Source organism: Chrysochloris asiatica, unplaced genomic scaffold, assembly GCF_000296735.1.
Source record: "Chrysochloris asiatica unplaced genomic scaffold, ChrAsi1.0 scaffold00018, whole genome shotgun sequence".
Classification (NCBI taxonomy): Eukaryota; Metazoa; Chordata; class Mammalia; order Afrosoricida; family Chrysochloridae; genus Chrysochloris; species Chrysochloris asiatica.
This window is the reverse complement of record NW_006408536.1, coordinates 24242523-24344284: the sequence shown is the minus strand read 5'-3', so window position 1 is coordinate 24344284 and position 101762 is coordinate 24242523. Positions and strand designations below refer to the sequence as shown.

Genomic DNA, 101762 nt, shown 5'->3' with positions numbered 1-101762 from the left:
GTTAAGTGCCGTCGAGTCGGTTCCGACCCATAGCGACCCTGTACAGGGTTTCCGAGGGTGTAAATCCTTACGGGAGTAGAAAGCCTCATCTTTTGTATTTTAGAGGAGATTAAAGAAACAGCCCCGGAAACCCTATTCAGGGTCGCTATGGGTCGGAACCGACTCGATGGCACTTAACAACAACAACAAAGAAACTAAAGTCCCATGAGGGAGAGATGAAGTTGGAGGAGTTGTTATTTTTTAATCATAGAATAAATGCTGACAGAGCTCTTCCAAGGCCAGCTGAATCAAGCCTGAGAGAGAGCAGTGGAGGTTCTCAGGCCCAGATAATGATGAACGTATACACACAGCTATACGCTCATATGCTCATCACTGGGACTCACCGAAACAAATGCTGTCTCACAAAGGCAATCTCTGAGATGTGGAGCAGTTTGGTTTTGTATGCATTGATGTGACGAGTCATCCCAGTACTGATACTGTACGGAGGGATGCTTGGTGGAGAGCGAAGAGTGGTTAGGAAGTCACCCATACCAGGTCCACTATATTTACCAGCCCAATACTGCTGAGATTATCTGTTGACACTCTCCTTAGAGCTGGGCTCTCCTATCACAGACAGCATTGTATGACTCCTTCACTAAGTACAGAGGTACAGCAAACAGAATAAGAAGGCATGTCAAACTCTGCATTTCTACTTGAGAAATCTGGCCTGGACCATCTTTTAGGCCTTCTTATTGGCCCTGCCCACTAGGAAAGTCCATGGTTCCAACTGAAGTTCTGGTGTGGCACTGCGGGTTAATGCACTGGACAGCAAGATCAGTTTGAACCACAAGGTTTCCACTACTTGGAAACCCTATACAGGGTAGCTATGAGTCGGAACCGACTCCACGGCATACCACCACCACCATTTTTATATTAATTTTATTCCTGTTCTATTGTAAATTAGTTAGTATCACCTGTGAGCTCTCATCAGATGCCTAGAATCCTACTGGCTCCCTATGAACAGCTGGCCACATTCCATATTGAAGACTGACACGGTGGTCTTCCAGAAGCAATCTTCCATTGGCCTTATATATAAATGATCTTCTACCATCTCTCCGGAGTCCTGGTGTGGCATTATGGGTTAATGCGCTGGACTGAAAAGTCGGTTTGAATCTCAAGGTTGGCGATTCAAACACACCAGCCACTCCTAGGAAACCCTATACAGGGTCGCTATGGGTCGGAACTGACTTGATGACACTTAACAATAACAACATCATCTCCCCAGATCAGAGACAAACGAGTTCAAATCCTAGCCTGTCACTTACTCGCTAGATCATCTTAGATGAGTTACTAACTCTCTCTAAGTTTCTTGTTTTCTAGTCTGTAACAACAGAACAGGATCCAACAGTGCCTTCCAAAGCTGTTTCCAGTACAGGCTTTACATCTGTGACTGCTTTCATATGTGACAACAACAAAGTTGAGTCATTGTGACAGAAACCCATGACCCGCAAAACTGAAAATATTTACTAATTTGAGAGTTGATTGTGACCTTATTAAAAAAGAGCTTAGCACATAGTAGGGTTTACTGAATCAGTTAATGAATCAATGAGCAATTTTCCTCTAAGTGAAACCAAGATGACAAATACTTAATTGTATTTCACCCAAGAAAAGTGTCTATGAACAGTATTTTATCTACGCATTTTGAAGCAGTTGGAATGTAATGTTCTGAATGTTACAGGAAAGCACGTTGGAGCTCAAATTCCTGATTATCTTTTCCTGTTGTCTTTCTCTTGCCTCAAACAGCTATAACCTTGAAGGCTTGCCAATGCAGATAATAATTGACCAAGCCTGACTTTGTTCTCAAAGAAACTTGAATTGCAGTTTTCTCAAGCCCGAATAAGGTCACACTGTTCTTTGAAAAGATCAAGAATGATCACATCATACAGATAGCTGTTTTTTAACTTGGTGCTCAAAACCAATGGTTATAAATCAGATTCATAAACTTTCAGAAAGTTGGATTTTTCACCTCTTTTAGAACTCTACTTTGGAAGAAAATAATGTTTGCCAAAACTATTCATTTTCTTTTCTTTTAAAAAAACAAACATCAATTTTTTTCAATACACATTCAGCACTGCTTTTCTTAAATGAATTCGGGAAACAACTTGCATCTTTTTAGTGGCTACCTCTTGAGTCTCAATGAGCAAAAGGTATTTAATGTCGGAGAAGAAAGAGAGGTAATCGTAGAGCTGCAGTCCAAAGGACCCAAACTATGGTGGGAATAGAACGGGGTTCTAAAAATCAAAGTCCAGTAAAAAAGACCACCAGTGAAAAACACAGACACTGCTGAGTTATATGTTATTCTTCAATTCGAGCCCCTGGGTGTGCACATGATTAATGTATTCAGCTGCTTACCAAAAGGTTGACAACTTGAGTCTACCAGAAATACCTCAGAAGAAAAGCCTGGTGATTGACTTCCAAGAAATCAGTCATTGACAATTTTAGGGGTTTCATCTGTCACGTGGGTGGGGAGGGGTCACCATGAGTCAGGGTCAAATCTATAGCACCAGTACTAGACTTTTTCAATTCACTATGTGGACCACAAGCTATGTTTAAATCGTGAGGTCGGCGGTTGAAATTCACCAGCCACTCCTTGGAAACCCTAGACAGGGCCGTTATGAGTCAGAACCGATTCAAAGGCACATAACAACAATGAGTTTCACTGAGGAAAAGTGCCTCAGTATTTGTGGAGATGTGGAGAAGAAACATAGGAAACAATTAGAAATTTAGAGGGACAGAAAGACAATGGTAAATCTGCAAAGGTTAGGGGTGTGTTCCTCATTACTTTACTGTCCTTGAGTCACTAGAGACTAGTCTCTATTTTACAGCTGGAGTATTGATGAGTCTGGCGCTGTCTACACTGCATAAAGAGAAGCGAAACTTTAGGAAGATGCCAAATGTTAATGGACTTCCTGTTGCTGTTGACATTGATCACATCACTTGCAAAATCATTTCAGTTTCATTTAGCCATGTACTATGCCCTCTTGGACCACAAACTTAAGGAGTATCCGATGAAGAAATTTTCTCATTTTAGCATCTTGTCTGCCTGCCTTTTTATTTCATACGTATATGTTGTTGTTGTTGTTGTTAAGTGCCATCGAACTGGTTCCTACCCAGAGAAACCCTGTAGAAGGTTTCCAAGGAGCGGTTGGTGAGTTTGAACCACTGACCTTGCGGTCTAGTGCATTAACCCACAGCGCCATACTGGGACTCTCATACTCTCATATGTATGTATGTATGTATGTATGTATGTATGTATGTATGTATGTATATATATATATAGTAGAGGGTCAGTGAAAAAGAGGAAGACCCCCAAAGACCCCCAATGAGGCACAGGGGCAACAGCAATGGGCTCAAGCATAACAACGATTGTGAGATTGATGCAAGAAGGGGTGGTGTTTTGTTCTGTTGCACATAAAGTCACTATGAGTCAGTACCGTTTTGATGGCACCTAACAACAACACATATAGATGAGAATCTACCAGGCCATGTCCTAGATGAAGGGTCAGCAAACTGCAGTTAGTGGGCCAACTCCAGCTGCCCCCTGATTTTGTACAAACTACAAGCTGAAAATGGTTTCTACATTTTTGAATGGTTGGAAAAAAGAAGAAAAACAAGAAGATTGTATGGCATGGTAGAATTATATGAAATTCAAAATTCAATGTCCATAAATCAAGTTTTATTGGAACATCATCACATTCATTCATTTATATATGTGACAACAGCAGCTCTGAGTAGTTGTGACAGAAAGCTATGGCCAACCCCTGTACTGGCTTCTGAGGATGAAGCTATGGCCAAGACTGGTCTAGTCTCTGGTCTCCTGTTGCTCATGTTCTAATCACTTTTGGAAAGATAGTCACTATCCAAATTAAATCAGCAAGCAGATAGTTTCTATCAAGGCAACCAACAAACAGGACAATGCAATAAAGAGAAACTGGGGTAGAGGCTGGAGAGAGGAAGAAAAATATACAATGTAGGAGATAAAAGAAGTAACGTTTATAATGTGAGACCAAAAGAACACAAAAACCAGTGAAAAGAACATTCCCAGAGAAGGCACATGTGCAAACCTTTTGCGGAAACAAGGACTTTTTGTATTTTGTTGTTGTTGTTGTTAAGTGCCGTCGAGTCGGTTCCGACCCATAGCGACCCTGTACAGGGTTTCCGAGGGTGTAAATCCTTACGGGAGTAGAAAGCCTCATCTTTTGTATTTTAGAGGAGATTAAAGAAACAGCCCCGGAAACCCTATTCAGGGTCGCTATGGGTCGGAACCGACTCGATGGCACTTAACAACAACAACAAAGAAACTAAAGTTCCATGAGGGAGAGATGAAGTTGGAGGAGTTGTTATTTTTTAATCATAGAATAAATGCTGACAGAGCTCTTCCAAGGCCAGCTGAATCAAGCCTGAGAGAGAGCAGTGGAGGTTCTCAGGCCCAGATAATGATGAACGTATACACACAGCTATACGCTCATATGCTCATCACTGGGACTCACCGAAACAAATGCTGTCTCACAAAGGCAATCTCTGAGATGTGGAGCAGTTTGGTTTTGTATGCATTGATGTGACGAGTCATCCCAGTACTGATACTGTACGGAGGGATGCTTGGTGGAGAGCGAAGAGTGGTTAGGAAGTCACCCATACCAGGTCCACTATATTTACCAGCCCAATACTGCTGAGATTATCTGTTGACACTCTCCTTAGAGCTGGGCTCTCCTATCACAGACAGCATTGTATGACTCCTTCACTAAGTACAGAGGTACAGCAAACAGAATAAGAAGGCATGTCAAACTCTGCATTTCTACTTGAGAAATCTGGCCTGGACCATCTTTTAGGCCTTCTTATTGGCCCTGCCCACTAGGAAAGTCCATGGTTCCAACTGAAGTTCTGGTGTGGCACTGCGGGTTAATGCACTGGACAGCAAGATCAGTTTGAACCACAAGGTTTCCACTACTTGGAAACCCTATACAGGGTCACTATGAGTTGGAAATGGCTCCATGGCATTTAACAACAATAACAACAACAAGCTACTGTCAGTTTGCCATACTGTGGTGACTTGCATGTTGCCATGATTCTGGAAGCTATGCCATAGGTATTTTAAATACCAGCAGGGTCACTCACCGTGGAAAGTTTCAGCTGAGCTTACAAATGAAGATAGACAAGGAAAAAGGGGAGACAGACTACTTCCAAATACTTAGTCGCTGAAAACCATATGAATAGCAGTGGAACATTGTCAGCACCAGAATATTGGCTATTGAAGCATGATGAAGAGCTCCAGAATATTGTCAGATGTAGTGCCAGAAGATGAACGTCTCATGTTGGGAGGCACGAAAAATACAACTGGGGAAGAGCTGCCTCAAAGTAGAGTTGATCGTGGTGATGTGAATAAGAGTTAAGCCCTCGGGACCTTCATTTGCTGATGGTGCACAATTCAAAATGAAGAGAAACAGCTGTAAACATCCATTTATAATCAGAACACGGAATGTATGAAGTATGGAGCTAAGAAAATTAGAAATTGTCAAAACTGAAATGGAACCCATAAACATCGATATCTTAGGCATTAGTGGGCAGAAATGGTCTGGTATTGACCATTTTGAATCTGACAATCACATGGTTTACTATGCTGGGAATGACAAATTGATGAGGAATGGTGTCGCATTCATCATCAAAAAGAACATATCCAGATCAGTCATGAAGTACAACGCTGTCTGTGATAGGGTACTATCCATACGCCTACAGGGAAGCCCAGTTAATACTACTATTATTCAAATTTACTCACCAACCCCTGAAGTCAGTGATAATGGAATGTCTGAAAGCAGAGAATGCCAGAAAGATGTTTACTTGCACTTAATTGACTACACAAAGGTTTTTGATTGTGTGGATCGTGACAAGCTATGGGCAATATTTTGGAGAAAGAGTATTCTGGGACACTTCACTGTACTCTTGAGGAAACTGTGCATAGACCAAGAGGCAGTTGCTCCAACAGAACAAGGGAACACCAAATGGTTTAAAATTAGAATAGGTGTGTGCCAGAGTTGTATTGTTTCACCAAATTTATTCAATCTGTATGCTGAGCAAATAATCTGAGAAGCTGGGTTATATGAAGGAAAATGTGGCATCAGAATTAGAGGAAGACTCATTAACAACTTAAATGGTGACCAAGGGCCATAGTCTTTGGTATCTCCATCAGTCTCTATCTGACCAGTAAGCCTGTTTTTGTTTGTTTGTTTGTTTCATGATTTTGAGTTTTGTTCCACATTTTTTCCCACTCTATCTAAGCACTTCTCAAACCAACAGATCTATGTTGGGTGAAGTGCAGCCACAGTGCTCCTTGGAAGCCAGGATGGCCAGACTTCATCTCTCATATTTCAAACATGTTGTTAGGAGGGATCAATCACTGGAGAAAGATATCATGTTTGGTAAGGTGGAGGGTCAGAGAAAAAGAGGAAGATTCCCCAATGAGATGGATTGGCATAGTGGCAGAAGCGATGGGCTCAGGCATAGTAACGATTATGAGGTTGGCACAGGACCGGGCAGTGTTTCATTTTGTTGTACATAGGGTTGCTATGAGTCAGTACCGACTTGATGGCACCTAACAACAACAACCATCTAGGACCTTCTAATGTGATCCCTTCAATCCATGGGGTCATGGAGACTGATGTTCACGTGTTCCATTAGTCCACTGGACATATTGTTTCCAAGTGTCTTCAATTTTCATCACTCTTCTTTCCTTCAAAACAAAACAGGGACTAGAAGCAAATACTGTTGAATGATGATGCAGGGAGGAGATTGTAATCATTGCAATGAAACGATGGTGTAAAGCCAATGTTCTCCCATGTAAACTATCACTCAGTTCACAATAAAAACTTAATAATAAAAAGATTTACAGCCTTGGAAATCATATACAGGAGTCGCTATGAATCAAGAATAAATATGTGCTTATAGTATAACAAAGGGAGGGCACTGGCTCCATAGGATAAGTACTAGACTGCAAACCACAAGATCGGCGATTCGAGTCCACCAGCTGCCCCATGGAAGAAAGATAAGGCTTTCTGCTCCTGTAAAAATGTAAGGCCTCGGAAACCCGATACAGGACTGATTAGCACTTAACAACAACAACTTAATATAGCTATTTTTAATTGATTCAGATATAATTGATATACGATACAACTCCTCCATTAAAAGTGCACAATTCAGGGGTTTTAGTATGTTCATAGTTGGGCAAACACCACCACAATCAATTTTAGAAGCTAGTTATCACCCCAAGAAGAAATCCTATACCCCTTAGCTGTTATCTCCCCTAAGTCTCCCATCTCCCCTCCCCCAGCCTAGACAATCACTCATTCACTAATCCACTTTCTGTTTATGAATTTGCCCCTTCTGAACGTTTCATTCAAATAGAATCACATATTATGCGGTACTTTGTGGCTGATTTCTTTCACTCAGCATAACGTTTCCAAGGCTCATCCATGTTGTAGCATGAATCAGTACGTCCTTCTTTTGCATGAATCATAATTCATGGCATGGATAGACCACATTTGGTTTATCCATTCATCAATTGGTAAACATCCAGGTTATTTTGATCTTTTGATTATGGACAATGCTGTTCTGAACATTTGTGTACAACTTTTTTGTGTGAATGTATGTTTTGATTTCTCCTGGTTATATGCCTAGAAGTGAAAACGACTAAGGGTCACAGTCTTGGGGGTTCCACCAGTCTCTAGCTAACTGGTATCTAACTGGTAGCCCTGGTCTTTTTGTTGTTGTTGTTTAATGTGGGTTTTATCCCACATTTTTCTCCCACTCTAATCAGGACCTTCTAATGTGTTCCCTTTCAGAGCAATTGATAGTGGTAATTGGGTACCATCTGATTCTTCTGGTCTCAGGGTCATGGAGATGGATATTAGCTTGGTCCATTAGTCCACTGGACTAATTGTTTCTATGTGTTTTCAATTCTCTTTCCACCACAAAGAGAGAGACCTATAGATGGCTGCCCACGCACTTTAAGACCCCAGTCTTTACTCATCAAAGTAGGATGTAAAACATTTTATTTGTGGACTATATTTTATGCCAGTTGACCTCGGTGTCCCATGAGACTACGGTTCTGAGCCCCTAGACCCAGTGACGTGTTCCCTCAAGGTGTTTATTTATGTCTAAAAAGACTTCATAGCTTTGCACCTTGTTGTTGTTGTTAACTGTCATCGAGCAGGTTCCGACTCATAGCGACCTTGCATAGGGTTTCCGAGAAGGGGTGGGAGGATTTGAACTACCAACCTCATGGTTAGAAATCAAATGCTTATCCTTCGCTGCTATCCCAGGACTCCATTTATAGTACGTTGTTGTTGTCGTCAAGTGCCGTCGAGTCGATTCCTACCCATAGCGACCCTGAATAGGGTTTCCAAGGAGCAGCTGGTGAGCTTGAACCGCCGACCTTGCAGTACAAATGGTTTTGCAGTCTCGCGCATTAACCCACAGTGCCACAATAGCTAGTGACATATATAGATATATCCTCTGTCGCAAATGTACATCATTTGCATCTCTTCTTTGGAGAAATGTCTATTCAGATTCTTTGTCCATTTTAAAATTGGGTTGTCTTTTTTTTATTTTTTATTTTGAGTTGTAAGAATTCTTTATATATTCTAGATATACATCCCTTATCAGATCTATGATTTGAAAATATTGTCTTCCATTCTGTGGTTTGCCTTTTTATTATCTTGATGATATCCTTCAAAGCACAAAAGCTTTGTATATTTTTTTGGTTTTAAAGAACAGACATTTATTTTCTCTGATGTTTTAAATTCTGATGATGTCTAGCTTATCTCTGTGCTATCAGATATCAGACTTACTGAAAAATATTTATTATTCTAAGTTAAAATACTATACAGATAGTGCTTAGATGTCAGTACTATGAAGGGATTTACAGATTCAATGTAATTCGGATCAAAACTCCAATGGCCTCCTTTGCAGACAGAAAAACCAATCCTCAACTCTATATGGAATGGCAAGAGGCTCTGAAGAGTTAAAGCAGTGTTGAAAGAGAAGAAAAAGGGCTCACACTTCTTGATTTTAAAACACATTATTTTGGAGTCCTGGGATAGCACTGTAGGGTAAGCACTCCACCGCAAGTTCAATTTGAACAAGTTCAGTTCAAACTCACCAGCCGCTCCTAGGAAACCCTCTGCAGGGTCGCTGTGGGTCGGAACTGACTTCATGGCACTTAACAACAACAATTTTTGAGTCCTGGTGTGGCGTTGTGGGATCAGCACTGAACTGCTAACTGAAAGTTTGGCAGTTTAAACCCACCTTGGCAACCCTATACAGGGTCGCTAAGAGTCAGAACTGACTCAATGTTGTGAACTGCCGTCGAGTTAGTTCCGATTCATAGGGACCTTGGATAAGGCTTCCAAGGATGGGCTGGCTGGTTTGAACTGCCGACCTTGCAGGTAGTAGACTACAGCTCCACAATGAGACTCCAAGACATACACTATTTATTGTTGTTGTTATTAAGTACTGTGGCATTAGTTCCAACTCATAGCAACCCTGTACAGAGTATCCAAGGAGCGGCTGGTGCGTTTGAACCCCTGACCTTGTGATTAGCAGTACAGTGCTTATCATACAGTTACAATAATCAAAACAGCCTGGTACTGGTATAGCAATAGACATATGTTGTTGTTGTTGTTAAGTGCTGTCCAGTCAGTTCCCACCCATAGCGACCCTGTATAGGGTTTCTGAACCCTATACAAGTAAACTTGAACCGCTGACCTTGCAGTTCAAATGTGCAGTCCAGCACATTAACCCACAGTGCCACACCAGGACTCCTAATAACCCAATGGAAAGAATCGCAAGTCCAGAAATACCCTACACATCTATGGCCAACTGATTTTTGACAAGGGCGCTAAGTCCATTCAATGGGGAGAGAAGAATATCTTCCATAAATGGTGCTGGTAAAATTGAATTTCCATATGCAGAAAAGTGAAACAGAATCCATGCCTCGCACCATACATCGAAAAAAAAAATTAACAATGGGTTAAGGACCTATAATATGCAAACAAAATTGTTAGAAAAACAATGTAATCCATGTTACTAAATTGTACACATAGAAACTGCTGAATTGATAGGTTTTGCTGTGTGTAAGTATTCTTAACAACAAGAAAATAAATAAAATGTATACGAAATGCTAATGTAAGAAATCAAAGAGAAATATATCCATTGTGGATTTCTATCTTCAATGGTTTATGGATAGGGATGGGATGGGAAAACACTAATTTGAATTGGTTGACATCTTGTATTCTTCACACCATTTAGACTAGTACTTTGTATATAGTAAGAGCTCTAATTGTTGAATGAATTAATTCCCAACTGTCCCAGGGCTGGTTGGTGCAAATGATTAATGTGCTTGGCTACTCACCAAGATGTTGGAGGTTCTGGACTACTCAGAGACCTACTTGTGAGAATGAGTTAACTCTATGGAGCACAGTTCCACTCTGATCCACCTGGGGTTTGTATGATTCAGAACACACATCTGATTTGGGTTTTGGTACACATATCAAGAGAGAAAAATTTCAACAACGTTTTTATTGACAAAATCCAAACTATAATAGCAACAATAATAATTGCATATATCCAAAAATAAACCTGTAAACAGAATATTTGTGTGTGTGTGTGTGTGTGTGTGTGTGTGGAGGATAACATTTCTTCTAGGGTTCAAAACCAGTGTGTTCTATGACTACATCCACTGCAAATGTTCATCTAAAAAATCAGTCTTAGCTGCCCGCTATATGATTGACCTATGGGCAGCAGTTTGCTGACCCTTGCTATAGTTGAACACCAGTAGCCTATACTAGGTTTGGGGTTCTTGAGGTTGAGGGGGTCTCTCTCAGTTGGGAGGCACCCCCACTGTCCCTTTCCCTCTGCAATTAATCTGGTTCCTTTGTCTTCCAAGTGAGGCAGGTCAGAAAGGTCCAGGTTGCAGCCAGGAGCATGCTCCCACAACCACCAAGAGAATCTCAGTTCCTTCTGAAGCCCTCCTCTCCCCAAAAACAAGGGTACACAAGTGTTTCAGGACCATACAGACTCTCACAACTTTGCGTCCTTGTGTTCTGACAGCTCCTGCTTCCCTGCTTTCCTGTCATAGTTTCTCCTCCCAATTTAGTTTCTCCAACCCTTTTCAGCTCCCACTCTCCTACCCTCTAGCATCTCCTGGTCCTCCTCCCTCTCTTCCCAGGCGCTTTTTCAACACCTCCTACCGCTGCGGTTCCTCCCTTCCCTGAAGCTCCTCCCCCAAACTTCATTTCTAGCCTTTCCCTCTCCAGCTCCTCCCCCTTTCTCTCCCGATTTGGTTGCACTTTCTCACTTCTCAGTCCCCTAGCTCCTCCCATAACTCCCCAGGTCCTAAGCTTTTTCTTACTCTTCCCTCCCCTCCAGCTCCTTTCTCCCCTCAACACCTTACTTCCCCGCTACCTCCTCCCTTGCTTCTCCAGGTCGTGACGCGCCTTCTCGCTCCTCCCTCCCCAGCACCCTCTTAAGCGCCTTCCCGCTCCTCTTTTCCTCCATCTCCTCTGGGTCCTGTCGCCTCGCTTTCCCGCCAGCGTCACTGTCGTCGCCGCGAGCTTCACCATGCCCAACATTGTGCTCTTCAGCGGTTCCTCGCACCAGGATCTGTCCCAGAGCGTGGCCGAACGGCTGGGCCTGGAGCTGGGCAAGGTGGTCACCAAGAAGTTCAGCAACCTGGAGACCAGGTGGGCCTGGCCCCGCCGCCCGCCTGGGCCCTGACCCGGAAAACCCAGGTCCTGGCCGCACCGCCGGCGCTCCCCGCAGGTTGAGCCCCAAAGTGGCGCCCAGTCTGCACCTCGGGGGCTTCCCGACCACGCTGCCCGGGCCTGCCCCCACTGGCCCTGACTCGGGACCCGCGCTTTTAGAGCGCCCCAGGTGTCTGATGAGCACCTAGCATGGGAAGCACTGGGTTAATGGGACAGTGTGGTTGAGCTAAGGTTACAGTGAGAACTACAGGGGCACTGCTGTTGTCTGTAGGTGCCATCCAGTTGGTACCGACTCATATTGATCTTATGCAGCTGCGGATTAGCTACCCTCAAAGATGGTGGGCTCGGAGTTTCTTAGTAGATCTGGGAATATATAGTCTGAGCTCAGGTGGCTGCTAACCAGAAGGTTGGTTGGAACCCACGCAGTGGTGCTTGGAAGAAAGGCCTGGCAGAGGCATATTCTAAGGCATTGCAGTTAAAGTGGGTGTCCTGGGCACTGCTTGTGGGTGGCGCTCTGGAGCTGATTCTAATAGCCATAACTGTTTCCATGCCGCTGTGAGAGATCAGTCAGCAAGATAAAACTCATTGCCATGGGCGCTGTTTTCAGTAGGTACAGCCCCAAGTCCTGGTGATGTGCTGTAAAGATTGTTCAGTGCCTTTGAGTGGGTTTTGACTGATAGTGACCGGGTACAGCGTTTCCGAGGCTCATCTTTCTCCTGCCATAGTGGCTGGTGGGCTCAAACCATCAACCTTGCAGTTTGCAGTCCAGTGCTGATCCTACAGCTCCAAACCAAGAGTCTGCTGGAAAGATTACAGGCAAGAAAACACTATGAGGCAGTTCTGAATTTATCACCTGAGATTGCTGTGAGTGGGAGTCCATTCAACAGTATCTAACAACAATACTATACAGTAGCAAGGACACATGCTTTGAGGGCCATTTATACACATTACTCAAGGCCACAAGAAATGGTTGCCTCTATGGAGTTGCGTAGTGATTATGAATCGGGCTGCTAATCTCATGATCAGCAATTCGAAACTACCAACTGTTCCGCTGAAGAAAGATGAGGATTTCTGCTATCATAAAGATTTACAGCCTCGGAAACACTGTACAGGGTCGCTATGAGTCGGAACCGACTCCACGGCACGGAGTCCTGGTGTGGCACCGTGAGAAGAAGCGCTGGACCACAAGGTCAGTTTAAACTACAAGGTCGACAGTTCAAACTCATCAGCCACTTGATGGGAACCCTATACAGGGTTTGTTGGAACCGACTCGATGACACTTAACAACAATACTTAACAAATGCAGTACAATCAAGTGTGGCCATGCTCAAAATCTGGGCCTGGGACTCCTTTGTCACCTGCCTGAGTCGGCACAGTTCTTTGATCAGTTTCAAATTCGACTCACAGTTACTGATAATTTTTATATCTTTGGCAAGCATCCAGTAAAATGAACATTTCCAACAAGTGGTGCAGAACAGATGGTGAAAAACAAGGAACCTCCACCCATACTGCCCACATCCACACACACACACACACACACACACACACACAAACAAACAACCTTGACACGGATCATAGACCTAAATGTAAAGTCTAAACTGATAAAACTTAAAGAGGAAAGCTTAAGAGAAAGACTCTTGATGACCTTGGGTTAGACAAAAATGTCTTTGATACCCAGAATTAATTTTAATATGTGTAATGAAGGTCGTCTAGTGTGCTGTGTTCTTGAGTCAGTTTTGTTGTTGTTGTTGTTGTGTGTTCTAGAGTCAGTTCTGACTCATGAACCCTGCATCGGGTTTCCAAGGTTGTAAATCTTTGTTGTTGTTGTTAGGTGCTGTCGAGTGAGTACTGACTCATAGTAACCTTATGCACAACAGACACTGCCCAGTCCTGTGTCACTGTGACAATCGTGGCTACGCTTGAGCCCATTGTTTGCTGCTGCCACAGTACCACGCCATCTTGTTGGGGGTCTTCCTCTTTTTCACTGACCTTACCAAGCTCGAACCACCAACTTTGTTAGCAGTCCAGTGTTTATCATATAGTGCCACAGTTCTTCCATAAGTCAGCTTTTTAGGCTATGTGAATCCCTCGTTATTTCTTAGAATTGGGAGATTACTATAAGAAAACTGCAAGTGATGAGTGCAAGGTGAATGAGTGGAGATATGAATGCAGTGAGTCTGTTCAGCTTTGTAGCATCTAATACAAGATGTCCTGGAGGAATAGTTGAGGGCTCTGGAGAAAGATCAAGCTAGGCTTGACTGGAGCAATATTTTGCCAATGCGAGTCAAGTTTTAATAGCTTTACAAACAAGAGAGAACAAAGTAAACCAATGGCCTAGGAGTCAATTCTGACTCAGGGCAACCCCTTGAGTTGCACAGTGTAAAGCAGAATAGCATTCAATAGGGGTGACCTAGAGCACATGAATGTGACCTTTCAGAAGCAGATCGCCAGGCCTTTCTTCGAAGGTGCCTCTGGGTGAGTTCGAACCACCAACCTTTTGGCTAGCTCTTAACCATTTGCACTGCCCAGGGCCTACTCCAAGAACACAAGAAGAAGGGGGCAATAGCTTTTATCTGGGAGGTAGTGCAGTAAGTTAAAGGAGACATTTCTGGATGAAGTGGGTTTTGAAAGCAAATATGCTGTCCTTCCACGTTACCTCATCTGAGCACAATCCTTTGCTAAAGAACATGGTTAATCTGGATCAGAAGTTCATTGCTAAGTCAATGTTGGATTTCTGCTAAAAATATTGTATGCACTGTTGGGTGACATTCACTCAGACAATGAAGTATGAATGCTTCAGTGTTTGATTTCAGTTTAAAGCAGGCTCAAATATATTTGGTTTTGAGTCTATTCTAACTGCCACAGACCTCTGCTGGCTAGTGGATTTGGACTTGCCACGATCCTACAGGACAGGGTAGAACTGCCCCATAGGGTTTCTATGACTACCATCTTTATGGAAGCAAACTACCGCATCTTTCTCTCATGGAGTAATTGGTGGGTTACCAGCACGACACTTAAGTGTACGGTGCTTCTTGTTGTCATCAGGTGTCGTCGAGTCCGTTCTGACTCATAGTGACCCTGTATAGGGTTTCCAAGGAGTGGCTGGTGGGTTTAAACCACTGACCTTGTGGTTAGCAGTCCTGTGTTTCTCCTACAGAGACTCATCAGGACCCCACTGCTGTTGTTGTTAACTGCCTTCAAATCGGTTTTGACTCATAACAAACCTGTTTAAGGTTTCCGAGGAGTGGCTGGTGGGTTTGAACTGCTGAACCTTGTGGTTAGCAATCAAGTGCAACACAAGAACTCTAAGACCTCACTAAGTGTATTGCAATTAATACACTGCCATTAAGTTGAGAAGCTCCGATAGTGTAGTGGTTACGAATCAGGCTGCTAACCTCAAGGTCGGCAGTTTGAAACTACCAGCTGTTCCGCGGGAGAAAGATAAGGCTTTCTGCTCCCATAAAGATTTGCAGCCTCGGAAACCAACCATGTACAGGGTCGCTATGAGTCAGAACCGATTCCACGGTTCTTAACAACAACAACGTATATGGGGTTTCTGAGACTAAATCTTACAGGAGCACACAGCACAGCCTCCTCTTTCTCCCGTGGAACAGCCGTTAGGTCTACAAAACCACTTGGCCTGACTTTTGGCAGTGACATTTTGTATTTTTAATATGTAGACTGTAAAAAGGCTCACTTCCTGCCTTTTCTGTTTGCCTGGACAGTTCAGGGACAAAGAGTGATCATACACTGTTATCTGGAGCAGATACTGTGCTAGGGAGCTGCTTTTTACTGTGTGGTCTAAGAGAAGAGAAACAGAAGAGTGAAAGGAAGAAAAAAAAAAAAAAACAATTTTCCCATAGAGGGCTTCTTCCCAAATCTGGGGAGCTGCGTTTTACTGTGTGGTCCAAAAGAAGAGAAATAGAAGGGTAAAAGGCAGGAAGAAATAACTATGTTCTCATAGAGGGCTTCTTCCCAAATCTCTCCCTGAGCCAGGACCAGAAGTCCTGATTCCTGGGTTTGGTTTGATTTGGGTTGTGGCTCCTGCCATTCACACTTTTTTTAAAATGCTGCCTGGTGCGAAACAGAAACAGACCTTCTTACTTCTAAGTCATGTTAAGAGGCTCCCCTTGAGACCACCAGAATCCTCCGGTGGCTTTATAGGACAGTAGTGATGGGATCTGAAAGGCTTTGTTGTACCAGTTTACTCCTCTGGTCATTACGGTTTTGGTGATCTATTGATGTAACAAACCATCCCAGAACAGAGCTGGTTAAAACAATGGCCTTTGAATTTGCTGAGTCTGAAGCCATTCAAGGGCACCTAACAGCAACGGAAGGCTCATTTCTGCCCCAAGTGGTGGCAGCTGGGACAGCTAATGAAGCTGAAGGGCCCATTGCCAAGATGTCCCTAGACTGATCCCTTAACGCTGGAAGCACTCTGAGAATTTTGAGGGTTAAAGACTGGTTTTTCCTTACTTAACTTAACATCATGTTTAAGTAGAGCAATAATGGCTTCAGTTAAACTGTGGAAAAGAATATGGCCCCTTCATTTGTCTTGTGGGTATATGTGTGTCTGTGTGTTTCAGGAGACTTTTGGCTACTTGGCTTTCCACTACTGTGGTTTTTTCTTTCTTCCGAGGCACCTCTGGGGATTAGAATGGCCAGTTTTTCAATTAGTAGCTGAACGCTTTAACCATTTGCTCCACTCAGGGACTCCTTTTACTTGGCCAATGATAGCTTGTTGCTGTTGGTGGTGTTGTTAGGTGCCATCGAGTTGGTACCGACCCATAGTAACCTTATGCACAGCAGAACGAAACACTGCCCGATCCTGGGCCAACCTCACTACTGTTGCCACGCTTGAGGCCATCGATGCTGCCACTTGGCCAATCCATCTCGTTGGGAGTCTTCCTCTTTTTCTCTGACCCTCCTCCACCTTAACAAACATGATATCCTTAGTAAGCAAATAATGACCCATTTCATTCTGTAACAAGAAATCCAGAGGTAGGTGGTGGCTGAACAGTGTAGCGTTAGAGCCTTGGGACTCTTCATGGTCGCAACATGACTACTATAGCTCTGGGCGTCAAGTCTATGTTGAAACAGGAAGCAAGTCAGAAAGGAGATGATGGCGCATGGTGATGATGCCCTCTGGAGTTACACAGTGGTACAACCCTGGGGCCCTGAGACTTCTGTTTCTACTAGGGCTTCAAAACGCTCATGGGAAATTTCCATGACCTATTCTTCCACGAACTTTTTGAAGCCTCCTTGTTGTTGCTGTTAAGAGCCGTCATGTCGGTTCCAACTCATCGAGACGTTGTATAGGGTTTCTGAGGAGCAACTGTTAAGGTTGAACAGCCAACCTTGCAGTTCAAACCGACCTTGCAGTCCAGCACATTAACCCACAGCACCACACCAGAAGACTAGAATATCACATGTTTTAGGCTTTAATGTCATGTAGGAGATGCGGACAAAGGAAGAAGAGAGTTGGCAGTAAGTAGTGGGTGAGGTGTCTTCCATGTCCTGCATTACCATTTGAATTCCTGCTTAAACACATGTATTTTTTAACTTGATAAATCATGATTTGTCTTTACTAACACATACTCAAGGAGCTCTGGTAGCACTGTGGGTTATGTGTTTGGCTGCTAACTACAAGGTCAGTTGTTCAAATCCACTGGCCACTTGGAGGGAGAAAGATGAGGGTTTCTGCTCCCATAAAGATTTACAGCCTTGGAAACCCTATGCAGCGTTACTCTGAGTCTGAACCTATTCCACAGCACGCCGTCTCCACCATCACATGCTCAATTGTGTTTACGTGAGTTGCATGTATACTAATTTCCTTAGCAGCTTGGAACTACATTTTCATGTATGTTATTGAGTATAAACAAACCTTATAGCTGATGGTTAATTGAAAAACATAGTAACTTTGAAGGTGCAACTATTGGTGTCTCCCTGTGTGGAGGGAAGAAAATTGACGATGCTTGGAATCAATTAGTCCAATGAACTAGTGGACCACGACCCTGACACCAGAAGAGCTAGACGATGCCTGGCTACCACTATCAACTTTCTGAAAGGGAGGGATCCCATTAGAAAGTCCTGAATAGAGTGAGAGAAAATGTGGAACAAAATTCAGAATGATTAAAAATAGAAAGAGGGCATAAAAGCCAATACAAGACCTATCTTGGGAGTTCCTGACCTGAATTGCATTTATATTCAATTTGAAAATCCTTTTGAATTTTGTATTTGAAGATGCTTTTATTTATGAAAATAAAAATCTGAAATAGTTGAGTCTACCGTTTTTGACTAGATGCGATACTCACAGCCCAGTCAGGGCAACACCTAAACCACAGACCCCATCCTCTTGCAAGGTGGGGAGAGGTGACATCACTAATGCTTTAAATGCTTTACTTTAACTTAAGATAGAACTGATTCTGACTCACAACAAGTCTATAGTGTTTCTGAGGCTGTTAATTTTTACCAGAGCAGAAAACCTTGTCTTTCTCCTGTGGAGTGACTGGTGGGTTTAAAGTGCCCACCTTTTAGTTAGCAGTCCAGTGATTACCTTACAGCGCCACGAGGGCTCCTTGAGAAATGATTGCTGTCTGCTTATTTCAGGGTTTCTCAATGTCAGCACTATTGACAGTTCTGCCTGGATCATTCTTTGTGGTGGGAGCTGTCCTGTGCATTGTAGGACATTTAATAAGCATCCTTAGTCTCTATCCACTAACTACCCACAGTGCACCCTCTCCCCACAAGCAGTCATGACCATCAAACATGTCTCCAAGCATTGCCAAATGTCTCCTAGGAGGCAGAGCAGGTCTTCCTTCCTTTATTGAGAGCCACTGCCAAAATGTCATAAATGATTCTGTTAGACAATGGCAGCTAAAATGTTTGCATAAGTGTGCATTTTTGAACCTTAGGAGTGGGTTGGAAGCTTCTACGATACATCGGTTGGGATTTCCATCAGAGCATGGACTGTTGGTTTGGAAAGTCACTGTTTAGGGGAGTGATTTCCTCCATCCACTTCCTGTGACTGACCCATAATAGGGAAAGCTCTTTGATTGTCAGCCCGCATGGTTGTGATGTAGGGTGACTAGGTAACGGGACATATATCCATTAATTAAAAGGATAGCTTCTAAAAGTGTTTTATAAAAGTTTTCAAGTACATACAAAAGTTAAAAGAACAATATAAGGAACCTCTATTTACCCTTCCCCAGCACTAACAAGGACCACCTCCCCAAATAATCATGCTCCTGGTGCTGCTGTGGGAGCAGCACTGGACTGCTAACCACTAGGTTGGCTGTTCAAACCCATCAGCCGCTCCTCAGAAACCTTATAGAGGATTGCTGTGAATTGGAACCGACTCAATAGCACACAACAACAACAGCACTGTTTAAATGAGTAGTTTGAATCTACCAGCCAGTCCATGGGAGAAAGATGAAACTTTCTGTAAAGATTTGCAGCCTCTGGTGACTGTGAGTCTTAACTGACTTGAAGGCTCACAACCACAACTACTGAATGTGAAGAAAGGCCATCTGTAAAAGATGAAAATCAAAGGGGGAGAAGGGGAGGCAACTTAGAGGAAACAGATTTTAAGAAAGAATAAACAAAAAGTTAATCTCCTCAATGACATAGGAGACCTACAGTCATAATAAATTAAACATGATTAACAATAAAAACAATAAGTGCTCATCAGAGAATACAAAAGAGCTTTGAAAAATTAAAATGTAATCATAGAAATAATCATCATTAAAAGCTTCATGAACGCATTTGGAAGATAAAATGGAGTAATTCTTTTAGAACGCTGACAAAGATGTGGAAAGAGGGAGGAAGACAAAATATAGTATTTAGAAGCTCCTCGACGGCACTTAACAACAACAACAACAAATTTTTAACACAACAACACAACTGACAAATAGCAGCTGCCTCACAAAGCACAGAGCAAGTAGAGAAGAAATCATGAAAGAATTAATTTAGGAAAAGTTCCCAGGGCTGAAGGATGGGGGTTTCCAGATAGAAAGTACTAAATGCCCAACACAATAGGTGAAAATAGACCCAAACAGAGTAGGTCATACTTGAATTTCAGAACCCGAGGGTTAAAGTGAAGACTCGAAAAGTTTCTAGAGAGAGAAAAAACAACAGTCCTACGTAAAGAATCCAGAATCAGAATGTCTTCAGATTTACAGCAGTGTTGTAAATTAGAACGCATTGGAGCAACAAAAAAGTTCAAGCCAGAGTTCTTTATCAAGAAAACAGGGAAAGGAAAGAAGGGGGATGAAGGAAAAAGGAAGAGTAGAAAACAGCCATTTTTAGGCATGCGAGTTTCAAAAAATTTAACTCCTATTTACTGTTTCTCAGGGAACTACCTGAGATGCCCATCAACAAAACAAGGAAGTCCACCAAGAAAGAGGATGCAGAAAATGGGAAATGCTGTGTAGGAGAGGAGTGAAGGGAACCCCCGAGTGGCAACTGTGCCCAAGCAGAAAGATAACCCCAGTCATTTTGTGGAAAGGCATCTGCAGGACACAAAATGATGTACTTCAAGCCCTCTGAAATCTTGAAGCGTTTTTAGATCCTTCAACATGTCGAGGATTGAATTCAGAGTCCCTTGGTGCTAACCCAAAGATTGGCAGTTTGAGTCCTCCCAGAAGTGCCTCGAAAACTCAACCATGGAAAACCCCGTGGAGCACTCTGACACACACAGGGGACACTATGAGTTGGAATGGACTCGACAGCAACTGGAGGGAAAAAAAAAAAAACAAAACTTGGCTAAAATGATAATTTTGTGCAGGAAGACATTACCATGTCAGGTTCATGACTGCTAGCCTTATTAGAAAGGTCTTTGGATTTCACAAGGCTTCCCACCATTCCCTAACTGAGAAGAGTGGCTCATGGGGTCTAAATTGTATAAACAATTTGGTTTCTACTGAACATCAACTTTCCTTTGGGGAGTCTGGAATTTGGGTATGTGTTAAGTAGTGGTACCAATGTGACCAGCTACCAAGAACCCCCTGGGCACAGAGTCTTCAGGGAGCTTCCTGGGTAGGCATCATTTCCCATGGGTTATCATGGAGTGAGTACACATGTCCTTTGCAACTCCATGAGGACAGGACTCTGGAGGTTTGTGCCTAGTTTTCCCCAAATTTCAGCCCACACATCTTTACCCTTTGTTGATTTTGCTCCATCTCCTTTTGCTATAGTTAGTACATCACAGCCGGATTCTCTTCACCTCTCCTGCACAGAATTTACCATTTTCTGTATCCCCTTTCTTGGTATATTTTGTTGTGCTGATAAGCATTCTCCCATAGCTTCTTGAGAATGCCTTTTTGTTTTTATCAGTTATATGTATACATTGAGAGCTTGGTGGATCCATACGATAAACACTGTAGTGTGAACCACAATGTCCATGGTTCGAGCCCGCCAGCCACACTATAAGAGAAAGATGAGGTTTTCTGCTCTCAAGAAGGTTTAAAGCTTTAGAAACCCTATATGGGTTCTAGGTTGTAACTGACTCGACAACCCTTAACAGCAACACTATAAACACTGCTCACAAAAGACAAATCATTCTGTAAGACTTATAACAAATTAACAGTCCAAAGGTAATCAATCTCAATTCTTTACATAGTTTTTAGGTAAACCATGTTTACATTGCTATGTCTTGATTTCATTTTAAGCTTCCGGTATTGATCCCTCACTGTGGAAGAAAAGGATCAAACTAGTTCCTCTGCCATGTCACCATATGCATGTACCCATCGTCCCAGTGTAGATCACTGTTCAGAACCAATATTGAACACTGCATAGCTGCTGTTCTGAGCTGATCCAGGCAGCACATTTAAAGTGAATTACTTTTTTTTTTTCATGTGCATTTCTGTGTTTTCTCTGCAGTTTATCTATTCATCTGCTACATCTTAAGAGTCTTCCCAGCGAATCATTGAAACTAGGGGTGACATGACTTTCATCTGAATGGGTCTGGTTTTCCTTTGGTAGTGTGGAGATCGGTGAGAGCGTGAGAGGGGAGGATGTCTACATCATCCAGAGTGGCTGCGGAGAAATCAATGACAACCTGATGGAGCTCCTCATCATGATCAACGCCTGCAAAATCGCATCCTCATCCAGGGTGACGGCTGTGATCCCATGCTTCCCGTACGCCCGCCAAGATAAAAAGGACAAGGTAGGCGAGGTGTGTCCTGTTCAAAGAACCTGCTTTGGGTTCATGTCTTGATTTTTGCCCTTGCATATTGCCTCAATGAAAATAGCTGGGAAATGTTTGGTTTCTATCTCAATGATTGAATAAATAGATATTTTTCTCTAGTCTTTTTCAAAGATTTGTCTTTCAGCCAGCCATCATGTTAATGTTTATAAAAGTGGAAACAGATGAAGCCTGTTTTTGCAGGTACTGAAATGTCTTTATCTTCCTTGTGATGAAGAAACTGATGTGTATCTTTGTGGTGGTGATGGATACATGAACTTACCCATGTGCTACAATTGTATAAACACACCAACTCCTCAACACAAACATAACAGTGGGTTATATTGATGTCAAGATCCTTGATTGTGAGAGTGTATTCAAGTTCACCAGCAGTTCCCATTGGAGGAAGTGGGGGAAAGGATGCAGGGGAATCTCTAGTATTTCTTACAACTGCCTGTGAATCTACAATCATTGCAAAATAAATTTGGTCCTGAATAGGAAGGAAACATGGCTAATTCCATTCATGAGATCAGAAGAACTAGATGAAGTCCTTAAGCCAAAAATAGTTCCTCAAGTCGCTGTAAAATCAAACAGTAGTTTACTCTCACTAGTAAAGAATGCCTGCCTTAAGCATTATGCTTTTGGAAAGAATTGTCTATATGAGATCAAATTGACAACAGCAGCTCAAAAGATTCAATAGCTGCCCTGAGGTTGAGAATGTTCATACAACTGAAAGACTGTCATCAATGCGCCTAAACTGTACTTCTAGAAACTGCTGAGTTTTGTTATGCATAAAATCTCAACAACAACAAAATAATTTTAAAATGTTTTTAATTTAAAAAATGCCATTAGCTCTTCTTAACCTTTCAAGAAGTGCAAAGTTGATGTTGCTGAGCTATTTTAATTATTTTTTTAAAGCAGTCTTAGTATTATAGGAGGGTCTGTGCGTTTTTAGAAGACCTAGAAGATGTGGTTTTTACCTTCGAGGTAACTTAGAGAAATTGATGTTCAAGGGGAACGATCAAGAGCGATAGCTAAGCTGTTTTCTCCATGGTATTTCTATTAGTGGTGGTGGTGGTGTGCTATAGTTCCTGTATATGGTTTCTGAAGCTTTAAATCTTCACGGGAAAATAAGCTCACTGACCTCCACCTGGAATTTCCTGAGTGCCTTAAGGTTGGAAGTTTGGAACCAGATTGGAAGAATCAAAAATCTTGGTGCAGCTGAGTTGGGAGGAAGAGCAGGCTGTGTTGGGGGCTGTCTTCCGAAGAAGCCAGGTTTAAAGCCTTCTGTAGAAAAGGACAGTGGGCTTGCCCAGTGGTGGTGGGAAGGAGGAGGCTTGGGATATTAAAGCTGAAAAAATTTCGTTTCATCTCAAAGGTAGTGTGCACCAGGGCAGTTAAATGATGAAAACATAAGGTAACAATATAGGTTTCACTGCAGGGCAGTGGTGGTTTAGAGATAAGATCATTGCCTTCCATGTGGAAGACCTGGGTTCCATTCCAGGACTCCTCATATGTGACCACCACCATCTGCCAGGGGAGGCAAATGTGTTGCTGGGATGCTGACTGGTTTCAGTGAAGTTTACAGGCTTAAGACAGACTAGGAAGGGCACAGGCATGTGTGCATATGTGCACGTGTTCAGCGTCTGTCCCAAACCCACTGTTGTCCAGTCAGATCTGACTTGACTCATATAGGACAAAGTAGAACTGTGATTATCTGTATGTGACTGTTTAGAATAAGGAATCCTGGTGTGGCGCTGAAGGATAAGCTCTTGACTTCAAGGTCGGTTTGAACTGCAAGGTCAGGGGTTCAAACTCACCAGCCACTCCTCAGAAACCCTATACAGGGTTGCTATGAGTCAGAACCAACTCAATGGCACTTAACAACAACATTTAGAATAAAATCTTGTGAAGCTTACATTTTCTCTTTTGTTAAAGGCATGCTATTATTTATAGCAAAATGCTGAAGGCTGTTGCCTGGTCTAAGTCTTCTTGGATCTTTTTAAGTGTAGATGGTTCTGTTGTCCACAAAGTAGGATATGGAAATTAAAGCTATGGTGGTGGTGATGTGCTATCAAGTAGGTTCGAACTCATAGTGACCCTATATAAGGTTTCTGAGGCTGCCTATCTTTATGGGAGCAGAAAGCCTCATCTTTCTCCTAAGAAATGGCTGATGGATTCGAACTGCTGACCTTGTGATTAACAGCCCAATTCATAACCCACTATGCCATGTTGTTGTTGTTAAGTACCGTTAACTCGGTTCTGACTCATAGTGAACCTGTATAGGGTTTCCAAGGAGCAGCTGGTGGGTTTGAACTGCCGAACCTGTGGTTCACAGCCCGGTGCTGATCCTACAGCGCCACACCAGGAGTCCCACTATGCCCTAGAGCAGTTTACAAAGCCAGTTTCTGTAGAGTCATCTCTAGAACTCATGGCACCCCTGTATGTCAACACTGAGCTGTGCTCCACAGGATTCTCCGTGGGTGGTTTTCTGAAAGTAGATCTCGAAGCCTTTCTTCTCAAAGTGCCTCTGTTGTTGTTGTTATGTGCCGTGGAGTCAGTTCCGACTCATAGCTACCCTGTACAGGGTTTCCGAGGCTGGAAATCTTTACGGGAGCAGACATAACCTTTTGGTTAGTCGCCAAGTGTATTGACCATTTGTACCACACAGAACTCCATGGAGATACTCTGTTTCTTTCAATATTAAATTTTAAATAATCCCAAGGGGTGTCCCTTTTGTCGGTTGTGTTTAATTTATAACCATGTGGGCTTCCAGCTGTCAGCATGTACACTGTTGTCTCATAGCTCTCCTTGACCGCTACCTGGAACCACGAGAGGCTTTGTTCAGTCTCTGAATGTGTGATTCTGTGGGCTGCTTCCACTCTGGAATGTTCTCCCTGCTTTTGCTCAACTCATCTTAAACATAATTTCCTTGGAGGGGCTTCTAGCAAATGTCTAACAGGTCCTTCCTGCTGTGTTGTCTCTTTCTCTGTCCCTGTTCTTTTAGTTCCGCACACATGGCATAATTTGAATAATGCAAATCGTGCCATTATGTGCGTATACAGGTAGTCCACAATTTATAGCATATTAGTTAACAATGAACCACACTTTCGACTGTTTGGATTCTGTTTTTTATACATCTTATTGTTAGTAATATTTACTACATCAAAAGACCATACAGACAACTCTGATTAATTTTCTTACTAAAAATTCCATCCCCATCCCCAGGGGTAATCCACATGATCCAGAACCTTCTACCGGTGGAGTTATTACTGCATCTGACAAAATACCAGAGCCATCCATCTCTTTTAATGCATATGTGAATTTTTAATGTATGTATTTAAATGGATCTATTGCTACAGGATAATACAGTGAACTACAGATTGGTCTGAACCACAAGGTCGGCGGTTCAAACTCACAAGCCACTACTCAGAAACCCTATACAGGGTTGCTAGGTGTTGGAACCAACTCAACAGCATTTTTTACAACAACAATAAGTTATGGGACCGTGGTGACTCTGTAGGATAAACACTAGACTGCCACCTTTATGGTTGGCAGTGTGGGCCCACCAGCTTCTCCACAGTAGAAAGATGAGGCATTTTGCTCCTAAAAAGATTTACAGCCTTGGAAACCCTATACAGAGTTACTATGAGTTGGAATCAACTCTATGACACTTACAACAACAACAATAAACTTATATGTAACATTTCCTGCCCACGAAGACAAAAATCAAATTTATAAAAGTACTGGTAATAAAAGGAAATAATGAAAACTTAAAAAAAACATGAGGTATACAGCTTATATGAGAACTGGCTTATGACAAAATTGCCAGAATGAAACCCCGTTGTTAGTTATATATTTAATGGCTTACTTATTTGATAGTTGGTTTGTTCTCGATTGAATGTCTGTGCCAAAACACACTGTCTCCCAACAGGATTTGATCAGCAAATATTTGATGGATGAAAGTGTAATGAAGATATCTCTTGTTATTACAACATGTGACATTTTTAATTGTGTGTCATCAAATCAGTTCCAACTCATGATGACCTCATGACCTGTGCCATCCACACTGTTGTTATGCTTCAGGCCATTTCTGTAGCCCCTGTGTCATTCCATCTTATTGAGGGTCTTCCTCTTTTTTGCTGACCCTCTACCAAGCAACCATGATGCCCTTCTCTAGGGATTGGTCCCTCCTGATAACATGACCAAACTACATGGGACAAAGTCTTGCCATTCTCGCTGTACTTCATCCAAGACTTAATATTCTGCTCCTCTAAAGATTTATAGCCTCAGAAATCCTATATAGGATCACTGAGTCAGAATCAACTCAGTGGTTGTTGTTGTGATGTGCCTTGGAGTCAGTTCCGACTCATAGCGACCCTGTACAGGGTTTCTGAGGCTGTAAATCTTTACTGGAGCAGAAAGCCTCATCTTTCTCCTGCGGAATGGCTGGTCATTTCAAACTGCTCACCATGAGATTAGCAGCCCGATTCGTAACCACTACACTAACTCATTGGTTACGAATCGGGCTGCGAACCTTAAGGTCAGCGGTTCGAAACTACCAGCCGCACCGCGGGAGAAAGATGAGGCTTTCTACTCCCGCAAAGACTTACACCCTCGGAAACCCTGTACAGGGTCGCTATGGGTCGGACCCGACTCGATGGCATTTAACAACAACAACAACACACTAACTCATTGGGAGTGGATGTTGGTTTTGTTTTTATAGGACAGAGTAGAACTGCTCAGTAGGGTTTCCTAGACTGTAATCTTTATGGAAGTTGATCTCCAGGTCTCTTCTCTTATGAAGATGCTAGCGGGTTCAAACTACCAGCTTTCCACCTAGCAGTCGAGCATGTAGCCATTGCGCCATCCCGACTACCTTGCAACATGTGTACGTTTCTTTACTGTGTTGGTTTTATCTTGTGACTTCTGTTTCTCATGTAGTCATCTCACTGTGTCCATTTTTCTCCTTCTCTTTCCCTCTTACAAATTCGATCCCCTTATTGTTTTAGAGCCGGGCTCCGATTTCTGCGAAGCTTGTGGCCAACATGCTCTCGGTGGCTGGGGCTGACCACATCATTACCATGGACCTTCATGCCTCGCAGATACAGGTATGACGGATTGCTCTCTGCTGCTTGCAATCTGGCGCTTAATGGGTGTGCTTAGGTCCTAACTCTGTTCACCTTAATACTTTTAAAAGTAGCTGCTTGTGCTTGGGTTTGTATATGACTTCTGTTGTTTTGGTCTTTACTGAACTTGGACATCTAGTCTGGCATTAGCTTTGCCTCTTTGTGGCTTAGTTTCTTGTGTTGGTTTCTTACAAATACTGCTAGTGAGTGGCTTGAAAGAATAGACATTTATTTGCTCACAGTTCTGGAGACTCATAGTCCAGTTCAGGGTCTTAGCCGTGTTGATTCCTTCTGGGGGCCTCTCTTCTACTTGCTGGTGGCTGCCACTGCCCTTGGCGTTTCTTTGCCTGCTTATACATGGCATCTACCTCTGTTGTCACTTGGCATCTTTCCTCTGTGTGTGTCTCTGTAGTTGTTTTCCTTTTTTATCCGATACCACTCCAAAGGGGTTATTAGGTTTAGGTCCCACGTCAATTCTATGAAATTGCTTCATTAACATAACAAAAGAAAAAGACCCTTATTTCCAAACAGGGCTGCAACATTCATAGGGGTACCAAACCCCAAAACCAAAACCCACTGCCACTGAGTAGTGACCAGCCTCATCTTTATTCCGTGGAGTGGCTGGTGGATTTGAACTGCTGACCCTGCAGATAGCAGCTCCACACTTAACCCATAGCCCCATCAGGGCTCCGTATTCACAAGTACAGGGCTTAGGATTTCCACATATATTTTGGGGTGAAGGGAGCACAATTCAATCCATTATAACCCCTCCACCAATTTTAGCAAAGTAGAAACGACCTCTTGTTTAAAAAATAAGCCAGGTGCCATCGAATCAACTCCGAACTCGTGGCGACCGCATGAATATCAGAGTAGAAGTGTGCTTCATGGGGTTTTCAGTGGCTGGTTTTATACAAGTAGTTTGCCAGGCCTTTCTTCATAGGCACGTCTGGGTACACTTGAACCTCCAACCATTCGGTTGGAGCAGCAGAGTGCTTTAACTATTTACACCACCCAGGGACTCCTTAGTTGTTGTTAAGTGCCATCGAGTTGGTTCCGTCTCATAGTGACCCTATATAGGGTTTCCGTGGAACAGCTGGTGAGTAAACACTATATAATTCCTTCTTCACTGCTGGCAAATGATTAAATGACAGATTCATGATGTCATGATGTGTATCTGTTCTTTAACCACTTCATAGCTTAGCTCCTTCATCTGCAAACCAGGCCTAATTATACTGTCTATGACAAGTACTGGGTGTATAGTAGTTGCTTAAGAAACAAGACATCTTCTCCCTCCCCCATGGGCCTTCTTATACTCCTCAGCAATACAGGCAAACATAAGACAATGTAAAAAATCCCATGCTTCTGATACATGTCTGTGGCTTTATTTCAATTGGTTACAATTCAGAAAAGTGAGTCAGCTACCAAAGCTTCTTTTGAATAAAAAGTGCAGTGTTTATTTCATGAAAGCCATGATCTGTAAGCAAGCACTCCTGTAAGAAAGACAGATGGTTCTGGTGTCTCCCCACAGGGCTTCTTTGACATTCCCGTGGATAACTTGTATGCGGAGCCTGCGGTCCTGCAGTGGATCCGAGAGAACATTGCTGAGTGGAAGAGCTGCATCATCGTCTCCCCAGATGCAGGCGGAGCCAAAAGGTACCATGCATGCTGCACACTGCTGGAGGAGTCCTGCCTTGGAAGTGCAGGGGTCTTCTCCAATCAGGAGCCCTGGCAGTGCCATGGTAAAGTCTTCGGCTGCTCAGCAAAAGGATGGTGGTTTGACCCCCCCAGCTGCTTCACTGGAAAAAGATATCACAGTCTGTTGTAAAGATGTCAGCCCTAGAAACTCTATGGAGCAGTTTTCTACCCTGTAGGGCCACTGTGAGTTGTAATTAACAACAGGTTGGTTTGGTGTGGGTTTTCTCCCTGGGGAGAGGGACATGTGTTGTGTTTTAAATTGTTGTTAAGGAGGTCTCCTCTAGTTGATTCCAATTCAAAGTGACCACTGTAGGGTTTTGTAGACTGTAAGAATGAAGTTGTCAAGGACTTCATTCTTTTTGGATCAGCTATCAACACTCATGGAAGCAGCAGTCAAGAAATCAGACGACATATTGCATTAGACAAATTTGCTGCACAAGACCTTTTTAAAGTGCTGAAGAGCAAAGATGTCAGCTTGAGGACTAAGGCGTGCCTGACCCAAGCCATGGTGTTTTCAATAACTTCATATGCATGTGACAGTGAATAAGGAAGACCGTAGAAGAATTGATGCTTTTGAGTTAGGGTGTTGGAAGAGAATATTGAAAGTGCCATGCATGGGCTGCCAAAAGAACCAATAGATCCGTTTTGAAAGAAGTGCGGCCAGAGTGCTTCTTAGAGGCCAAGATGGCCAAACTTCGTCTCTTATACTTCGGACATATTGTCAGGAGGGACCAGTCACTGGAGAAGGATATCATGTTTGGTAAGGTGAATGGTCAGAGAAAAAGTGGAAGACCCCCAATGATATGGATTGGCCAAGTGGCAGCATCGATGGACTCAAGCGTGGCAACAGTAGTGAGGTTGGCCCAGGATCGGACGGTGTTTCGTTCTGCTGTGCATAAGGCTGCTATGAGTCGGTACCGACTCGATGGCACCTAACAACAGCAACAACAATCTTTAGGGAAGCAGACAGCCAGATCTTTTCTCCTGTACAGCCTCTGGATGTGTTCTAGTCTTTCAGTTACCAGCTGAGCGTTTAACTGTTGAGCCAGCAGAGCTCCTCGGATGTATTAAATTACTTAGTGCTTTATTTTACAAAGGACTCCTTCCTCAGAACAGAAATGTGCTGGTACTTCATCTTTCCTAAAAGAAAAGTTAGTTTGGCTTTCAACAAAGATGAAACGTTTGGTTTGGTGGTTTTGAGATACTCTTTTCTTCTGATCATAAATGTAATGAGCTGAACTTGAGACTAAGGCATTGAATTAAATTAATTAACAACATACTTGACTGAGCTAGTCCTTTTTGCCACAGACATCTGGAAGATGGTAGCCAAGATGTTGTTGTTGTTAGGTGCCGTTGAGTTGGTTCCTATTCTTCGTGACCCTATGCACAATAGAGAGAAACAGTGCTCAGTCCTGTCGCATCCTCATAATGAATGTGACGCAGGAGCCCATTACTGCTGCCACTGTGTCAGTCCATCTCATTGGGGGTCTTCCTCTTTTTTGCTGACCCTCCACTTTGCCATGATGCCTTTCTTCAGAGTCTGGTCGTTCCCAACAACATGTCCAAAGTATGAGAGACCAAGTCAGAAAGCACCCCAAGCTTGGCCCCCGACAGCAGAGCCACTTTTAGGGGAGAATTCCACCCCTGCAGCCCTCCTGAAGCATGCCCTGTGTATGCGACAGAGAATCCAGAGTTAGAAAGGCGAGGGACCACGGAGGCAGTCTGCTAGTGCTGGGCCATCAGGACAGCCATTGGCCAAAGGAGCAAATCAGCCAGTTCACAAATAGACATAGGCGGGGCTTCATGAGGGAATAGTGTGTGCATGCCTCCGATGGAACCTTTCAGGGGGACTCGGGTCCCTCAGCAGTCAGACCCTGGTGGTCAGGCTAGGGGATGAGGGCAACCAGAGAATACCGATCTCTGAGGGGCATCCTGTGAGGTGAGATCCAAAAGAAAAGAAGTGAGCGAAGCCTGAGCGGATCGTTCAAATCCAAACCAGCTGCTGTGGAGGTGACGCCGACTCATGCTCACCTCATGTGTGTCAGAACAGAATTGTGCCCTTGAGGGTTGTCAGTGACTGAGCTTTTGGAAGTAGATAGCCAGGCCTTTCTTCTGGGTGCCTATAAGTGGACTTGAACCTCCAACCTTTGTGTCATCCAAGCATGTTAACCATTTGCACCACCCAGGGATTCCCATGGCCAGGTTGGAGCCTCCCTGAAGAAGGCAAGTGAAAGAGATACCTGGCACACAGAGCCAGCCAGGGGGCAACACAGTTTGCAGCCATTGGCTAGAAGCATGCTTTTGGAGTATGGATGAGGGTGGCAGATGACCAGTGTCTTTAAAATGCAAATGTCTGTCCCTCATTCAGCACCCTCCCCTACCTGTAGCCCAGCAGATTGACAAGCTGGAGTGGTACAGCACAGCCCCGAGTCTCAGAAGAGCCATCTGTGCTTGGCTCATCCGGTGGGAGGGAGGCGAGAGAGCGGGGAGCTGCAGCTGCGAGGGAAGTGGCTGTTCACAGGAAGGAGACACTGATGGCTGAAAGGCAGAAGTAGGCACTTATTGTCAAAAGTCCCTACATGGCAGCAGGGTTAGCACACGTCTGTGTGTTGGTCACAAGTTCGCCCGTGACCGTGACGGCCAGGGCCGGTTACGGTGTCGTCTGCTGAAGAAAACAGGGACTGTGGCAAACATTCTGGTCATTTCTACTCATTCTGGTAATTTCACTAAAGGCTTCAGTGAGTTTGCATTCAAATAAGACTCAGCTGGGCACAGGTTCAAGGTGGAGATGTGGGTCAGTGATACTTTTGAAAAAAAGATGCAGCTATCAATTGCAGAAGACTGTCATCACCCCAATCAAACGGTGTCTCCACAAGCAGTCACTTCCTCCTCGTGCCCAGCCTCTGGCATCCATGCATCTGCTTTCTGTCTCTCTGGACTTGCTAATTCTGAACATCTCCTGTCTGGAATCATATGACATGTGGCCTTTTATGCCTGATGTATTTCTTTTTTAAAAAAAGCCAGAAAAGTTATTTTGGCAACTCATAAACTAAACGACTAATAGCCACAGACCCTGTTTTTCATACGGTGGTGGTGGTGATGTGCCGTGGAATCAGTTTCGACTCATAGCGACCCTGTATTTTCAATAACCTCATATACATGCGAAAGCTAGACAGTGAATATGGAAGACCGTAGAAGAATTGATGCTTTTGAGTTACGGTGTTGGAGGAGAATATTGAAAGTGCCATGGGCTGCCCATAGAACCAATAGATCTGTTTTGGAAGAAGTGCAGCTAGAGTGCTCCTTAGAGGCCAAGATGGCCAAACTTTGTCTCTCATACTTCAGACATATTGTCAGAAGGGACCAGTCACTGGAGAAGGATATCATGTTTGGTAGGGTGGAGGGTCAGAGGAAAAGAGGAAGACCCCCAACAAGATGGATTGGCCAAGTGGCAGCATCAATGGATTCAAGCATGACAACGTAGTGAGGCTGGCCTAGGATCAGGCAATGTTTCATTCTGTTGTGCATAAGATCGCTATGGGTCGGTACCAACTCGATGGCACCTAACAACAACAACAGGGGTTCCGAGACTGTAAATCTTTACAGGAGCAGAAAGTCTCATCTTTCTACCACGGAACGGCTGGTAGTTTTGAACTGCTGAGCTTGAGGTTAGCAGCCCAACTTGTAAGCACTCTGATACCAGAGCTCCTTATAGAATCTAAGAATCTAATCTTATAGAATTTTTAGATTTTCATATAGAATCTAAAGGTATCATCCATGTTCTTCATTGCGCTTTCTAAAAACCACAACAAACTACTGTCTCTTAGCAATGATCCCATAGCTTTTCACACATCTGCCCTGGTGTGTTTCACAGCTGTGAATCTTACATCGGATGCATGTATCATCATTCTTTCCACCCATTTCCGGTGACCAGCTTGCAGGTACAAGCAGACCTTGGAGATATTGTATGTCTGTTTCCAGGTCTCCGCAACAAAGCCAATAACGCAGTAAAGTGAGTTACATGAATGTTTTGGGTTCCCCAGTGCATAGAAAAATGATGTTGACACTAGACTGTCACCTGTAAATTATGCAATAGTGTGATGACAAAGTTTGGAATATGGTGAATATGACCAAACTGGGACAGAGAGAGAAAGTCAACACAGGCTGTTGGAAAAATGGCGTCCATAGACTTGCTTGATACACAGTTGCCAACAAATGTGGAAAGCATAAGCACAGTGAGGTCTGCTTGGACTGCAGTTTGTCCTCTTGAATGCAGCCTTGTGGGAATAGACTTACTCTCCCCTTTTGGAGACATGTGCAGGCCAAAGGGCACAAACTATTGTTGGCATGGACGGTGCCCACATGTGGTCTTGCAAAGAAGATGTAACCGTTGACATACCCATCAAGGATGGCTAGAGGTGGCATTTTCTGCACAGCCTTGCTCACACGGTACATTAGCAAATGTGTTTTGTTTGTGAATTCACTCATGCGACGTGTGGCACCTTTTCAGGGTAATGCCGATTGCTGTGAGTGATCTGTTCATATCTTTGCCAGTTTCTTGTTCCATTAACCGGAGGTCTTAATCATATTGACCAATTCTTCTACACAGGGAGGAGAGCTGAGCTGAGCTTTGTTTCTTGTGAACACTTCCCCAAGTTTTTTTTTTTTTTTTTTCATTTCTTCCTCTTTGTCATGTGTTTCATTTCTGCAGGGCTTTTACAAAATTCTTATGTCGTCTTATTGCTCCGTTCTTCACATGAGGACTTTTGGGCTCATAAATCCACAGCTGTATCTTTAGAGTTGCCCTTCTAGTTTGTTTTGTTGTTGCTCAGAGTATACCTTATAAAGGTGATGGACAAATAGAATGGAAACATCATATAATTTTCCCACAAACTTTTTGACACCCCTTTGTAGGGTTTTTGGGGTTTAAGTTGGAATTGTAATTGTGTGCATAAGAAGTCAACACAAGAACAAGACAATGTAAGGCTTGTACATTATCTCTGGGTGCAAGGATTCCAATTGAGCCCACTTACCATATGGTGCCACCCAAGATAAAGAAGGGTGTGGGATAGTTTGTCCAGGTGAAGAAAGCCAATTTATAGGGGAGGTTGCCATCTCTCCATTTCTCTGTAGCAATATGGGTTTATTATATGAAGTGTATAACCATGACGGATGGTAACGATCATAGCATTATTTCACTGATTTCTGAGTGGATTCTTCACAATTTCTTGGCTTTTGAAAGTGCTTCCACAAATCTATGACTGAATTGTTGCAAACCCCAGTCATAATATTCTCTGGTGTGGTGTCGTAGGATAAGCACTCGACCTCAAGATTAGTGTGAACCACGAGATCGGCGGTTTAAATTCACCAGCCACTCCTAACTCACCAGCCGTTCCTTGGAAACCCTATAGAGGCTCACTATGAGTCAGAACCGATTCAACGACACTTAACAACAGCAACAACACCCACCTGGGTAAAGCTGAGGGTTCATTGAAACCAAACAGCTATACCAACTTCTTTGTGAACTTCTTAGCAAAATGCAGTCCAACCAGGCCAGCAAAACCAACACCAAGTCTTGGGACAAGTCCAGCAGGTACATTTGGAAGCTAATCATCATTGTCCACTCTCCCATTGAACAGTACTGTGCATCTTAGGCTTAGTATAGAAATCCTTTTCTTGATAGCGATTTGTCTATGGCTCAGATTAATACTGTCAGAGGTGTGGTGTGAACTGTTCTTGGCTTCACACACGTATTTTGATTGGCCTTCTGGAACTGAGTAGAGTGAAAGCTCATCATTCTTGATGGAATTTTTGTTGGGTGAGTCCTTCTTTGGTGACCCATAAACTTTGAAGATGAGCAGACTCCAGCTGGCTGGATCCATGGATCTCTGTATTACCTTGAACATGTCATTGGCGACCCTGGCTCAGTGTAGTCACTCCAGTGTTTAGTGCCACCCACTGTAGAGAGCTCTACATGTACAATTCAGTGGCATTGATGACATTCTTCAAATTGTGCACCCCTTCATTTCTAAGTTGTTTCGCCCTCATTAACTGTCCCCTAAGGTTCCTATCTAATGTTTCAAGTCACTGTTGCCACTTTGATCCCATGTAGACATTTTAAGTTAAGCTAAGCTATTATTTGGTTTTAAGGAGGCTTCAGGAGATATTTTGGCTTGAGTTAAAGATCATCTTGGGGCAATAGTTTCTGGGGTTCACACCCTCCGTAGCTCCAGAAAATCTGGGGTCCATGAGAACTTGAAATTCTGTCCTGAAATTTCCCCTCTTCTATAGCTCCATATGATAAACACTGGACTGAAAACCACAAGGTCTACAGTTCGAGCCCACCAGCCATTCTGTGGGAGAAAGATTAGGCTTTCTACGCTCTCAAAGCCTTTGAAATCTTAAACCGGATTACTGTGAGTCGGAACCAACTCGAAGGCACTTAACAACAAAAACAATATAGAATCTTTGATGAAAATGAATGTCCCTTTATGTTTTTTAATATTCTAGCTTTTCTTCCATCTGAAATTTACTTAGGAATTAAAAAAAAAAAAAAAGATGAATCAGTTAACCATGACTCTTTGCCTCCAACTCATGTCATGTGTGTCAGAGTAGAACTATGTATGCTCTGTAGAGTTTTCAATGGCTTGTTTTTTTAAAAAGTACATCACCAGGCCTTTTTTCCAAGGCACTTCTGGGGTAGACTCAAACCTCTAAACCTTTTGGTGAGCAGTTGAGTGTACCAACCAGGGATCCCGTTTTGGAATAAGAAGTAAAATAATCTAACTTTTTTTTTTTTTAACCTCCACTCTTTAGTTGATCCAAAACTATGAAATAATCCTCCTTTTCCCACTGATCTAAATCACCATGTTTTATTATGTGCCGTTAAACCAAACCAAACAAAAGAACGGAAATGCACTGGTGTTCAGTTCATTCTGACTCTCTGCGATCCTGCAGAACACAATTGAACTGCTCCCTAGGGTTTCCAAGGCTGTGATCTTTATGGAAACAGACTGCCACATCCTTCTCCCAGGGAGCGGCTGATGGGTTAGCCATGTTCCACCACGGCTTCTATTATATACTGTTAGGTACCATCAAGGTGTCCTGGTGTGGCGTTGTAGAATCAATACTGGACTGCTAACCACAAGGTCGGCTGTTCAAACCCACCAGTCGCTCCTTGGAAATCCTATAAGGGTCGCTATGAGTCAGAACTGACTCTACAGCACACAACTATAGCAATAACTAAGGAAGACCAGGGAAGGCTTGGTGCCTTTAAAGGAGGATTATTTCATAGTGGTGGTGATGAATATTGAAAATGCCATGTGCTGTCAGGGTGAGTAAATCTATCTTGGAAGAAGTACAACCAGAATGATCCTTAAAAGCCAGGATGGCAAAACTTCATCTCACGTACTTTGGACATGTTGTCAAGCCAGACCCTGGAGAAGGACATCATGCTTGGTCAGCAAAAAAGAAGACGGTCCTCAAAGAGATGGCTCAATACCGTGGCTCCAACAATGGGCTCAAACATAGCAACAATTGTGAGAATGGAGCAGGGCGGGTAGTGTTTCTCTTGTACAACTTAAAAAATTCAGCACCAACTATCCAGAGTCAACGACCAAGACTGAGATGCCTGCTGTGGGTTAATGTGCCAGACTGCAAGGTCGGTGGTTCAAGCTCACCAGTCACTCCTTGGAAACTCTATACAGGATCGCTATGGGTTGGAACCGATTCGATGGCACTTAACAACAACAACAACATGGTTCCCACAAAGCAGTCCCACTCAACTTCTCCTCCTTGCCGTGGACCATCTGCCAGGAAAACCAAGCTTTTGAGAAGTGGACGTTTTGGAATTTTTGCCACCTCCCGGCTGTTCTTGAAAGTTTCTGCTTCACATCCTTGTCACCCTCATACCCTGGAGTGGACTGTCCTCAGATGACAAGCCCCTCAGAATAGCCACGGAAGTAACACAAGACACATACAGTTGACAGTACCAGTGGCTTAACTTACATGATGCACAAATCCAGTTTCACCCAGGAAAATGCTTTGTCTGTCTGACTCTGTAGTGTGTTGCTTTAGAATTTAAAAAAAAAAGCTTGGCGGCTTGACTTGTTCTAGGCAATGTCTTGATGCAGCCACCAGAGGGCACATGAACTTAGCTGCATGCTTATTGTTCAGGCTTTCTGCTACCACACCTGCTCAGTGAAGTGTTTATAACATTCTCCCCTCCTTAATCTAGGATTTTAGGTGTTCCCACTGGGAAGGGTAACCAGGCTGCCTAGTTGGCCATCATGCCAAAATGTGCTCTTCTGTGTCAACTTGGAAGTGGAGTTCTTTCTATATGGAAGAAAATATTAAAACACTGAATTTGCCCAGAATTGGGGGGACAAGGGGACCTCAAAGTTCCGAGTGCTCTCCTTCCTCTCTGAAGTTTACCCTCTCTCCCTGTGAGCAGAGCATACGTGGAGTTCCGGGATGATGCACTGGATTGAGACTATTGCCATCCCCCCGACCCAAAATATGGGACAAGATCTCTAAAAATCTGTTTTTGAAGGTTATGTTTTCTACTCGCTGCACAGATATGATTGCGTATGTGTGGGTGGGGGATTTCCTCAATAAATGTGTTCTCTCAGTTGAATTGCATCCTGACTGATTGTTACTTTAATAACTTTGTTGTTGTTAAGTGCCGTCAAGTCAGTTCCGACCCATAGCGACCCTGTATAGGGTTTCCGAGGAGCAGCTGGTGAGCTTGAATTGCCGACCTTGCAGTTCAAACGACTTTGCAGTCTGGTGCATTAACCCCCCAGTGCCACACTAGACGAGGGGAATCTCTTATGTCACAGAGTCTATGGCAATATTTCAAAGTAACTTTTGTCATTTAAGCCCCTTTTCAAAGAAAAGAAGTCTCTGGGTAACACAAACAGTTAACATTCATGACTACTATAACCAAAAGGTTGGAGGTTCGAGTCCACCAGCCCTCAAAAGAAACGCCTGCCAATCTACTATTTTGAAAATTCAGCCCCTGAAAAAACCTATGGTGCACAGTTCTTCTTTGACACACAAGGGGGCGCCATGAGACAGCATCGACTTAACTGCAACTGGTTTCGGTTCAAAAGAAAAACCAAAATGCCTGGGCTCCTACCCAGCTTGGCCTGCCCACGTTCTTTCTGCTGCTAGCTCAATCCCTCCCTAGCCAAAGAAAGACATTTTGGACCTTTCCTGTCCATGGACCAAGGAACTGACTCGTGGTTTAAGACCCAAACACAGTAAAGCCCATTAACAAATTGCTGACAGTTAATGCCTCACTCACAGCTGCCATGAGTTCAAGGTCACCTCACTAGTCCCCTTCATCATGGTTTGCTTAGTGCATCTCCCATACCATGCCTGGCTTATGAAGGAGAAGACTTGGTTTTTCTCATTAGGGTGCATGTAGGTGGTTACCAAGCTCTGCAGATTCAAGTTTTGTACAGCTGTACTGAATGTGTCTATATCTTTGTGCAGGGTGACATCTATTGCGGACAGGTTGAATGTAGAGTTTGCTTTGATTCACAAAGAGAGGAAGAAGGCAAACGAGGTGGATCGGATGGTTCTGGTGGGTGACGTGAAGGACCGTGTGGCCATCCTGGTGGACGACATGGCCGACACCTGCGGCACAATATGCTATGCTGCCGACAAGTACGTGGGGTGCTCTGGGGCGTGGAGGGTAACAGGGGACAAATGGTTAGTTTTTCAAACTCAGGCCTATTGTTCTTACTCATTTCTGGTTGCTTAGCAATGAGTTCTAGACTGAAGGAGATTCAAGGCCCATTTCTTTTTATTGATTCCTTGGTAGGAAAGATACCACGGGCCTTTGTGCTCTGATTCCCATTTTCAAAGTTGAATTTCAGTGTGTTAAAAGGGGTCTCAGGAAGCACTCCATCTATGGCTGAGCACAGAAGGAAAGACCATCCCGTGGGCTTCTTCACATCCTTGCTGTCTTCTGCTTGGCCTTCCCTTCACTTGGCTGCCAAGGTGTGTCTAGGCAGAATGTGGGCCATGTCAGCTCATGTGGCTGCTCAGCCCTGGGACTGAGGCTAGTCCAAACTGAGATGTGCCAAAAGGTAAAAGATGTACCAGGTTTCCAAGACTTAGTTTGAACCCAAGAATGTCAAGTATCTCATCTGTAATTTAAGGTTGATTACATGTTCTGGTGTGGCACTGATAAGCACTGGACTTCTGGCCACAACGTCAGTGGTTCAAACCCACCAGCCATTCCTTGGAAACCCTATATAGCATTGGTGTGAGTTGGAATGGACTCAATGGGGCTAAGTCAATGGTTCTCAATTTTAGGTGAGTTTTTCCCCCAGGTAATGTCTGGGAAACAGTTTATCTTGTCACATCTTCGAGGGAGGGCACTATCGGCATGTAATGGGTACAGGCTGGGGATGCTGCTAAACATTCTACAGTGTGCGGATCCACCCTCTCCCCCAACAGCAGAAAATGATCTAGTCCCAAATGTCAACAGTGCTGAGGTGGTGGTGGTTAAGTGTCATCACAGAGGCGGTTCCTACTCATAATGCCCCTGTATAGGGTTTCCAAGGAGCCTTGGATGGGTTTAAGCCACCAGCCTTGCGGTTAGCAGTCCAGTGCTTGGTTCTTAACTGATTTTCAACAGCGCCACAGAGGAGTGAGGTTGATAAAATGTAATACAAAGTATTTTGCTGACATACACTGAAGATTTACACCCTCGGAAACCCTGTACAGGGTCGCTATGGGTCGGGACCGACTCGACGGCACTTAACAACAACAACAACACTGAAGAAAAAAAAAAATCTTGCTTTAGGTTAGTAGCTGTAAGTGACATTTGTTTCCCATTTTCCTTTATGGAACATGCGTCTTTTTCACAAGAGTATGCCTAATTATTCATCTTCTGTTACAGGCTACTTTCAGCTGGAGCCACCAAAGTCTATGCTATCCTGACCCATGGAATCTTCTCTGGGCCGGCCATTTCCAGAATCAATAATGCTGCCTTTGAGGCGGTGGTCGTCACAAACACAATTCCGCAAGAGGACAAAATGAGACACTGCTCCAAGATTCAGGTACCGACTACACTGTGGGAGGCACTACGCAGCGAGGCCCCTGCCTTTCAGGTCCCTTCTGTGTGGGCAGAGACTGTAACGCTAGGTGACATGAGCCTCTAAATCCCGTGAGATCTTGACAAAGGCCACGCCCTTCAGAAGTCAGTGCATTCTTTGGGCACGGTCGATTGCCACTGAATACCAGTAAGAAGCAGGCTATGCGGAGGGTTTTCTGAGCTTCGTTCCTGATTTGACATTCATTGGCCACCAGAGGTGAGACCATTGCCTTCCGCCGCTGACTTGAAATTTGTGGGAAAGGGTTGAGTTCCCATTTTGTCTCTGCATCACCAGGAACATTGGCAAGCCATTTCATCCCCTTCATATTCCCATCAGTAGAGCAATGAAGGTGGATGCAAGTCAGCTGTTAAATGATTCCTTAAACAGTCATGAGAGCAAAACCATTCATGTAGGAGAAGGAGCTCCACTTAAGAATGATCAAAATAGGCTATCTACTCATAGTGGTTACAAATTGGGCTGTGAACCTTAAGGTCAGCAGTTCGAAACTACCAGCTGTTCCATGGAAGAAACATGAGGTTTTCTGCTCTTGTAAAGATTTGCAGCCTCGGAGTCAGAACCGACTCCACGGCACATAACCACCACCACCACCACCACCTTAGCTGTGCTTTGGGGTACAGTGACCCATGGGCCATGCCTGCCCTGCCCTCTGTTTTGGTTACTAAAGTTGGTAGTGTTCTAAGCCCATGCCGTTCATCTGTGATTGCTCTAGTACTACAGCTTAGAATGAAGTATTTGTGAAAGAGACCGTCTGGCCTTCAAAGAACAAGACGTTTTCTGTCCCCAGTTAGATAATCACAGGCCAATTTTGAATGGAATTATATAAAAGCAAAGTAAAACTCATTAACATCAGAGTATATTCCACCCCATAGTGACTCCATATAGGATGGAGGAGAGCTGCTCTGTATGGTTTGTGAGGCTACAAATCTTTACCGGGGCAGACTGCCTCATTTTTCTCCTGCTGTAAACAGGGGTTGTTGTTATCATTAAGTGCCGTTGAGTCGATCCTGACTCATAGTGACCCTGTATAGGGTTTTCAAAGATGCAATTCTTTATGGGAACAGAAGCCTCATCTCTCTCTCTTGGAGCTGATGGGTTTGAACTGCCAACCTTTCTGTTAGCAGTCCAGTGCTTATCTTATAGTGTCACTATGTTTATACTATCTTTATCCCAAATATCTGGCTTCTAGTATCCCTTACAGGTTTGGTTGAACAGGTTGTAATTTGAAGACAAACCCAATGAGTGCCTAAGGTCTTAATTTCTAGGCCTTCTGACTTTGCAGCTTTTAAATGAATGTAACTGTGGTGACTCATTTTCTGCTTCCCTTTTTCTTCCCCACTGGCATTTAGGTAATTGACATTTCCATGATATTGGCGGAGGCCATCCGGAGGACACACAACGGTGAATCCGTGTCTTACCTGTTCAGCCATGTTCCCTTATAACTCAAATGTGACGACGTGTCCAACAAACACACTCTGCCTTTTTGGTCTATCTCTGTTTTTCTAGCATTAGGACTAATAACGATAAGGTAATTAAATGGGAGAAATGTTTGTGTCCTCTTGAATTGTTCTGACAGATGAGCCCTTCCTTCATTCTTTCCTTTCTTCGAGGCCACAACATTTCAAGTATATATTCTCACTGTGGGAGCTCATAGTTTATATATTTCCGGATTGCCAAAGGTGACTTCCCATTAGAGGCTCTTGTGTAAATATATAATGACAGCGCCTATGGGCGTTTGGGTACAACCCTGTGTAGAAAGCCCGTTTGTGTGGAGCAAACCTGAAAAATTTATAATGCTGTAAATTTTTATTAAAATTTTTACATTGGTAACCAGGATTGAAATCAATCACCTTAGTTAGTATGTTTAATTTGAACCAAATTTTATTTTTAGCTTAAGATGGCTATTAATGCATCTCGTTTTGCACAGATGTCAGACCAAGCCAAGGCCAGAGAGTTTAGGGTTGTTTTTTGTTGTGTTTTTTTTTTGTTGTTGTTGTTGTTAAAATGCCACTCCTGGAAACCCAGTTTTTCTCTAACCTGGAGTCCTAAAATGGCATTCCGCTGTAGATCTGATTCTAAAACCATTTTTGTCATGCAGTCTGACAGAGAGAGCCTCGCCACCTCGGAGCTCTCGCCTTAAGTTCTCTCACATTTACCAGTCTGACTATTTTTTGACATAATTAAAAAGGCACATTTTTAAATTAGTGCTACCAAATGCATATTTCAACATTATATCTTTATTTATTATTTCTTTTATTAAATGTTCTTTTGCCCTGAGTAATTGCAGAGAATAAGTCTCTCAGCGAGTGGTGATTTTAACTAAAAGTTAACGTGAAGCATGTCGGGAGAAGAGGCATATGAGAACGGTACAAAGAAGTAAACTTTTCATTGCTCCTGAGAAGAGTGTTAAGAAATGACCCCAAAGTGGTTGTGGAGAGGAAGTTCCCAGAGATTGCATGATCCTCACGGTTTCACCTAATCAACTGTTTGTAAAATTTATGAGATGCACATTGGCAGGACACCCAGCTGAGTATTTCAGTCCTCCACCCCAAAGATGAGGATTTACCTGCCTAGGAATAATCAGCAACCGTCCCTCACTCCTGCTGAATTGTAAACCCATAGAAAATTTCTCTGACAAATTCTGTATGTGGAAAAGCACATCTATTTTGGTCATTAACAAACTTGAGCAGCAGTATTGAGGGTTTCAAACTTGACCACAGTGGAGTTTGAATTGAAGTTAGAAAGTCATATTTTCATTGTAGTTGCAGAAATGAGCATTTTCATGTGTCTTCAAAAGTTGGAAAAGCCAACTATGTAAAACACACGGAGTCTGTCTCTCCAAAGATTTGACTTGAGATGTGTAAAGAGGCTGATTTGATGCGTGTTATTTGGGGATATCTTGGTGTAGAGAAATAGAAATGCAGCTGTGAACACACATGAGCCGTAAGCTCGAGACACATATGTAGGCATGTTAACATTACTGAAAGCAAGTTGATTTTAAAGTAATCATTTTGTCTGAGACCATGATGTTTAGGTTAAAAACCTGGGTATAACAATTTGCGTTACTATTCTCACAGTTACAAAAATGACTGCTTCTCTCATAGTATCACTTGCCTTTGTATTTTAAAGTGCTCTTAAATATACTCAGGAGCTAATTCAAGTAAACTTAGACATACGCAGTAGAAATGTGGACACTTGGTCTTTGATGGTTTCAGTTCCCCCAAAAAATGATAGTTGCCTCGTAAACAGCTGCATTCTAGAACTTCTGCATTCCTCACTGTTTGTTGTGTGCCATCGAGTCGGGTCTGACTCATAGTGACCCTGTATAGGGTTTCCAAGAGTGACTAGTAGGTTTGAACTGCTGACCTTGTGGTTTGCCAGTCCAGTGCTTATCCTACAGTGTCACAGTGGGATTCCTAGCTGCTTAGGGTGTGGAAACTTCTAAATGAGTTCCCCAACTATTTGTATCTTGTCCCAACTCAGCTAAGTATGGGTGGGCCCTGTATAGATCCAGGCAAGAAGGAAAGCCAGAGAAACAAGAATATACCAAAGTTGTTTTGCTTCATACTTAAATTGTATTCCTTAACTTACAGATACTCATATTGTAACTTTCTCTGCTTTAGCCATGATCTCAACTACAGTCAGAAATAGATCCCTTGCTGTTCTTATATCAGGGTAGAATATGAAATTTTAAGTTTCTCTAATAAAATTCTGTTGCTGACGACTTTCTTTCTTCGTTTATGTCCTCATTATGGAGCTCTGTGTCCTGAACAGGTGTGTTTCTTTATCTCTTATAAGATAAAAGGTATTACATTCTACAACCATGGGAATCTCCCTTACATCGGATCAGGGTCATAATGGGACTAAGATTGGGGGTGGCGATGTTAATTGCCATTGAGTCAGTTCTGACTCATAGTGACCCTATATAGGGTTTCTAAGGAGTGGCTGGTGAGTTTGAACCACCGACCTTGTGGTTAGCAGTCCAGTGCTTATCCTACAGCATCACACCAGGATTCCACCTTAATCCTCTTACTGGTTTCTCACTCCAGATCCCATCATTGGTATTAGCATGTAACTCCAAACCACTGAGAATCATGGCCCAGCCAAGCTGACCACGTATATTTGTGTGGGGGAGAGGAAGGGGGAGACACAGTTTAAGCCATGACAGCCTCCAAGTTGAAACTATTGGAAGCTTCTGATAAAATGAAAACCTGTACAGTGTTTGTTGTTGTTGTTGTCAGGTGCCATCGAGTTGGAACCGACCATAGCGGCCCTATGCACAGCAGAATGAAACAATGTCCTATCCTGGGCCAACCTCACTACCGCTGTCACATTTGAGTCCATGAATGCTGCCACCTGGCCAGTCCATCTCGTTGGGGGTCTTCCTCTTTCTCTCCGACCCTCCATCTGTAGGACCAAGAAAAAGACTCCATTCTGTACATTAGCCTGAACACGTCCTCCTGTTCCAGGAACGTGCTAAATCAGCTCATGCTGCCTTAGAATATCCTTTCACCCCTAGCAACAGTGAGAACTAGATAAGCAGTAGACAGGACAACCCAAGGCCAGATGCCAGATGTTTTCCTTATCCTAGCCTAAGAACAAAAGACCACCAGTACTGACCAATTAAACTGTAACATCTCATACTTTGCCAAATGTCAACCAATCCAAATACTGTAAAGCTGAAAAACCCTAAGCTTGTTTGAAAACTCTATAAAAACTCCGCTAACAAAGAGCTCAGGGCCTTTTCCCGAGTCCGCTGTGCTGGATACGGAGAAGGCCCAGGCTCGAGCTTGAATAAACAACCCTTGTGCACTTGCATCGGTGTCGGCTCCTTGGTGGTCTTTGGGGACCCCGAATTTTGGTCATAACACATCTTACCCAGCATGATATCCTTCTCCAGCTACTGTTCCCTCCTGACAATATGTCCAAAGTATGAGAGACAAAGTTTAGCCATCTTGGCGTCTAAGGAGCACTCTGGCTGCACCTCTTCCAAACCAGATTTATTGGTTCTTTTGGCAGCCCATGGCACTTTTAGTATTCCCTTCCAACACCACAATTCAAAGGCATCAATTCTTCTACTATCTTCCTTATTCACTGTCCAGCTTTCACATCCATATTGAAAATACCATGGCTTGGATCAGGCGCACCTTAGTTCTCAAGCTGAGATCTTTGCTCTTCAACACTTTAAAAAGTTCCTGTGCAGCAGATTTACCTAATGCAATACGTCGTCTGATGTCTTCACTGCTGTACAGTGTATACACATCAAAAAAGTGAGGGAACATTGCTAACCATGGGAGCAGACCAGACTTGAACTTAAGCTACAAGAAGTCATTAAAATGCCCTGAGTTCAAAAGCACCTAAAAGGATTTCCTTCCTCATAAAATCCCTGTTCAACGACACTTTACTCTCTTGGGGATCAAAGTACTCTCTTGGGGACAAAGTACATTTATAATTCTGTTGTACTGGTAATGCTCAGCTCTGAAGTGTGGGCAGCTCTAGAGAGTTAGCAACAACTTGTCTTAAAAGTCACAGTGAAATGTAAAGAACTAAATCTAGGCTCATTTCTGAGGGCAAAAAAAAAAAAAAAAAAAATGACCACGGGTTGAGAGAGAACATGATAGAATGTACCAGAAAGAAGGAGGGATGTGAAGGGGGCGTGGTGGCAACAAAACACACCACTGCCACGCCTCTTCAGAGACAAGTCCATCTACTGAAGTACAGGAGGGTAGTCTAAGAGTTAAGCATAAGGGCGTCCAGAAAATTGAGGTTGGGAAATCAGAATGGGCTTTGTGAAGAAACTGTCATTAGAGAGGGTGTTGATCAGAATTTTCTAGAACCCAGGGTTTGTATTCCAGCATGCAGAGCAGAACAGCACACAGTATTTGAAGACATCCAATAATGATAGCGTAAGGGCTGAAACATACGATCTTCCCTTTACTTAGACTTCAGTATGGACAACACCTCAGTAGAAAACAAAAATCCTCACAAATGGACTATAATAACATCACTATAAAGATCAAAGTTGCCTAGGATTTCATTTTACTTGAATCCACAATCAAAACGGCCATAGAAGCAGCAGTCAAGAGATCAAAGGATATATTGCATTGCGTTTACTGCAAAAGACCTTTTTAAAGTGTTAAAAAGTAATGATGTCACTTTGAAGACTATAAACCAAGCCATGGTTTTCTCAATCACTCTCGTATGCGTGGAAAAGCTGGACAATAAGGTCAAAAAATTGATGCCTTTGAATTATGGTGTTGGCAAGGAATGTTAAATATACCATGGACTTTCAGAAGAACAAACAAATCTCTGTTGGAAGACATGCAGCCAGAATGTGCCTTAGAAACTTAGATAGTGAGACTTCATCTCACTTGCTTTGGACATGTTATTAAGAAAAAACAGTCCCTGGAGAAGGACATCATGCTTGGTAAGGTGAAGGGTCAGTGAAAAAGGGAAGACCCTCGGTGAGATGGATTGACATGGCAGCTGCAACAACTAGTTCAAACATAAAAGAAGTTGTAAAGGTGGCACAAAACTGGGCAATGTTTCATTGTTACATGAGTTGGAACCGACTTGAAGGCACCTTAACAACCAGAGAACTTGATTTGCCCTTACTTATTTATTAAAACTGCATGGAGAAGTCAACAGAATAACTTTTCATTACAAATACCTTACTGATTGGTGTCCCTGTAACCAGGAACACATCCCTCCACATTTTTCCTGCCACAGGATCACATTCTCTATGGCCCACTCTTCACTGCTTGATCCAAAAGACTCTTGACTGACAATGTAAGTAAATACAAGTTGAATGAATAATGTATTCTCAATGCTTGGTATACTCCTTGGCACACAGTAGATACTTAACCAATCTTTAGTGCATAAAGATCCCTGTTTATCAGAGAAAGAACCTAAGATGAAGTCTAAAGTAATGTAAAGATTTGTGGGTGCTAAGATGAAGTCTAAAGTAGTGTAAAGATTTGTGGGTGCACATTTTCATGTGCACCCACAAATGGCACCAAGAACCACACCCTACCTGCATCAGAATTACGCTTTGTGTGTGTGTGCTTTATATGAAAGTTTACAGAGCGCATTAGTTTCTCATTCAATTATTTGTACATAAAGTATCCCCTGACATGGTTTGCAGTCCCCACAATGTGTCAGCGCTCTCCCTATTTCTGCCCTGGGGTTTCCATTTCCCCTGTCCAAATTTTCTACCCCTTCCTGCCTTCTCAGTTTTGCTTTTGGGTAAAGGTTGTCCTTTTGACCTCACATAATAGTTATAAGGAACATGTTCTACCCAGGTGTTCATTTTCTGAGTTTGTCTATGGTCTTCTGGGATGGTTTAAGTTCCAGATCAAAAGGCAGCTTAGGACTGTAGTCTCAGGGATTCCTTCAGTGTTTTATGTGAATTTGTTTATATTTTTCTCTTGCTCTGTCTGGGACACCCTGTTGTGGTCTTAGTGAGAGCAGTCAGTATATTTCTGGACACATTTTGATGTTTATTTTCTATAGAATGAACTCAGGATGAACCATTGATAATGTCCTTTTCTGAGGAACCAAGTGACGAGCTTAAAGGGTTGGATAGGCAGTATGGATTTTTTTTTTTTTTAAAGAAAAAAAACAACCCAGTCTCCACGGAGTCACTCCCAACTCATGGTGGCTCCATGTGTGTCAGAATAGAACTGTGCTCCCCAGGATTTTCAAGGCTGTGATGTTTCAGAAGTAATGAGTATCAGGTGTTCGAACTCTAGAGAATACAATGGGATTTAGACTTAACCCATTTCAAATGTTCAGTAGCCAAGTGTGCATTGCCTGCCCGAGTAGACAACACAGGTTTAAAGGATGTAACATCAACTCCTTAAAAACAAAAACCAGGACTTCTGGCAAGATGGCAGACTCGACAGACACACTACACAAACTCTCTACAACAAAAATATGAGAGACCAAATGAAACAGACACAGATGAAAACTCTGGCATAGTGAACTTCAGAGGAAAGCTTAGAAAAGTGGATTGAGTGCTTTCTGAGAGAAGCCGAGTAGGGATAACATGAGAGTGAGACTGACTGGTAAATGGCCAACCAGACATGGTGTGACTATCTCATGAGCACCTTTGGAAACAAGTGGCCTTGCAGAGTAGATTCATTCAGGCTACAGGAAAGGTGGGATTCCTTCTTTTTCCCCATGTTCCCCTGGTGAGCAAAGAAGGTGTGAACCAGCTTCCACCCTCCTCTATCCCCAGTTTAGACCCTGCTCTCCAGGTGTTTGGAGGTACGTGTTGGGAGCCACATCCGTGTGAGGCAGGGGCCAACTTCGCCACTTTGGTGCACCACTTTGGTACATGGATACAGGCAGGCTTGGCTCCAGACCTACAGAACCCACAGAGCCACCAGACCAGTAGTTAACCAATCACTCTGCTCCCAGCTGCACTGTGGTCCAGCTCCATCAAGTCTCCATGAGCTACTTTTGGACTCAGTTCCCTTAACATAGATAATACTAAGGCCAATAGAACTGTATTAAGGGCCAGGAACTCTGCTGTCACCTCCCTCCTACACCTATATCCTGAACTCTGTGACTTGCAGGAGCACCCCGGCACCCACCCAGAGTTTTCTCTTCGTTTGGGTTAGGGTTTTGTTTGCTTTTCTTTTGGTTGTTTCATTGTTTTTGCTTGTTTACTCATTCTCCTCCTTTCCGGTTCCTTGAATTTTATCCACTCTATATCTATTTTTTATTTTTCCTTCTTTGATTTCTTATCTCCATGCTGTTGTTGTTGTTAGGTGTCATCGAGTTGGTACTGACTCAGCAATCCTATGCACAACAGAACGAAACATTGCCTGGTCCTGGGCTAACCTTACAATTGTTGCCACGCTTGAGCCCACTGATGCTGCCACTTTTCCAATCCATCTCGCTGGGACTCTGCCTCTTTCTCTCTGACCCTCCACCTTAACAACCATGATATCCTTCTCCATTGACTGCTCCCTCCAGACAATATGTCCAAAGTATGAGAGACAAAGTTTGGCCATCCTGGCCTCCAAGGAGCACTCTGGCTGCACTTCTTCCAACACAGATCTGTTGGTTCTTTTGGCAGCCCATGGCACTTTCAGTATTCTTCTCCAACACTATAACTCAAATGCATCAATTTGTCTACGGTCTTCCTAATTCACTGTCCAGCTTTCACATGCATATGAGGTTATTGAAAATACCATGGCTTGGGTCAGGCGCACCTTAGTCCTCAAGCTGACATCTTTGCTCTTCAACACTTTAAAAAGATCTTGTGCAGCAGATTTGCCTAATAAAACATGCAATACGTAGTTTGATTTCTTGACTGCTGCTTCCATAAGTGTAGATGGTTGATCCAAGAACAATGCAGTCCTTGACAACTTCAGTCTTTTCTCCATTGATAAAAATGTTGTTTATTGGTCCAGTGGTGAGGATTTTTGTTTTCTTTACATTAATATGCAATTCATACCAAAGGCTGTGGTCTTTGATCTTCATCAGTAAATATTTTAAGTCCTCTTCACTTTCAGCAAGCAAGGTTGTATCATCTTCATTCTTAAACTTAATACAAATATAGCACAATACCTAAAAATCAGCAGAAAAATTCTTTTAACATAAGGAAACAAAACAAAGTAGCTCAAACAGATGACTAAGAGGCAGAGCTAGAAAATGATAATGAGGAAGAAGAGGCACTGAAAGTACCTGAAAAAGAATTCAGGAGAATGAGCTTGAGGTACATCTATAGGTTTCACAGAAAGCTTGAAAACAAGGAAGAATTCAGAAGAGTGCTATAGGAACAATCAAACAAAATAGACACAACACTGGAGACAATATAAAACTTACAAATATAAATCCAGAAGATCAAAACTAAGATATCAGAAATGGGCAATACACTGAAAGGGCAAAGGCATAGAATTGAATCAATGGAATCCAGAATTAGCAAACTTGAAGATAAATCTCTCAATACCAGTAAAATAGAAGAACGTTCAGAAAAAATAATGAAAAAATCTGGAGAGAGCCTAAGATTCATGTGGGACAACATGAAGAAGAATAACCTATGGGTGATTCAAATTCCAGATCAGGAAGAGACCAAGAAAACCACAGAAAAGATAGTTGAAGAGCTGCTGGAAGAAATTTTCCCTAACATCATGAGAGATGAGATGATAGGCATTCAAGAATTTGAATGAACACCAAAAGAAAATCACTAAGACATATCTTAATGAAACCCTCTAGAATCCAAGCCAAGGAAAGAATCCTGAAAGCAACTCAGGAAAAACGGAATGTTACCTACAAAGGAAAGCTCTTATACAAAACCAACAACCAACATTACTCTCAACCGAGAGAAACTGAAAGCATTCCGTTTGCAAACAGAAACCAGGCAAGGATGCCCTTTATTACCACTTCTATTCAATATTGTGTTGGAAGTCTTAGCCAGAGCTATAAGCCGTCTTAATTGGTAAAGAGGTAAAACTGTCTCTGTTTGAAGATGATATGCTCCTATATAGAGAAAATTGCAAAAACTCCTCAAGAAAATTATTGGAACTCATTGGGAGACACAGAAAAGTGGCAGGGTACAAGATCAACATATAAAAATCAGCTAGGTTCATTTATAACAACAATGAGATATCACCTCACACCAACATTAACAGGGAAGTTAAAAAAAAGCAAGCAGAAAACAACAAATGTTGGAGAGGGTGTGGAGAGACTGGGACCCTCCTACACTGCTGGTGGGACTGTAAAATGGTTCAACCACTCTGGAAAACAGTATGGTATCCCCTCAGCAATCCCTCTACTTGGTATATGTTGTTGTTGTTAAGTGCCTTTGAGTCAGTTCCGACCCATAGCAACCCTATATAGGGTTTCCAAGGAGTGACTGGTAAGCTTGAACCTCCGACCTTGCAGTTCAAACGGCTTTGCAGTCTGGTGCATTAACCCAGAGCGCCACACGAAGACTCCATATATCCACAAGAAATACGAGCCAGGACACAAGCAGATCTCTGCACAACGATGTTCACTGCAGTACTATTCTCAATAGCACAAAGATGGAGACAGCCTAAATGCCCATCAATGGAAGAATAGATAAACAAACTTTGTCACATACATACAATGGAATAAATATGCAACCTTGAAGAATAACCATGAATCTGCAAAATACCTCATAACATGGATGAACCTGGAGGACATTATGATGAGTGAAATTAATCAGTCACAAAAGGACAAATATTGTATGAGACCATTATCCTAAAAGATTAAGGACAGCTTTAGATACTAAAAGAAACATTCTTTGATGGTTACCTGGAGTGGAAGGGAGGGGAGAGTAATTCACAGGCTAGAGGGTAGACACATGTTAGCTTGGGTGACAAGGAGGGTAATATACAAGGAGGGTGAGGTCAATACATAAGAAGAAGAAGGGTGGCAGATGAACAATGAAGATAGGGGAAGACTTAGGGAGGTACATATGGGCTAAACAGGATAAAGGTAAATAGTGATTTTGCACAACCTTGGGACAACAGTGTTCTGTGAATAGATACGTGGAGCAAGAAAGGCTGAATGGATAAAGGAGAGGGGAAATGTTTATGCTTATGTATTTGATTGTCTTGTGGCTATTGATTTCTCCTGCTGAGTCCTGGTGTGCCGCTGTGGGTTAATGGGCCAGACTGCAAAGCCCTTTGAACTGCAAGGTTGGCAGTTCACACTTACCAGCCGCTCCTAGGAAACCCTATGCAAGATCGCTATGGGTCAGGATCAACTCGAAGGCACTTAACAACAACAGCAACAACTATTGTAAACTAGACTTATGTGCAACAGAAATGAATACTGGGAGTTGTTATTACAGAAATCTTGTAAGCCCATCTTCAGCCTATAACTGATTGGATTTTTTAAAGGAGGAAATAGGATTTGCCCAGGAAAATAAGCTACTTGGTAAACCTTTGTGGAGTATGGAGCCTTAAGGTGAAATCCTGAGCCCCACCCAGAACCTTCTGAGGCGGAACATTTCCACTTGAAAAGACATGCAGACCAACCCAGAACTGCTGGGAGAACAGAAGATTCTTATTGCAGGAAAGAGGGGGGAAAAAAAGACTGTTTGGCTGTTTGAGTATTAAGCAAGCTGCTTGCTTTGGAGGTATCAATGCAAAAAAAGTCAGCCCATCCTGGAAAACCCCTTTCTGGGACTAAAACCTAAAGGGAATTCTCGAGCAGTCTAGTGTGCTCACTGGTGACTATTGTGGTCTACTTGTGAGTGGAAGTCAGGGAAATACAGAATGAGGACATGGGCTGAGTTTGGCCATGTTTCATTGGCACCCATTGACCTTGAGATGAAAGAGAGAAGAGGAAGGGCTGGTTGCTCTGAAGTTTAGGGAGATGTGTGAACTCCTGAGCCCATGGGCACTGACCTAGCTCCTGGGGAATAGAGCTGAGAGCGAAGCAGCCAGCAGGTCTGAAGTGCATGGAGGCGTGCATGAACTCCCAAACTTGCAGCTAGTACCCATTTGACCTAGCCTGGATGGCTAGCTGACCAGAACTCAACCAGATGAAGATAAAGATGCTTGATACTGTGAATGAGTGTAAATTCCTACACTTTGATGAACTGGACTTTTGCTTATGGATGCAGCTGCTCAAAATTCCAACTGGAATGAAGGATTCTTCCTATCAAGGAACAAACTTGTTTCCTCAGTGCACTGGGTTGAGAGAGGATTTAGACACTGGTTATCAAAAATGGAGGAACTATAAAGGTATACAGTGCCTGGCTTCCAAGTTTTCATGAGTGTGCTTAGTTTCAGAATGAGGTGGGTAAGGTAGAATTATGGCTAAATAGTTTTCCTCTTTTCCAGATGGATCTTCTGAAAGGGGATGGGAGATGATGGTGATAGGATTTTATGATTCAATTGTGAGCAACTGTTAGCAGGATTAATTGTGATTTTCCCAACTGTAATGGTATAAGATGTGTAACTAAAAATGGGGAGTAGTTAACTTTTCATTTCAGGAACAGACGATCCCAGGACCATCAAGAAGGAAAAGAATGAGTGGAGCATGAGATCCCTTACCTAGAAAAGTGAAGACAGCAAAGATGGGGGCAGAGGCAGTTGCATGGAGAGACAGCGCAGGTGCAGGTTTCAGGCCCATGGATTGAGTGAGGCTGTGTGCCTGTGGGCAGGAGGCTGGCTTGCAGAATGTGCCCTTTGGACATTTAAATGAATATCTATTTTTTGTTTTGTATGTGCACATCAATTATTTTTCCTTTGTTCATTTGTGAAATATAAGATGTAAATGGGGAGCCACAGGGAGGAAGTAGGATAACTCTTGTTGCAAGGAGGGGATTATAATCATCAAGATGAAACAAAGTGTACATTTTGTTGAATATAAAGCTTCACTCAATTAACAATAAAAAGTTGGGGGGAAAAAAGAGAAAGACCCCCAAACGGATTGTCCCACTGGCAGCACAATGGACTCAAGCGTAACAATGACTGTGAGGTTGGCGCAGGACTGGGCAGTGTTTCGTTCTGTTGTGCATAAGGCCACTGAGTCAGAATCCATTTGACATCACTCTGGTAGCGTAGTGGTTACGAATCGGGCTGTGAACCTTAAGGTCAGCGGTTCGAAGCTACCAGCCGCTCCGCGGGAGAAAGATAAGGCTTTCTACTCCCGTAAAGATTTACACCCTCGGAAACCCTGTACAGGGTTGCTATGGGTCGAAACCGACTCGATGGCACTTAACAACAACAACAACAACAGCATCTTTCCAGGGACGTTTGCATAGAAGCTTTGGAAGTCAGGACAGAGGGCAGGTCTCCCTCTGAGTCCAGTTCAAGTAAGCTTGATTGTCACCCCTTAGAAAAGGTCTAGGTTCGATATACTCCCTTTTTTGTTGACTTTTAGCATATTTTTACATTTTCTTACCCATTTAGAACTTTAAGGGCTGTGTGGTTTTCTAAAGCAATACCTTTTAAGTCCAAAAGCCCTCAAAGAATCTGAAGCAATCGATCTTGACTTAAATACCGATTGATCACGTTACCTTTCTGTTGTGTATACTGCACGTGGTAGGCTGTTTCTTTAGTAGTTTCCAATGAACTACCCTGAGAGTCCTGGTATTGTGGTGAAGGATAAACAATGGACTTCTAACTGAAAGGTCAGTGATTTAAACCCACCAGCCACTCCTTGGAACCCTATACAGGGTCACTATGAGTCAGAACCGACTCAAAGGCACTTGGCAGCAACAAAAATAATGAACCACCACCTCTCCCAGTATTCATGCTCTTGTGTAAGACCCTCCCACATTAACTCTTGCTATTGTTGTTAAGTAAGGAGCTCTGGTAGCGTAGTGGTTACGAATTGGGCTGTGAACCAGAAGGTCAGCAGTTCGAAACTACCAGGTGCTCCGCGGGAGAAAGATGAGGCGATCTGCTCCCGTAAAGATTTACAGCCTCGGAAACCCTATTCAGGGTCGCTATGGGTCGAAACCGACTCGACGGCACTTAACAACAACAACATTGTTGTTAAGTGCTGTTGAGTCTGACTTAAGCCACCCTGTATAGGGTTTCTGAGGAGCGGCTGGTGAGTTTGAATCACCGATTTTGCAGTTCAAACCGACCTTGCGGTTCAGTGCATTACCCTGCAGTGCCACACCAGGACTCCTGAACTTGGCCAATAGGACACTGGCAAGTGCAATGCAAAGACTTGCTAAGCACTTATACATTGGTTCTTAGATCGAAGAGTCAAGTTATTGAGTATCGATAGACAGAAAGACAAAGGAGCAGGAATCTCTCAGATCTGCTTTTTTAAGGGGAAAAAACATCAGGAACATAGAGCTTGTTGTCAGGCATTGTTGTATTGTTTTTCTATTCCAGTAGTTAGGGCGGTCATGTTCCGGACAGAGTGACTGTTTCAATCATTGCTCTTAGCTGATTTTGTCTTTGTTCTTGGAAGGAGAGCTACCATGGTCATATGGGCCACAAGTTCTGGTTTGGACATTAAAAAAGAGTAATTAATTATGGAATGTAGTTAGGGAGGGAGTTAATTTGTAACTATAGCCACACTGTAGTATAAGCACTGGACCACGGTCGGTTTGAACCACATGGTCGGTGGTTCACACTTAGCAACTGCTCTTCAGAAACCCTTAACAGGGTCGCTATGAGTCAGACCTGACTCGATGGCACTTAACAATAACAACAAGCTTAAACCTCAGAGTCCCCATTTCTCAGTGCCTCATTTCAGAATCATGAGCAAATAAAATGGTTGATTAAATTAGTCAGTTTAGGGATGGTATGATCACTGGAACGTGGTGAACTTCAGTACATAGTTTAGACCAGCTCTAACCTGGAGGGAAGCTTTGTGTGATACGAATCTACACATCCTGTTACTTTCATTTCATGGTAAAGTGAAACTTACAGGGCTAATCAGTGAAGTGCTTCATATTTCAGTTTCAATGGGGAATGAGGGTGGGAGGCTGAAAGACAAGGTTAATTTTGACATAGGGGGCTTCACAGTACTAAAAAAACACTGCCTAACAAGAAAGTATGTAGGGTGTGTTCTGTTCTGTCTCCACATGTCCCTTTACAAAAGGTAGGCTCAAGATCTATTTGCTAGTTTCTAACACAGAATATTAAATATAATAACCAGGTTGAATGTAGAAATGATCATCTGCTCTGTAAACCTACACTCAATTCACTATAAACAGTTTTAAATTAATGATAATAATAATCAGTTGCCATTAAGTCAACTCAGACTTTTAGTGAGCCCATATATTTCTGAGTATAACTATGCTCAATTGGGTTTTCAGTGACTGATTTTTCTAAAGTGGATTGCCAAAAAACAAGCAAATGGAGGGTAAGAGATGGAGCCAGAGGTGATGACATGGAGAAATGGAGCGGCTGGGAACTTTGGACTCAGGGAGGGAGAGGGTCTGTGTGCTGACAGTGGGGGGCAGGCTTGCAAACCCTTTGGTTGTTTGATGATGCATGGAGAGGATTGTAATCATTGCAGTGAAATGAAATACTATAGGATGGATGTAAAGCTAATGTTCTCCCATATAAACTATCATTCAATTCACAATAAAAACATAAAAAAAAAAAAGAATGAATTGTTGACACTTTTTTTGGGGGGGGCGGGGAAGGAAGGTAAGATACACATTATGTTATTGCCAAGGAATTCAGGAATAGAATTTGAAAAGAAGCAAGGACCTTCCCCCAGAGTAAACAGAGAGAGAAAGCCTTCCTGTTACATATAAGGTCACTATGAGTCGGAGCCAAGCTGACAACTACAACAACATGGACAAGATGTTGGAGACAATGAATCCTTAGCTACAAGAGTCTATAATATCATTGGGGATCGAAGAGCTACGGATCAAGGGATAAATAACAATACAAAAGTATAAACATGATGCTAAATACCTAATATACTGTCAGGATCTTTCCACATGAAACTGAAGTATGTCTTTACCCATCACATAGCCAGGCATCCGTCACATTACCAAAAAGTAAGCAGATTTATTTTTATGTCATCAGATTTTTCATTGCTTTCTTTAAGAAACAGTTGTTGATGGTGGCTTTTTGTTTGGTTGGTTAGCTGTTTGTTTTGTTATTGTCTTATTGAGAAAAACTTTCCCACTTCAACATTAGAAAAATATTTAACTATAGTTTCTTCTAGTACTTTTTTATTTTTATCTCTAAATGGTTTTTATTTTCCTTTTGGTATTTTTCAATATTTCGCAATATTTCTACAGGAAGTACTTTGTTTTAAATTTTTTAATCCTATTTTATTGAGTTTTTCTGAGAGTTTACACAGCAAGTTAGGCTCCCACTTAATATAACATTACTTACATTTATCACAATGTGTCAGCATTATCTTTAATTGTGTTCTGTTTGTTTGTTCCCTTTCCAGTACTCTAGTTTCCCTGTTCCCTATCTTCTCATCTTTGCTTTGGAGTAATTGCTAAACTTTTGATCTCATGGTGGTGGTGGTTGGTGATTGTGTGCTGTAGAGTCAGTTCCGACTCATAACGACTCTGTATAGGGTTTCCAAGACTGTAAAATCTTACGTCTTTAGCCAAAAATATCCCCCTGAAGTCTTTTTAATATCAAACAATTGTTGTTGCTGTTGTTGTTAAGCTGGTAGATTCAAACTGCTGACCTTCCAGTAGTAGTCCAACACATAATCCACTACACTACCAGGTCTGATCTCATGTGGATGGTTTTTAAGTAGAGCACTGATCTTATGGGTAATAGCCTTTATTTTGTGTGCCATTCTGCTATTTCACTGTAAGGTGATCTCAGGCGATAGACTCAGCTTTGGGCTTTAAGAGTTTCTCAGGACAACAGCCTCAGAAAGTGTCCTGTTCTCCACTGCCCCAAGTTTATCTCACTTTCCAAAATAAATAAATAACAATTTGACTTCTGTTCCAATTCCCCACCACAACCACCAATGTCCCAAGTTTATCTCACTCTAAAAAATAAATGAATAACAATATGACTTCTGTTCCAATTCCCCCACCACAACCACCACACACACACACACACACACTATATCTAGTACCAACTATTGTGATCCCATTTAGAATGATCAGGGGCGGTGGCTGGGCACCATCTAGTTCTTCAGAGTGCATGAAGTTGTGGCTCCCTTAAACTTGTTTCTTCTCTGAGTTTTCGGTTACCTTCTTATTATTTTGCTCCTTGTCAGTGGAGACCTGTAGTTGTCATAGATGGCTGCTTGCAAGCTCTTAAGACTCCAGACACTAAGATACAGATCATGATTTTTGTGAACTGTATAATGCCAATCGACTGAGTTGTCCCATGAGACTATGGTCCTAAGCCTTCAAACCCCAAAAGACCAATGTTGGTGATGTCTGAGGAGTAGCTGTATTTTTTTTTTGAACCTTTTATTGTGAATTGAGTGAAGGTTTACAGACAAGATCATCGGTGTTACATTCAACGAATCAGACACTTTATTTCATCTCAATGATTGTAATCCCCTCCATGCAATAACAGTTGTCCCGCTTCCTTCTTCCTGTGGTTGCTATTTCCATTCCACCCTCCTTCCCATCCCTTCTCAATCGTGTCCTTAGGTTCATGTTGCCTCTTTGATTTTGAATGATTGGCCATTCCATTATTCATAGTAAGCATGCTTTACTAGTGCTGTTGCTCCCCCTATATTGTTGTTCTTAGCCACCAGGACCCCTTAGATGACTATTGTTGTCGTTAAGTGCCGTCAAGTCAGTTCTGACCTATAGCAATCTTGTATAGGGTTTCCAAGGAGAAGCTGGTGAGCTTGAACCACCGACCTTGCGGCTCAAACTGATTTTGCAGTCCAGTGCATTAACCCACAGCGCCACACCTATAGAGTAACTGTATTTTTGTCTTCAATGAATATATGTGCCTGCACTCATATATTTGTATTTACACATATCAATGGAGAAAAAATTGAAGTTGTCAAGGACTTCATTCTTCTTGGATCAACTATCAACACTCGTGGAAGCAGTAGTCAAGATTGCATTGGGCAAATCTGCTGCACAGGAACTTTTTAAAGTGTTGAAGAGCAGAGATGTCAGCTTGAGGACTAAGGTGCGCCTGACCCAAGCCATGGTATTTTCAATAACCTCATATGGATGTGAAAGCTGGACAGTGAATAAGGAAGATCGTAGAAGAATTGATGCCTTTGAGTTGTGGTGTTGGAGGAGAATACTAAAAGTGCCATGGGCTGCCAAAAGAACCAATAGATCTGTTTTGGAAGAAGTGCAGCCAGAGTGCTCCTTGAAGACCAGGATGGCTCAGCTCTGTCTCTCATACTTTGGACATATTGTCAGGAGGGAACAGACGCTGGAGAAGGATATCATGCTGGGTAAGATGGAGGGCCAGAGAAAAAGAGGAAGACCCCCAAGGAGATGGATCAGCCAGGTGGCATCATTGAAGGCATCAAGTGTGGCAGCGGTAGTGAGGTTGGCCCAGGATCGGACATTGTTTCGTTTTGCTGTGCATGGGGTCGCTATAACTTGGTTCTGACTCAATGACACCTGACAACAACAACAATAACAAGTGTTTGTGTGGTGCTGTGGGCTAATGCATCAGACTGCAAAGTTGTTTGAAGTATAAGTTTGATGGTTCAAGCTCACCAGCTGCTCCTTGGAAACCCTATACAGGGTCACTTTGGGTCAGAATCGATTCAATGGCTCTTCACAACAATAACAAAGTGCTTGTAAGATCAGTTTGAACAGCAAGGTCAATGTTTCAAACTCATCAATCACTGCTTGGAGCCCTATAGGGTCTCTGTGAGTCAGAACTGACTTGATGGCACTTAACAACAAGGAGTGCGGTAGGATAAGCTCTAATCTGAAGCTCTGAGAAAAATGAGGCTGTCTGATCCCGTAAAGATTTACAGACCCAGAAACCCCTAAATAGGATTGCTGTGAGTCGGCAGTGAACTAGTGGCAGTGGGTCTGGTTGTTTTCTAGTTTTTTTTGGGGGGGCGGGGGGAGGCGGATTGGTATAGAAATTTCTATCTGTCCTTACCTATGTATACACCTGTACCTACCCATATATCTGTTTGCCTATACTCATCCATAGCTGCTCAGACACTCATTTTTATTGTGGGTGTGCTGTTTTTACAATCTCCACAGTTGGCTCTGGAGGATAAACACTGAACTGCTAACTTTGAACCCAGCAGCCACTCTGCAGGAGGAAGATGAGGTTTCTACTCCCACAAAGATTTACAGCTTTGGAAACCATATAGAGGGTTCCTATGATGGCATTCAACAATAAAACCAGCAGTATTTCATTGCATGTAAGTACCATGATTTTCTTACGCATTCCTCTGTTGATGGGCATATCCTTTGTTTCCATGTATTTCCTATTGTGAATAGAGCAGCAATGAACATTTGATGTGGTTGTTGTTAAGTGCCATTGAGTGAGTTCTAACTCATAGAGACCCTGTGTAGGATTTCTGAAAGGAGACTGGTGGGTTTAAACTACCAAATTTGTGGTTAGCAGCTCAGTGCTTATCCTGTAGCATCATACCAGAATTCCAGCAATGAACATGTTGTTGTCAAGTGCTGTCGAGTCGGTTCCGACCCATAGCGACCCTGTATAGGGTGTCCGAGGAGTGGCTAGTGAGCTTGAACCGCTGACCATGTGGTTCAAACTGACCTTGCAGTCCAGCACATTACCCCACAGCACCACTCTAGCAAATAATTCCAGGGCATATAACAGCAGCACGGTGTCTCCATACAATAGGGCCTGGACTGCGAACCACCACGTCTGCGGTTGGAGCCCACCAGTCGCTTCATCAGGGAAAGATGAGACGTTCTGCTCCTTTGAAGATTTAAAGCCTAGGAAACTCTCTACAAGGTCACTGTGAGTCAGAACCAACTCCACAGCATCGAACAACAACAAACTGGTAGATACCTGGTGTGGTACTATGTTGTTGTTGTGATGTGCCGTGGAGTCGGTTCCAACTCATAGAGACCCTACACAGGGTTTCCGAGGCTGTTAATTTTTAAGGGAACCATACTATAGACAGTAAGTATTTTAAATCCTCTTTGCTTCCAGTAAGCAGAGTTGTATCACTTGCATTGTATTTATAGATTGTTTTAGGTAGAATTGACATTTTCGCTATATTAAGTCTCCTAATCCATAAGATGTCTTTCCATTTTTGTCTGTCTCTTTTAGTAGTGTTTTAAGATGTTAATGTATAATTACTTTATGTGCCTGGTTAGGTTAATCCTTAAGTATTTTGTCAATTTGAGGATGATTATAAATGGTATTGTTTCTTGGTTTCTTTTTTAGTGTAGTCTTTGTTAGTGTAGAGGAACCTAACTAATATTTGTGTGTACCTGTACATTCTCCTCTGAGTTCCAGCAGTTTTCTTATGGACTTTTTAGGATTTTCTATATATATAGGATGGTGAAGTCCTGTGTAGTGTTTCACTCTGTTGCTCATGGGGTCTGTGGGTCAGAACCAATTCTATGACACCTAATAACACTATAACAACATGTATAAGATCATGTCATCTGCAAATAGTTTTATTTCTTCATTTCTAATTTAGATACCTTTTACTTCTCCTTCTTATCTTATACTGTCTAGGACTCCCTGAATAAGAATGGTGACAACGGTGATAATGGATATCCTGGAGTCCTGGTGTGGCACCATAGGAGAAGCACTGGACTGCTAACTGCAAGCTTGGTGGTTCAAACTCACCAGCCGCTTCTTGGAAACCCTATACAGGGTTGCTCTTAGTTGGAATCAACTTATCAGCACTCAAGAACAATACCAAAATACATGGAACAAATACTAATTAATAGACAAAGAAAAATAGACAACATACCACTTCCAGTGATGGACACACTATCTCAAAAGATCACTAAGGACACTGAGAAATCTAAATAAATAAAACCCTAAGCCAACTGGACCTAACAGACATACACAGAACACTTCACTCAGCATCAGATAGACATTCTGCTCCAACACACACATGGACCATTTCCCAGAAGAGACCATATACTAGGGCACAAAACAAGTCTTAACACATTTTAAAAGATTGAAATCATACAAAGCATCTTCTCTGACCCTAATGGCAATTTAACATGAAAAAATAAACCAATACATGGACATGAAATAAATCCAAACCCAAACCTATTGCCATTGAGTCGATTCTAACTCACAGTGTTGCTGTAAATGGAGTAGAACTGCCCATAGAGTTCCCAAGGCTGTCATCTTTTCAGAAGCAGATTACTACATCTTTCTCTTGTTGAGTAGCTGATGGGTTTGAACCACTAACTTTTTAGTTATCACGCAAGTGTTTAACCATTATGCCACTAGGGCTCCAAACGAGTTAATACACCACTAAAAAATTATTGGATTATAGAGAAGAACTCAAAAGTGAAATTTATAAATTCCTAGAATCAAACTACATGAAAACACAACATATAAAAACCTTTGGGACACAGCAAAAGCAGTACTCAGAGGGAAATTTATAGCAACAAATGGCTACATTTAAAAAAAGAAGAAAGGTCCAAAATAATTAAACTAAACCAGCCATTTGAACACAGAATAGGAAGAACAAAAGAGCCAAAAGCTACTAGAAAAAAAAAAAGAAAGAAAATTATAAAAATCAGGGCAGAAATGCATGGAATCAAAAGTATAATACGACAAAATCAACCAAACAAGAGATTGATTATTTGAAAAGATCAATAATATAGACAAATTGCTGGTAGACTGACAAAAGAAAAAACAAACAAAGCAAATAACCAAATTAAGAAATAAAATTGGTGACATTATAATGAATCCAACAAAGATAAAGAAGATCATAACTGATTACTATGAAAAATCGTACTCCAACAAATTTGAAAACTTCAATGAAATAGACAAATTCCTAGAAACACATGACCTACCCAAACTAATGCAGAGGTAGAAAATCTAATCAGACCCTTTACAAAAGAAGAAGTTGAAAATGTCATTAAAAAATCTTCAGTGTTGTCAGGTGCATATATACATATATTTCTGTTCTCAGATTTCGGTCATACTGTCAGGAGGCACCAGTTGCTGGAGAAGGACATCATGTTTGGTAGACTGGAGGGTGGGAGGGAAAGAGGAAAACCCCCAACGAGATGGACTGGCAGAGTGGCAGCAGCAATGGGCTCAAATGTAGCGACGATTGTGAGGTTGACGTAGGACCGGGCAGTGTTTTGTTAAGTTGTACATACGGTCGCTATGAGTAGGTACTGACTCGATGGCACCTAACAACAACAATTATGTCTTCTGGCTGGATTAACCTTTTTATTATTATGTGCTGCCTTTCTTTATCTCCTGTAATAAACTTGTATTTGAAATCTATTTTATCAAGAGATAGACCTATAAAGTGAACAATAATACCCGCGAGGAATGTAACCCTAAGAACAATCAACATACAAGATCAAAAGAGCAGTTATCCAAAAACAAAGCTCAGAAGGCTAGAGGGATAGGAAAGAAGGATGAATGGAAAGGGGAAACACAGGGAGGAAGTGGAAAGAGTGGAGTTCTTTTGGCGGGATTGCAACCAATGTCATGAAACAAAATGTGTGCATATATAGTTGAATGGAAAATAATTTGCTCTGTAAACTTACACAAACTACTTACACAAAATACATTATTTTAAAAAAATCTATTTTATCTGATTTCACTATGACTCTTTTTATTTACTAGTTGCATGGAATATTTTTCTTCGTCTTTTTACTTTCAGTCTGCTTATATCCTTATATCGAAATTGTGTTTCTTTTAGACAGAAAAAGGATGGACAAAGTTTTTTTTTTTTTTTTTAATCCATTCTGTCACTCTGCCTATTGCATGGGGGCATTTAGACCATTGGTATTTAAGATTATTACTGAAAACAAAGTGTCTGCCTCGCTCACTTTGCTATTTGCTTTTGGATTGTTTCATATCCTTTATTTTTTATTCTGACTTCTGGTTTTGTTAGTATTTGGCGGCTTTCTTGTGATGAACCTTTTGCTTTCTTCCTTCTTTCTTCTGAATGTTTCTTCGTTGTGATTTCTTAGTGGTTGCCACATACACAACTTATAATTACAACATTTAGCATATGACCGTATTCGTTAGCATACACCCTTAAGATACTAAATCAACTCCTGCTATGGTCCTGATAGTGTGTCTCCATTAACATCAATATACAGTCTATATTTGATATGTTTGTTGTTGTTAAGTGCTGCGAGTTGATTTTAACTCACCATGACCCTTTACAGGGTTTCCAAGGGGCGACTGGTAGGTTTGAACCACCAAGCTTGTGGTCAGCAGTCTAGGGCTTATCCTACAGCATCACACATACTTATTACTTACACACTTGATGTGTTATTGGCAGGATTTAATTATTGGGTTTATTTCCTGAATAACACTTGGTCATTATGATTGTCTTTTCTGTGTTGTGGTTTTTTTTTGGAGATAACATTCTTTTATTTTATCCCCTGTGTAATGATATAAGAATTTATTTAATACTTTCCCCTTTCCATTTGGAGGTTCCTTGAAATAAAGACCTGGTGATTTACTTCTGAAAGACCACAGTCATAGAAAACCCTGTGAAGTGTAGTTCTACTCCTACATATATGGATCACCATGAGTTGGAATTGGGGAATTAGTCGGAGCTGTTTTTGTTGTGTTTTTTTTTTCGTCACTGAGGTGACTTTAAACTAATATCCGATATGCGCTATGACTTAATTCAGACCTCTCCTCTGTTTCATAGATGTGCCGGTGGTGGTGGTGGTTATGTGCTGTGGAGTCAGTTCCGACTCATAGTGACCCTGTATAGAGTTTCCTAGGCTGTAAATCTTCATGAGAGTAGAAAGTCTCATCTTCCTCCCATGGAACAGCTGGTAGTTTTATTAGCAGCCAGAGTTGTAACCACTATGTGCCAGAGCTCCTTAGATGTGCTGGCACCACACCATTTTAGGCAATGCAGCATTATAATGTGCTGAGATATCTGAAAGAGAAATCCCCCCTTTGTTAGTTTTGCATTCCTTAATTACCTGACTATTCTTAAATGTGCTCTTAACTCAGTCAGACTCAATGTCACCTGTGTATAAAAAATATTTGTTAATATACCCTTTCCTATAGGAAAAGACCTGATATTCATGAATAACATAGCCCCGAGTTTTGTGCTAAACAGAAATGCCCAATGGATTTTCAAACATTTCCCCAGTTCAGTGTCAATCTAGGAAATTTTTCATGAAATCCTATGGTATTTGATTGCGATTGCATGGCATTTACAAATTGGTTTACACAACATGTCCGAATTTTTACAGTTGTAGCCCTTAGCTCCAATAACAATATATCATTCTTCATTTATTCACATTTTATTTGCATCTTCCAGGGTCCTGATGAGTTTACAAAGTGGTTATCGCTGTTTGAGCAGGGTTGAGGGTAATCAACAAGGATGGGGCAGCACCTCAGGAAAGTCTTTAATACCCAGGTCTGTAATGGTAAGAGAAGAGCCGTGGTGACTTGAGTGAATGGCTGAGAGGAGAGCATCACTTGGCAAGAGTTTTATTAGTGGGATGCAGCCAAGCCAAGGCCACTCAGCAGGAAGAGAGGCAGGGACATGAATATCCCTACCTTTCCCTCCTCCTGTCCTCCCGTTTCCAATCAGGACCTCCCTTTGGCCAATCCTGACCAGAAACCAACAAGCAGGGGAGTTCATTCAGCTCAGCCATCTAGTGGCACAAAGCAGGGTGGAAAGGGGTGGAAAGTAGATCTCCAGGGGCAAATGAAACCACCCACCAACCTTCCAGACACCATCTGAGAACCTAGGCACATCTTGTCCATTTTCTCCCCAAATACATAGTATTTTTGTAATGATCTGGAATGAGGTTTCTCCTTTCATTATCAATTTAACTGAGTTCTAGTTTAGATGGATGAAAGTTCTGGATTTTTACATATATTTGTATGACAAAATGGTCTGAGAAGGAGAAAGACTGTGATTCTTATTGCCCGTGTAAGGACAAGCTATGTGAGCCAGAGCAAGAAAAGCAAGTCTTCTACATCATTTCCATTCTTTTGTTTTGTTTTTTTTTTTTTTAAAGGAAAAAGAGTATATACTTTTTCCCTATATTTTTAGTACTTAATAAGATTATACGGAGTCCTGGTGTGGCGCTGTGGGTTAATGCACCACACTGCAAAGCCATTTGAACTGCAAGGCCAGCTGTTTAAGTTCACCAGCTGCTCCTCGGAAACCCTATACAGGGTCGCTATGGGTCAGAACCGACTCGACAGCACTAAACAACAACAACAACAATAAGATTATGCATATGAAGCAGTTAACACAATGCCTGGCTCAGTAAATAAGCGCTTGACCACAAGGTCAGTTTGAACAGCAAGGTCGGTGGTTCAAACTCACCAGGTGCTCCTCAGAAACCCTATCTATACAGGGTTGCTATGTGTCAGACTGACTTAATAACACTTAACAACAACAACAACAATTCTTGTATTATTGGGTTGAATCATTTTCCAACTGATTTGGGGCACCATTGACTTTTCCGTTCTGAATATCCTGCTGTGCATAAAGTCACTATGAGTCGGATTCAACGCTACAGCACGTAACCACAACATATTAACTCTGATCATAGTCCACTGAATTCCCCACACCAAACTTGATATTTTCCCAATTTCCTACAGGTCGGTTAGGTGGACTAAAGAACTTTAACCATAACTACTCATATTTTGGCTCTACCTACAGTTGGTGTGGTGCTGTGGGTTAATGTGTCAGACTGCAAAGCCGTTTGAACTGCAAGGTTGGTGGTTCAAGCTCACCAGCTGCTCCTAGGAAACCTATACAGGGTCGCTATGGGTCGGATCGACTCAACGGTACATACACACACACACACACACTTGCTAGCTTCCATTGAGTTGGCCCCAACACACAACATCTACAACAAGGAAATGCTGCCCAGTGCTGTGCCGTCCTCATGACTGGTTACGGGTTAGGCCATTGTGGTCCACAGAGTTTCATTGGCTGATTGTGGGAAGTAGATTGCCAGGCCTTTCCTCCTAGTCTCCCCTAGTCTGAAAGCACCTCTGAAACCTGTTCAGCGTCATAGCAACATGCAAGTCTCCACTTACAGTTGGGCGGTGGTTGCACATGAGCGGCAGTGTCCAGCAATTGAACTCCCACATAAAAGACAAGACTTCTGCATTGTTGTTGTTTTTATTGTGATTTGGGTGAAAGTTTACTGAGCAAATAACTTTTCCGTTCAACATTTCCTACACATTTTGTTTTGTGACATTGGTTACAGTTCCCACAATGTAACAGCACTCTTCCCATTTCCTCTCTAGAAGACAAGACATCTGCTTCTGAACCACCCCTGATAATCAGTTAAAGAGGGAAAATTCTCTTGGTGACCACGTTTTCAGAAACAAGGTTTTATATGATGCTAGACTTTAAGGAAACCATAGTAACAACTGTGAGACTGGTACAAGACTGGGCAGTGTTTTGTTCTGTTGTACATAGGGTCTCTGTGAGTTGGAACCAATTCAGCAGCACCTAACAATAAAAATAAACTGTATGGTGTATTCTTTCACCAAATTTTTTCAACATGTATTCTGAGCACATAATCCGAGAAGCTGGGTTCTGTAAAGAAAAACGTGGCATCAGGATTAAAGAAAGACTCATTAACAACCTGCGATATGTAGATGATACAGTCTTGCTTGCTGAAAATGAAGAGGACTTAAAATACTAGTGAAGATCAAAGAGCACAGCTTCCGGTATGGACTGCACCTCAATGTAAAGAAAACAAAAATCCTCACCACTGGACCAATAAACAACATCCATATGAATGGAGAAAAGATTGAAGTTGTCAAAGACTTCATTTTGCTCTGACCAACCATCAACACTCATGGAAGCAGCAGTCAAGATATCAAACAAAGTACTGCATTGGGCAAATCTGGTGCACCAGTCCTCTTTAAGCTGTTGAAGAGCAAAGATGCTAGTTTGAGGACTAAGGTATGGCTGACCTAAATCATGGTATTTTCAATAACCTCATATGCATGTGAAAGTCGGACAGTGACTAAGGAAGACCGTGGAAGAATTGGTGCATTTGAGTTATGGTGTTAGAGGAGAATATTGAAAGTGCCATGGGCTGCCAAAATAACAAACCAATCTGTATTAGAAGAAATAACGCCAGAATGCTCCATGGAAGCCAGAATGGCCAGACTTCATCTCTCATACTTCAGACATACTGTCAGGAGGGATCAGTTCCAGAAGGACATCATGCTTGGTAAATGGAGGGTTGGGGAAAAAGAGGAAGACCACCCCACAACGTGATAGATTGGCACAGTGGCAGCATTAATGGGCTCAGGTGTAGCTATGATTGTGAGGTTGGCCCAGGACCGGGCAGTGTTTCATTCTGTTGTGCATAGGGTCGCTATGAGTCAGTACCGACTCAATGGCACCTAACAACGACAACAACGAGGTCAACTGACCTTCTTTCACTCAAGTGAGTTAAAGTGAAAGTCACTTTAACTACTACTTACAAAATGTGCAGAACAGTGCAAATTGAGACATCATCTCTAATATCTCTATACAACAGTGCCACTCAACAGGGCAATGTTTGTAGATGTCTATGATTGTCACAGTTGGAAGGGGCAGTCCTCCTGATATCTTTCTGGTAGAGGCCAGTGATGCTGCTAAACATTCTACAATGCAACAAGGAATCATCCGACAAAAAATGTCCATAGTGCTGAGGTTGAGAAATCCTACTCTAGAAGAGAAGGAAGATTGACCTGGAAGATTTTTTGTTGGATTCAGACAAAACATTGCCCCAGTTGTGATGAGAAACTAAGAGGAATCTGATGTTTCTGCAAATCTCATGTCTGGGGTGCTTTCTGAAATCGTGCTCCTCCCCACTGCTCCCTGGCACCGCCCCCCAGCCTGGTCTGTGCACTTGTCACCTCCAGTGCTGGCAGCCTGGCATCTCTGCGTCTCTGAGCTTCCATCTCCTCATCCCAGAAGACTCCAGACATAGAATCAATCGATGCAACCTAGAAAGGTACAGTAAGCATGGGAACACAGGCGCCTATTTTAAGCGCACTTGATGTGTGAGCTCTGATATGGGAGCACAGAGTGAAGAGACGAGGAGACAGAGCTCGAACTATATGCACACCTTTTTTTCAGGCTATAAAGACTCGTTTTGGTAGTCTAAAATGTCAGTTCTTGGGAGATAAAATAGGACCTTTCATAGCATTAGAAGTGCTTTCATGGAGTTTATTTCTAGACTGTCTAACTTAGAGGAAGTAAATACTATTAATAGGTGCTTTCATGAACACATTTTCAAACATGTGTTTAAGTTGCCACCTTTTGCCTTCTTTGAGATGTGAAACTGGTGTTTTCTCTGTCTCTTAGCTGACACTGGTGGGCTCATCTTTGGTTGACTTTGTCCTCGCTCATGCGCTGCTCTCTTCCATCAGAAAACCTCAACATTCCATTTGAGCAGAAGAGGAAAAATGGTAAGCGTTATCTGTGATCTCTGTGGGAAAAACCAAAACCAGCCACCAAAAGTGGTGCTTAGGAATCTGTACTTTATTGCTAGGAAGAAAGCTTTCTGATGTCTCATAATCAAGTTGAATGATGAGGCTATTTAGTAATTCCCAATGAACCAACACTTGCTAGATACAACTGCTTAGAAGAGGCCAAACGGACTGGAGTGGGGGGTGAAGCAGGTGTTTGAATTGGGGAAATAATCTCTGTGGGTTGCATTTTCTTCTCCTGTAGTCACACAAATCACTAGTTACTTTGTGCTTTTGTCCACAAAGGGCACCTGTCTGAGTAATTAGTTATTATTGTTGCTAAGTGCCTTCGAGTCAGTTCGGACTCATAGCGACCCTGTATAAGGTTGTGAGGCTGTGCACCTTTTTGGGAGAAGAAAGTCTCATCTTTCTCCCGAGGGGTGGCTAGTGGGCTTGTGATTAGTAGACACGGGAAACTGGGCTCCTATAAAAATCACTTATATGTGACCAAACAGTCAATAATTACTTTAAAACAATAATGAGCACATAAGAGGGCAGCAAACTAGATTCACAGAAACGGAACTAAACCCAAACATGATAATAAATGTCACCCATAAGTAGACAAGGAAAACAGTTCAGATTGTGAGAAACCCGGGCTCATGTGCTGGCTGGCTCTCCCAGCCTATCATTAAATACTCCGCGACTTAGTTTCCTTCGCTATAAAACGAGCATTACGGCATCTCCTCAACTAGCTTGCAGGGCCATTTTGAGGCTCAAATAACATGACTACTTGTGCACATCCTTGCTAAACTGTGACATGTGATGCAGATTATGAGTTAGTAATTGCAACCCAACACCAAACCCACTGCCATCAAGTCGATCCTGACTCACAGAACCCCTAGAGGCAGAGTGTGGAAATGCTCCTTAGGGAGGAAACAGTCTCATCTTTATCCCATGGAGTGACTAATGGATTTGAACTAAGACACCTCTGGGCAGGTTCGAACTGTCAACTGACTAGTAATCATTTGCACCATTTTGTATATTATACCCCTGAGGGAGTCTTGGTTTCAAAGGAAACTACTGCTTATAGTTTCATTTCCTAGAAACCCAACTGTCAGTTTTAATACAAACATACAAAGGGGCTTCGAAAAGTTCATGGGAAAACTCCATTACTTTTTCTTCCATTTTTCCGTGACCTTTTGGAAGCTCCCTCATATGCTTACATCTGCCTTATTTGAAACGTTGCCTGGTCCTGTACAGTTTTAATAATCGTTGGCATATTTGAGTCCATGGTTTTGGCCAGTGTGTGGTATCTTCCATCCTAGGGAGCTCATGTTCCTTAGGGTTTTCATGGACTCATTTTTGGACATAAATCTCCAGGACTTTCTTCCTGGTGTGTCTTAGTCTAGAAGCTCCGCTGAAACCTGTCTACCATGAGTGACACTGGTAGTGGCAGCACAGTTCCAGTATCACAACAACACACCACCCAGCACAAAATGACAAACTGACATAAGGGTGGGAGTCAATAAAGAGAGCTCACGTTTATTGGCCACCTAGAATGAGCTGAACATCACACTAAGGGCTCAATGTGTATGATTTTATTTGCACCTTCAAGCAGTTTAGTGAGGTTCAGATGTAGAAACTGGGGCTTAGAGAGGTTGTAAAGCTTGAGCGCATTGGCCCCGCTAGTGAGTGGGCATCGACCCACCAGCCTGACTCTGGCAGCCATGCTGGAAACCGTGCTGTGGGACACTGATCAAACCCAGCACACACCACAATTGGAAGGTGCTTAAGAAATGTTTGGAAGCTTTCACTAGGTCATTTCATTACTTAAGAAGCGAGGGGAAATGGATTTTTTCTTCTACAGGAACACAAAGACAATTCTCAAAAGAAAAAAGTACAAACTAGCCAACAATCACAGGAAAAATACTGAACCTGATTTATAGTCATCTGGAGGCCTGGTGTGGCTCTGTAGGTTAATGCATTAGAGTGCAAGGTTGATTTGAATGGCAAATGTGGTGGTTCCAGCTCACCAGCTGCTCCTCAGAAACCGTATACAGGGGTCACTATGGGTCAAAATGGACTCGACGGCAATTAACAACAACAATAGTCATCTAAGGGGTCCTGGTGGCTCTGCTGTTTAAGCTTTGGGTTACTAACTGAAAGTGTCCTTATGATTGGGAGTCATTTCTTGAAAGAGTCATCTGTTCAGATCTTTTGATTTGGAAATTCCACTTCTAGAAGAGCTTCTTAAAGATGAGCAGAGATGCAATTATAAAGATTATGTATGCAGCATAGCAACCTCATGTCCAATGCTTCGCACACCCATGGGTGAGACCCACTGCCATGGCGTCTATTCCGACTCATAGAGACCCTAGAGGACAGAGGAGAACGGCCCCCATAGGGTTTGCAAGGTTGCAATCAAGTTCTAGTGTGGTGCTATAGGATAAGTACTGGACCACAAGGTCAGTTTGTACCACAAGGTCGGTGGTTCAAACTCACCAGCTACTCCTCGGAAACCCTGTACAGACAGGGCCCCTGTAAGTTGGAACAAACTCGATGGCACTTAACAACAACAACAACAACAATCTTTATGGAAAGGAACCTTGGTGGCACTGTAGGATAAGCACTGGACGTTGAATCACAGTTCAAGTCCACAAGCTGCTTCTTGGAAGAAAGATGAGACTTTCTGCTCCTGTACAGATGTATAGCCTTGGAAACCCTTCACAGGGTGACTATGAGTCAGACTTGGCTCAATGGTGTGTGTTTGGTGTGTGTTTGGAATCTTTACGGAAGTGAGCTGTCACATCTTTTTCCTGCAGAACAACTCTTGGATCCAAATTACTGATCTTTAGGTTAGCAGGCAAGCACGTGACCACTGCATCACCACACTGCATCACTGCCCACGGGTGTTGTTGTTGTTAAGTGCCATTGAGTCAATTCTGACCCATAGGGTTTCTGAGGAGCAGAGATGGATTTGAACTGCTGATCTTGTGATTAAAGCCAGTGCTTACCCTATAGCCCATGGGAGAAGGGTAGATAATTCATAGTTGTTGTTGTTGTTGTTAAGTGCCGCGAGTCGATTCCGACTCACAGCGACCCTGTATAGGGTTTCTGAGGAGCAGCTGGTGAGCTTGAATCACCGACCTTGCAGTTCAAACAAGTTTGTAGTCTGGCGCATTAACCCACAGCGCCACAATAGTGGTACACCCATTAAGTGGGATATTATGTAACCATCATATTATGTTTTTAAAAAAGAATCCTTAATTGTGTAAGAAGAGACTCATGATATGTTAAATGAGAAAAACAGGCTAGAGATCTATAAAAGCCAGATATTCCCAGGCTGCTAACTGCAAGTTCAGCAGTTCAAATCCACCAGCTGCTCTGTGGGAGAAAGATGAGGCTTTTTGCTCCTGTAAAGATTTACAGCCTTGGAAACACTATACAGGGTCACTATGAGTTAGAATCAACTCGATGGCACACCACCACCACCACCATGTAAGATATGTGCCAGATGCTTTACTAAATGTGTGTCATACATTTTCTTATTAACCTCCCAAACCAGCCTTGTAGCATAACCATTTCACACTTGAGAAGACCGAGGTTCACTGAGGTCATGTGCTTCAAAGTCAGAGAGCTTGTGCTTGGCAGAAGAAGAATTTCAAACCCAATTTTTCCACTCACAAAGCCCTGGCTAAAGATTCTGGTAGTATCGTGGTTATGAATTGGGCTGTGAACCACAAAGTTCGCAGTTGGAAACTACCAGCTGTGCCGAGGGAGAAAGATGAGACGTTCTGCTCCTGTCTAGATTTACAGCCTCAGAAACCCTGTACAGGATCACTGAGTCGGAACCGACTCCATGGCACATAACAACAACAACACAATAACATGAAATGGCTGCAGTGCCATGGAGAGTAGAAATAGAGGGAAAGATACAACGATGCTAACTATAGTTAAACAATTTTTGTTAAGAGCAAAAACATTATTCTGTTCTTAACAATAGCCAATTTCTTCATGACTAAATAAAAGGGTGAGCCCTGGAATGCTGCCGTAGGATAAGCACAGGACCACTAACCACAAAGTCAGCAGTTCAAACCCACCAGCCACTCTTGGAAACCCTGTACAGGGTGGCTATGAGTCAGAACTGCTTGATGGCACTTAACAACAAAAATAAATAAATACATAAACAAATAATGAGGAATCCATTTACTAATCTAACCAGAACCGGAACTAAACAATACAGTGGAAAGTGGCTGGATTTGAAAGCCATTGCCATAAATTGCTCATGTGGCTGTTACAGAAATACCACAAGGGGTGGCTTCAAAAACAGAAACATATTTTTTTTCACTTATTCTGGAGGCTGAAAGTCCAAATCAGGGTCTCAGCTGTGTCAACTTCTTTGTCTCTCCGTGTGTGTGCACATCTTGGTGTCTAATTTGCTTTTTTTGTATCCCAGAAGTGATTCGGTTTACATCCCACCCATCTGGGATGTGATCTAATTGAAATAAATCAATTTCCAAACAGGATTACATCCACAAAGATAGGGGTTAGGATTCAAACACATATTCTGAGGGACACAATTTAACACCCATCATCACAGATTACCCAGCCAGTTTCTTGTGGTTCATTTATATCTCAGAAAGCTCCCACCCAAGACTGGTATCAGCAAGCTGCAGTTTGTGAACCAAATCCAGTTATTTATCTGGTTTTGTACAGTCCACAGGCTAAGAAGCTTTTATATTTTTAAACCCACCCATTGCCGTCAAGCTCATTCCAACTCACTCTGACCCTCTAGGTCAAAGTTGAACTGCTCCTTAGGATTCTTGAGAGTACATCTCTTCTGGAACTGTAAGTCCACAGCACTACCAAAGCCCCTTATCTTTTTAAACCAAAACCAAAATCCAAATCCACTGCCATCAAGTCAATGCTGACTCATAACCACCCTGTATAGGGTTTCTGAGGCTGTAAATCTTTATGGGAGGAGACTGTCTTATCTTTCTCCCAAGGAGTGGCTGAGGGGTTTGAACCACCGACTTTGCAGTTAGCATGCCAGGGCTTAACTCACTACACAAGGGTTCCTTAGGCTTTTAAACAGTTAGGAAAAAGTCAAAACAAGATTTGTGACACAAAAATTATATTAAATTCAGATTTCAATAGCCACAAATAGTGTTGTTATTTATGTATTGTCTGTGGCTGCTCTCTGCTCCCACAAAGATTTACAGACTTATAAACACTTTACAGGATCACTGTGAGTCAGAACTAACTCAGCACCACTTAGGAACAACAATAACCCTATATCAGTTTATTTTTGTACTTTGGAAACTAAGTCTGTTGGGTTAAAATGAAAGGAAGCAAATGATAAAAGGTTGTTTTCTTTTTTAAAAAGTCATATGTTACTTCCTTATACTTCATTTTTTGTTGTTGTAGTATAATAAGACTTTAGCTTATAATTAGAAATATTTCAAAATTCATTAAAGGGGGATATTAGGTCATAAATCCATTAAGGAAATTCCCAGGAGAGGCCAAGTCTATAAAACCTATAATAGTACTTAAATAACTTTCCTTGTCTGCAGCTCTTCGTTAGATCCAAGAGGGATGTTCACAGCACAGATCTAGTTATCAAATCATCCAGTGTTGTAATAACATGGCAAAAGGTTGGTGCTGTTAGGTGCCATCGAGTCAGTTCCAGCTCATGGTGACCCCATGCACAACAGAGTGAACCACTACCCAGTTCTACATCATTGTCACAATCATTGTTACCTTCGAGCCCACTGCAGCGGCCACTGTGCCAATACATCTCGTTGGGGGTCTTCCTCTTTTTTGCTGACCCTCCACTTTACTAAACATGATGTCCATCTCCAGGGCCTGGGCCCTCCTGATAATGTATCCAATGTTGTTGCTATTGTTAAGTGCTGTCGAGTCGGTTCCGACTCATAGTGACCCAATATAGGGTTTCCAAGGAGTGGATGGAGAGTGTGAATCACTGACCTTCTGGTTCAAACCGACCTTTTGGTCCAGTGTTTTATCCTACAGCACCACCCAGGACTCTAATGCCCGATTCATGAGAGACTAAATTTTGCCAGCCTGGCTTCTAAAGTGCATTCTGGCTGTACTTCTTCCAACACAGATTTGTTTGTTCTTCTGGCAGTCCATGGTCCTTTTAATATTCTTCTCCAATACCATAACTCAAGTGCATCAATTCTTCTACAGTCTTCTTTATTCTTTGTCCAACTTTCACATGCATATGCAGCTACTGAAAATACCGTGGCTTGGGTCAGGCACACCTTAGTCTTCAAACTGACACCTTTGTTCTTGAACACTTTAAAGAGGTCTTATGCAACAGATTTGCCTAGTACAGTACGTCCTTTGATTTCTTGACTGCTGCTTACATGACTGTTGATAGTGGATCCAAGCAAAATGAAGTCATTAAACAACCTCAATTTTTACTTTATTTATCATGGTATTATTTATTGGTACAGTGGTAATGATTTTGTTTTCTTTACTTTGACGCGCAATTCATACTGAAGGCTGTAGTCTTTGATCTTCATCAATAAATAGTTTAAGTCCTCTTCACTTTCAGCAAGCAAGATTGTATCGTCTGCATATCGTAGGTTGTTAATAAGCCTTCCTCGAATGCTAATGCCATATTCTTCTTCATATAATCCAACTTTTCAGATTATTTGCTCAGCATACAGATCAAATAAGTACGGTGAAAGGATGCAACTCTGGTGTATATCTTTCCTGATTTAAAAAGATTCAGTGTCCCCTTGTTCTGTTCGAACAACTGCCTCTTGGTCTATGTACAGGCTCCTCATGAGTACAATTTAGTGTTCCAGAATACCCATTCTTCGTAATATTGTCCATAGCTTGTCATGATCTTTTGCATAGTCAATAAAGCACAGGTAAGCATCATTCAGGCATTCTCTACTTCAGCCAAGATCTATCTGATGTCAGCAATGATGTCCTTTGTACCATATCCTCCTCTGAATTTGGCTTGAACCTCTGGGAGTTCCTTGGCAATGTACAATTATAGCAATTTTTGTATTATCGTTAGCAAAATTTTACTTGCATACGATATTAATGATGTTGTCTGATGATTTTCACATTCTGTTTGGTCACCTCTCTTTGGAATGGGCACAGATATGGATCTCTTCTAATCATTAGGCCAGGTAACCGCCTCCAAAGTTGTTGGCAAAGATGAGTGAGTGCCTCCAGTACTACATCAGTTTGTTGAAAGATTTCCATTTATATTCCATCAGTTCCCAGAACCTGTTCTTTGCCAATGCCTTCAGTGCATCTTGGAATCTTCCTTCAGTGCTACTGGCTCTTGTTCATATGCTACCCCTTGAAATGATTAAACATCAACCACTTCTTTTTGGTAAAGTGACTCTGTATATTCCTTCCATCTTCTTTTGATGCTTTTGTATCATTTAATATTTTGCCCATTGTTATTGTTGTGAAGTGCGGTCGAGTCCATTCCAACCCATAGTGACCGTCTATACGGTTTCCAAAGAGCAGCTGGTGAGCTTGAACCACCAACCCTTGCAGTTCAAATGGCTTTGCAGTCTGGCACATTAACCCACAGCGCCACAACAGTAACATTTTGCCCATAGACTCCTTCAATATTACATGTGAAGTCCAGAATTTTTTCTTCAGCTCTTTCAGCTTATGAAATGCTGAGTCTGCTCTTCCCTTTTGGTTTTCTAACTCCAGGTCTTTGCACGTTTCATTATAATACACGACTTTGTCTTTTTGAGCTATCCTTTGAAATTTTCAGTCTAGCTCTGTATCTTTGATGTAGATAAATCTTCCTCATATCTTCGATTCGCTTTAGTATCTCTACACTGGAGAGCAAGTTTCAGGTCTCTTCTGACATCCATTTTGGCGTCTTTTGTGTCTTCTTAATGACCTTTTCCTTTCTTACTGTACGATGTTCTTGATGTCATTCCACAACTCTTCTGGTCTCTGGTAATTGCTGTCTAATGCATCAAATCTGTTATGGAGCTGATCTGTAAATTCAGATGACATATGTCTGAGATGGTATTTTGGCTCTCATGGACTTGTTTTCATGTTCTTCAGCCTTAGCCTGAACTTGTATATGAGCAATTGATGATGATCCACAGTCAGCCCCTGGCCTTGTTTCAGCTGATAAGATGGAGCTTTTCCACTGTCTCTTCCCACAGATGTAATCATTTTGATTCCTGTGTATTCCATCTAATGAAGCCCATGAGTATAGTTGTCTTTTATGTTGTTAAAAAATAGGTATTTGCAAAAATCTGTCACTCCTTGGAGAAATGGAGTGGCTGGGGAAACGACTCAGGGAAGGAGAGGGGCTGTATGCTGACAGCTGGAGGGCAAGCTTGCAGGGTGTACCCTTTGGTTGTTTGATGATGCAGGGAGGGGATTGTAATCATTGTAATGAAACAAAATATGATAGGATGAATGTAAATGTTCTCCCATGTAAACTATCACTCAATTCACAATAAAAAATTTTTAAATCTATCATGCAATCTCCCACATCGTTTCTATCACCAAAGTCATATTTTCCAACTACTGATCTTTCCTGCTTATTTTTAACCTTTGCATTTCCAATAACCAGTAATTATCAGTATATCTTGATGGCACGTTTGATCAATTTCAGAATGAAGCTGGTAGAATTTTCAATTTCATCCTCACTGGCTTTAGTGGTTGGTATGTAAATTTGAATAATAGTGGTATTAACTGGTCTTCCTTGTAGGTGTATGGATATTCTATCACAGACAGCGTTGTATTTCAAGATAAATCTTGAAATGGTTTTAACGAGGAATGTGATGCCATTCCTCTTAAATTTGTCATTCCCGGCATAGCTAACCATCTGATTGTCAGATTCAACATGGCCAATACCAGTACATTTCATCTCACTAAGGCCTAGGATACTGATCATTATGCATTTCATTGAATTTTCAACAGCTTCCAATTTTCCTAGATTCATACTTCATACCTTCCATGGGACCCTGTATAGGGTTTCTAAGAAGTGGCTGGTATGTTTGAACTGCCGACCTTTTGGTTAGCAGTCCAGTGCTTATCCTACAGTGCCACACCAGGACCCCAGGTGATTTGTATTGAATAATAATTTTTTTAAAAAGATCTGGCTTCATGTGTAACTCTTACATTTAAAAATAATGTTCACTTAATCTCTTGTTTCAGCTTCAGTCTGAGGCAGATAGGTCCCAGTGGTGGAAGTGAACATTCCCACACTTAAGGAAATTTCTTAGAATAAACTAATGTTTCACATTCGAAAAAAATAACCTCAATATTTTTTAAGTTTGGAAGCTTCCAAGGTACCATTTTTCTTTAAATAACAAGCTTAGAAAGGCTTTGTTCATAGAATTAAATGTTTTTCTTTTATTTTCCTTTCTTTTTTCCCCCCTGCCTCACCTGCTTAAGAATCAGAGCCAAACTTTCTCACTGCAGTTCTCTTCCTTTTGGCATGGATTCTGGAATGCAAACTTGTGAGATCTCCAAGTCCCCAGCCTTCAAGGACACCAGGGCATCTGTCTAGGGGCTCTTTGGCAAAGGCTCTGTGGGGGTTTGGCTCAACTATTGCCCTGAGGGTTAAAGCGTTGGACTGCAAGGTCTGTTTGAACGAAAAGATCGGTGGTTCAAGCTTACCAGCCACTCCTCGGAAACCCTATATAGGGGTGCTATGCGTCAGAACTGACTTGGTGGTACTTAACAACAACAACATTGAGCATAGCACAAGAATTGCTCCACCCCAGGACTCTTTCCAGGAAAAGCAAATGAGCTCTGTGCGATCTCTGGGATTTCCAGTTCAAGGAGACACAGCTTCTGAGAAAAGGGCTGATTTAGGAGTTTCCTCAGCAGCTCTGCTCCATGTCTCTCCTCTGCCACCATCCCCTTCCTTTGATGTTCCAAGTCCTCCAGCTCTCTCCATGGCCCACTGTCAAAATCTGACAGACAAATTACTAATCATGATAGTTTAATGTGTGTCTTCCAGGGGATATCATGAAAGGTCAAAGCCTTGATTTATTTGGCAAATGTTTCTCTTATACTCCTTCCTATGTGGTAGGCATCATAGTAGTGAAGTAGATGCAAAGACAAAGAAGGTTCTGGGCCTAGAAGTGCTCTCCAGTTAGAGAGAAAGACAGATTTGTTGAGGCCAACACCTGCTGAGAGAATAGCAGACTTGGTCATCAATGGCAGCTTTCTTTCCCACTTGGCTGGGTCCCAGTGCCGACTCTCACCCTGGACAAATGATTTCACATCTGCACTCACCTTCTTCATTGCAAATGAGATGAGCATCTTTCTTAGAAGTGAGACATGGATTAAATCATTTAATAGGTAGTACTGGAACTGCAAGTTCAGTGATTCAAACTCACCAGTCACTCCTTAGAAATCTTGTACAGGGTCACTACGAGTCGGAATCACTCCACCGTACTTAACAAGGACAACAATAGTGTGTTTTGGAGTCCTGATGTGGCACTATAGAATAAGCAAGGTCAGTGGTTCAAGCCCACCAGCAGCTCCTTGGAAATCCTATAGAGTCGCTATGAGTTGGAACTGACTTGATAGCGCTTAATAAGAACAACATGAGTTGGAATCAAGTGAAAGATCCTTAACAATAACATCATTGATTGGAAACAAGGAGCCCTGATGGCGCTGTGGGTTAAGTGCTGGGCTGCTAACTTCAAGGTCGACACTTTCAACCTACCAGCCATTTGGTGAAAGAAAGATGAGGCTATTTGTTCTTGTTAGATTTAGTCTTGGAAACTATATGGGGCAGTTCTCCTGGGGCCTATAGGGCCACTAGGAGTCAAAATCAACTCAGTCCCTGCGAGTTTGGCTTTTGTTTTATTGATTGGAAATGGTGATGGTGGTAGTAGTGGCGGTGTGACGTGCAGTCAGTTTCGACTCATAGAGTCCCTGTATAGGGTTTCAATAGCAACATGTAACAGACTTTTGGATTTTTCAGGCAATATAATTCCTTCTACTACTTGGTAATCTTACCGTGAGTTTGCTAAGAGTTCATTCCAGGAGCAAATATAACACAATCTAAGATTTGCTTTTAAACCTGGGGTTGACACACAGACCCTATCTGTCCTACCACCTGATTTTGCAAGGCCTGGAAAATAAGATTTTTTTTTTTTTTTACATTTTTAATGAGTTACATTTTAAATCAGTGATGATCAAAGAAAAGATACAGCCATGAGCTAGCCAGCATGGGCAGTGCATAGCATACAGGGGACTGTACCCCACAGCAAGTGCTCTGCCAGAAGCCAGCAAGCTTCCCTGAGAACAACCACAACAGGAAGGACTCAAACTCTCTCAACTCATAGTGAGCCTACAATATCTAGAACTGCTCTCTCCCTAGGGTTTCCCAGCCTGTAAATCTTTATGGAAGTAAGCAAAGGAGAAAAGGGCCTGAAGAACCCTGGGAAAGATAACAGGAGCAGGGTCTTATGTGCATCTTTGGAGGTCCTCCTGCCTCAAGTGGTGAGTCTCTAGGTCAGAGAACTCTGAAGGACAGACAAAGCTGCGGGCCTTATAACTAGAGGGTTTTATCTTTTCTAGGGCTGCAGATGGATTTCTGGTATGGCACTGTAGGATAAGTACTGGACTGCTAGCCTCAAGGTTGGTGGCTCAAGCCCACCAGCTGCTCCTTGGAAACCCCATACAGGGTCCCTAGGAGTTGGAACTGACTTGACGGCACTTTACACAGCAATGACTGGGCTGGCATGTGCCGAGCACAGTTTCTAGGGGTTTGTAAAGCAGACAGGTTAAAAATCTGTTTATCTGGGCTGTTTTTAAAACTATTGGATGCATGCAGACTTGAATTTGGTGCCAGTGGGTTTTTGTGGAGAGGGACTAATGAGCCTCAGCTTGTTATATAAGAAGCAAAAAACTTGGGGCCACTACCTAGAGTCTGTCTTCGGCTCATTTCTAGAACAATTGGTTATAGAAGCACCTACAGAATCTCCTTGAATTTGCCTAAGATATTTTCTACGGGCTCTTTTACTGAAAATCTTTGCCCGTGCCTGGTCTAGACCAATACTGTCTAATAGAACTTTCTGAAATGATGATACAGTAGAGACCAGACTCATGTGGTATTTGAACGCTTGAATTAGGGCTGGTGTGACTGAGAAAGTGACTGTTTGATTTCCTGAACTTTTCATTGATGTTAGTTGTAATAACCACATGTGACTAGTGCTTATTACATTAGACAGAGCGACTCTTAATCATTTGAAGCCTAAAGACTGTGTTCTGTCAATGGTGCTTGCTCTCTCTCAATTTAATTCAACTACCCAGAGGCTGGTAAGTCAAGGGTAAGGTCATCCTCCTAATCAGATTTTTGCCCCAGACAGCCCTTCATTGTCTGTTAGAAAATGCTTAGTGGAAAGTGCTTGAAAAATGCATGTGGACACACTCTTATTTTCACTTATGGCTGCCACTTTAAGCCTTTTCATTACATCTGCTTCCATTTAGAGGAAAGTGGTTGGCCTTTTCAACTCTGCAAGGCCCCAAATTAAGAAACTCTTCATCAATTTAGAGACTTCTTGATGACATAGTGGTTAAGCGTTGGGTTGCTAACTGAAAGGTCAGTGGTTCATACCCATCAGCCACTCCATGGGAGAAAGATGTGGTGTTCTGCTCCATAAAGATGGCAGCCTTGGGAACTTCTATTCTGTCCTATAGGGTCACTATGAGGCATAATCGATTGGGTGGCAGTGAGCTTGGTAAGTCAACTTAGAGTTCAGTGCAGAAGGTAGAGAAAATTTCTCTTAAAAATGTGATATTTCCTTCCACCCCTGTTTGCAAAGTAGCTCATTGAAGCTCTAGCACATTTCTTTCATATGACTTTATTGAAAACAGTAAGTAGGGATATCAACATTCTGAATATTGTCCATGTCCTCTAAGAAGGAAGGCAAAGTCGGCACATGTTTCTGCCTTCCAAGATGGCGCACTTGATAGTTTTTTCAAGTGTCTTTCAATGGCATAGCATGGGTAAACAGCATTACGACACCATCCTCTTGCATTACCCTTATAATCTGTGCTGTGTTTGAGCCCATTGTTTCAACCACTGTGGCAATCCATCTCCTGGAGGGTCTTCCTCTTTTTTTGCTGACCCTCTACTTTACCAAGCCTGAGGTCCTTTTCCAGGGATTAGTTCCTCCTGAGAACATGTCTAAAGCATGTGAGACAAAGTTTTGCCATCCTCGCTTCAACGGAGCATTATGGCTCTACCTCTTTTAAGACAAATTTGTTTGTTCTTTGGGAAGTCCGTAGTATATTCAATATTCTTCACCAACAACATAATTTAAAGGCATCAAATCTTCTTTTATGTTGCTTACTCATTGCTCCATTTTTGGATGCATATGAGGTGATTGAGAATACCATGGCTTGACTCAGGTGCACCTTAGTCCTCAAAATGACATGATTGTTTTGTTGTTGTTGTTTTAACATACAATAAAGTGAACAATAACACTACTGAGGTATGCACACCTTAGAATAATCAACGATTTGAGCTCAAAAGGGCCGCATTATCCAAGGACAAGGTTCAGAAGGATTAGGAAGGAAGGCAAAACAGAAACAGGAAACACTGAGAGGAAGTGGGAGAAGGGACGTTACATTGAGGTGATAGCAATCAAGAGATGAAATGAAGTGTGTATGGATTCTTGTATGTAAAACTGATAATCTGTTCTGCAAACCTTCATCCACTTCAATCGAAAAAAGTTTAAAAAATAAATAAATAAATAGGTGTTTTGCAGCAGATTTGCCCAGTGAAACATGTCATTGGATTTCTTGACCGCTGCTTCTATGGGTATTGATTGTGGTGCTAGTGGTGGTGAAGTGCAGTCGAGTTGGTTCCGACTCATAGTGACCCTGTATAGGGTTTCTGAGGGTCGGCTGGTGAGATTGAACCTCCAACATTAAGGTTAGCAATCTAGTTCTTATTCTACAGTGCCATGCCAGGACTCCATCTGCCAACCCTAGAGAAGATAAAACACTGTAGTTATAAGAACTCACAGTTTTGTCTGTTCTTTGTGGATCCTTATAAAATGAAATCCTTGACAACTTCAATCTTTTCTCCATTTATCATGATGCTGCTTATTGGTCCCATTGTTGAACAGTTGTTAAGCCTCTTTATGTTGAGGAAGACCCTCAATGGGAGCAATGGGTTCAAACATAACAACAATTGTGAGGTTGGTTCAGCACCAGGCAGTGTTTCATTGTGTTGTGCATACGGTCACTATGAGTCAGAACTGACTCCATGGCACCTACCAACAACAACCCATACTGAAGACTGTAGTCTTTGGACTTCATCAGCAAGTGCTTCAAGTCCTCTTTGCTTTCCGCAAGCATACCATCTTTGTGTCATCTACATACCACAGATTGTTAGTGAATCTTACTCCAATCCTGGTGCTGTGTTCTTCATATTAGGGGGCTTTGAAAAGTCCATGGAAAAACAGATTTTAAAGATATAGGAATTTTTGCATGAACTTTGTGAAGCTCCTCATATAGTACAGCTTCTTAGATTATTTGCTCAGCATACAGATTGAGTAAATGTAGTAAAAGGATAAAACTCTGATGCATATCTCACCTGATTTTAAAACATGAATTATCCCATTGTTCTGTTTCAATTATTGCCTCTTGTTCTATGTACAGATTCATATGAGAACAATTAAGTGTTCTGGCATTCCCATTCTTTGAAATGTTATCCATAATTTGTTATGATTCACACAAATGCCTTCGTACATGAAACCTTTCTGGTATTCTCTGCTTTCAGCCAAGATCCATCTGATACCAGCAATGATATTCCTTGTTCCATGTCCTCTTCTCAATCTGGCTTGAATTTTTGGCAGTTCCCTATTAATGCACTGCTGCAATCGTTTTCGCATTACCTTTAACAAAATTTAACTTACTTGTGATATTAATGATATTATCTGATAATTTCCACATTCTGTTGGATCACCTTTCTTTGGAATGGGCACAAATATAGATCTCATTCAGTCAGTTGGTCAAGTAGCTATCTTCCAAATGTCTTAATAAACACTAGTAAGTGACTCCAGTGTTGCATCTGTTTGCTGAAACATCTCGATCGGTATTCCATCAATTCCTAGAGCCATACTTCCCCCCAATGTTTTCAATACAGTTGAAATTTAATTCTATCACTTCTTGATCAAACCAGTTGAACATTTACCAATTCTTTTAGGTACAATGACTCTGTGTATCCTTCCATCTTCTTTTTTGACGCTTCCTGTGCCATTCAATATTTTGCCCATTGTTGTTGTTGTTAGGTGCCATCAAGTCAGTACTGACTCATAGCACAACAGAATGAAACACTGCCTGATCCTGGGCCAACCTCACTACTGTTGCCACGCCTGAGCCCATCGATGCTGCCACTTTGCCAATCCATCTCGTTGGGGGGGCTTCCTCTTTTTCTCTGACCCTCCACCTTACCAAACATGATATCCTTCTCCAGGGACTGGTCCCTTCTGATAATATGCCCGAAGTATGAGAGACAAAGTTTGGCCATCCTGGCCTCCAAGGAGCACGCTGGCTGCACTTCTTCCAACACAAATCTTTTGGTTCTTTTGGCAGCCCATGGCACTTTTAACATTCACCTCCAACACCAAAATAACTCAAAAGCATCAATTCTTCTATGGTCTTCCTGGTGTGGCGCTGTGGGTTATTGCGCCAGACTGCAGAGCTGTTTGAACTGCAAGGTCGGTGGTTCGAGCTCACCAGTTGCTCCTTGGACACCCTATACAGGGTCGCTAAGGGTTGGACGTGACTCAACAGCACTTAACAACAACAACAGCAACACCCTACAACAATTTTGCCCATAGAATCCTTCAGTACTTCAACTTGAGACTTAAAATTTTTTTTTTCAGTTCTTTCAGGTTAAGATATGGCAAGTGTGTTCTTTCCTTTAGGTTTTATAATTCCAGGTCTTTGCACACTTCATTATAATATTCTACCTTGTCTTCTCAAGCTGCCCTGTGGAATCTTCTGTTCAGCACTTTTTTTATTTCTTTCATTCTGTTTAGCTACTCTATGTTCGAAAGCAAGTTTCAGAGTGTTTTCTGATACCTACTCTGGTCTATTCTGTCTCTTTGATGGCCTTTTGCTTGCTTCATATATGATGTCATCCCACAACTCATCTTGTCTTCAATCATTGGTGCTCAATGCACCAAATCTATTCCTAAGATGGTTTTTAAATTCAGGTGGGATGTACTCAATGTCATACTTTGGCTCTCGTGGACTTGTTTTCATTTTCTTCAGCTTCAACTTCAACTTTCAGATGAGCAATTGATACCCTGTTTCATATGAACAATTGTAGTCAGCCCCTGGCCTTGCTCTGACTGACATTTGGCATCTCCATCATCACTTTCCACAGATATACTTAATTTCATTCCTGTGTATTCCATCTGGTGAGGTCCATGTGCATAGTAACAGTTTAAGTTGTTGGGAAAAAAAAGCTATTTGCAATGAATAAGCCATTGGTCTTGCAAAATTCTATCAAGTGAGGAGGGGATTGTAATCATTGCAATGAAACAAAATACGATAGGATGAGTGCAAAACCCATGTTCTCCCATGTAAACTATCACTCAATTCACAATAAAAGCTTTAAATTAAAAAAAAAAAGATGAAAGGAGCACACACACACACACACAATGTATAATGTGATCTCTGGTGTAGTTTCTATCACCAAGGCCATGTTTTCCAACTACCAATCCTCTCATTTGCTTCCAACTTTCCCATTCCTACCACCAGTTATTGTCTATACATCTTCATTGCGTACATGTCTCATCAGTTTTGGACTGCAAAAGTTGGTAAAAGGTTTCTGTTTCTTTATATTTGGCATTATTGGTTAGGCTGTGCTTTTTTGGAGCTCACATTTTGGTACAGAAAAGACAGTCAGCAAATATGTACATTAAATAAGCAAGGACTATGAAGGGAACAAAACAAGGCAATGTAATAGAGAGTACACATGCCTCTTTGTGCCTCAGTTGACTTGTCTGTAAAATGGAAACAAGAGTAGATGACTGAAATTCCCAAATCCTCAAACTAAAAGCACCGAAATCCTAAAAGCACTGCTTCTGCCGTTTTTTACTGCCTTCAAGTCAGTTCCGACTCATATCAACCCTGTATAAGGTTTCTGAGGAGGAACTGGGGGGTTTGAACTACCAACCTTATGGTTAGTAATCCAGTGTTTATCCTACAGCACCACACCAAGACTCCAAACAAGGAAGGTCAGTGAGCAAGAGACCCCCCTTTAGATTTGAAGGGGAAGGGGGCAGACTCACAGGGCTGAAAACACTTGTTGCTGTTGCTACTAAGTGTTGTCAAGTCAGTTCCAATACATAGTGACCCTGTATAGGGTTTCGGAGGAGCAGCTGGTAGATTTGAACTGCTTCCCTTGTGGCTCCCAGTCCAGTGCTACATGATCTGAATTCATTTGGAAGTGACTCTTAACTCAGACTGGATACAAACATTTTTTTTGGCGGGGTGGTGGTTGTTGTTTTGTCTTTTAATTCTACTTAGAGTGAATAATCCTGTGCCTCATTGCAGAAATGTGTATGTGTTGGATTATGGGATGCTGCCCCAGGTTTCAACAAGGATATGACACAATGTAGGGTGCATGCATAATACTACCTTCTGAAATCTGAAATTCCCAAAGATACTGGACAAAGAATTGAAGACCTGTAATACCTCCCTTCAGGGATTATTGTGAAGACTGAATTAGCTCATGTATGCAAAGCATTTTAAATGATGCCCAGCATATTGTATTACAGAAATTCATTGTTATTGCTATTAGATGGGAAGGTAGTTAGAGAAGTTGGTCAGGGAAGGCTTCTCTGAGAATGTGTCACTTGGGGAGATACCTGACCGATGAGGATGATCTGGCCTTGGGAAGAGGAGAGGGAAGACAGGGAAGATATTATCAGCAAGAAGGAAGAGCAAGTGTCGACACGGAGATGCTTATGAGTGTGGCTGAAATGCAAAGCAGAAAACAAACCAGGTGGCTAATATTGGGCTAAAGAGGAGAAAGAGAATTCAGGGTCAGAAAGGTAGGCTAGAGTCGAAACATGTCATAGAAATCCATTGCGGTTGATTTGATTCATGTTTATAGAGAATTCTCTGATGATGTTTAATGAATGAACTGTAGAGAAGAGGAATCAGGAAGACCAGGTAAGAATCTGTTGCAGGTTTCCATGTGAGAACTGGTTTCTAATTGGACTAGGGAAGTGGTTGTACTGAAGAAGAAAACTGGACAGGTGTGGTTTTCTCTCCCATTTCTTCCATTGCCCCCTTTAAAGCTAAACTCGAGTCTGTTGCTCACTGACCCTCAGCTTTTACCAGGCCCTCAACAATGCAGACGTGAACAAGCAGATTAAGCACATGGTAGCTTTCATTGAGCAAGAAGCCAATGAGGAGGCGGAAAAAACCCATGCAAAGGCAGAAGAAGAGTTCAACATTGAGAAAGGTCATCTTGGAGAAACCCAAAGACTGAAAATTATGGAATGCCATGAGAAGAAAGAAAAGCAGACTGAACTGTAGAAGAAAATTCAGATGTCCAATTTGATGAATCAAGAAAGACTGAAAATTCTCAGAGTGAGAAATGACCTTATCATAGACTTACTCAATGAAGCAAAACAGACTCAGCAAGATGATAAAAGATACAGCCAGGTACCAAGTACTGCTACATGGACTGGCCCTCCAGGGTTTGTACCTCCTGCTTGAACCCAAATGCTTGTTCATTGCAGGAAACTGGATTTCCCTCTAGTAAAGACTACGATGCAAAAAAGCAACCCATATGTACAAAATCACCACTGAAAAAGATGTTGATGTCCAAACTGATCAGAAGGCCTTTCTGCCTGAGAACATAGGTGGTGGTGTTGAAATCTAGAATGAGGATCATAAAATAAAGATTTTCAACACCCTCAAAAGTCGACTGGATCTTATAGCCCAGCAGATGATGTCAGAAGTATGGGAGCCTTATCTGATGCTAATGCCAACAGGAAGTTTTTGGACTAAGCATTGTAGAGGTGGAGTTCAGTCCATTGCTTTATTGGTAAGACGTGGAAGTTTCTGATATTTGAAGAACCGAGATTATCTATGTAAGCTTCTCTTTGCTGTCCTAATATTGTTTTGTATTTACCAATGGAATACTCTACTGTAGCTAATGTTCTTGGCCCACCTAAAAGTCACACAACTTTCCGCTGGTTCTGAAGCATGAAGGTGAAGAGATCAGATGGTAATTGAATGAACTTTACTCTTTCTAGCTCCAGTTCTCATCTAGAGGATAGCATATGGGTTGTTCTTGGCCTTCAAGTCTGCACTTCAGATTTAAAACACATGTGGGACATGCATGCCTTCCAACTGTAGTAGCTTCACTGTTAACTTGTTGGGCCTAGAAGTTTTCCTCATCGGTAAATGTGATTTAAAATCTAAAACCATGAATATGCTTTATTTCTTAAAGTGAAAGACTTGATGTGGAGAGATGGAGTGGCTGGGAACTCTAGACCCAGAGAAGAAGAGGGGCTGTGAGCTGACAACCAGGGAGCAGGCTTGCAGGGTATACCCTTTGGTTGATTGATGATGTATGGAGGGGATTGTAACCATGGCAATGAAGCAATATAGGATAGGATGAATATAAAGCTAATGTTCTCCCATGTAAACTATCACATAATTCCCTGGTCATGAAACTGTTTCCTGGGAAATACTTTGATTATTGTTGTCTCAATTACTTCAAGTTTTTGTTTTTGGGGGAGGTTTTTAGGCTATAGAATTTATTTTAATCAACTTTTAGAAAAGAGAAATGTATCATTTTTTGACATAATCCCCTTGCTTTTCAATACAATTTGTCCATCTGTCAACAAGCTTTCATATTTTCTTATTAAAAAATATGAATGCACTGCTGTCTTTACTTCTGTATCAGAGGTGAATCTCTGTCTTAGAAGGGCTGCTTTCAGGAGACCAAACAGGTGAAAGTCCAATGAATCAAGATCAGGACGATAAGGAGGACGTTTTAACACCCAGTTTTTGCAATTTTGCAGTTTTAACATGAAGTTTTTGCAGTGTCAACAGTGTGGGCAGAGGTGTGCAGATGTGCATTGTCATACAAGATCACAATGCCATTGGAGAGCGGTCCTCTGTGTTTAATTCCATATTAGGCTTCAGCTCTTCAGTGAGCATCTCACTGTAATGAGCACTGTTGATTGTTGAACATTTTTCCTGACACTGTTTCAGTACTGGCCCTTGAGAATCCTAGAAAACTGTAAGCATCAATTTTCCAGCTGATGGTTGACTTTTTTTTTTAGGCCAAAAAATTTATTGAAAACAATTATATTTCAAAATAATTTACATGGTATTTCTAAGAGTTGGTATCCTTTTAATTATTATTTTTTAAAGCATTCATTGTGAATTGAATGAAGGTCATCAGTTTTATATTCAATAAATTATTGCAGTGATTACAATCACCTCCATGCACCATCAGCTAACAGTATTTACCTCTAGTACCTTTTTTTTTTAAATGTACATATACCACATTGAAAATATATATTCGTTTAAATGTCTAAAGGGCACATTTTGCAAGTTAACCTCCTGCCTGCAGACACACTGCCTTTTTCAGATCATGGACCTATAGTCCTCACTTCAAGTTTTTTTTAACTCAACTAATTCAGGGATCCTCCCATATCTTCCTAGGTTCTCATGTAGGTTCATGGGAATGGGATGGGAAGAGGACGTCTTTTCTCGATGGTGGCCCTCTCTGAGATGTAACTTGCCTCCCTAGTCTACAATACAATAGCACTCTTAGCAGCATTCCCTATTGTCTTCTAATAGTGGAACCTGTAAACCCATCATGTCTTCTGACAGAAGCATCACTGGGAGTGGGGTGCAGGTCCTGGGATCCCTTTTAGCAGGAATGATAAAAATAGCTCACTCTACTTCTTTCCCGTCTCTGCAGTCCTTCCCTTCATCTCTACGCAGCTCCTCCTCCCTGCGTGGTGAATGATTTCCTTAAATCTTTGAGTAAGATTGGGGCTCTAGGAAGATGTACCATAGTTATGTTAGGGTTTTCTCTACTTCCTGGCCTACTGCCTTGTCTTCCCAAGAGTCTGAGCAATTCCGCTGGAGAAGGATAGCCTTAAAGGCTATCTAGAGTTCTGATGGGTGGAGACAATAAGGAAGAGTATTCTAAGTGCACAGACTTGCAGACTAGACTTCAGTTTAGTGATTAGAGCAGTAGGTAGGGGTGTTATATAAGGTAAGCCTAGACAAGTAGGTTGTTGCTATTATTAAGTGCCATCGAATATGTTCCAACTCATAGTGACCCTGTATAGAGTTTCTACGGAGTGACTGGTGGGTTTGAATGGCCAAATTTGTGCTTATCCTACAGTGCCACACCAGGACTCCAGACAAGTAGATAGGAGACAAATTATGGAAGGTTTTGGCTATCATGACAAATAAAATAAAAAGACTTAGCTTCATCCTATAAAAAATTTTGAGAAAGAAAGCAGAAATCATTTTAAAGCTTTCAAATCAAGATAATAACTGATTTATGTTTGGGATGCTTGATAATATGGATTAGAATAGAAAGAGTTTAGGGACAAGGATGAGACTTTGAATGGGGTCAAAGTTGGATTAATAAGTCTCAACTGGGATAATGTCAGTTAAAATGGCAAAGCAGAGAACATGTTAAGAAAGACAATAAAGGCAGCCAACTAGACATAGTTGTTGTTCTTGTTAAGTGTCATCAAGTCAGTTCTGACTCTAGCGACCCTGTATAGGGTTTCTGAGGAGCGACTGGTGAGCTTAAACTGCCAACTTTGCAGTTCAAACTGACTTTGCAGTGCATCGCATTAACCCACAGTGCCCTTCCAGGACTCCACTAGACTCAGTGAGTGGTTTTAATGATGAGGAAGGCGAAACAGGGTGGTGAAGGGGTTGGGGGGAGAAGAAACAACTGTGTACTTTTAAATCCAACACACTTTAGGTGTGTAAATAAGCTCTTTGATATCCTCCTGAGCTGTCTTGCACTGGAGAAAAATAAAACCAAAGGAAAATTCACTTATTTTTTTCCTACTAGAAGAATTAAGGACAGTAAGAATTTAGTTTTTAGGTACCAACATGATTGATTGACTCAGTCAGTAGGGAGGACCAAAACATCAGCCAAGCCAAAAGTCTGCTGTAGAGACACAAGCTGTATGATTCCATTTATAAGAACTAACTAAGTTAAAAACTGTGTCCTGGAGTAAAATAATGATGGAAATACTGAGGTTTGATAGAAAGTCTATTGTTAACACTTTTGATGAAGGACAAAACAGATAGAAAGAAACTGAACAAAGACACAGAAGAACGAAACAACACAATCAACCAACTTGACCTCAAAGACATATACAGAGTACTCAACCCAACAACAGCACAATAGACATCTTCTCCAATACACCTGAAACATACTCCAAAATAGACCATATGTTAGGCCACAAAGAAAGCCTCAATAATTTAAAAAATCAATATATTGCAAAGCATCTTCTCAGATCACTCTGTAAAGCTAGAAATCAACAATAGGAAGATCAAAAGGGGAAAAAAAATCAAATACATGGAAATCAAATAACACCTTGTTTACAAGCTACTGGGTAATAGAACAAACTGAAAAACTTCCTTGAATCAAATGAGAACATAAAAACACTATATACGAGAACCTTTGGGACGCAGCAAAAGTAGTGTTCAGAAGGCATTTTATTTCAACAGATGCATAAATCCAAAAAGAAGGAAGAGTCAAAATCAACACCTTAATCTATTATCTCCAAATTAGAACAAGAGCAGAAAATCAACACCTTAATCCATTATCTCCAAATTAGAACAAGAGCAGAAAAATAAGCCTACAGCTACCAGAAGAAAAGAAATAATAAAGGTTGTTGTTGTTATTGTTGTTAAGTGCCGTAGAGTCGGTTCCGACCCATAGCGACCCTGTATAGGGTTTCTGAGGAGCAGCTGGTGAGCTTGAACTGCCGACCTTGCAGTTCAAACGGCTTTGTAGTCTGACGCATTAACCCACAGTGCCACACCAGGGCTCTGCAGAGCAGATATAAGTGAAATAGAAAACAGAAAAAAATGAAAAAAAAATCAGCAAGAAGTTGGTTCTGTGAAAGGCTTAATAAATTGACAAAGTTTTGGCAAATCTAACAAAAGAAGAGAAAAATCAAATAACACAAATAACAAATGATGTGGGTGATGTCACAGCAGAACCAACAGAAATGAAAAGGATAGCAGAATAAGGTCAGTTTGAACCACACGGTTGGCAGTTTAAACTCACCGGTCACTCCTCAGAAACCCTATGCGTCAGAACTGACTTGAAGACACTTAACAAAAACATACATGGATGGTTCAGTATTAGAACAACAATCAGTGCAATTCACCATATAAATGAAACAAAGGAAAAAAACCACATGACCATACAAATCGATGTAGAAAAGGCATTTGAGAAAATGCAACACCCATTCCTGATAAAAACACTTGACAATATATAAATAGAAGGGAAATTTCTCAACATAATTAAGAGCATATATATATAACCAATAGTCAGCATCGTTCTCAATGGAGAGAAACTAAAACCATTCCCCTTGTAAACAGGAACCAGACAAGGGTCACCATTCCTATTCAATATTGTGCTTAGCTAGAGCTATAAGACAAGAAAGGGAAATTAAAGGCATCCAAATTGGCAAAGAAGAAGTGAAACTCTCTTGATTAGCTGATAATATGATCTTATGCCTAGATAATCCCAAAGACAGCACACAATTTATTGGAACTCATTGAAGAATTCAACAGTGTGGTGGGTACCAGATCGATATACAAATATCAGTTGGATCTCTTTACATAAATAAAATGAGCTCTGAAAAGGAAAACAATACCCTTTGCAATAGCCACCCAAAAGATGAAATGCGTAGGAATAAATCTAACCAAAGAAACAAAAGATCTATGCAAAGAAAACTCTAAAACACTATGACAAGAAACCAAAAACTGACCTACAAAAATGGAAGAATAGATCGTGCTTGTGGATAGGAAGAAATAACATTGTGAAACAATGTATATTCATTTTTCATTTGGACAGATCATTGGGAACTTCCCCACAAATGGAAAAAAGGAAGGAAGGAAAGAAGGGGGAAATAAGAAAAAGGAGAGAGAGGGAGAGAAAAAAGATTTGGAAATGGATAGTGGTAATGGTTGTATAACATGGGGAGTGTGGTTGGTGTGGCTGGATTATATATATAAAGATGGTTAAAGTGGCAAATATTTTGTTGAATATATATTGCTACAATAAAAAAGAATACATATATTCTTTAAAAGACAAAAAAAAAAAAAAGGCTATGGTTAAATCACCCTCTAAGGAGTACTGGTGTGGTGCTGTAGGATAAGCACTGGATCGCAAGGTTGGTTTGAACCTCAAGGTCAGCAGTTCAAATCCACCAGCCGTTCCTTGGTAACCCTATACAGGGTCACTGTGAGTCAGAACTGACTTGATAACACTTAACAACAACAATAACAAAAATGTAGGGAACAGTTTCAAGTAAGTCCAAGGCAATGTGGTAATATTAGCAAAGCTTCCCTTATTCCCTTGTAAGATCTTTCCCCTGGAGTCCCTGTGTCTCTCATGCTAATCTGGGATGCCCAATGATCACCATTATGGGTAAGAACGCACACACTCTGCTTTGCCTGGTTGAATCTCAGCTTATATCTATTGTTATCATTGGTAAGTGCCATTGAGTCAGCTCTGACCCATAGCGACCCTGTAAAAGATTTCCAAGGAGCGACTGTTCGATTTGAACGGCCGACCTTGTGGTTCAAACTGACCTTGCAGCTCAGTGGCTCAGCGCATTATCCTGCAGCGCCACACCAGGAGTCCTGCTTATATCCGTAGTCTGGACATTAACAACTCCCCTGCCTTTACCTCTCAGAAGCATGCTATTGGATCTACTATATGGTTGTCCTGACTACAGGTCATCCAGACTCATTCTCTCCTCTCCAAATGCATTTACAATGTGAACTCACTGTAGAGTGAGAAACCTCATCTTGAGGGTAATTTACAAAATCAGTTCAAGAGGACTCTCATCTGATAGAATGGCACTGTCAAAATGGCAGGAGGACCCTACCCAGAGAAGCAGTGATGCCTGAGATGGAGGCAGAGATGATGATGTGGAGAGATGGAGCAGCTGGGGACTTTAGACCCAAAGAGGGAGAGGGGCTGTGTGCTGACGACCAGGGTTGTTGGGAGGAGGGTGGGGTGGGGGTGGGGCAGGCTTGTAAGATATACCCTTTGGTTGGTTGATGATGCATGGAGGGGATTGTAACCATGGCAATGAAACCATAGGATGAATGTAAAACTAATATTCTCCCATGTAAACTATCACATAATTCACAATAAAACATTAAAAAAAAGAAAGAAAGGCAAGAAAAAAAATGGCAGGAGTGTATTTGTGATAAAAGTCATTTACTAGTTGGGAGACCTTCAGCAAATCAGCTACTTTTGCTGAGTTATGCCTCCATCTCTAAGACTGAGACAGTGTACCAGGGCAGGCTTAGCAAGCAGATATGAGTTATACTAAAATTTTAATGTATTATTCTTCTCAAGTATATTTGCATTTTAACTTTCCTTAACCCCCCACATTCCAAACTTTGTCAGCCAAACAATGGCTCTTCCATTGTAGGTAGCAGTCTAAGTATGAATGAATAGGAAAATGCTACTTCTACCACATTTAAGGGCTCTGATGTGGTGCTGTAGGATAAGCACTAGACTGCTGACTGCAAGGTCAGCAATTCAAACCCATCAACCTTTCTCAGAAATCCTATATGATGTCACTAATAGTTGGAACCAACTCGACGACATACAACAACAACAACAGCAAAAACTTTAAAATGAAGATGGTAGAAGCGAAATATGTAACTGGGTACTTGCAAACCTCAGTAATTGACAAATGCAGACATGGAGTCAAGTGCTGTTTAGACACTTGAGAACAGTACCTAAATTGTTTATTTTTAAATGTAGCAAAAGAGAGACAGCAAATGGGAATTTTCAATTCTGATTCGTGGAATTCTTCAGAATCGTAATTTGTCCTTTCTTGTATTTTCAGGTGTTTTGGATGTGCACAGTGAATAGACCATTTCTTATCCTTTTGAATGTGATCTTCATTTCCAAACTTCTTGGGGCTAGATGGTATCCTAAAACTCTGCCCTGTAATGTTACAGTGGATGTTCAAATGGCTCATGTGATTGTGGATTGCACAGACAAACATCTGACAGAAATCCCTGGAAGTATTCCCACCAATACCACCAACCTCACCCTCACCATTAACCACATACCAGCCATCACCCCAGCCTCCTTTAGCAGGCTGGAACATCTGATAGAAATTGATTTCAGATGTAACTGTGTACCGATTCGACTGGGGCCAAAAGACAACATTTGCAAGAAAAGACTGCAGATTAAGCCCCGAAGCTTTAGTACACTTACTTCTTTAAAAGCCCTTTACCTAGATGGGAACCAGCTTCTGGAGATACCTCAGGGTCTTCCTTCCAGCTTAAAACTGCTCAGCCTTGAGGCCAACACCATCTTTTCCATAATGAAAAAGAATGTGTCGGAACTGGCCAACATAGAGATGCTCTACCTGGGTCAAAACTGTTACTACCGCAATCCTTGTAATGTCTCATTCTGGATAGAAAAAGATGCCTTCCGAAACCTGAGCAATTTGAAAGTGCTCTCCTTAAAAGATAACAATGTCACAGCTGTCCCTACTGTTTTACCATCTACTTTAACTGAACTCTATCTTTACAACAACATCATCTCAAAAATCCAAGAAGATGATTTTAATAACCTCAACCAACTGCAACTTCTCGACCTAAGTGGAAATTGCCCTCGTTGTTATAATGCCCCATATCCTTGTACGCCCTGTGAAAATAATTCTCCCCTAGAGATCCATATAAAGGCTTTTGATCCTTTAACAGAATTAAGAGTTTTACGTCTGCATAGTAACTCACTTCAGTATATGCCTAAAAGATTGTTTCAAAGCCTTAGCAAACTTGAGGAGCTAGATCTTTCCCAAAACTACTTGGCCAAAGAAATCGGAGATGCCAAATTTTTAAATTATCTTCCCAACCTTGTGCAATTGGATTTGTCTTTCAATTATGAACTTCAGGTCTATCAGGCATTTATGAATCTTTCACATGCATTTTCTTCTCTGAAAAAATTGAGAATTTTGCGAATCAAAGGATATGTCTTCAAAGAGTTGAAAAGTGTTGACCTCTCCCCTTTACACCATCTTCCTAATCTTGAAGTTCTTGATCTTGGTACTAACTTTATAAAAATTGCTGACCTTACCATATTTAAACAATTTGAGAGGTTGAAGGTCATAGATCTTTCAATGAATAAAATATCACCTTCAGGAGACTCAAGTGGTGCTGGCTTCTGTTCCAATATCAGAACTTCCGTAGACAGCTATGGTCCCCAGCTCCTTGAAGCTGGACACTATTTCAAATATGATGAACGTGCAAGGAGCTGCAGGTCCAAACACAAAGAGACTCCTTCATTCTTTCCCTTTAATGAACATTGCAAAATGTACGGGCAGACCTTGGACCTAAGTAAAAATAATATTTTTTTTGTCAAGTCCTCAGATTTTCAACATCTTTCCTTTCTTAAATGCTTAAACTTGTCAGGAAATTCAATTAGCCAAACTCTTAATGGCAGTGAATTCCAGCCTTTAGTGAAGTTGAAATATTTGGACTTCTCTAACAACCGACTTGATTTACTCCACTCAACAGCATTTAAAGAGCTACGCAATTTAGAAATTCTGGATTTAAGTAGTAATAGTTATTATTTCCAATCAGAAGGGCTTACTCACATGCTAAACTTTACCAAGAACCTAAACTTTCTGAAAAAATTGATGATGAACTACAATGACATCTCTACCTCCTCCAGCTGGACCATGGAGAGCAACTCTCTTAGAACTCTGGAATTCAGAGGAAACCATTTGGATCTTTTGTGGAGAGATGGTGATAACCGATACTCACAGCTGTTCAAGCATCTGCTTAAGTTAGAGGAATTAGACATCTCTGAAAATTCCCTGAGTTTCTTGCCTCCTGAAGTTTTTGATGGCATGCCTCCAAATCTAAAGACCCTCTCCTTGGCCAAAAATGGGCTCAAGACTTTCAGTTGGGGAAGACTTCATTTTCTGAAGCATCTAGAGACTTTGGACCTCAGCAAAAACCATCTGAAGACTGTCCCTGAGAGATTATCCAACTGTTCCAGCAGCATTAAGAAACTGATTCTTAAGAATAATCAAATCAGGAGTCTGACAAAGTATTTCCTACAAGATGCTTTCCAGTTGCGATATCTGGACCTCAGCTCCAATAAAATCCAGATTATCCAAAAGACGAGCTTTCCAGAAAATATCCTCAACAATTTGGAGGTGCTGCTTTTGCACCACAATCGGTTTCTGTGTACTTGTGATGCTGTGTGGTTTGTCTGGTGGGTTAACCATACAGAGGTCACTATTCCTCAGCTGGCCACTGATGTGACTTGTGTGGGGCCAGGAGCACATAAGGGCCAGAGTGTGGTCTCCCTGGATCTGTATACCTGTGAGTTAGATCTGACTAACTTGATCATGTACTCATTTTGCCTATGTTTGATTCTCTTTTTGATGGTGGTTACGACAACAAGCCACCTCTATTTCTGGGATGTGTGGTATAGTTACTATTTCTGCAAGGCCAAGCTAAAGGGGTATCAGCGTCTGATATCGCCAGAGTCTTGTTATGACGCTTTCATTGTGTATGACACTAAAGATCCAGCTGTGACAGAATGGGTTTGGGATGAGCTTGTAGCCAAACTGGAAGACTCAAGAGAGAAACCTTTTAATTTATGTCTTGAGGAAAGAGACTGGTTACCTGGGCAGCCAGTTCTGGAAAACCTTTCCCAGAGCATACAGCTGAGCAAAAAGACGGTGTTTGTGATGACAAACAAGTATGCAAAGACTGAGAGCTTCAAGATAGCATTTTATCTTTCCCATCAAAGGCTCATGGATGAAAAAGTGGATGTGATTATCTTAATATTCCTTGAGAAACCTCTTCAGAAATCCAAGTTCTTCCAGCTCCGGAAGAGACTGTGTGGGAGCTCTGTTATTGAATGGCCAACAAACCCACAGGCTCACCGGTACTTCTGGCAGTGTCTGAAAAATGCCTTGGCCACAGACAATCACGTGGCCTATAGTCAGGTATTCAAGGAGACAGTCTAGCCCTTCTCTGCAAAATGTGACTGCCTCGCTAGCCAAAGGGACGTTTAATAACCTAGATTCTCTCATCAATTCCCCAAGAGTGTTTTGAAATTCTCCAAGAGCTGGGATTGCCTATACCAATGGGAAGTCACCACCATTAGACAAAGGAGATGAAAAGATGGGATTTATATATGCATCTGAGTCTTCCTTCTTATTGCTCTATGTCTCCGCTTGCACTTGGGTCTCTCACCTCAGCTATTGGGGCAAGGAAGGTCAGGAGGCTCTGATTCATGTGTAAATGAGACACACAAGCATGAGGCTGAAAAGAACCGTGTTTCTACTCTTTGTAAAGTACTGGTGTGTGTGGAAATGGGGTAAACATGCTCAGGCTCTGTCTATATGTCACCAAAAATGTACCACAGTTAGCCGAAGGAAATAAAAACCCAGCCGAACAGTGAACTCACTTCTCAACTAGCTGTGCCATCGAACACCTCCTTCTGTGTTTCTTTGGTACCACTTATTCTTTGAACTTGAACCTGCTGCTGGATTCCATAAGGAAATAGTGAGAGATGTCTTTTCCACAAGACATGACAGACCTACCACTGGATGAAAATGACAAAGATCTGCACTTCCATAAAGTGATGACCTTTACCATTGATAACTTATCTACTCACATTTTTTTTTGTCTGCACTGCTAAGTACTCTATCAAAAGTTAACAGTACCTCACTCAAAGACCTTTCAAACCACTTAGTTAACTAATACAGTATATTTGTCATTGCCTGACATCTTGATCCACCAACATTAAACGATTTTGATTGCCAAGGAGTATGCCAAGAGTAGTTATTTATTTAGAGTTATCAAGCATGGATTCCTTTCTTTTTTGGAGGGTGGGTGTGAGGAAGGGCCAGGAGAAACAGATGTTTACAGACCTCAATAGTGAGAAAGCTTCCTTTTTGAATCCAGGTTTAACACTAAAAAACCAGTACATTCTTGAGAAGCACATCATTCCAATTGGGTATAAGTCCCCATGCATATAAAGTTTGAAACCAATCAATTTCCTTTATTTCATGAGAGGAATGATCTACTGAGGTGTTTGTAGCATTTGGCAAATTGTGTGCCTGGGTCTCAATCTTGGGACATTCGCTTGGAGACCATGTGTCTTCCTCATCTATGGAAATGCCAAAGGCTTAACTTTTAGTCTAGTTTTAAATACAAAGTACCCCTGGTAATGTAATGGCTTATGCATTGGGCTGCTAACTGCAAGGTCAGCAATTCGAATCCACCAGCCACTCCACAGGAGAAAGATGAGACTTTCTGCTTCCATAAAGATTTACAGCCTCAGAAACCCGATACAGGGTCGCTCAGTGTTGAAACTGACTCCATGGCACACAGTAGCAGCAGCAACTTTAAATACATAGTGTCTGAATTATTTCCAAAGATCATCTACCTAATTAATTAGGGTCACAATTTCCCAAATTAATCTCTGAGATAATTGAACTAGTTAATGTCAACTCTTCGACAGTTTCTGGAAGATTGTGTTTAATGGATGCTTTTCCAAATCAGTGAAAACAAAGATAATTTCATAAACATTTGACTTTTGGTCATCATAAATGTTCTTCTTTTAAAACACATAAATACAAAGAGTGTACGTTATTTTAGTAATTTATAAGCCATAAAGCACTTGAAGACAACTCAAACATTTTCTGAAGTGGATCAAGAGGAAGGGAAACTGAATATATGCTTAGAAACCACAGCATATTTCCACATGAGCTTAAGTAGAGTGGTTTGTTATGGGAAATAACGAAAAGCACATCAACAGATGGCTTTAGTTTTCATTCCTTTGTAATCATGACAAGTCACTCTTTTAACTTGCTATGAGTCCTCTGTGGGGTTCATAAATGGCTCAGATCAAAAGCTACCAGCTCAGGCTCGCAGGAAAGCGTGACTGCCAAGTCCCCCACATAGCTCCTCCACTGAACCCCCTTTGATTAACTCTGTCCCTGGAGGGGCTCCCAGATTCTCCATAAATTCCACTTCACCATCAAGGCTCAGACCCCAGCCCTTTTTAACCCTGGACCTTAACAATGAGCAAGTTTTAGTCTTGAACTTCAGCTTTAATACACACACACACACACAATGCCCAGGACATTCTGGAAACACACATATTGCCAACTGAGTTGAAATCTCCATAAGTTTAAAGTTTAAAACTCAACCAGTTTCCCTTTATTTCATGAAAGGAATGTTCTGGACTTGATGAAGATATGGCCAGACTCTTCAGATGGATACTGTACCTCAGCTAGACTTGGGCATTTTTAGGATCCAAGCAAAGAGGGACATTGGGAAAGGCAAAGGTTATCTTTGAGGATAAGGCAAGAAAGTATCTTTGGTTTGGAAAGAAGAGAGGGTGAGTCTACCATAACCTTGTTCCTGGGCCAAATTCCCTTGGCCCCATCCTCACATATACTTGTAGTTCTGTCCAGACTGATCTCTTAAATGTTCTCAGGGAACATACAGTACAGAAGAGCATGTAATGAGCTGAGAACATGGGCATCTTGCTCTTCAATCTCTAAAAGAACTGGGACGGAAATACCAAGCACTCACACTGTTTTTTTGTGAGGCCTTTGTTTTCCCTTAAAACTTGCTTTTCGTTTGCTTCAACCACCTCATCCTTATCCAGGTGAATGAGAGAATTTGTTTGCATGCTTACAATATATATACGACCTGCTTTTAAAACAAGGGCGAGGATGAGGTTCCACTTATGCTCTGCTCTTTTGCTTGTGCCAAAGTGAGCAGGGAACACTGGCTCTGGGGAAGATTATTAACATGTTGTGAGAATGTGCCCCTCCTTGGGACTTTGAAGTGCCAGACCTCAGGTTAGTTATGTGACACACTACCAGTTTTTTTTGTTTTGTTTTGTTTTTCTGGAAGTAAGGAACACTGAGAACGATTTGTATCTTCTGAAATACAGATGGCAGTGTGGGAGGGAAACAACCAAACATGACAGAGGGGACTCAAGGGAAATGGGTTTTAGAGAACACCAGGAGAGATAAGTCTCCCAATTCACTGAGCTAATGAAATGAAGGAGAACATGAGGCCAACCAACAGACAAACATAGGAAAGGGGAATGGTTAAAAAGAGACAAAGACCCAAACCTATAATGAGATTGTAGGGGGCCTGGAGAGGGGGTGAAGCTCTGGTGACCATAGGGATAGACCAATCCTGGTGAGTATCAAGTTACGATGGGGCAGTTTCACTGATTTAGATTTTACCACCTTCCCAGCTTTCTTCTTTTGCCTCTTCATCTCTCTTGGTTTTCTTTTTTGCTTTAGATACCCATGGTAAACCTTTTGTAACACACATGCATAAAAAGAAAGCAGCCGTTGTTGCAGGTGGGTTCTTCTGTTTAGATGGTGTTTTTTTTTGTTGTTGCTTTTTAATGTTTTATTGAAAATTATATGATAGTTTACATGGGAGAACTTTAGTTTTACATTCATTCCATCGTATATCATCTCACTGCCATGGTTCCAATCCCCTCCCTGCATCATCAACCACCCAAAGGGTATATCCCAGAAACCCGGCCCCTACACTTCCCCCTCCTCCCCCCAGTT

At 41.9% G+C, this 101762-nt stretch overlaps 2 protein-coding genes and 1 pseudogene across 3 annotated transcripts; all 3 read left to right on the top strand.

Moving 5' to 3' along the window:
* Window positions 1-11645: 11645 nt before the first annotated feature.
* PRPS2 (phosphoribosyl pyrophosphate synthetase 2) lies at window positions 11646-41370 on the top strand. 2 transcript variants are annotated; one of them, XM_006835630.1, is made up of 7 exons: window positions 11646-11771; window positions 21774-21957; window positions 26988-27086; window positions 28633-28757; window positions 38298-38471; window positions 39715-39874; window positions 41278-41370. In XM_006835630.1, exons 1-7 carry the CDS (start codon window positions 11650-11652, stop codon window positions 41368-41370), a joined length of 957 nt encoding a protein of 318 aa, XP_006835693.1. In that variant the 5' UTR covers window positions 11646-11649. The 2 variants fall into 2 exon arrangements, with proteins under 2 accessions (XP_006835693.1, XP_006835694.1); XM_006835631.1 differs by having other exon boundaries at window positions 11650-11771; window positions 21774-21966.
* Window positions 41371-68798: 27428 nt separating this feature from the next.
* Window positions 68799-98215, top strand: TLR7 (toll-like receptor 7). The gene is made up of 2 exons (XM_006835629.1): window positions 68799-68886; window positions 95025-98215. The coding sequence occupies exons 1-2, from the start codon at window positions 68884-68886 to the stop codon at window positions 98172-98174; spliced, it is 3153 nt and encodes a 1050-aa protein (XP_006835692.1). The 5' UTR covers window positions 68799-68883; the 3' UTR covers window positions 98175-98215.
* LOC102827463 lies at window positions 86782-87927 on the top strand (annotated as a pseudogene).
* Window positions 98216-101762: the final 3547 nt, after the last annotated feature.

Bases quoted from the DNA above. Each gene is read 5' to 3' on its own strand.
- PRPS2 (XM_006835631.1), top strand. From the start codon at position 11,650: ATGCCCAACATTGTGCTCTTCAGCGGTTCCTCGCACCAGGATCTGTCC. The intron at 11,772-21,773 runs GTGGGCCTGGCC...TTCCTTTGGTAG, and splicing joins TTCAGCAACCTGGAGACCAG to TGTGGAGATCGGTGAGAGCG. The intron at 28,758-38,297 runs GTACCATGCATG...ATCTTTGTGCAG, and splicing joins GATGCAGGCGGAGCCAAAAG to GGTGACATCTATTGCGGACA.